A 116,798-nucleotide genomic window follows, 5' to 3' on the forward strand; every position below is an offset into this window, starting at 1 on the left:
TAAAGGAGAATTCAACTGTAAAAAAAAAACCCTACCCCCTACCCTACATAGACCCCCCCTCCATCCTCCCCCCCAAGCCTAGCTGCTACCCCAGGCAAATGCCCCTAATTCTTTACTTACCCCATCTTCTTCTCTTCGGGATGTAAGTGTGGTATCGGCGCATGCGCAGTTGGAGCAATTTTCTGTTTTGTGACAACTGCGCATGCGCCAAAAGTCACAAAAATTGGCAAGGTGCCGCTCTCATTCCGAAGATTACTGTAAGATGGCTCATGGAACGGAAGATGGCCGCTGTGAACGGCAGATGGCTGCAGTGAACGCCAATGTCTGAATCTGCACTGAGGGGTAAGTAAAGAGTTAGGGGCATTTGCCCAGCTAGGCTGGGGGGGGTCTATGTAGGGTATGGTTTTTTTTACTTGAATTCTCCTTTAAGGACTGACTCAAAATATACAGTACACATAGAATATAAATGTCACAATATAAGGCTGAATAGTAATTAATACAGATAATTACTACATGGCAGCACAGAAACCAGTACAATTAGCATCAGAATTTAATAAAATGCCCAGTAGCATCAGCCTATATTACAGGCCAACCTCATTTTCTGCTTGATAATTTGCTTCAACCCCCAAAACTTAGCTTCTCAACAGCTGCTCAGTGCCCACTGAGCATGTGACACTTTCCAAGATGGTGAACCCCCTGTAACAAGTTTGAAATCCTGGATAATTGCTGCTATTAATAATAATTAATATTATCTTTAAAAATAGCCCCTTTATTGGAGCTCCCTATAGATGTTCTCTAGTCCCTGTCTGTGTTTCAAATGAGGAGTGGGCTTGTCCTAAGGGTCCCTTGTCCTAATGGTCCCTGCCAGAAGCACAGTATGACAGCCAATCACAGCCCTGCAGTAACACAAGCACAGACAGGCTTCCGTTCAGTGGCCTACCAGTTCCTGTTAGCTGCTGATTGGTTACTGTCCTACTGTGCAGTGAGCTGAGAGCCGCCGGCTCCCCTGCACAGCCTGGGAATTCAGGGAACAGGAAGGGAGGGATTATTAGGGTTTTTGCAGAAAAAAAACAATAAAGCAGCCTAAAACACTATTTTTTTTTAAGCACAATTCTTCTATATCTAAATTAGTATACCGCGCTGGTACATTCTTATTTTTTACACCGAATGTCTCCCTTAACATAAATAGTATCAAATACATCAACCAGCGAGTTACACAGCCAATAAAATCATTGTAGCAGGCCGAGCGCAATTATACACGAATAAAACATGCACGATGAGTGAAATGAATTTGCAGACTGATTCAAAAAAAGGCTCCTTATTCTAAAACTAAGCGCCTATACGCGTTACCACATTGCTTTGGCAACTAGGCACACCATTTATTCCAGTCAGAGACTTGTGAGCTATATGGGGCCCAAAATAATTGTTTATTGCCCGAAACTTCCCCAGGGGCACTATAAACTAGTTGGGAATGTATCAACTGCAAGTATGGAACGCGAAATCGAGACCTTCATCCCTTATTTTATTCCGACAGGTATAGTCGCCAGGAACAAACATGGCTGCAAGTGCGCCCGGTTGAGTAATGGCGCGTGCAGCCAATAGAATGATGGCGATGCTGTGACGATATTTGTGTGCGCCAAATGGTGGCGGCCCCGCTGCCCAGCAACAACTAACATCACACAGCGGGCCGGCCAGCCAGGGGGCAGTGACAGGGCGCAGTGCGTTCCAGCATCCCACCAAGAGTCCTGCGGGCAGAGCCATGCCGTAGGGGCCCTGACCATGAACAAGTACGTGAGAGTCAGCAAGATCGGAGAAGGTTCCTTTGGAAAGGCCATTCTGGTGAAATCTAAGGAGGATGGCACGCAATATGTCATCAAAGAGATCGGCATCTCCAAGGTGGGTCACATACACAGCAGGTCTATTACTCTCCAGCTCTACAACTGAACTGTATTATCAGACCATGTGATGTCTGAAATATATGTTACACTTGTGTTATAATTTATGGAGTAATATAAAACATTGGAGGCTGCAATGAAAGAGTAAGAGATGAAAGCCAGCTGGCTACACCCAGGCACAAGTCAGCTACACATATCACGCCTTTTACCAGGAATTCTTTATATGATAATCTAAGGCTCACATTGCTGTGCTTCTCTGTATTGCACATTCCTGAATTCAATTCTCTAACAATTGTAGACCATAAGCAAAAACTGCACCCAGAAAAAGTAAAAACAAATCCACTGATATTGTATCATCTTCATTTTTCCATGTAGCTTCAGGAAGTGGCACAGATTGTTGCAATCATTTTTATAATAAAAAAGGGTCTTGAATTTAAAGAATTAAAGTGGTTTGAGCTGATTTGCCTGATATTTGTTTCTTTTCACTCCCAGATGTCAAGCAAGGAGAGGGAGGAATCCAGGAGGGAAGTTGCTGTGTTGGCAAACATGAAGCATCCGAATATTGTCCAATACCAAGAATCATTTGAAGGTCAGGGATTCTTTTATCCATATTTCATTGGCTTTCAAAAAAAAGTCAACTTGTAAATACGCAGGCTCAAAATATAAATATATATACAGGTATGGGGCCTGTTATCCAGAATGCTCGGGACCTGGAGTTTCCCGGATAACGGATCTTTCCATAATTTGGGTCTTCATGCTTTAAGTCTACTAGAAATTCATTTAAACATTAAATAAACCCAATAGGCTGGTTTTGCTTCCAATAAGGATTAATTATATCTTAGTTGGGATCAAGTACAAGCTACTGTTTTATTATTACAGAGAAAAAGGAAATGGGAGACAGCCATTCTGTAATTCGGAGCTTTCTGGATATCGGGTTTCCGGATAAGGGATTTTATACCTGTATAACACAATCAGGCTTCAGATATGTACAATGTATTTATCTGATGCTTTTTTTTATGTTTCAATATTTCACAGCTCCTATGTTAATTAGAATGTGTATTAAATGTCCTAAAGGAGTGCCTGCTGCCTTTAGAAAAATGCTTAAAAGCACTTAAATTCCCCCTTTGATTTTATGCATTTTAACGAATTCGTAAAGTCATTGTGGCAGGTGAGGATGATTTTAGGCATATTGTTACAGTATGATAATAATGTAAAAATATGCTGGGCCGCTTTAAAGAAACAGCTAATGAAAATTATATCAAAGCAGAATGCATCTGTACCGTTGGCCGTTGCGCCAAAACGTTGGGGCCATTCTAATTTTTTGGAAGGTGTATCTGCTCCTTGTTCCCTTTTTCTACCTTGTATATACAATTGGGTGGTATGTATATTTAATGTTATGTACACTGATGTTCTTTTGATATAACATTGTTGTAATTGCCACATTAACTTTATATAAAGATAAAAAAAAAATTTGTGCTACCACCCGTGACTGAAAATAAGTTTTTTTGAGTGTGCATACTTAACATAGTGTATATTTGGTTAACTTTAGGTTTTTTGTACCACTTATCATTTACTGATAAAGTTTTTTTTCTAAATTGTGCCCTCCATTTATACTTTTGCATCTGTACTTTTTCACATGGTCGGTATTCCCTAGCCGATTACTTACATCTACCTATATTTGATGTTTTTTGCTGAACCAGCAACTGGGTAGACTCATTCTAACAATAGCATATTTATTGGATTAATTGATCTGCCCTAGTAAATGTGTGCACCCATGCCTGTTTTCTTTGTTCCCTTGCAAGTGTGCACCCGTTTCTGGTTTTCTTTGGTTCCTTGCAAGTCTAAGGGGCAAATTTACTTATGGTCGAATATCGAGGGTTAATTAACCCTCGATATTCGACTGCTGAATTGAAATCCTTTGAATATCGAAGTCGAAGGATTTACCGCAATTCGTTCGATCAAACTAAAATCATTTGATCGAACGATTAAATCCTTCGAATCGTTCGATTCAAAGGATTTTAATCCATCGATCGAACGATTTCTGTTCAACCAAAAAAAGCTTGCAAAGCCTATGGGAACCTTCCCCATAGGCTAACATTGACTTCGAAAGGTTTAAGGTGGCAAACTAGGGGGTCGAAGTTTTTCTTAAAGAGACAGTACTTCGACTATCGAATGGTCGAATATTCAAACGATTTTTAGTTCGAATCGTTCGATTCGTAGTCGAAGTAGCCAATTCGATGGTCGAAGTAGCCAAAAAAAACATTCGAAATTCGAAGTTTTTTTTTATTCTATTCCTTCACTCGAACTAAGTAAATGAGCCCCTCAATGTGTGCTTACAAATCCCTCCTTGCATCCCCCTGTCTGTGCCCACCTGTTTTTAATCACCCATGTACATCTGAAATGTTTTATATAATGTCCTTGCATGCTATGTCAATTAAATCCAACAGATGTATATGTTCTTATATCAGATGATTTAAATACATTTCGTATAAGGAGATTTGGAATACAGATCACTTGGGTGCAAGGTGGGCATTGGTACCACTACATTTATTCATGGTCAATTCTCAAGCTTTTGGGGAGTTAACCCGTCATTGCCTATGCAATTAGCTATCATAAAGCACAGTGCACTAACCTCTGTAGACAGGAAAATATGTTAATGTGTGTTTGACTTGCTAGGCCCCTGTATCATAAATACAAAAGCTCTATTATTATGCCATCATTCTTTGAAACAACTGTAACTGATAGGCCAAGTGTGTGGTATTGTTTTTTGCCAGCATTCAAGATGTGCTGCTTTTCTGAAGGCTGGAACAAGTGCCCCTCACCTGAGTTTTTCACTCAGTCTAAGAACCAGTGCCCCCATCCAACTCTTTAATTTCACCTTTCTATAAGCAAACACCCAGTTTTACCCCATCCTACTTTTCCATTTTTGAGCAGCCTCCAGCATCATTAATTACCCCGTCACACAATTGGCCAGTCAATTTTGTGTTTTAGCAGAATTATTTGAATTCCCTCATTTAATATTTCAATAGGGATATAAAACACACGCAAAGACATATTTATGGAACTGCTGTGGCCTAGCTCCACCCTAGGGTTGTGATGATGCCTAGCCAGAAGGCATCATCACAACCCTAGGGTGGAGCTAGGCCACATCAGTTCCATAAATATGTCTTTGCGTGTGTTTTAAATCCCTATTGGAATATTAAATGAGGGAATTTAAATAATTCTGCTAAAATTGACTGGCCAATTGTAAGGCTGAAAACCCTCCAGTGCTCAGCCATTCTGCACTCAAGGGAAAGAAATCCTTCCTGGCATTAAATGGCAGTTGGTTTTATACCCTGTATCATGGCTTAATTGTTATGCTGTATATTAGGGATGGGGGGGCACAACCAGGTCAGACATATGCACACGTACACACAAACACTGTATTGATTATTCAGCGGGAAGTGGCAGCTGGTGTGGGCTAAAGGCCCCCATAAACGGCCGATAAAAGCTGCCGACAGACCGAATCGGCAGCTTATTGGCCTGTGTGTGGGCCATCTGATGGGCTTTCACGATCGATATCTGGCCAAAGTCGGCCAGATCTCAATCGGGCAGGTTAAAAAATCTTGTTGGATCGTGGCCGCATCTGTGCGTTTATGCGGTCCCGCGATCCGACTGACCATATCGGATGCATTATGATCCGACTGTTGGGCCCTAGGGCATCGCCAAACGAGCGGATCTCTACGTCTATGGCCACCTTTACTCCCAGCAAATTGTTTTTGCTGTGGAACAGAGAGGACCCTCACAATTTAATGTAAAATTAATTAATGTAAAGTGCTGCGTAACTTGCAACAGAAGCTGACATGTTACCTGAAGTGATTGCCGGGCTAATGGTTTGGCATTCGAGTACCCACAGTAAGCAACGAAAGACCAAAGAGGTGGAACCGCCGAGTGACGTAGGGAGAGACGGAATAAAAGATCCACACATGCGCAGCTGGAATTAAGCCTCTGAAGAAGTCGCAAGACGAAACGCGTAAGGCAGGTGACGTCACTGGTAGGCGCCCAGCATCGTACACGAGGAACGAACACAAACAACCACTTATCCAGCTTCCCAAGCTTCATCATCTTGGGATTTTCTTTGTGCGGACTGGTGCACACAGGGGGAGCCTCCAGGTGGACGGTGCATAGATATGCTCTTTTTAAACTTTTGCCATGTGAGTGCATTTTAAGCTTTGTTTTTAAAAATTACAAAAAGGTATTTTTACACTATTCGCTGCTGCATGTCAATTCACAGTTTATACAAGGAGAAGCGCTTCATGATTTTACGTGCAAGTTGATATTCCCTGTTTGTGAGTACCCACCCAAACAAGTTTTTAAGGAAAGTTTTTTAACCCTTTGGTGGAGGTCGATAGTAAAGGAGGGCAACACATATATGGTGAAACAAGTGGTCTGTTTCTTACACAAGAGTTGGCAACATCGCAAAACTATATTACCCTATTTGCCTGTTTGTCTGTCTCCCGTGCCTTTGGCGCTGGCTTTTTTATTTCAGTAACAGATTTGCGGACTTGGAGGGATACAAGTAGGAGCCGGCTGGGATTTGTGGACACAATTGAACCTTGGGCCTATTCTCCTTTTAGGATACTTCCCATGTTACCTGAAGTGCGGGCAATCTCTTATACTCAGAACTCTAACTATCCCAGATTAATTTATTTCATTATTTCCATAATGCTTTGTCATGAAATTAGCCTTACTGTCGGGTATCCGGCCAACTGGCTATATGGTTTTGACACAGTGCTAACAATATACTATCACACCTAAGGATCTAGTATTCTGGGGCAAAAGGCATCAGTGGTAAGACTAATGAAATAAGAATGCTTTCTAGGAATGAGCTCACTTACTGACTGAATGCCCATTGTTATGAAGGCACGGATATAATTAGTATACTTTTTTTTTTTTTGCTGTCCAGAAGTTTAGCAACTTTATTTCACAGGTTTCTATAGTCTGCACTATCCAATTCGTATCCAATTGTTTTTCTGTTCTAGAAAATGGATGTCTTTACATTGTGATGGATTATTGTGAAGGAGGGGACCTATATAAAAGAATAAATTCACAGAAAGGGGTTTTGTTCTCAGAAGATCAGGTAAATGTTTTCTTTTTACTTTCTGTTTTTATGTACTTTTCTGTTTCTTAATACTCACCTCAATCAGAGTGTCATAGTAAAAGCACCAAGCTGTATTTTTAAGGAGTGCCAAAATTACACAAATGAAAAAAGGGTTAGCAGTGTCCAAAAAGTCATTATGATACTGTCAAGTTACCCCTGAGACTTGAAGTGACTTAACCCCCAGGAGGGACACGATAGTTCTCTGTTTAAACCCACATTCTCCAAGGTCAGGTAGTTTGTTTTAGTGCCAGCTAACCACTTTATATACAATCTAAATATACCAGTAAACCCCCAAAGTAGTGCTGCTCTGAGTCCCCTGTCAAAAGAAACACTGCATTTCTTTCCTTCTATTGTGTACACATGGGCTTCTGTATCAGACTTCCTGCCTTCAGCTTAAACCTCATTGCCCTGGGCAAGAGCATGCTCAGTTTGCTCCTCTTCCCCACCCCCCTCCCTTCTCTACTGTAATCTGAGCCCAGAGCAGGGAGAGACTCAGGCAGGAAGTGATGTCACACCATGTTAATACTGCAGCTCCTATCCTAAACAAACAGAGAGTTTCTAGAGCTTTTTACTCAGGTATGGTAAAACATTCTACAGAATAAATATAGCATTCTAGCTTGCACTATTGCAGCTAATCTATTGGCAATAAAATGCCTCCGTAGCTTTCCTTCTCCTTTAAACACTCCAGTAGCGTCTGGGATTCATGCAAACGCTATACAAATTTGGGGAAACATATTATGCATTATAGCATTACATATTAATGGTTCCACAAAAATGGTGTAAAATGAGGGAAAAGTTAAACTCAGAGTATGTAGAATTGAGGTTTCACTGTAGTGATATAAATGTTGTTCTCACCCCATTCAGATTATGGACTGGTTTGTGCAACTGTGCCTGGCTCTGAAGCATGTACATGACAGGAAAATTCTACATCGGGACATTAAGTCCCAGGTAATATGCACAGAATTGCAATCAACAATGCACTTTAGTTAAATCTTCTTTTATTATATATATTATTACTTTAGACTATTATTGTTTATCTGTTTTTTATGTCCATAGACCATTTTATCTTGTTCTTTTCTGTCCTAGAATATCTTTCTAACAAAGGGTGGTACAATACAGCTGGGTGATTTTGGAATAGCACGGGTGCTAAACAGGTGAGCAAAAAAAAAACTGATATTCATTTCACAAATGCAAAATCTCAGAAGATGTAGCATAATCCATCCAGCCACCCCACTGTCTGACATAGCATTGCCATTTATTTTGATTGATATGTGGGTTATGAGGCCCATGATCAAATTCAAACCTTTTACAACCCTAGTGCCACAGACATGCTCTGAGGGTTCAAATTTCTTTTCATTTCATCTTTAAAGGAACAGTAACACCAAAAAATATAAGTGTTTTAAAGTAATGAAAATATAATGCAGTGTTGCCCTGCACTGGTAAAACTGATCTGTTTGCTTCAGAAACACTACTATAGTTTATATAAACAAGCTGCTGGGGAGCAATGGTGGAAATTGAAAAACGGCTAAATGGCACAGGATAACTAATGGATAACAGATAACACCATTAGACAGACAGAGCTTATTTGCTATCTGATGTGTAACCTGAACCTTTTCTCCTTTGAATGGCTGCCCCCATTGCTACACAGCAGCTTATTTATATAAACAATAGTAGTGTTTCTGAAGCAAACGCAGCAGTTTTACCAGTGCAGGGCAACACTATATTATATTTTCATTACTTTAAAACACTTTTATTTTTTGACGTTACTGTTCCTTTAAGGAATTTAAATTTCAGGATTCACAAGAAACAACAAACTAACAAACTAATACAGTAAGTCTGAAAAGTTGGTAGCTGGGAGTAGTAAGGTTTTTGATTTATGATTGGTCGTCAATTCATTCGTTATCAAACAGATAGTAACAGTCTATGCACTTTGTAAATTAAAGGTAAAATATAACTTCATAGGATGTGTTCATGACTTGGATGAGAAAGCCCTACAAAAATAAGTGTTGCGTTTTTGTTTTATATCTGACATTCCAGAAGTTGTGCATAACAATATAACGGCATATAGACACATTCATGTTCTGGTGTTATTAGCTCCTAAAGGGATAATATACCCCTCTTTCTGACATGAGCTCATTCAGTTGGGCTTGTGTAAAAAAGGTACATAAAGCTATTTTAAGTTCTAACAACAAATATAATAAAAAAAAATCTGATTCCAAAAATTTAAATCATAAGAGGCTGCACTGCACATGCTGGAACAGTTGCATTACACTGCGTGCCTAAGCGTGAGTGGGAAATGCTTCATCAGAATATCATTGTTTTTTTTCAATCTTTGAAAAAAAGAAAAAATAATAATTTTGGAAGTTCAGACCATTCTGCCCTACAGCCCACTGCTATTTAACCATGTCAGACTCTGGCATTACTTTTGTAATTGCATCATTGGTTACCAGGGCAAATGGACTGCAGATATTCAGGTTTCTTTTACCTTGAGGAATGAATGGTACAAAGTAAAAGAACGGACGCAAGCCGCCTTGTTTTTGGATTTTGCAGCATTCCTTCCAACCTATATTTTTGGATGCAAGCACTCATCCCTGTGCTCTGAAAACTGAGAGGAGAGACCTGTGGCTGCCCCGTAAATACAGTCTGCTTTATTCATGAGGGGTGGGCGGAAGCAAGTAGCCGTCCTCCCTACTGCCCCCTGCTGTGCTGGAGGTAATAGGGCTGCCTTGCACCCACCAGTGCAGCACTTCAGCTTTTATATACTGTACGACATGAGGTGCAGAGCCCAGTCAGAACCGGGACAAAAGTGCTTCTTGAATGAACACTAATGGGTGCTCGTTTGTTCTATTGCACTTCTGTCCTGGGTCTTAGGAAATGACTCCTGTTGTTCACATGATTCTCCAGCTACTGTATCTTTGCATTCCTCCTTACCCAGCCTTATGTAATGGCTGCATGTTTATTGCTTCAGTTAGAGGAGAAGTGATTCTGGAAATGTAACATTGGTAAGCAGAAGAGGACTGGGGTTAAGAAAAGAAGCCCTTTGTTCAGGATGTTAATACATATTTTCCTTTTATGTTGTCTTTGCATAAATACATATCAGATGGAGCAGACCAATGCCTTACTTTGCTTGTGGTTACAGACTGTAAAACAAAAACAAAGCATATACAATATACTTTAGTAAACTGTCTATTTAGAATGCTTTTGCAGTGCTGAGCTACAGTATATGGCTGCTTCAACCTGTAAATAAAAAAACAAAACTAGTGTGACAATATTCTTCTGCACACTTTCTGCCTCTTATTTTATATTAGTGTTAAATGTACTATATTAGTAATAGAATATATTTTCTTCTTACTATAGATGTTAGAGCTGATTTTGTGATTTTCTTTTTGTCCCATCATACAGCACTGTAGAGCTTGCTCGCACCTGTATAGGAACTCCATACTATCTTTCTCCTGAGATATGTGAAAATAGGCCGTATAACAACAAAAGGTTTGTATAAATCAAGTGCTTGTTCTTGGACTTGTGTTACATAAAAGGTGTCAGAGGGTTAACATTCTAACATTCCATGATTTATATAGCCACGCACCTCTCAAAGCTAAAACTGTGTAGATGACACACAATGACAACATGCTGAAATTACTGTTTCTGGAGGTTTTAAGGTCCTTTTCCAAGAATGGCTTTTAATGGGTACTGAAAATATAGTAATTTTAGCTTCAAGACAGAAAGGAACTTTCTACGAAGCAGACGGTCAGGTATATAACAGGGAATCTAAGATGAGTATAGTAGCCTGGAACATAACGGTTCACACCCTGTTTAGGCAATCGTCTGCTCAATTATTAATAACCTTTATTGTTTATATATGTAAGACAAGCTCTTATCTGATTAACACCCTGCTAAACTGTGCCAATGACTATATGTATGTTGGGCAGCACTTCTCCAAGCAGTGTTATATTTGCAGTAATAACCCATAGCTAGGGATGGGCGAATTTTTTCGCCTTGTTTCACCACAAAAATTATGCCCATAGACTTGTATGGCGGCGTGCGTCAAAAAAAGAAAAGACGAGCGTCAAAAAAATTTCGCACCACTAGAAAAATTTTTGATGCCAATATTAATAGGCGTCGGTGACATTTCGCCGATGGCAATTTTTTGTCGAAACAGGTCAAATTCACCCATCCCTACCCATAGCAACCAATCATTATTTAAATTTTGTAAGACAACAGTAGATAGAACAATGAGAGCAAACATCTCATTAGTTACCACTAATTTCCACTTGGGTGTAAAATTGCCCAGTGTTTAAAATTGGCCCCCACTGGGTTTCATGGAAAAAAAAATTAGGGCTTCAACCAACCTTGGTATTGATCTGTCCACACATACAAATTGTGGTATTTCCTGTGTGTGCATTTAAAATCGTTGTTGCACATAAACTATACTTGCATCTGGAAGGTAAATCTTAACATATATATATATATGCAGGTATAATAAATTATCCCTTTATGATAATATTAATAAACTGATGTTTCTGTTTTCCCTCTTATAGCGATATTTGGGCACTAGGCTGTGTTTTGTATGAAATGTGCACCCTCAAGCATGCGGTATGTATTTTTAAAATAAATATATAAACATATATATGTTGTAATCTCCACATATACCCTCCTTTTAAGATTTTTATATATTTATTTTTTCCACAAATCAAAACATACAGCAGTTCTAAACATTCCCACCCCCACCCCCCGCAGTGAATAGTAGCACCATGGGCAAGCTTTTTAAAAGCCCCTCCATTCACTAGTTTAGTAAATGCCTCCCAGACCGTTGCATTATTTTTTGGGTTATTTGTGCAGCCACATTTATAAGAAAAATAAAAGTGAAAACAAGGCCTTTTATAAACCAGACAAGTATTTGCTTTAATGCAATTAAATGAGTGAGGCATATGCATTAGCACTGGGCATGTACAGCCGTGGCTCCTTTTTACTTATGTTGCCTTACTCTGCATCAGTGCTGAACTCAGTGATCGGATAGGCACTTTCTATGGATGCAGATATAATTAAGAAAAAAAAAATGTTTTCCTTAATCAACAGTGGAGTTTTACTGCAAACAGGGGCATCTTTGCTTTGCCCATAATCAGCACTGACTAAACTACTGAGAAAAGTTTCATTGATGAAAAAACTGTCTCAGCTCTTGCTATTTGTTTGCCTCCAGTTTGAAGCGGGTAACATGAAGAACTTGGTACTGAAAATAATCCGAGGCTCCTATCCCCCTGTGTCTGTACATTATTCTTATGACCTACGCAGTCTGCTCTCAATACTTTTTAAGAGGAATCCTAGGGATCGTCCATCCGTCAACTCCATATTGGAGAAGCCTTTTATATATAGACGTATTGAAAAGTTTTTGTCACCACAGGTAAGGGTTTTTTTTTTCTAATGTTTTAGTAATGACCTTATACTTACAGTTTTGTTTTTTATGACTGCTCAGTCTGTGCCGTCTGTCAGCCTGCAAAATTCCCAGGCATTCAAACCTTTTAGGAATATGTAATGATTCTATCCAACTGGCCCATTAAAGGGATACTGTCATGGGAAAATTTTTTTAAATGAATCAGTTAATAGTGCTGCTCCAGCAGAATTCTGTACTGAAATCCATTTCTCAAAAGAGCAAACAGATTTTTTATATTCAATTTTGAAATCTGACATGGGGCTAGACATTTTGTCAATTTCCCAGCTGCCCCAAGTCATAAGTAATAGGGGTTGTTCACCTTTGAGTTAACTTTTAGTATGATGTAGAGAGTGATATTCTGAGATAATTTGCAATTGGTTTTCATTTTTTATTATTGAAGGTTTTTGAGTTATTTGAGCTTTATATGAGCTTTTTATTCAGCAGCTCTTCAATTTGCATTTTAGGCAATCTGGTAACTAGGGCCCAAATTACCCTAGCAACCATGCATTGACTGGAATATGAATAGGAGAGGGTCGGAATAGAAGGATCAGTAATAAAAAGCAACGATAACACTACATTTGTAGCCGTACAGAGCAATTGTTTTTTAGAAGGGGACAGCGACGTCCATTTGAAAGCTGGAAAGAGTAAGAAGAAAAAGTCAAATAACTAGAAAACTAGAAAAAAAAGTTGCTTAGAATTGGCCGTTCTATAACATAATAAAAGTTACCTTAAAGATGAACCACATCTTTAAGCTCGATTATTATAATTATCCAAACCTTTTAGGGATTTACTATCTCAGCCACCCAAAAGAACGCATGAGCTTAAATGTCGAATCTCATAGAATGCTAATTGCAATATTACAATTTTTCCCCACACAATTAGATCATTATCAATACGAATCAAGTGAAGGCATGGCCATTCTTTAAAGTGCAATAATAGTTGTGAGTCCCTCCAAAAACAGTGAAGATTATCAAAAATACAAAAATATTTATTTGGACATAGTAAAAAAAAATGGCCTTATGCGTTTCGTGCCTATAGGGGGCACTTACTCTTAGGCTATAAGTGCCCCCTATAGGCACAGAACGCGTTAGGCCATTTTTAACTATGTCCAAATAAACATTTTTGTATTTTTGATCTTGACTGTTTTTGGAAGGACTTTTTTGGATATGCACCTGTGGACTGGGGTGAACTGTGAATATATCCCTCCCACATAAACAACTTTTACTTGTTAGCACAACTTAGAACTTATTGAATTTTTTTTTGATTGTGGTAGTGCATACTTTTTTTTCCTGGCACCTGCTCTTTTTGTTTTATGGACATTCTTTACTAGCAGATTCATTTAAATTTTTTATGGAATGATTTCTAGTGAATCCGATCAACTTCAGTCCCATTTGCTATTTGCAGTGGTAAATCCTAAATCTTTATGGATCCATCAGATGTAATGGATGCATACGGATCATTAGTATAGTCACATGATACTACTCATCTAAATTTCTGGGATAATGATTTTGGAGATAAGAGTTTCTGGAACCCATGAAAAATTATTACAGAGCACAAAGTGATAAGAAATTAATCACACTTGGTAACCCTAAAGTGAATCGTTTTAGGAGAACTCAGTGTTGCTCTATTACACATTTCCTAAAGCCTTGTAAACACAGTATCAATCACTTTAATACAGTTCATGACACAGCTGGACTCCTTTACAAACAGTGGGCAAATTTGCATCTTGACCGTAATCTGTTGCAGACAATCACAGTTTCCCTTTATTGTTGTCTTCAGCTGTGTTGTTGGTAAATGAATTTGTTGTTGGTAAATTAACCCGAGTGTAGTTATGGTATCACTTTTATAAGTGTGTTTATTTGTTTCTGTAGCTTATTTATAAGGATGCATTAGACCAACCACTAAACTAGAGATTTTGCTAAATCTGAACCTTAATTAGAATCTGCTGATTTGAACAAAATTTACGAAATTGCCTTATCTGTGAAGAAAATTGTATAGAGCCATTTTGGCTTATTTGCTAATATTGGACTATTTTGCACCTGGGCAGTACACCATAGCAACAAATAACTTATTAGAATGTTTGTGCCAGCTGCTGTAAGAATAACTGTAACATTACCATAGTGCAGTAGCCCCATGGTAACCAATAAGGGATTGCTTAAGTAGACCGTTAAAAACGAATTGCTGGTTGTTTGCTATGGCTTATTGTTAACTGCAAAGTTGCTGTGTTTTTAAATGAGCCCCACTGTGTTCTGTGACCCTTCTTTACTCGAGAGAATGTGAGAGGCCTGCATAGGGCAAAGTTGTTGCCGTTCTACAGATCAGTTCTCTTTTCAGGCAGGTCTAGGTTTTCAGCATCACTAGTATGTATCTACCTAGTTCAGGGGTGTAGCTTACCTTAAAACCTGCTACTGGAAATCTTAATACAGTCATCTTATTTTGTATGTTCTAGAATCCTTTTGACCCTCCTGCCACTGAAATGATTATGAATCTTGTATTTTCCACTTTCAGTTTTATTTGTTTATATGTATGGTATGAGTATGTAAAGTCTTAATGTGTTAACTTTTAATATAATTTTTATCTTCTACTTCCCTACGTGCAATCAGCTTATTGCCAATGAGTTTGGTCTGGGAGCCTTTGTGAATCACCCCAAACCAGGGATCCATGCTGCAGCAGGTAAGTCCATGCATTGTGATGTTCTGTCATTATGTTAACTCATTAAATCATATCATCAGACTATGTTCAGACTGTGATTGTATTTCAGTGATCTTCCATTATGCTATTACTATCTACATCATCCCTGTAATGAAGTTGTTTTGTGAAACACTTCAGTGGAACTTTTAGGGGGTTATTTATCAAGGTCCGAAATTTTCCCCATTTTTTTTCTGCTACAAACTCCGATCTAAGCCACTCGGGTATTTAACGCTTATTTATTATTACATTTTCCCGAAAATTTGCTTTCCGGTAAATACTCAGATTTTCACGGTTTTTTTTGGAGGTTTCCCCCGAAACCTCTGTTTTTTTCCCTCGAAACCTCTGAAAACTTCGGGGTTTGGCACGAGACCCAGCACAAATCAATAAAATCATTGGGTCTTCTCCCATTGACTTATATGCAACCTCGACAGGTCTGAGATGCCGGGATTTCAGATTCTGAGTTTTCCAGCCTCTGGGTTTAATAAATTCCGAAAAATCCGTGGATTTTTTTATTTTTTTTTAAAAAAAAACAGGAATTTTTCCTAATTTTTGCATTTCTTGCTTAGTAAATAACCCCCTTAGTCTGGCTAGCGACTGAGAAAAATCACACACCAGACAATGGATGACTGATTGGACAGCTCTGTTTTAGTCTGTGGTGCACATGTTCTTCCACTACTCTCTTAGGCAGTAATTTTGCTTTGATCAATTCCCTTCTCTTTGGTTTTTGGTATATTTGAAACAGATAAGCCACAGATGAGCTTATCTGTTGAGCAGATGAGCCACACTTCCATTAAAGTTTATTTATATTTGTATTGATTAGCCTTTGAGTGCTCCCATAATCCCATTTGTAGATTCTACTACAGTTAAAGGTATTCTTTTATTTTATTTACTTACAAAAATGATGTGTTAACCAGGAGATTATAAAGGGTCTATCTAAGGTTAATATTAAATAGAGGCAAATGAAGAGAAACACAAGGTGCAGAGGTGTCTGTTGAAACTTAACAGACAACCTTACACAACATTTTGGAGTGGATCCCTTCCTCTGTGTTCATCCACCCCTACCAGCCCGTGGTGGAAAGGCAAGTGCCTGTCATTGGATACACTGGGTAGATTTTAGCCTAAATTCAGGAAACACCTGGTGTGAATGTAGCTTTACAGATTCCTGCATAACTAAAGCCACTTTACATGGGGCATAAGATGCAGATTTGGTGCCTCTAAACTGAGATCTAACTAAAATCATGCTGACATCTATCAGTAAAGTTTGAAAATCCCATTGGAAGGGGACTGCATTGTCGTGTTTATGTTGTCGTCTTCCAATGGGTCATCATAGATGCACAGCACTTATGTGGCCAAATGAAGCAAAGATCTGCTTGTTTGGCTCCCAAGCTAGCTTTACTGTGTTAATATCCCATGTCGTACATTATACAATATTATTAATCCTTTATCAGAGGAGTAAATAAAGACACCTACTGCCAAAGCCTGATTTTAACATGCAGCATTTTTGTTACCCTTAATCAGCCAAAAGACCAGCTCCAGCACAAGTGGTTACTCCTGCTTCACCTCCAGCTCACAAAATCACAAAACCTGCAGCTAAATATGGAGTGCCTTTAACCATAAAAAAATCTGCGGATGCTGCAAAGAAGCATCATGAAAAAAAGCCCCAGATGAGACACAGACAGGTGAGTGAGTGGTATCTTTGCATACCTATGTACCCAAGTCTTGTTATTACAAAAAAATAGGAGCTTTTCCTAATATTCTGCATTCAGGGAGGTTACTCCATGCTTGTCACATTCCATTCTGCTAAGGCTTGTGCAAAATGTGGCCATACATAGGTGACAATACATAGGCCAGCTTTTCCCCTTCAAACTATGTTGGCATTTTATTGACTCATGCATGATCCAGATTATTATGGTGGTGGCCAAACCACTCTCTTTGCAACCTCCCCAAATAAGTGAATCTTTATAATGTATGAGCAACTTAAGATTTGAATGTCAAAGCAGTTCCAGTACCATTCTGATTTAGTCCCTCATCCAACTTTCATATTCTCTATATAGAATTTGTGCATAAAGGTTCCAAAACCTGTTTGTCAGGGTATTTGTGTTATTCAGATGAAATGGTGAATTATGTAGAAAGTACACAAATCAATATTCTTTATGCCTATGGGATAATGACTGTCTATCTTTTCAGTGTCTGCCTCATTTGAGTACTAACCAAATAACTGCTGAGGAGTAGGAAGAGTATCTGTAATACTGAGTTCTTGCTCATTTGTATTCTCTAAATGGTTTACTTAATTATGTGCTAAAAATGTGGAAATAGAAGTCATCTTTTGGGTACCATTGAGGAATTGGTGCTTACGTAATCTCTCTGTTAAACTGATGTTACATTGATTTCCCCTTATACTATTTTTGCCATTGATGCTAGCACAGCAGTCTAATTGCCGTTGGCTTTTTCTACGTGGTGGAACTGTACTGGACCTTTGCAGCTTTGTCAGTGCCATTTTTTCTTATTATTCCAGTGTTTCCTAATTGCCATATTATGCAGCATGCGGGGAACATTTGGAATTCCCATCTAATTTATAGTTTCACTCTTTGCTAGGCCCCAGCAATGCCACTGAAGAAAGTGAATCCTGTAGACGAAAGGAGGAAAATGTTTGAGGTATACAGAAAGTTGCCCCTATTTCTTTTCAAGCGTGTCTGGTGCAATCTGTCCGCAATCTCGGCAGCTACACAGATTAGCTGCGGAGAAACCTTCAAACCTTTCCTCCTTGTTTAGTGTTCTTACCCTTTAATAACCTTGAGTCACTTCTTTATGACCAGCTACCACTAACCTGTTGGGTTGGATGAAGTACTTAAATTGCTGCTAGGAGATATTTAGAATGGCATTTCTTGCAGGAAGGGACTAAGAAAAAAAGGATGGATGTCAGACAACTGGAGAAGGAAAAAAGACAGCGGGAACAGGTATAATTTGTGGTTCATCTCTCTACTGTCTTTAAAGGACTATGACCTGTTTTCAAAAAAAAATCTTAAAACTTAGTGGGGGGATGGTAGCTTGCTTTGTACCTTGACCGCTTAAAGGAACAGTAACACTAAAAAAATTTGTATTAAAAAATCAATTCCCCCCTCCCACTAATAATAATAGCTCTACCCTGCATAAAGTTTATTAAAATCAATGGTTTATTAAAAAAAATACTGTTTGAAAACACTACTTCCTGTGTACTGCAAAACGGCGATAGGGCGACTCACTCTGCAGCTCTTAGTGGGGGGGGAAATGGATTTTTTAATACAAAAATTTTTAGTGTTACTCTTCCTAACTTTTTGTGACTAATTGGTAACTCTGTAGTTCCCTGGCCACTGGGAGTTCAGTGTAGAAAATTTGTTGAGTCTATAAAGCAGTGGTCCCCATCCAGTGGCTCATGATTAACATGTTTCTCACCAACCCCTTGGATGTTGCTCCCAGTGGCCTCAAAGCAGGTGCTTATTTTGAATTCCTATTTAGATGCAAGTTTTGGTTATATAAAAACCATATGTAATGCCAAACAGAGCCTCCTGTAGGCTGTCGGTCCACATAGTGGCTACAATAGTCAATCACAGCCCATAATTGTTACCTCCAGGAACTTTTTTTCATGCTTGTGCTGCTCTCCATGTTTTTTTTGTTTTTTTTAAAGTTTGGGGATCCCTGCAATATAGCATGTTCCAACTAAATTACATGTGTTCATGGTGCCAGAAGTCATCTCTTCATCCCCACCCATTAATACTGTTTAATGCTGCATAGATTTTTATCTAAAGCAGTCATTGGTCTCTTGCCTAAATCAGACACACTAATGATTCTCATTTTAAGAATATGCTTCGCTGAAAAGATTATATTTCTATTTTTGCCATTTTAGATAAGTCTGCTAAGGGCTGAACAGATGAGGAGACTGGAAAAGGAAAGGGTAAGATTATGTACATGCTGCATCATGATCTTAAGTGTACCTGTTTATAGATTTTATTTTTCCTCCTTGGATTTGTGGGACATTCTTTTTTATGTAAAGCTACTGTTAGCAAGGGGCCAGAAACCTTATTTCACAGACCAACTCTCTAAGCTATATTTCCACCTCTTTTCATCTTTAGTCTTCTGTGCTCTTTTTATGCTCTCCTTTATCATTCCCTACCCTCCATTTCTTTTTTTTTTCTTTTTTAATTTATACACAGTACAATATACCACAACACCTTACAATATTGATTTTTTTAATCTTTATAGGTAATGATCCTGGGGGCACATGTGCCACACATATATTTTTGCAGGATACTACAAAGTATACTTTAGGTTTAAAGCCTGTGCCATATTTCTTATTTCATACACTGAATTTGCATGACCAGCAGATGTCACCAGAGTTGCTGCAAGTTCTCCTGAAGGAAAGCAGTGAAACGACAATGTTCTTTATGTATGGATGTACAAAACTGCCTATGCAAGTAGTATTCTCTATGTAAAAGCAATACATTAGTTGATTATTGGGACAATACAATAGTAGAAGCTAAATACTTACAATATATACAATTACAATCAAAAATAAATGCCAAAACATTGAAACACAGGAGGTCCCTGCCCCACAGAGCTTACAAATAGTGGGCGGATAACCTAAAACACATACATATCCGTTCATAATAAGCTCTGCAATATCTGTAGTAGGTGAAATACCTCATAAATACCAAGAGTGAAACTGGTCTCATGCCAATGCTGCAAGAGCTTTGCATTTGAGGGAAGATTGTCTACATGAGATTTTATTGTCCCAACTTATGCAGAATTGTAGGTCCGGCAGTTCTTTCTGAGTACCATAAAATAGAAGTCGTTTTTATATGAAACAGCATGAAATAGCTTTCAGAGACCTAAAAGTATAGTATCAAATATCACTGCATTTAAAAAGGATTAGGCTACAAACTACAACAAAGGCTTAGTTATTAGGAAGATATGCGCCTTCAGTTTTGTCCAGTCTATATATTTCTGATCTTGGTAGGCCCTCTCCCTAGTTTTGGTGGTAAGTTTTTTTTTTTTTTTTTTTTGGCAAGCTTAATGCTGTAGCAGCTGATCACTGGGAACGGTTGCGGGCTCAACACACTCTGCAATGTACACATCATGCAACCAAAGTATTCATGAGAATATGGTTTAGTTGTTCTGCAGTGCCTTTATATGCCTTTTAAAGCACTCACAAGAAGACACATTTCTTTTACAAGTAATTGTTGCTGTAGCTAAACATGAATCCTGTGGGCTGTATTAATCATAAGCTGCTCCTAAGTATGGTTTCCATTATCTTAAGCAACTTCTCTTTCTGAACTCTCCTACTAAAGATTATATGAGAACTTACCAGGAGGCTTTTTCAAGAGTCGTATTGCTTGTTTAAAAGCCTATAACAGACTGAAGCACTGACACCATATTGTTATTTCTAGCTGGAGCGAATAAATCGTGCACGAGAGCAAGGCTGGAGGAATGTAATCAGCTCAGGAGGAAGCGGAGATAGTAAGGTATTTGCTTACAGAAGGGCAACAATACCAGAAAAATATTATATTGTCTGAAATATGTACTAATAACCAAATATCATATTGAATATTTATTACTAAGAAACAAGTTAAATATGCTTAGGGCAAGGTTCACATATAATGAGTGTGGAATGAAACATTGGCATAAATTCTCCAATTCACATTTCTGTCATTAAAAAATGCTTATTAAACAGCCATCGTGAATTTTATGTCTACATACAACCCCATTTGCAGAAAAAAATTGTGACAATGTGTGAAATATATTAAAAGAAAAACAGAATGCAATGATTTGCAAATCATTTAAATACTAGATTTAACTACAAATAGTACAAAGCCATATCAGATGTTGAAACTGAGAAATGTTATTGTTTTCTTAAAACATAAATGTTCAATTTGAATTTTAGGCAAGCAATAGGTTTCAAAAAAGTTGGGTGAGGGGCATGTTTCCCGCTATGTTGCATCACTTCTTCATTAAACAACACTCTGTTAACATTTGAAAGCTGAGGAGACAAAACTGCTATAGTTTTAAAAGTGAATTGTTGACCCATCCTTGGGCGATATAGGATTTTAGCATCTCAACAGTTTAGAGTCTCCTTTGTCATATTTTTCATTTCGCAACGCACCAAATGTTTTCAATGAGTTACAGGTCTGGGAGGAAGGCAGGCAGTACAGTTTAGCACCTATTTGGCATTTAAAAACATTTAAAATCGTTAGACCCCTAGCAACAATGTGTATTACATGTGATGTTTATAAATGCACTATTTAGTACACAGACGGTAGAGTAGGACTCACATTCAATGAGGGGCCCAGCATATTTTGGCCAAAGTGTTGTACTAACACCTGTTTTTGTAAAGTGTATTTACAGGGATTCACACAGGCTGAATTTGAGCACTGGAAGTTTTTTATTTTCTCTCTATCAAATTCAAAATACACATATTTTTCACAGCACAATAAAATTTCTCAGTACTATGTGCAGTTAAATATAGGGTTTACATTATTTACAAATTATTCCATTCTCTTTTTATTTACATTTTACACAGTGTCCCTACTCTTTTGGTTTGTACACTAAAAATTGTCATTTTCTTTTTGAGACAAATTTTTTTCTTTTCCAATTGAAGCATATAATGTCCCTTTATTTAGTGAAAACCACCATTATAGCTGCATCGGCTGAGCCCAACAATATAATAACAATAATGTATATTTAAAAAAATGTATATGACTAGCTCTAGGATGCAGCTATACGAGGGGAAGAAGCACACCAATTCAATCTAGGATGCATTTGGGGTTTGCGGTAAATCCATACGTGTTATTTTCTACCTGATTCTTTATTAAGAGGTGAATAAATGATAATGGCTGGGGCCATTTTTAAGCATGCATCAAAACCGACATTAATGTTCTGCAAAAACAAATTACTTCTATGGAAGTTTTTAGCTTTTAGCTTTAACTGCCCTCTAAAAGAAAAGATTAGACTTTTAAGTTTGGTTGACCTTCCATTTATTTCTGATTAACAGCATATTTTTGTTTATTTGACTTTATAGGACTTTCATTATTGGGTGCAATTGGTTGCCGCTCAGAGTAGAATGGTGTTATATTGTACTTTTGTTGGTAACCTCTCCAAGGGGGATATAGAACAGTATATCCCTTATAACAGAAACAGGGGAACAAGTGGACATCTTGGTACCTTCCACCCAGTCCTATATAGACAAAAATGCATAGTTCCATTTGTATTGTGAAAATGTATTCAATAGAGCTTATTACATACTTGTAGTGTTCTGGATAACCAATGATACATCTGTGCTGTTGTACTTAATAAAATGCCCCCAATGAGATGCATTTGTGTTGATATAGTATACCTTGCATGAAGTTTGAAATTATTGACCATCTTTTGTTTCAGGCACCTTATTTTGGTGGTGGGGGAGGTGTAGCGCCCCCACAAGGCATGGGGCGTGGTCCCTATGAACATTACCATTCCATTTTTGATCAGATGCAGCAGCAGAAGGAAAACATCAAGGCAGCAGTGGAAAAAGAGGTGAAACTGAAGGCAGAGATCCAAAATCCTGACCCTTCTAGCAGGTAATAATGGATTTTAGTTGGCTTGTATGCACAGTTTGAATTCTGGAGAAACAGAAGAATCTCACACATTTCGTTCCTTTCAGAGTTCCTATGCATCAAGAAGCAGCAAATTGCCCTTCAGTCCATTTTCCATTCCCAGACGGTGACGCAGTGAGAAGGGAACTTAAGAGACTGCAGGAAGTACACAATCAAGCCGTTGACAACAGGTTGGTTTTTATGTTTAATAAGTATTGATTTATTGTTGTTTGATAAGGCAAATCTTCTGCTTTTCAGTCTTCTTCTTGCTATCTTCCATACATGTTCTGTGCAGCATAATACTGTTGTCTGTACACCACTAAAGAGACATGTTAGACCTGTATTATATAAACATTATGGACTACAGACCGAAGGAAGCTAGTGACCATAATTTATAGAATTTTAATTGCAATAATGTCCCTCCATTTCTTGTATCTTTAGTAAAAGGGGGCCATACCCAACCTAGATCTGGGATGAGGCCAAATCTAAAGCTTATGACTACTTAAATTAATCTAAAGGCTGACCCAATTTAAAATACTCCAGCTGCTTTATTACTCACCCGAGCCACTAGCCAAAGTCAGAAAGGTGGAAGGCAAAACTACCCTACCCCCACATTTATACATGTTATTTGGTCATGCTTCAGTATACAAACGTACTTGAGCAAAATTATACGTGAACTCCATGACAACCCCAACACAATTTCCCCAGAAGTGTGTTTGATGAGAGTAATAGATGACTTTGTCCTGCAAAATAACCATAACAATAATGGCAATATATACCATGCTTTCTGTCTTCAGGCTTCAAGGACATGTTTCTGCAGAAAAGGCAAGACAAGTTGAAGAGTTTTTGCAGCGGAAGTGTGAAGCAATGCAAAATAAGGCTCGTGCAGAGGGACATATGGTAGGAAAACAGCATGTTTTCACTTTTACTTTATAGGGCACATTTGCGAATGCAGTGCAAAATTTAAGATGAAAATTGCTGAGTTTTTTTTACCCACAATACTGCTTTTTCAGTGTAATAAAGAGCACCCTCTACATAGCTTCTGCTTCAGCTTACACATAGTGTTTTTCCACTATGTATTTGTGTTAATGGCATGACTTCCAGTATACAGAATTAGCATTTACTTCCAGGCAGTTGTAACCAGTCAGCGCAAGTCAGTTGTAACTAAGGATCCATGCCACTAAAGAAATATTAGGTCTAGGCTGCTAATAATTCTAAGGTGCCCTTGACTTCTCTTAGATTGTAAGCTCTCACAAGCAGGGCCTGTCCACTATTGCCTCTTGACAATGTACAGTTGGAACTGTGAATCTATTGTGGTGAAATGTTTGTCTTTATATGTCAGCCTTTTGCCACACGTAGTTGTGTATATGCAGGCAGAGAAACCACTGATATATTACATAATGGAACTGGATAGACAGACACAATATTGGCCTGTTTGCAGACACAGAGCGTGCTCTCTTGTATTTCTGCTTCAAAATCTACCCTGTGTGTGCACAAGCCTACATCCTGACTGCCAATGCAGTTACATCATGGAGTGGATGGGAGAAGAACATTGTAAAGAGATGCTTCTTGCTTCAGTAAGGGAAGGGGCACACCGAGTGGATCATCTGCTTTCCTCCTCTCCTTCATGTAGCCCCATTGACAGGTGTAAACTGAGCAGATTTTTGTCTCGAAAATACAAAACTTTTGCCTTTCTACACCAAAATCTGCTCAGTGTAGCTCTACACAGGCCAACCCCTGCTTGTCAAACTGGATGAGTGGATGATTCGCTCTGTGTGCCCCTTCTTCAAAATATATATCTTGTGATCCATGACATACTGCACATTACGAACCTGAACAATTTGCCTCAGAGGGGAAAAAAGTTCCTTCCAAGATGGCAATTGGACCAGGCCTTGGATCAACTTGTTCTATGAGCTATCTTTCATAACCCTGTATTCCCTCACTTGCTAAAAAGTCATAGAACTCCTTCTTGAAGCTATCTAATGTATCAGCCTGTACAAATGATGCAGGGAGAGAATTCCACAACTTCACAGCTCTCACTGTAAAAAAACAAAACAAAAAAACAACCCTTTCTGACTAGTAAGATGGAACCACGTTCTAATCAAAATGGATGCCCTGTGTCTGCTGGAAGGACACCATACTTGTTATTCAGTATAATGCACATTATATGATAAATGCTATCATATGTTACACAGTTGAATTCATATCTAAAAGCTATAAATATCAAAAGACTAAAGCACCCATAAAACATAAGGAATCCATACTTTTTATTCAGTATAAAGCACATAGTATGATAAATACTATAATATATCACACAGTTGAATTAATACCTAAATGCTATAAATATCAAAAGACAACAGCGCTCATGTTTGAATTAGAACAAGGTCTCTTTTGAGATCATCTTCCCAATTCCAACTTTAGACCAGGTTAAGAATGTTTTGTATTTTAATGATACTAGTTTTTATGATTCTAGTGGTTTGTATTTGCTCAGTAAATAATTAATTTCCATTAGGTAGTAATCAAATAATTAGCCCTGTGCATGCCAAATGCGTATACTGCTGACGGGCTTATTTTGCACATATAATTCCCCTGTGCTAGCTCTGGCAACATGATTTATTTTATGGTGTGATAAACTGTAACATTCCTTAAAGTGTATGTATATGTCTGTGTAGGGGGCTGTGTTCGTGTCCTGAAAACCCAGCAAGGAGGTGCAGCTTATAATTCATTTTCATTAACTCACTCTTCTTTGCTGGCTTTGCTAAAATAATTCATTATGTTAATGTATGGTTTTGTGTTTAGTTTAGCAAGGAGGCTCACAGCATTGGAATTCTGGGATTAACCCACTAAAGAGTTTAGAATATGTAGGTTATATGTGGACCATCAGCTCTCCTGGAGCAAAATTGGCCCTGCTTCCCTAGTTATCTAGTCATCTGGCACAATTTGCCTTTCCACATCTGTTCAGTTCAAACTATATGTATTTTATAATCAACAGTGCTTGGCTCTTGCCTCTTGTGTTGCTGTTTCCTTTACCAATGCAGCTTGGAAAGTATTTATTTATTAGATAAATCCAGGATATGCATGTGTACATTGCATTCAGATTTGTCAGCACATACAGTTAGGTCCATAAATATTTGGACAGAGACAACTTTTTTCCAATTTTGGTTCTGTACATTACCACATAGAAACAACATAGATGCAGTTGAACTGCAGGCTTTCAGCTTTAATTGGGTGGGTTGAACAAAAAGATTGCATAAAATGTGAGGAACTAAAGCCTTTTTTTAACACAATCACTTCATTTCAGGGGCTCAAAAGCAATTGGACAATTGACTCAAAGGCTATTTCATGGGCAGGTGTGGGTAATTCCTTCATTTTGTCATTATCAATGAAGCAGATAAAAGCCCTGGAGTTGATTTGAGGGGGGGGGGTGCTTGTATGTGGAAGATTTTGACAACATGCGGTCAAAGGAGCTCATCATGCAGGTGAAACAAGCCATCCTTAAGCTGCAAAAACAGAAAAAAAACATCGGAGAAATTGCTACAATATTAGTGTGGCAAAAACTACAGTTTGGTACATCCAGAGAAAGAAAGAAAGCACTGGTGAACTCGGCAAAGACCTGGACGTCCACGGAAGACAACAGTGATGGATGATTGCAGAATCATTTCCATGGTGAAGAGAAACCCCTTCACAACAGCCAAACAAGTGAACAACACTCTCCAGGAGGTAGTAAGCATATCGATATCCAAGTCTACCATAAAGAGAAGACTGCATGAAAGTAAATACAGAGGGTGCGCTGCAAGGTGCAAGCCACTCATAAGCATCAAGAATAGAAAGGCTAGATTGGACTTTGCTAAAAAAAAAATTCTGGAAAAACATTCTTTGAATAGATGAAACCAAGATCAACCTCTACCAGAATGATGGCAAGAAAAAAGTATGGAGAAGGCGTGGAACAGCTCATGATCCAAAGCATACCACATCATCTGTAAAACATGGCGGAGGCAGTTTGATGGCTTGGGCGTGCATGGCTGCCAGTGGCACTGGGACACTAGTGTTTATCCATGATGTGACACAGGACAGAAGCAGCCAAATGAATTCTGAGGTATTCAGAGACATACTGTCTGCTTAAATCCAGCTAAATGCAGTCATAATGAGTGGGAGGCGTTTCATAATACAGATGGACAATGACCCAAAACCTACAGCCAAAGCAACACAGGATTTTATTAAAGCAAAGAAGTGGAATATTCTTGAATGGCCAAGTTAGTCACCTGGTCTGAACCCAATTGAGCTGCATTTCACTTGATGAAGACTAAACTTTGGACAGAAAGACCCACAAACAAACAGCAACTGAAAGCTGCTGCAGTAAAGGCCTGGCAGAGCATTAAAAAGGAGGAAACCCAGTCTGGTGATGTCCATGAGTTCAAGACTTCAGGCTGTCATTGCCAGTAAAGGGTTTTCAAACAAGTTATAGAAATGGACATTTTATTTTCAGTTTTTTAATTTGTTCGTTTACTTTTGAGCCCATGAAATGAAGTGATTGTGTTATAAAAAAAAGTTTTAGTTCCTCAAATTTTTATGCAATCTTTTTGTTCAACCCACTGAATTAAAGCTGAAAGTTTGCAGTTCAACTGCATCTGAGTTGTTTCATTTAAAATTCATTGTTTAATGTACAGAACCAAAATTAGAAAAAAGTTGTCCCTGTCTAATTGCACTGTGTATTGATAATTTCTTTCAGTACCCCACTCCATGATATGCCCAACTGTTATTTTAGGGTTAGAATTCTTCGTATTTTTACAAAAAACAATCAAAAAATTCTCGTTTTTTAACACAGTCTCAAATGCATCAATCGTTATTATATTCAAGTGGTTTTGGTACTTTATGACTATGAAGATTTTCATTCACCCAGGTCATGGTACTTTAAATTATCATCAGTTCAAAGAGCTAACTTTCTGACATCCAACAGTCACTGTATAGAAGAGATAAGTAATCCAAACCTCCCATAACAGTGCAACACAATTTTGAATGCTTGACTGGGTTTAAAGTTCTACTTACTTAAACATTTTCCATTATGGAGGATTACTGAATTCTACCTGTTTTTAAGGTGCCAATATGGGAAGAAAAAGCAACAGACCAGTGGCACATAGGGATGGTGGATTGTCCCAGTCTACCTTGAGGAAATTTGGGGATCCAAATGTAGGAACTACTGCGATCATATTCAGTTGATCTAGCAAAGTGCCTATGTATAGTGCTTGTTTTTAAAGGAACAGTTCAGTGTAAAAACAAAAACTGCGTAAATAGGCTGTGCAAAATAAAAAATGTTTGTAATATAGTTAGCCAAATATGTAATGTATAAAAGCTGGAGCGACTAGATATCTAACATAATAGCCAGAACACTACTTCCTGCTTTTCAGCTCTCTAACTCTGAGTTAGTCAGCGACTTTAAGGGGGCCACATGGGACATAACTGTTCAGTGAGTTTGCAATTAATCCTCGGCATTCAGCTCAGATTCAAAAGCAAACTGTTATGACCCATGTGACCCTCTTGCAGTGACTGCCTCAGACTTCCCAATCAGTGGGTGAATTGGCAAACGATTTTACATTACAATGGAGAGGTCAGACTCCTTAAAAGAGCTCAGGGAAGATATCCAGGTCGCCAAGTCTGCCAAAAAACCCACAAAACTGGTCGAAAAGATAGTGAAGTGCAAGAAGTGTAAGCACACGTTAAAGGAACAGTAACACTGAAAAAATGTATGTGACAAATCCACTCTAAACTGCTTCAATAACAGCTCTATTGTGCATAAAGTTTATATTCGGTGCTTTGTCCAAAAAACATATTAAATCTCTGCTTCCGGATGTACACTGTAGAATGGCGAAAGGGCGATTCTGCAAAATCCAATGTGCGGCGCTCCACATCTCTGCCTAGACTGCCGAACCGGAATCTAGTTCTTGCTGCTGTTCTGAGGATTTTACAGACCTCTGCAGGACTTACTTCTGTGCTGCAAGCAGGGAAGGAATGTCGGCAGCGTAATTTACTTCTGTGAGTGCTGCGAGTGGAGAAGGAATGCCCGCAACAGCCTTCATGGAATCAAACAATTTTATGGTCTCAATCAACCTCAAAGACACTTACTTACATGTACCAGTCCACCCAAGGTCACAACCATTCCTGCCTTACCTAGACAATCTACTTCTCAAAGCTCAGTCAGCAACACAAATTGCAGCAGACACAAAGCTTTGCATACAAGTATTACAGCAGCATGGATGGCGCATAAACCGGTGCAAAAGCTATCTCATACCAACACAACGGGTTCAATTTCTGGGTCTGATGTTTGATTCCACAAACCAAACAGTCCAGCTGACAAAAAAAAAGATACAGACATTGATCACCTGCACTCAATAGTTCCTAAGCAAGGAGACAGTGTTCGCATGGGACTGCCTTAAACTACTAGGCTACATGGTGGCAGCATTGGAGGCCATACTGTATGCCAAGTTCCATATGAGACCCCTGCAATGCAATTTTCTCCAACATTGGAACAAGAACCATCAGGACCTACAACAGACAATCCCTATATCCGGAATAACCAGAGCAAGTCTACTCTGGTGGACAGTCCATACACATCTGGTTTCGGGCAGAAGCTGGGCTCAACCAGACTGGGAAGTAGTCATGACCGACGCCAGCAAGTATGGGTGGGATGCAGCATACCACACTCTTACCCTTCAGGGCCGGTGGACACAACAGGAATCACGACTCCCGAACAAATTTTGGAACTCAGGGCAATTGTCTTAGCACTACAAACAAAATGTCAAACTTCCATGTTATTGCTCCAGGACCAGGGACCCGGGAGCGGCATTTACGGATGCACTAGTAATCCCATGGAATTTCAACAAAGTGTATGCCTTGCCTCCACTAGCAATTCTGCCCAGAATAATTGCCAAAAATAAACAGGAACAGACCACAACCATTCTAATTGCACCAGATTGGCCAAACAGGCTGTGGTACTCAGACCTGATCAATATGTCAGTAGCCAAACCATGGCGGTTACCTCTACGACCGGATCTTCTGACACAAGGTCCAGCCAACTTAAACATGCTCAGTTTAACGGCCTGGCTCTTGAGACCCAGTTATGGGCACAGAAAGGGTTCACGCCATCGGCCATAAAAATACTGCTTCAGGCCAGAAAACCTTCTACAGCAAAGGCTTACCACAAGGTATGGAATAATTTCATTAAATGGTGCTCAGCCAGACAGTTAATCTGGACTGACATTACCACACAAGTGGTCACTGAATTTCTCACAGATGGCTCTACTAAGGGTCTTGCACTGAACACATTAAGATCGCAGATTTCTGCCCTCTCGGCACTATCTAACTTTAAGTGGGCAGAGGATTCCTTCAGGGAGTTCTACATGCTAGGCCCCTGTTCAAAGATCCTACTCCCTCTTGGGACCTTCCTTTAGTACTTTCATCACTACAGCAACCCCCTTTGAGCCCATCATTCATGTGACCTTAAGTGGTTATTTCTGAAGGTGGCATTCCTTATTGCAATAACATCAGCAAAAAGAGTATCGGAAATGGCAGCATTATCTTGCAAAGAACCATGGTTGATTCTCCATCAGGATAAAGTTTAATGATAACACAACAAATGGGTTTAGTGTTGATGATTCATAGTAGAACATAGTAGTACACTGAGCTTTATCTTGCCTGCCCTAATTATTATGGGACTGCTTTTGGACGTTCCCACACGTTTGCACTGACAGGAGTGCCGACTAGAGAAAGGAAGATTTTAGACTTACCGTAAAATCCTTTTCTAGTAGGCCCGACTGTCAGTGCAATAAGTCCCACCCAGACAGATTTTAGTATGGACATGTGGACAATACATTCTACTATCTTTGATTTCCTAACTTGCTCTTGATCTGATTTTCCTCCTTTTCTTCTGGGATATTCCACCTCATTGAGCCTTATAAAAGAACTGGAGATGGGAGGTGGTGCCAGACTAGATATACTAGGGGAGGGGTCAAGAGTTTTATTCTTCTGTCCTGCCTCCAGAGGTGAAGATAGATATAACCCACTTGTTTGCACTGACAGTTCGGGCCTATTAGAAAAGAATTTTACGGTAAGTCTAAAATCTTCCTTTTGAACAGCCTATTTATTTACCCAGTTTTTATTTTTACACTGAACAATTCCTTTAAAACACGAAGGTGGCAATCAGAAGTACTTTTGACAATGGTTCCCCTTGTTGGTTCTCAATTGGAAAGGGCAAGCTCACATACACAGTTTGTTCCCTTTAGTGTAAAGCAAAACCAGCATTGGGTTCACCGTTTACCTTTATAGGTCATTGGAAATGATTAGTATCTGGTGTTCAAACCAGAGGATTTCAGGGGGAATCAGTAAAGGGATGAGCAGTAACATAGTTGATTGCAAAAGGGCTGTAGCTCCTTTGTTGTAGCTCCTGCCATTCTTACATGTGATGCATTGAATGGTGAACAGGACGCAGTGCACAAGCTGTCAGCTATCTATGGAGGCAGGCCAAATTCTGCAGGAGGAGGCAAGGCACGCAACAGAGAAGAAAAGGTAGGCTTCAGCATGCCTGTGCCCCCTCACTGCCCCATCACCTGACACCACCGTATCCTTGTGCATGCTCCCCAAATGTTTGGCTTAACAATTGTTGTAGAAAGCTTTGGAGGAGTCCAAGATTTATTCAACACATCACTACTGGAGGCTGAAAATGGAAAGGCTAACCTGTGTAATCCTCAATTGGTCAGGAATGTGCAAGAACCATCCCTTGCCTATCTCTGCTGTCACGCTGTCTGTCCTTGTTCTATGTTTTTCATTTTTCATGTGTTTATCGTTTGCTAGCATCTCACTATTTGAATGGCCACGTGGTCTTTCTATAATCAGATCAATGCGATGTGAGTCCCTGTTGTTCCTTTGCTATGCATTTTTTGTATACATGTGGCTTTTCTGTGGATAAAGTCCTACTCAATTTGGGGGGGGGGGGTAGGAAAAGCTTTCATTAGCTTTGTTTCAGCCATTATTAACCTAGTAGATACATGGTTATTTACCCTCGGTACCTTTAACTTAAGACATGGATAGTCTTTATAAAGCACACTTTTCTATGCCAAACGTACAGGCATCCAGTTGGTTTCTGGTTTATTTAGACATTATATCTAATCAGTCTTAATTCATTATTGCATTTGACAAAATGTTTTAAGTTGATCCAGGAGAAGGCAAAGCAGCCAACCCACTCATCGTCATTACTCTGGGCAAGTAAGACCATTGTTTGACAGATCCTGCAATAAAATGGGTCTTTGGGCCAATCTAAATGTTAAAAAAAAATACACATTTTTAACCTACTGTAAAAGCATCTCTTCCATATTTAACCTGCATGTTTGCTTTACCACTACTCTCAATGGGAAGTAATTATTTACATTAACAAAATTTTGTACCAATTGCTCTCAACGCCGCTATAGATCCTTTCTTCCAATATAAACAAATCTAATTTATCTAGCATTTCGTTGTATTAAAACTTGGGTAACTATCTTGTTTCTGAAACTTTTTTCAGACTCCCCTAGATTAGAGGCAACAGATTAGACTCCCCTAGATTAGAGGCAACAGATTTTTTTAAGGAATTCTGAGGATCACTTACAGTCCCAAAGGGAGCTTTGAACTCATTGATGTGACTTGAATGTCTAAATGACATTTACCTGAATAACTTCATTGTGCGCTAATCATATTTAACAGCTTTTTTGCAACCATATAGAGTGGCAGTCTGTATATTCGTTTCTGCAGCAGTGAGTTGGTGCAATTTCTTTTGCCTAATTACTTTAATCATACTCGTAAATAAACCCAAACCAGTTATATAGCTTCATCATTAATGTTCATAAAGATTCTTTTGTGATCAGTGCCTTTTTGTTTCCTTTGCATTAATTCATGGAGTTCTTACTGGCAATTCATTCTGTATATGAATGAATAACTAATTGTTTGAGTAGATAAGGAAGGTGGCAGGAGAGTTTAAGGCTTTGAAAGATTTGTCCAAATCCTCAAGTGGCCAAGGCCTAACCCTACATTACTAGAATGAAGGAACTCTGTGTAAATGCGGTTTTCTGCATTTTCCATAATTAAGTCGGATTGCTGCATGTGATGTCTTCATAGGGAAAGCATTTTTGGGATATTTCTTGCCTAAGGTAGCCCAGAGTTATCCCATTCGACAAATCTTCTTGTGTGCCATTACCCCAAAGAGGCAATGTACCTTCTTGTTCAAAATGAGTTTAATGAATAGGAAGGAACATACATAATGTTTTTTTTGGCACACAAAGTGGTAGGATTGCGCCGCTTTCCCTTTTGCAAAATCCTGGCAATGATACAGTGGCAACCATTGTGGCACAGTTGTGGTTATGGTAGTTGCTGTAGTCTATGCTTGAGCCCCAAACCAGAGGATTCTTACACTGACAACAGTTGACTGTGGTTCTCCCTATTGAATTGCCAAGTCTTTCCTAAAGGGAAATTGGTTTGATCCAACAATCCCATGAGCCATTGATCGAAAACCCTGCTGGGATTTCTGCATTCCCACTGAAATCTTTTGCCACTGTTTGTTTAGCTATTATAAAAAATCAACGATGTACTTCTGCACAGGCGTTAAAGCATAAGTAAACCTTAAAAATAAGTGAATGTAAAATTGACGAGAGTGCTGTTCTAAGCACTTTTGCAATGTATATTCATTATCTATTTATTTTTAATTACAAGGTATTAAGGGAAATATTCTGTTAATATGAATGAAGTTTGTTACAACAGCGCCACCTGCTGGTCATTTTCCCACCAGTCTGACCACCAAGTAGTCAAGGAAGTTGTCAGGAGTAAGAAAGAGGTTGCTCTGATGTCAGAAAAAATTAGAAACCTTTCTCAAAGCAGAAGAACATCAGAGCAACCTCTTTCTTTCTCCTGAAAACTTCCTTAACTACTTGGTGGTCCGACTGGTGGGAAAATGACCAGCAGGTGGCGCTGTTGTAACAAACTTCATTCATATTAACAGTATATTTCCCTTAATACCTTGTAATTAAAAATAAATAAATAATGAATGTTCATTGCAAAAGTGCTTAGAATAGCCCCCTCATCAATTTTACATTCACTTATTTTTAAGGTTTACTTATCCTTTAAGAATGAGACAGTACAGCATGTATTATGTTACCTTTTCTTATATACTTTTCTTGTATATTTTAGGAGTATTTAGCAAGACTTAGGCAGATCAGACTCCAGAATTTTAATGAGCGACAGCAAATCAAAGCCAAGCTGAGAGGGGAAAAGGCAAGTAGTAAACATCTTAATCTTTTTATAAATAACATATTTGTGAAATGCTGAATAATCTTTAGGGATGCACCGAATCCACTTTTTCGGATATGGCCGAACCACCGAATCCTTTGCAAAAGATTAGTCCGAATACTGAACTGAATCCGAATTTGCATATGCAAATTAGGGGCGGGAAGGAGAAAACATTTTTCCTTGTTTTGTGACAAAAAGTCACACATTTTCCCTCCCCGCCCCTAATTTGCTTATGCGGATTCGGTTCAGCTGGGCAGAAGGATCCGAATCCTGCTGAAAAGGCCGAATCCCGAACCAAATCCTGGATTTGGTGCATCCCTAATTATCATGGACATAATCCTATATAATAAAGTTGAAGTGTCTCTGCGTCCAGTCCCTGTGTCCGTGGGATTGCGCTACTGCGCATGTGCCCCACGGACTGTCTCTGGCGAATTTTCTACATATGTTCTAGCGCCCGTTAATTTAACGGGCTTAATGTCCAAGTATCTTTCATAATATCTGCCTTTATCCTAGGGGGGTGAAGATGACACATGTAGCAAGGAAAGCAGCGAGGAAGCTGAGCTAAGAAGAAAGAAAATTGAAGCTTTGAAGGTAAGAGGAAATAAAACCAGATGCCTCTGCACCCCTAAATATTGCAGTATAGGCTTAATGTGTGTTTATCAAGAGATTTTGGTATTATGTGCTTCTGGATTGGCTTTCATTATGCAACATTTTATTTCTGGGTTTACACCCTCCTTAATTAGTAAACCTGTCCTATTTCTCTTTGTAGGCTCAAGCAAATGCTAGAGCTGCTTTAATAAAAGAAGAACTTGAGAGGAAGAGGAGAGAAGCAGATGAAAGAGAGAAGAGAGCATGGGAAGAGCATGTAAGCTATTTTTTTCCTAAATGGCCAGCTGGATGGACTACAACGATCGGATTACAATATTATGAATTGGCTCCGAATGGGCTCGCACAGGTCGCAGGACCGCAACAACTAGCTGATCCGGTCCTGGATCGTAAAAAAAATCAAACTTGACCGATCGATATCTGGCCAATTTTTGGCCTGATATCGATCGGGAGGACCTGTCTGGAGCCCCCACACATGGGCAGATAAGATGCCGAATCGGTCTAAAGGACTGATATCGGCATCTTTAATCTGCCCGTGTATGGCCACCTTAACATTGTTTAATAAGGGCAGAGAATAGAAAGGGACAAACGCTACTTTCAATAGCAATGAAAATATCTTTCATAATGAATATATATTGCAAAGTTCCTTAGAATTATGTTTTCTTTTATTAATCAAAATAGTTTTTTGGGTTTACATTACCTTTAAATCTTAATTCCTCCCATGGTTTACTGATTTGATTTTGTGTTCTAAGAGAATCATAAGGAAGCCAGATAATGACGATGGGGGTTAGAAACCCATTGCAGCTAAACAAACCAGAGAGAAGACTAGACCTCATAGTTGCAGGATGATTATCTGGGTAACACAAATTGCTTATTCACTTATATTGGAGATAGTTTGGGGATATGAGTTAGTTACAAGACTTTGTGTAATGATATACATCCCCCTTAATCTTGTTTTATTCTGTTTTTCATAGTTTACTTGCCCTTTTTGATACTGCAATCCATCGCTAAAGAATCAACTAATTCCAGCAAAACATTAGTCCATATGGTAAAAGGTTAATTGCATTTGAAACTGCAGGGTTAGCAGCTTCTGTGTGGTCTCCCAGGTGCAGTACCTGTTTACTTTACATGTGCAGATGAGGAAAGATTACAGCCGCCATTAACAAGTATAGCTGAGTAGAAATCCACTTCAGCTATTTAACAAGTCAATGCTGTTTAGCCTTTGGTGCCTGGGGGTACAAGCTTTGTACAAATCCGAGGGTTGCAGAGATTTCTTTTCATTAATTTTGGTGGAAAGAGTTCATGGCAAATATTCAGGGATCATAAGAGCGTACGTTGTGCAGTGCTTTGCTCATGTAGCACTCTACAAAGCTTTGGAACCCTGAGCTTTGTATTGTTACGGAAAAGCAGGTGTGATGGTTTATAAAGCCAACAAGCTTAAGCCGATATAAACATTCTCCAGATCTGTTCAGGAACTATTACCGTATGCCATTTTTGTGCGGGGGGGGGGGGTGTTTGGGGGTAATTTGGCACTTGAACAAAAATCAAAATTTGATTAGCTGCAGTCTGTAGGAAAACAATGTTCTGGCAACCTTTCATGCTAACAATATTGCTTATACTAATCAAATGGTTTAAAGGTGGTTATATTTCAAGCATCACCCATCCCTACATTTAATCTATATTGATTTCCACAATATTAAGAGCTGTGAATGTATATTTATTTAGCTTTTTTTTTATTTTCCCCCCATGTTTCTAAGCTTCTGTAAAGGTATTATGAGCTCAGCTTGGGTGGTAGTCTTGCCTAAACAGCCATTGTGTCTTTGTGTAGCTGGCCTGAAGCTCACACACTGCTCCATTGTATTTTAATCCCATCTCAAGAAGCCAAAATGGGAGTGTGGTCTAGCCGCCCAGGGAGTTGTTTAGATTAATTGTGGGTGTGACCATTAGAAAAGGACTGTGAAGGGCATTTTTCTTAGCAACTTCCTAGGTTTTCTCTATTGAGAAAGCTGCTGTACATTTGTTATCATTATGCTACACATTCCCCTCCAAGAGTAGGAGTTGGTTATCTTTTAATAATGGCAATATATATTACAGAGTATTTTTAGTCTTCTTTGGTTACTGTTCATTTGGTTACTGTTGAAATCCAGCTGTGTAACAGTTCTCCTCTTTCTGCATCATTTGAAATCCTGGCAGGGAAGGAGGGACTAAACACTGATGTTACAGATTGTAACAACTACTCCACAGCTTACAGACAGCATGCAGGAAATACATAACCCACAATGCATTGCACTGTGATGTTCTGTTCCTGATTTAAATCAGGTGTGCAGGGAATTGTGGGGCTGGAGGATGCAGACTGAGGACAGCTGGCTGTTGATGCAAAGTAATAGTAGTCAGTTGGCTGAGCAAAGTAGTCAGACAGATCAGCAGGAGAGTAGGGGGATAGGCTTAGGGAACTGTTCCAAACCATTAAAAATCATGAAAAGTCTGCATATTTTTTAATCAATGTATATTGCAAAGTTGCTTGAAATTATGTTTACTTTTCAAAAAGCTTAAGTTATGTTTGTGTGGAGTTCCCCTTTAATGGATTTTTTTAAAAAAAAAAAACATTATTGTTGAGGTTTATTCATTTGAAACATGTTTAGATTGTAAGATCTTGTGATCATGGCCCTCTGACCCTGTTTTTATCCTGTAAGTCTAGTTTGTAAAATATATATTTTTTTATAAATGAATATAAAGTGCTGTGTTACTTGTGCTATATAAAATGATGTTGCACAAATTATTATCTTCTGCTCTTTAGACACCTTGCTTATCATTGATTTACGTATTTATAAAAACAGAGGTTTCTCACATAAGTTGCATTAAGAACACAGTACGTATACTTGCTTTAGTTTGATAAAATTAATGCATGTATTTCTATTCCATCTATTGTTTCTAGGGCAGTGAATTTCTGATTTTTTTTTTTTTTACCAGGTCCAGCATTTGCCCGTGTAGGCTTGACTGGAATTCAAATCTTTGATTTTGTTTGCACTTCATAACCGTGTTTATTTTTTGCAGCTGGCAGCCCGAGGGTTAAAAAATCCAAATGTGCCTTGTAATGCAGCTGGGGCAACACCCGGCTCCCCCAAACACGCACATCTTGATGTTGGGGGATCACCTGTACGAGGACAGCCTCATGCGAAACCCAGCACACCTGCCATATCTATGACTTCGGCACTAAAGAATGTTGGGGCTGTACGTATACTTCTTGTACTTTGTTCCATTCTTCTTTGGGAAAACTCTCCCTTTGTGAAGCATTTGCTTAAACTTATCAGCCATTGCATCGGGATTGATTAAAGGAACCGCAACAGCAAAAGATGAAAGTGCATTAAAGTAATGAAAATATAATGTACGGATTGCGCTGCACTCGTATAACTGGTGTGTTTGCTGCAGAAACTCTGCAATAGTTTATTTAAGCAAGCTGCTGTGTAGCCATGGGGGCAGCCATTCAAATCTGAAAAAGGAGAAACGGCACAGGATACACAGCAGATAACAGATAAACTCTGTAGTATACAATGGGATTCTTCGGAACTAATCTGTGATCCAGTGTGTATCATGTGCTTGAATAGCTGAACATACACAGGCAGTCTCACTGAGCTTAGCAGGAAAATAAGATGCCATTTGTTGCTTCTAGATATTTATTAGCTTACTGCAGAGTGGATTAGTGTGTGCTGACAGGACACTAGGCTCAAATACTTTGCATCCTCTGGAGCAAGAGTTGATATTACAAATACAGATTAAGAATTGTCCTTATCAAAAATCCATTCAATACCAATTGGTATATGCAGCTACATTGTATTTGTTCAGTATGGTATAAAAAATGTTCAGCTAAATGAGCTTTTTTAGGTGAAGGGCATAACGAGGAATGAAAAGGGAAAGAGTGAAGGGTCATTTTGCTGTTTTTCCTTGTAATTAGCTTCTTTACCTGGTAATAATGGTATTTATTAATTGATAATAATGATTAAACTGTCTGTAGACCTCTGCATCACATTGGCACGGTATAATTAAATTCTAGTGTTGGTAAGTTGAAGGATGCACATCTCTATAAATACAGTATGCCTGACCCTAGTGTACAGTGGCAGGACAAAAATGAAATTGTTTTAAGTGTTAGACTTGACCTTCGGACCTAGTTCACATTGTTATGTTCATTTTTTTAATGTCCTGCTGCTGGTTCTAGGAAGGTGAAGATACAAATATCAGGGATCTGACGGAGGACTCCATAACATCAGAAACCTCAGTACAAGCAAGTACCATTTTCTCATTAACTAAATGCATACAGTTCAACTATATGGTTATATCCCTGACTGACATTCATGTTTTAAAAAGTGTTGGGCTTTAGATTTCAGTAGTGGGCACTGGAATTAATTATTCTGTTATTGTCTGAAGGCTTTTTATATAACTAGGTGACGGTTTAAAGGGGGAAAAAGGATTCCTGTTTTTGATCAGTTATGTATTTTCTTAGAATGAAAAACGGGAAATACTCCGTCGATTAAATCATAACCTGAAAGCTCAGGAAGAAACAGAGCCCACAAACCATCCAATAGAGGAAAATGGAGTGCAAGCCAGTGGCCAGGCACAACAGCAAGAGAGTGGTGAGCCTCTGGCAGCAGATAGGAAGAAGTGGCAGGCTGAGCTTCCTCCTGTGATTCCTCTTTCTCAGCTCACACTGGTGGAGGATACAGTGTTCCCATTGGACAGTAAGTGTGATACATGCACTGCGGTAGAGGTCTAACCAATTACTGCGTATAAAGCGAGAATGGCAAAAAATAACCACATGTCTATATCTGGCTGTTCACCATCAGTCTTCAGAATAGTAATGACTGCAGGCTGACTCTCAGAGCACCCTGGGGCGCAGCGTCTCTAATACAGGGGGTGAGGGGAGTGCAAGGCAGGAAAGGCAGGTCATAGTTAGAGGAGGTTTGGTTATTAGAAAAGTGGATAGGATAATCTGTTGCAGGGACCCTACATGCTGAATTGTCTGTTTGTTTTTTTGGTTTTACTGTTCCTTTAAGGGATCCACAAATATGTTCTGGAAAATAGCAGTAATCAGCAAATCTTTATGAAGGATAGGTCATGTCAGACAAATTTAATAGCTTTTTATAATGAGGTAAGTAAGATGCTGGACAGTGGGGGGGCAGTTGATGTGATATATTTGGATTTTGCCAAAGCATTTGATACTGTGCCCCACAAACGATTGCTTTTTAAACTAAGGTCTGTTGGGCTTAATGAAGTTGTTTGCACATGGATAGGAAACTGGCTACAGGATCAGGTACAGAGGGTGGTTGTTAATGGGACATTCTCTACTTGGAGTAAGCTTCTTCGTGGGGTCCCTCAGTGCTCAGTATTAGGTCCACTTTTATTTAACTTGTTCATTAATGACTTAGGGGAGGGTGTTGTAAGTAATGTATCAGTGTTTGCAGATGACACAAAACTATCCAGCCCAATTAATTCCATTGAGGATGTGGCATCCTTGCAACACGATCTTAAAAAACTGGCAATCTGGGCAGCTAAGTGGCAAATGAGATTCAATGTTGATAAATGTAAAGTCATGCACCTGGGATGTAAAAATATCCAAGCCACTTATACCCTTAATGGGACTGCACTAGGCAAAACCATAATGGTAAAGGATATCTTGAAAGCTGCCCCTCCCTGCAAATTAATATGTACTCTCTCTCTTATTTATATAAAAAACATTGATTTATTAAAAGGAGGGTTGCATTAGGGGTCATTACAAAGCAATGAAAGGCTTCCATATCACCTTAACCTTCTTTTGTCTCAGATCTGACAATTGGAGATGTGATCGTACTGGAGGTGGAAGAGCCCCAGAGACGACTGTGGGGAAAAGATCCTGGTGATTCTGTATTAAAGGTACTTGGTGAGGCCAAACTCCAGCTTGAAACAGAATTGCTTCAAGTCACAATCGGTAAGCAAACATAAGTATTACAGACCAACTTTTATTATTACTCTTGGGTATGTGTGGGGCAATGCAGCTATATTTTAGCTTTAAATTAAATCAGGTACTGTGTCAGAAGGATAATTTTACTGTCGTTTATGCACAAGACAATGTAATGCAAACAAAAAATTATCTGTGGGCTTCTTCTTCAATTCAACACAATGCCCCATATTTCCTATATAATTTAATGGTCAAGTATTTAGAATTCATGAAACACTGAATCTCCTTATATGACTTTAGCTTAGGGATGCACCGAATCCACTATTTTTGTATTTGCGCTTCCCCCCCCCGAATCCTTATCAAAAGATTTGGCCTGAACCGAATCCTAATTTGCAGATGCTAATTACTACATTTTTTAGTTCCTTGTTTTCTGACAAAAAGTCACATGATTTCCATCCATAATTTGCATATGTAAATTAGGATTCGGTTTGGCCGAATCCTGAACCGTATCCTGGATTCAGTGCATCCCTACTTTAACTTACACATAAAGGATGTCTATATTCATATTATTTGAAAATATTCCATAATAGAGCAAGAGTGTCACGAAGAAGCAGACGAAGAGATGGAAAAGAAGGAGGCACAATGCAATGAATTAAATATAGTTTCTGCCACTGAGGGACAGACTATAATTTTACCAAATAGAGAGGTAATGCCACAGCCAGAAATGTCTCCACCTGTAGAAGAAGAATGCTGTATCCCCATGGCTGCCTTTGACAAAGTCGAGATCCAGTCTAATGGTGAGTTTTGTTTAGTTGACTTTTTCTGTTAAACTCCTATAGATTAATATAACTTTATCTCTGAATCTAACTGTTCTGTGCTGTCTTCTTAAAAGAACAGTGACACCAAAAAATCTTAAAGTCTTAAAAGTAATGAAAATATAATTTCCTGTTGTGTAGCTATAGGGGCAGCCATTCAATTCTGAAAAAGGAGAAAAGGTACAGGATACACAGCAGGAAACAGATACGCTCTGTAGTATACAATGGGATTCAGAACTTATCTGTTATCTACTGTTTATCCTGTGCTTGAATGGCTGCCCCCATGTCTACACAGCAGCTTGTTTTTAACTATAGTTGTTTTTCTGAAGCAAAACCAATTTTACCAATGCAGGGCAACAGTACATTATATTGTAATTCATTTAAAACACTTTTTTTGTTTTGGTCCTTTAAAGGGGACATGTCACCCGCTCATGAAAATATGTATAATTAAAGTCCTTTTAAAATTAATCATGAAACCCAAATTCTTTTTTTTTTTTTTTAAAACAATTAAATTGGTTATAAACTCATTTAAAACTCTCAGCTGTCATATATTGCCTGCCCCTCCTATATGCCTTAGTCATAGAGGCGGGGCAGGCAATTGCTTTCACTTTCCATTCCACTATTCCTAGATGTCCTAACATTCCCCCTCCGTTTCCAACATTTAATTTTGTAGCCAGTGCACGGGCATGGGCATCAGGTGTCCCATTATGGTGTATAAACAAGATTTTGGCATGATTTGGCAATATTTTAGCTTGCCTTAATAACAGTGTCCACAAAATGGCTGCTGCCTGCTTGATGTGATTGTGATTTACAAGACTAAAAGAGATAAAATTTAAATTATGTATATAGTATAAGTGGAGTTTATTTTGCTTGAATAACATCATAAAACAGGATTTGGAATTATTTTTTAGGGTGACCCTTTAAGTAATGCATGATCTCATCTACCTGCTTAAGGTATGTTCTCTACTACAGAGGCAGCCAAGTTTAAGCCACTGCCTTTCAGCTTTCCTTGTCCAGTGCATGAATCCGTGTCCAAGGCATCACTATAACAAAATAGTAAAAACACAATGCATTCTTTCTTTAGAGGAAGCAATTGTAAACCTCCAAAAGTCATTCCTGGTATTGTCACCTAAAAAAAGTTCTAAAGCTTGGTTTCTGACGGTTGAAGTTAAAACTTGTGTGAAGAAATTGTATCTGATTTATCATCTGTTTACATGACTTATAACATGTGGACAAATGTATTTTTGTGACTGTAGTGCTTTTTGTCACTCAAATTTTATATTTAATGTTTTATACCTGTATCTCTTAATACAGAAGATCCTGAAGATTTGGAGATTGAAATACTTGAAGAAATAAAAGGGAAGGAGGAAGCTGATAAAGAGTGCCCAGTCCAGGTTACAAATGTTTGGACTGAGCAGACCAAACAAGAAAGGTAAAATAAACATGCAGCCACTTCAGTCTTGTTGTAAGAGTGATGACACACGAGGGATCATTTATGACATGGAAGGCAGGGGCATAAAAACAGCCGCAATCCATCACTGGCACTTTGAAACCAAGAGCAGTTTATCTAGGCTTAAATGCAAGGTACAGATCTGTTGCTGTAGTCTAGCAACATCTGGGTACTCAAGATTAAGAAACAGAGACTAAATATATTCAGTGTGTTAAGTGGGTACACCCAGGGCCACTATTAAGGGGGCACAGGGGGTACTGGTGTACCGGGCCAAAAGGGGCTTCCGCGCAGTCAAGGAGGGCACGGCTATTTCGAAAAGTGCAGCACAGTTGGGCCCCCTCTTGACTGCGTGGAAGTCGTGCTGAACCGCCGAAGTCCCAAAGAGCCAAAGAAGTCACGAAAGGAGCCAAAGTTGAAGCCGCAAAAAGACCCAAACTTATGAAAGGAGCTGAAGTTGAAGCTGCGAAAAGACCCTAAGCCACGAAAGGAGCCAAAGTTGAAGTCCTGAAGCCATGAGTTCAGTTCTACTGAACACCAATGTGTGTTTTTTTATTTTATGAATCCCCTGACCACCAATGTATTTTTTTTTTAATACCCTATAGGCCCCGGCTACCAATATTTTTTTAGAAAATATTCTCTGGGGTTTATGGGGGGCCCTGACCACCAATGATTTTTTAACTTGTAGGGGGGCCCTGACCACTACCAATTTTTATGAGGGGGCCCTGGTGCCACAGTTTTTTTTTATAACTTGTGTGTTGGTGGGGGGGGGGTTACTGGTTTTAGTGCTGATGTCTGTGTGGTCTTTTAACAGTGGAGTGCGGGATCTGGGGGGGGGGGGCTGGGATGGGCAGGGCCCCAGAAATGTTGTTGTTCTAATGGTGGCCCTGGGTACACCCATAAATGTGGTCATAAAGCCCTACTATATAACAGTAAAAATGTGATGGTTTCTAGAAATGATGCCTTACTTTGAAACTGCAGGCAAATGAAACATGTGTAAGTGCATATGTTGCATTTTCCATTTTATTGTATTACTGGCCGTACTATAACTGTGTTGCAAAATATTTAAAACCTTTCTGTTTCAGTGAGGGACAGGAGACTGTTGAATGCGAGCAACCAAACGAAGATGCCCAATCAGATACTGAATGCTCAGACCAAGAGGAAAAAATAGGTCAGTGGTCTTCAAATTAGTTTTTTTTGGTTTTTGGGGAAAGAATTTGATATTTGTGTGAAAAAGAAATCTCGATTTAGGCAGGTTTTGTACCTTAATTTTCTTTGCATTGTAATTTGCACTGCTTTTATTTTCTTGTGCACAGAGAATCACTCAAATAGAGAGTCAAGTGTACCCAAAGCTTTATTTGAAAAAGTGCCACTCCCTCAAAGTGTAGTCACTCCAACATTCTCTGCCCAGTCGTCCTTTGATGATTCCTTACCGCCTCGTTCAAGGTCAGCTTCTCCAACCAAAGGCAAGACCGCACTGCTGATTGGACTCACTGCTGGTTTATTTGATGCAAACAACCCAAAGGTAAGCATATGAGTTGCTACACTTTGGAGACTGAAAAAATGCCAAATTCAAATTTTTATTTTTATTTCTAGCAGGAAGTTATTGTATGAGATAGAATGTACTAGGAAAACAGTATATATGTAAGAATTTAATTTTTCACTGCAGAGACTTAACTGCACCAATTAGATACAGTTTTCTTGATATCACCGTGTAGGCTGGTTAGTTGGATTGATACTTATTCCATACCAATTCCAAACCCATGAACATATAAATAAATAAATCCATCCTTCCTGATCTCTTAGTGTGTATCACAGGGGTTATACTGACTTTAAGGAGAATGAAAGTCATTTTTACTTGGGGTGCCAAAAGTTAGGCACCCCCAATTGATCGCATTTACTTACGGTACCTGTACCTAACACTCAGGGCCGGTGCTCCTATCAGGGAAAACTGAACTGACCCAGGGTTATTTCAGCGAGCACCACAGAGCAATTGTCTTCCTGCTTCTTTTTTCAAATTTCCCAGGCCAGATGCATGTGCAGTAGAATGAAATAGCCGAATTTTTTGTTAAAGTTACTCATGCACAGCCACAGGAAGAGGATCGCTCCATGGTGGTCTCTGGAATAACCCCAGGCCGGTGCTCCTATCAGGAGAAAACTTCACAGGCCCGGGGTTATTCAGGTAAGTAAATGTGATCACTTGAGTGTGCCTAACCCTCAAGTAAAAATTACTTTCCTTCTCCTTTAAGTGGGTTTTTTTGCTACTGGTAATGTATGTTCTGTTAAAAACTCACCATTCTTTTTAGTAGGGTGATCACCAGTACCTTCCCCTACCTACGCAGGCATCCCCATTGCTGAAATCAGGCTTTGAAAATGGTGCCATTCACAGTACAAACCATAGCTGACCAGTTCTCTACTGCACTTGCTCCTAATATAGTCTAATATAATGCAAGGGTTGCCTAGGAAGGTCACTGGCCTGGGTAAGAATTAAAGGAAAACTATGCCCCAAAATGAATACTTAAGCAACAGATAAAATTATCAAATTAAGTGGCATATTAAAAGAATCTTACCAAGCTGGAATATATATTTAAGTAAATATTGCCCTTTTGCAACTCTTGTCGCGAACCACCATTTTATGAAATTCTCTGTGCTGCCTCAGAGATCAACTAAACAGAAATACTGCAGCCCTAACTGTAACAGGAAGAAGTGTAGAAGCCAAAGACACAACTCTGTCTGTAAATTGGCTCATGTAACCTAACAAGTATGGTTTGTTTGGTTGGTTTGTGTGCACCGCGAATCACAGGATCCCAGGGGACGCCCCTTATTTTTTAAAATGGAAATTTTCTACTTATGATTTCCCAATGGCACATACTAATAAAAAAGCATATTATTATGAAAATGGTTTATTTACATGAAACAGGGTTTTATTAAACATATTTTTATACAGACCTACTAGTTTTCCTTTAAAGGGGAGCTCTGGCTTCCAAACCAAAATTTAATAAAGAGGCCCACATAACCAGAAACCCCTAATATACCCATCACAGTTACCTGTTTCTTCAAAAATATGAATAAATGTAATTTTCTATGCTGAAATCCAGCTGTTTAACAGTTCTTCTCTCTCTGCATAATTTGAAATCCTGGCAGGAAAGGAGGAACTAAATACTGATGTTATAAATTGTAACAAATTTCCCACAGCTTACAGACAGCATGCAGGAACTACATAACCCACAATGCATTCCACTGTGATGTTCTGTATCTGTATTGAAATCACATGTGCAGGAAATTGTGGGGTTTGGAGGATGCAGGCTAAGGACAGATGGCTGCTGATAAAAAGTAACAGTAGTCTGTCAGCTCAGCAAAGTAGTCAGACAGATCAGCAGGGAGCTAGGCCTAGGGAACTGTTCCAAACCATTAAAAATCATAAAGTCTGCATATTTTTTAATTGATTTATATAAAGCTTAAGTTATGTTTGTGTGGAGTTCCCCTTTAAGCGCTTAGAGTCACAGGAGGACCAAAAAAATTGGTAACCCCCATTGGCTCTAGCTTGTGTCTTTTGTATAGGATACCTTGATAATGACATTGCTGTCTTTTGGAGAATACAAAATAACGGGTTTCCAAATAAAGGACACCATTCTTGATGTGCATTCTTTCATGCCTTTTGCTTTTATAAGTTAATACTGTACTTAAAGTTATGTGTTACATTCTGCATTATGGTCAGATTCACAGCTAAATGGATCCCATCTATAGTAAGGTTTTGTGTGCCTTCCATGTAAACATAATGCATGGCTTTCTGCTGCACAAGTATAAAAACCGTGTTCAGCTGCTTCTCATTTTTCCCTGAAATTCACATTATGATCTCTCACACCTTATCATACCCCTTTCTCTTTATTGCAGTCTGTTTTTCTTCCCATAAGTGTTTAACTGCTCCCTGTCCTTTAGCATATTCCTCACAATATACATTTTCCATTGTCACATCTATTCTCCAATGTAACTCCACAAGCCTATTTGCCTTACAAATGTCTGACCTCTGCATTTTATGTTTCTGAGATGGTCACGTTCTATTCCCACACCATTCTGCAGTGTAGCTTTAATAGCTTTCTAGACTGACCTTGATTATGCTGGAAATGATCTTTATAAACCATAAGGCAAATACTAAAAGTTATTTTTTTCACTTTGTTTTAGGATATATTTTTCAATGTGCTTATGCTATAACAGTGGGTACACATACAGTAGGTATTGGGTTGTTGTAAGTCATTCAGAATTCAAGGTATGTTGCTAAACCCCATCAGGATAGTTCCACGGATTAGGGTTCTTCCTTGGATAAATTTACACTGCAGAGTTCAATATGTGAGACAGATGGAAGGTCTAGAGTTGACCAGAACCACTAGTTGGATAGTTCCAGGAAATAATCTGCCTTGCAGTTTTGAACCCTGCTTCACGACAAAGCGTTAAATGGGAGAAAAGAAAATAATGTCAATTTTGGAGGTCCTTTTTTTAATACCCTATATGTTAATAGATCATATATGTTTGTGATTGATGACTAGCAGCCTTCAGCAGATGCTTCTGTCCCTCTAGAACTCCTTTGGCAGCAGGTAGTTCATGATTTTCAATATCATAATTCATTTCTTTTGGGGAAAATCTTTGGTTTTCATTTTTTATTATTTGTGATTTTTGAAGTATTTAGCTTTTTATTCAGCAGCTCTCCAGTTTGCAACCCTGCATTGCTGGAATATGAATAAGAGATGCCTGAATAAAAAGATGATTAGGGATGCACAGAATCCAGGATTCGGTTCGGGATTCGGCCTTTTTCAGCAGGATTCAGATTCGGCCAAATCCTTCTGCCCAACTGAACCGAATCTGAATCCTAATTTGCATATGCAAATTAGGGGTGGGGAGGGATATCGCGTGACTATTTGTCAGAAAACAAGGACGTAAAAAATGTTTTCCCCTTCCCAGCCCTAATTTGCATATGCAAATTAGAGTTCGGATTTGGTTCGGTATTCGGCCGAATCTTTCGCAAAGGATTCAGGGTTCGGCCGAATCCAAAATAGTGGATTCTGTGCATCCCTAAAGATGATTAATAAAATGTACCAATAACAATAAATGTGAGCCTTACAGAGCATTTGATTTTTAAATGGTGGTCAGTGACCCCCATTTGAAAGCTTAAAAGAGTCAGAGGAAGAAGGTAAATAATTGAAAAAAAAACGATAAAAAAAAATAATGGGTCAGTTGAAAGGTTGCTAAGAATTGGCCTTTCTACAACATAAGTTAACTTAAAGGTAGAGCACCCCTTTAAAGTGCATAGGCCACCGTTGCATGAGGTGCATTTTTCCCTCGCAGCGGCAATTAAGCCTTCAAATGCGAATACAGCTCAACACAATGGCGGTTTATAAATGCCCTGTGTTTTTACCAACATATGCCCATTGTTCATTGTCCTCTTTTATTAGTTTGGATTGGAAAATGCTATGTACAATGTGTTGCATCTCTCCTTCTGGTTTAACTTTGCCAATGGGATGGAAAATAAGTGTAAGCCTGACAAGCGAGTCTGGAAGTGGTTTTACAGCGACCTATGTATGAAGTGTGAGAAAGTGAGTGTGAGCTTTCACAGCTTGGTAAATACCAACATTGCAATACAGAGATGAAAATCTTCCCAGTCACCTGTCACCTCTGACATAATTGCTTCCATATTCCTTTAAATGCCTGCATATGTCACTAGAAAGGTATGGTGCTGCATTACATAAGGAATATACCAACAATCACAAAATAAGAAGAAATAATCTCAGATGCACATACATTCATTGCTGCTGAAATAACCATTCTGGGCCAGATCCGTTGGATTTTATTATTTGGGTTCATTTGATTGGGAGCAACGGCTTCACTCACATGGCAACGCTTCGCCAGGAGTAGATACGACAGGACAACGCTAATTCACTAAAATCCGATGTTGCATCCAGGTCGCCGAACGCTGGCGAAGTTGCGCTAGCGTTACTGCAGCAAGAGAAGCGAAGTTGCGCTAGTGTTGCTTAATTAGCATACAGCGGGAAGTTGGAGTTCAATGGACGTATATGTTGCATCAAATACATTACACTACACAAGCCCAGGAAACCTTAATAAAATAAAATAAAGTTGTTATATTGCCCTACACATGAGCCCAGTGTATAGTTTATGTGCCATATGTTAGGAAATCTAGGGGGGAAGCTGGTAACCCATAAAAAAATGTATTGCAGCCTATCACCCTGAAAATGGAAAAGACGCCAGCGTTTTTTGGGACTTAGAAAAATTTTAAACTATTTTTTGAATAACTCCTATCTACTCTATTGTACTTCGCCTGGTCTGAGGTGGCGAAGGCAAGTCTGGCGCAAGAGCTAACGTTCAGTAAAATCCGCATCTTAGTGAATTTGCATAGTTACGTCCATTCACCAGAGCGCAAATTTGCCAGGCGTTAGGGAGCGAAGTACCGCTAGAGTCTATCTTCTTCGCTAGCGAAGTTACACCGGCAACCGTTAGTAAATCGGCGAAGTTCCGAAATGACGTCACTCTGGCGAATTTTCGCCAATGTTAGTCACTTCGCCCTTTAGTGGACTGAATTGAGACACTAAAAAGGGAGAAGCAAGGAACCATAGCAAACTGGACCATGTTTTACTCTGGGATAGCAAACCACAGCAATCATTTACTTTCATTAGTCCTATAACAATTTACTGCTCACAGCTAATTGCTGAACAGGTTGTTCATTCCCATCCCATATCTCTGGTTCCGGAATCCTGGGATCTGGCTGCACTTCCCAGGCTTTAGGACTGAAGCTGTTGATGGTTCATCAGTTAGGGATGGTAGCAATTTAGCAATCTATATTTTCCAGCTTTTTCCCCTGCCATTAAACTGGGCCCCAAAGAAGATGGAGCTTTAGGGATAGAATGATCACAGATCTCTTGGTGGGTCACATCAAAAACAACCCAGGAGCCCCAAGTTGGATAAGTGGTGTAAACCAGCTAATCACTGTAGTTAAATCAATATTAAGGGGCAGATTTTTTAAAGGCCTAATTTTTTACCCCGAATGAACTCAAATGACCTCAAAACTCGAGTAGTATAAGAAAAAACTCAAATATCTAAAACTCGAACGAATATTACCGACCCGAAAGCTCAAATCAAATTCAAATCAAATTCGACTATACTCGAATAGAGTTTTTTCTCAGAAAATAACTTGAATGTCGGGAAGGCTTTTAAATCTTCAAATGGGTTACTGAACCTCTGCCATTGACTACATGAACTGAGCAGGTTTACACATAATGATAAATAGAGCCTTAAATGTATTGCGTCCCAGCTCATAGACCACTATATTGGCTCCAGTGTATCTCCTTTAAAGAAATGACTATGGAGGCATGAAAACCACACCCCATATCAACAGACACTGCCGTGCAATTTAAAGTTTACCGATTTTCAGTGACAAAGTATTTCTATGTAACAATACAGCATACAAATCCAGTGTAAATGTAAGCAGCCACTTGACATTGTTATGGCCTTAAAGAGGCAGTACACCTTTAAAGGGGATGTTCACCTTTCAATACTGAAGCATCTCTGGGAGGGGGGGGCACCAACTCCTTTAGAAACTGTTCTAAATTGATACATTAGTTTAGATACATTTTTTTTTTTTATCTTTGGCCCAGGTGAGCAGAATCCCTGGGTTTCCTTAAAGGGATTCTGTCATGATTTTTTTTCATGATGGTTACTTTTTATTTTTAAATTACACTGTTTACATTGCAAATAATTCACTCTACTATTTAAAATGTTGTTCTTAAACCAACAAATGTATTTGTTTTTAGCTGTAATATTGGTGCTAAAATTGCCAAAGCAGGGTTTTCCTGCTTTGGCAATTTTAGTAGTGCAAACAAATCCTTCAGCAGAGGTGTTAGCTGCTTTTTGGTTACCTTCCCATTGTTCTTTTGTTTGGCTGCTGGGGGAGGGGGAATTAGACTGGGTGATATCACTCCAACTTGCAGTGCAGCAGTAAAGAGTGATTGAAGTTTATCAGAGCTCAAGTCACATGACTGGGGGCACCTGGGAATCGGGCAATATTGAGATGCCAAATCTCAAAATTAAATATAAAAAAAAATTCTATTTGCTCTTTTAAAAAACAGATTTTAGTGCAGAATTGTGCTGGAGCTGCACTGGTGCATTTTGAAAAAAACATGTTTTCCCTTTAATGTATTGTAATTATTATTATCATGTATTTTGTAGAGTACCAACATATTCCACAGCACTGTACAATAATTGGGTTTATACAGAGAACATAAACAATTACATACATAGAAATCCGTAACCGATACAAACGGTGAAGAAGGCACTGCCCTAAAGAGCTTGCAATCTTATTCATGCTGAGTAATTTAGTTGTTAAACTACTGCCTTAATGCTGAGTAGTTTTAGAGAGGATTTAGTTGCATACTGTTTGTGTTCCTGATTTGGGAACATTCCAGAGCTATTCCTGGAGGCCTGGTCTTTTGTAATCAAATTGTCATCAGTGTTAAAGCCCAGCTGTTGTTTTTTACTTTGATCAAACCTTCAGTATTAATGGGACTCAGTTTCCTAGTTCATATATGTGCCAGGGTTGTGCTGTGCTTTGTAAAGACCTGAATCAAAATGATATACTTAGTGTGGGAAATTCTAAATTCTGATTGTATTATTGCATGTGAGGAGCTTTTATTTATATGGCTCACACATATTATGCAGGGCTCATTTTAAGATGAACACTTTTTTTTAGATCATGGTTTAGTCGTTTAAATATGGCTCCTTCCTTCACTCCACAAAGCAGCGGGTTAGTCATACCAGCACCAGATTCTAGTTCTCCAAATCAAAAGGCATTCTGTCATGAACGTCATGACTCTTATCCCAAAAATGTTTATCATGCTGTAAACTTTAGGGCACTGACACAGGAACAGTCTTAAACTGGTTCCCATAATGATTCATGGGAAAGATTTATATTAAGCATTGCATATCCCATTAACTTTAATGTTCAGTGATTTGTACAACACTATGTTTATACAGTAATTATACTTAAAGGAAAACTATACCCCCAAAATGAATACTTACCGTATATACTCGAGTATAAGCCGACCCGAGTATAAGCCGAGGTAACTAGTTTTACCTACAAAAACCTGATTGACTCGAGTATAAGCCTAGGGTGCTGAGAGAGAGACCGACCAGCAATCAATAATATACTGTGCCTGGTGCATGTCCCACGGACAGCAGTTTGGCAGTGCAACTCCCTGCACCCACAGTTGACAGCCAAAGATTTGCAGGTTCGTCAATCCAGAATAGTGTATTTAACCCATCCTCAGGCATCCTGCATTGCTAAGGGCACCTGTTACCCTATATCCAGTTCTGCAAAACAGGGAAGGGTGGGGGGTGCTGGGAGTTGCAGGTAACAACAGCTGGGGGTGCTGGGAGTTGCAGGTAACAGCAGAGGTAACTGCTGGTCCTGTTCTTGTCCCAATCCCGTCCCTGAGTATCACAGCTGAACCTGCCATTCCCTCGGCAGAACAATAATAACAACCACTTCTACCCCGTATGTCTCTCAGCGGCCCAGGCACGACTCGCCTCACAACAATTTGCGATACTTCGGGTACCTTAACGCGGTCCAGCTGCTTTATTACATGGTCCCGTGGGCCCCACTTCGGTTCCCGTCCCGCTCGGATTTCGAGCTCGGCGCCATCTCCTCACCCGGTGCCTTCACTTCCGGCAACAAACCACACACTCTTTTCCGGCCCAGGCGCGACTCGCCTCACAACAATTTGTGATACTTCGGGTACCTTAACGCAGTCCAGCTGCTTTATTACATGGTCCCGCGGGCCCCACTTCGGTTCTGCCACCCGATAGGATTTCGAGCTCGGCGCCATCTCCTCAGCCGGTGCCTTCACTTCCGCGCAACAAACCACACGACTCCTCCCACGTCACTCTCTGATTCGCCGATACAGCTGGATGTCAAACTGGCCTAAAAGGACAAACTAATAGCCAATAGGAATGCACAGTATATTACCGTAACTGTGCAACGAACCCCACAAGTGCGTCGGAAGCAGGAACGAGGCAGCTGTGTGGGGCACAGGAGGATTTCTTCAGCGCAATTGATGCAGTTTGGGTGACTGACTCGAGTATAAGCCGAGGTAGACTTTTTCAGCACATTTTCGGTGCTGAAAAACTCGGCTTATACTCGAGTATATACGGTAAGCAACAGATTATATCAAATGAAGTGGCATTAAAGAATCTTTCCAAACTGGTCTATATATTTAACTATATCTTGCCCTTTTACATCTCTTGCCTTGAACCCCATTTTGTGATGGTCTTTGTGCTGCCTCAGAGATCACCTGACCAGAAATACTGCAGCTCTAACTGTAACAGGAAGAAGTGTGAAAGCAAAAGACAGAACTCTGTCTGTTAATTGGCTCGTGACCTTACATGTATGGTTTGTTTGTTATGTTTGTGAGTACAGTGAATCCTACAATCCCAGGGGGCGGCCCTTAAATTTTAAAATGGCAATTTTCTATTTATGATTACCCAATGGCACATACTACTAGAAAAGTATATTATTATGAACATGGTTTATTTACATGAAGCAGGATTTTACATATGAGCTATTTTATGCAATATCTTTTTATAAGACCTACATTGTTTGGGGGGGGGGATAGTTTTCCTTTAAAGGGTAACTATCACAAAAATGAAAATGTAGAAACTTTCTAAATAAAATCAATTGAAAATTCTGCATCATTTCTGAAATAATAAAGTTTATATTCACTATTCCTCCCTCAGCATCTGTTTCTCTCCATTCTGTCTTCATGTAGCAGTTGGGTGTCGGATGAATGATCCAATATATCTTATAGGGGGGCTCCCTTTTGCCTAGAAGATGTATTAGAGCTCATTTTATTAAAATCACCAAACTTCATGTCTCTCTACACGCAGAATTTGTGCAAAAGGCAGTTATTCTGTTAGATTTTATTTCTACTGGAATCAGTTATTTGAATGAGCTCTAATACATCTGCTAGGAAAGGAGCCCCCCTCCTATAGGATATATTGGATCATTTATCTGACACCCAACTGCTACATGAAGACAGAATGAAGAAAAACAGATGCTGAGAGGAACAGCAAATATAAACATGATTATTTCAGAAATGATGCAGACTTTTTAATTGATTGTATTTAGAAAGTTTCTTATTTCAGTATGCTGAAGCTTATTTAAAATGTTCACAATAGTTTGTTTGCACTGCTAAAACCCTGCTTTTTTCCTGCTTGGGTGTTATTCATTCTACCACTAGGTGGGGCAAGGGAGCACTTTTAGAACTGCAAACTTGATTATTTGAGAAACAGTTCAGAATTTTTAATTTATTACATTTAGAAATTTTCTTATGAGGAAGCTTATATTAAATTTTAATTTTCGCGATAGTTCCTTTAAAGAGAAAATATATATAATGTAAAGAGAAAATATATATAATGCTAATTGTATAATTGTATTTATGTAATGCAGTGCAAGCGCACACACTGAAAGACCAGCCAAATTCCTGTATGGTTATGAATGATGTTTTTGCATATAGATGCTGCGCACATGCTCGCTGCCAGACCTCAGCAAATTATTCAAGACCTTTGTGGATGTACCTGCAGTGGCTGATGTGGAAGGGGATGAGCAGCTGGAAATAGAAGACATAGAGGATGAACCTGTTCAGGATGCAGACCACTCTGATTCAGAGGACACGTAAGAGAACTGCAGTTTTGTTACACGTGTATGGTGGCATGTTTATAAGGGGAGGGGAACTGTTTTTATAGTGTTTGTGTCCCATGGGACTCAAAGCAATTTACAGCAATCAAGGCACCCTAAGTATGTTGGGATACCTGAAGATTGAATGACTTGTCTGGGAACTAGGGATGCACCCAATCCACTATTTGGGATCCGGCCGAATCCTTTGTGAAAGATTCGGCCGAATACCGAACCGAATCTGAATACTAATTTGCATATGCAAATTAGGGGCAGGAAAGGAAAAAGTGGAAAAAAATCTTCTTCTGTGACGAAAAGTCACAAGTTTTCTCTACCCGCCCCTAATTTACATATGCAAATTAAGGTTTGGTTCGGCCAGACACAAGGATTTGTCCAAATCCTGCTGAAAAAGGCCGAATCCCGAACCGAATCCTGGATTCGGTGCATTCCTACTGGGAACAAAAGGAGTTGCCAAAGGGAATTGATCACTCAACCTCTATGGCTAGGCCAACGTGTGCCACATCCAAATGCAAGCAATAATGTGCAAACAACTAATACTGTCGCATCTGAGTGCAAGATTCACAGATGGAGCACAGAGGCAGTCAGTGATGCAATATCCACAATGCAAGGCCAGATAGAGGGGTAGGCAGAAAAGGTATGTGCCTAGTTACAGAGGGGAGCACTGAAAAATCAGCGTTTGCTTTGCTTTTTGTGTGCAAGCTACAGCATGCAGGTTATTTCCCCATTAATTTGCAGCATTTTTGATGATATTACCTCTTAAAGATGATTGATGATATTGCCTTTTAGCAGATGACTGATGATATTACTTCTTAGAAGAGGTAATATCATCAATTAAAAACCCGAAATTGGTTTTGTTTGCAGCATGTTTGGGGAGACAGACAGAGATTTACAGGAACTACAGGCATCAATGGAACAACTATTAAGAGAGGAGCCTACAGAAGATTACTGTGCAGAGGAAGGAACACACTTAAACCCAGAACCACCAGCCGGAAACATAGAGGGAAATATGGAGTCCGTCATTATTAATGGGGCAGAGGAGGAGGAGGAGGAAGACGATGGACATCAGCCAAATGGTGAAAGTGTCATTAATGAAGAATGGCATTCAGGTAAATACTGCTCATGTAGTTGGTGTGTGGCAAGCGCACAAATTGCAGCACCCTTACACCAGCAATTATGGATGTAATAGGGGCCACACTTCACTGCTCACTTCACAATATTATTATTCAGCCACATTTAGTCATTTAGCCACATTTTGTGACATGCTTTATTTAATATATCTAAGACTACCGAGTAACTAAGATTGATTGCAATATATAAATGTAAGCAGAATACTTGCATCTGAGACTTGTTTAAAGGACTATATATTGCATTGAATTTGGAGCAATTACCTTGTTCTATACTTGTATAGTACTTTACCTTTTTATAATGTTTTAACAGGGCTCACAACATATATATACATATATAATATTAATATTTGTACTATGTAAGAGATATCTAATTCTGAATAAGGGCAGACTGAAGTGAACCCTAATAATGTGTATTTAAAAAACCTGCTCTAACATCTGAGTATGATGTGGCAAACATTGATTGGTTTTAGTAATAAAAAGGTGGGGCCATTTGGAGTATACATTTTCGTGACCTGCTGGGGGTCATTAATGCCTATGAATAAGTACCAGGGGGTATGTAAGGCGGAATACCATGTGGTCTGTATTCCCAATTTTTTAATAAGATTTTTGAATAAAGAGTATATTTTTATATATTGTGGAGTTTTGGGATAACTTTTTTTGTTTTTTGATGTCTATGCCCTTTGGAACTGGGGCTTTATCCCATTAATCATGGGCCCTTTTGGACAGGCCCAATAGAGACGAGCTTCCTATAATATATATATTTTTTCTGTGTCACCTTTAGTCATATATCAACATATAATCCCATGCTTCTAGATACATGTCAAAAAATGAGCTACAAAAGCATAGAGGGTTGCTTTGACAATGATTAAACATACAGTTTTTGCTCAGCAATTCCTGAGCCCTGTAATTATAAAAGCTGCGGTTACAAAGCACTTGATTCAAAAGATATTTTACTTGCACTCTTAACTCTTAAAGGGATCCGATCAGAAAACATGTTTTTTTTCAAAACGCATCAGTTAATAGTGCTGCTCCAGCAGAATTCTGCACTGAAATCCATTTCTCAAAAGAGCAAACACATTTTTTTATATTCAATTTTGAAATCTGACATGGGGCTAGACATTTTCTCAATTTCCCAGCTGCCCCAAGTCATGTGACTTGTGCCTGCACTTTAGGAGAGAAATGCTTTCTGGCAGGCTGCTGTTTTTCCTTCTCAATGTAACAGAATGTGTCTCAGTGGGACATGGGTTTTTACTATTGAGTGTTGTTCTTAGATCTACCAGGCAGCTATTATCTTGTGTTAGGGAGCTGTTATCTGGTTACCTTCCCATTGTTATACAGAACATATACTGTACATATACGATACTAACTGGGGGGGGGGGAAGGGAGGGGGTGATATCACTCCAACTTGCAGTACAGCAGTAAAGAGTGATTGAAGTTTATCAGAGCACAAGTCACATGACTTGGGGCAGCTGGGAAATAGACAATATGTCTAGCCCCATGTCAGATTTCAAAATTGAATATAAAAAAATCTGTTTGCTCTTTTGAGAAATGGATTTCAGTGCAGAATTCTGCTGGAGCAGCACTATTAACTGATGCGTTTTTTTTGCCATGACAGTATCTCTTTAAGTGCTATTCCAGTTATTTTGTCCTAGCAATCTGCTCGCTGTCCTACCCGCAGAATTAAAAGCCTCAGCACTTGTTGTAAAGGGCCACAGAAAAACTGCTAAACTTTTTTCAAGGTTCACGTGGGGGGGGGGTATTTCTATCTCACACTCATGTATTGTTGATCTACTTGAACCACAGCCAGTTTGGCACCTCAAACTTTTTAATGACAGTGAAGATGACCAGTGTATAAACCTCTAAACAAGCAGCTTTGGAAGTTATAAATCCTGGATGCTTTAGGTTTTTGCCTTCCCTGGCATGGCACCAGACGCCTTTATGTGACTTTGCTCTGTGCCCATAAACCTGATTCTTGTTCTTGTAATCTGCACTAGATTATACGTCTGCCCACTCCTGACTTGGTATGCAGTCACTTTCTTTTTGTACCCAATGGAATTATGTGCAAAGAGTTAAAAAAAAAAAAAAGCTAGTTTGATTAATTGCTTGATGTTTCTCTTTCCCTCTCTGAAGATGATAGCTGTGAGGACTTTGCCAGTGAATGTGATGATGGTGATAGTGTTTTTGCCCATCTGGAAGAAATGAGGTTTAAACTGGAACAAGAGATTGGTTTTGAAAAGTTCATAGAAGTCTACAATAAGATCAAGGTGAGTCTGCATCAGCAAGGAAATGGCTGTACAAGTGTGCTCTTAAAAATCACAATTTTCTCATAACAGTGCAATTAACAGTGTTAGATTGGATTGGCATCCTGTAGTTTGTTTCTGTACTTTTAAAGTGGCACATGCTACAGGTATGGGCCCTTTTATACAGAATGCTCAGGAATGGATAATTATCTGGATCTTCATTTAAATCTTCACACCTTAAGTCTATTAGAAAATCATTTAAACATTTGATAAACCCATTAAGCAGGTTTTGCTTCCAATGATGATCAAGTACAAGCTACTGTTTTATTATTACAGAGAAAAAGGAAATCATATATTATAAAATTTGGATAATGTGGATAAAATGTAGTCTACAGCCATCCTGTAATTCAGATTTTTCCGGATAATCAATCCTATACCTGTACTACTTTAGGCAGGAGAAGAATGGCTTTATCATGCAGAGATCTCCTTTCATAGCAGCATGATTTTTCATAATCAGGGGGTTATTAGCTGGTGTGAAGGGGAAGTAAGATAATATAATCAAAGAAATACTTTTGTTGTTTTGGCTTTAGGCCATACATGAAGATGAGGATGAAAATATTGATAGTTGTTCGACAGTTGTGGAGAATATTCTAGGATGTGAGCACCAGCATTTGTATCCCAGAATCCTTCGCCTAGTGATGGCAGATGGAGCTTATCAAGAAGGTAAATAGTTATTGTATTAAGGTTTTCTCATTTCTGTTTCTATTTTATACTATAGAATAGAAAAAAAAACTCTCTAATAATGTGATTAGTCTCACAGATTTGGTTTCTTGTGAACTGTATCAATAATAGTTGTACTGCATACTTTGTGTTTGTTGCTCGTGCAAATGTCCTAATGGTGTTACCAAAATATAGTGCCACTTATTTTAAAGGCATCTTAATCTTTTTAAGATGTTGCAGCAGTTTGGGTACCTGTGGCCACCAGCAGGGGAATGTGGACGCACCCCAAAAAATGCAGATATTAGATTATTGCTAATGGCTTCTACTTGCCATTAAAGGGGTGGTTCACCTTTAAGGTAACTTTTAATATGTTATAGAATGGCCAATTCTAAGCAACTTTTCATTTGGTCTTCAATTTTTATTTTGTATAGTTTTTGAATTGTTTATCTTCTTCTTTTGACTCTTTCCAGATTTCAGATGGGGGTCACTGACCCCCTCTAAAAACAAATGCTCTGTAAGGCTACAAATTTATTGTTATTGCAACTTTGTATTATTCCTATTTCTATTCAGGCCCACTCATATTCATATTCCAGTCTCTTATTCAAGTCAGTGCAGGGTTGCTAGGATATTTCTGAGGTACTTATACAATTCTTGGTGGTCCCTCACTCCAAAATGTATTGGGGTTCTTTTCAACATAGTAAATGGCACCATCAAGGCTACAGCACATGCAAGATCCGCATAAAATATAGATAACTCTTGGAGAACCACAGCAAGTTCAGTGTGTTTATTCCATAAATACACTGAACTTGCTGTAGTTCTCAAGAGATATCTTTATTTTATGCTGATCTAGGATATTTTTGAGCCTAGCAAACTGGAGAGCTGCTGAATAAAAAGCTAAATAACTCAAAAATCACAAAAAAATAAAAAATGAAAACCAATTGCAAATTGTCTCTCTATATCATACTAAAAGTTATTTTAAAGGTGAACAACCCTTTTAACGCATCGATTATTCTAGACGGTTTTCCATTTACTTAACTACTGCATTTGTTGGTATAAAAATGCCTATACCTGCACTTCGAAGGACAAATAACCCACCACACGTGACACTAGCCCCAAGGGATTTTGCTTTAAAAAGCTCTTCATACATGAAATATGAACTGTTGAGTGCATAAAGGTTCAGCTGCTTTTCAAACAGTAATCTAATATATTAATGTTCCACTTTCGATCCAAGCTCTTCTTGCTCTTGTTTATCCTCCGTAGGTTGCTGTAATGTAAGTAGTGAAATGATGCTGTTAGTTGCTTGTGTGATTAACCGGCCATTCTATAATGCTATTAATAAATGATATATCTTGACTCCATTACCCATTCCCTAGTGTAGGAAAGGCTTATCCTCATCTCTAAATGCTGCAGAAGAGAATTCTTCTAAATTAAAATGGGACTTGCTTATTCTGGAAGCCTGTGGCTAAATCCCATCATCGTCATCATCATCATCATCATCATCATAGCGTGTGATTACTGAAATGAGTGTGGATGTATGAATTGTTGATGTATTCTACAAAGCTGTGCAGTAATGAAGCCATGATATAGATTGCATTTGTACACAAACCAATAAATACACTAATGGCTGCTGTCTTGGCTTCAGTAATATCATAAACACAATTCAATGTAAACAGGGGCTGCTATATTCCCATTCATATATTGTAATTCATATTATAACTGATTATATATTATAAATATCACACAATACCTATTTTGGTTTCTTTTGTAGACAGACCCAAAGGCACAGCTCTTGGGAAAATGTCTGTTATTGGTCTGTGGCTTCCATCATTTCCCCACTGGTAGAGGAAGAGACAGATAATGGAATTAGCAGTGTAACAGCTGGACTGCCATACAATTATTTCTTCATTAGGGCTGGAATCAGTGACATCTGCCATGCCAGAAGCAGTGGGGAAAAATATTTGTTTGATTTAGCTTTAGGGGCATTATCTTCCTTAACATCTTAGGTCAGCAGATCCCATAGATATTGTCACCTTCCCACGATTGAAGGTAGCCAGTGGCCTTAAAGGAACAGTTCAGTATAAAAATAAAAACTGGTTAAATAGATAGTCTGTGCAAAATAAAAATAAAAATTCTAATATAGTTAGTCAGCCAAAAATGTAATGTATAAAGGCTGCAGTCACTGAAATCTAACATAATAGCCAGAACACAACTTCCTGCTTTTCAGCTCTCTAACTCTGAGTTAAGATGGCCATACACGGAGAGATCCGCTCGTTTAGCGATGTCGCCAAAAGAGCGGATCTCTCCCTGATATGCCCACCTTAAGGGCAATATCGGGCTGATCCGGGCTGATATCGGGCTGATCCGATCGTGGGTCCTAGGGCCCAACGATTGGATCCTAACGAATAGTAATGGGCGGTCGGATCGCAGGATGCGGCCGCGATCCGATGGGATTTTTAGTCCCTTCCGATCGAGATCTGCCCGACTTTCAGCCAGATCTCGATCGGTGAAGCCCATCAGGGGGACCCCATACACGGGCCAATAAGCTGCCAACACGGTCTGTCGGCAGCTTTTATCAGCCCGTGTATGGCCACCATTAGTCAGCGACTTGAGGGGGGGCCACATGGGACATAACTGTTCAGTGAGTTTGCAATTGGTCCTCAGCATTCAGCTCAGATTCAAAAGCAACAGTTATGATCCATGTGCTCCCCCCTCAAGTCTCTAATTGGTTACTGCCTGGTAACCAATTAGTGGAAACTAAGAGAGCTGAAAAGCAGGAAGTAGTGTTCTGGCTATTATGTTAGTTATCCAGTCACTCCAGCCTTTATACATTACATTTTTGTCTAATTAAATAAATTAGAAACATTTTTTATTTTGCACAGCCTATCTATTTACCCTATTTGTATTCTTATACTGAACAATCCCTTTAAATGGGTTGTTTACAGTTAATTAAACTTTAAGCTTGCTGTAAAGAGTGTTGTTATGAGACTATTTGCAATTGTTTTTTTTGAGTTATTTAGCTCTCCAGTAATTTTAGCAATCTGGTTGCTAGGTTACAAATTACCCTACTTATTTGAAAGAGGCAATTGAAAATGAATAGGGTTGTCTCTAAATAGAAAGATAAATAACAAAAAGTAGCAATAACAATAAGGGGCTGATTTATCAAGGGTCAATTTCGAAGTTTTGAACTCCCATAACTTTGAAATTTGTATTAAAAAAAGACCAACCAAAATTTATTTTAAAAAATCAAAGATTTTTTGCGGTGAATAGGCTGTATTCAATCATTTGAATCTAAGTAAGATCTAATTCGATCTAATTCGATTCAAAATATTTTCAAAAAAAAACCTTTGATTTTTAAAAGTCCACCAGTTAACTCTTAATAGGTTCTAGGCTAAAACTGCAATTCGGCTGTTATTAGATGGCGAATGGTCAAAGTCAAAGTTTTTAAGAGACAGTACATGATAAATTTCAATTTTCGAATCGAATTTGCACTATTCCCTAATAGAAGTACACAAACATAGCTCGGGATTCGAATTTTTTTTCTTTGAATTTGCAATTTGACCCTTGATAAATCTGCCCCAAAATGTGTAGGCTTACAGAGCATTTGTTTGTTAGTTGGGGTCAGTGATGAGAATTGAATGATTCCATCCACCATCATTTTTCAGATGTGCAGCAAAAGAGCGATTTACAGTCACTGATGTCTATTATTATTATTATTATCCACTGTTTTTTTAATCCTCTTTTTTCCCTCTTTCTCCCATAGATAATGATGAATAAACCCAACTCAGGAATCTCACATACCCTACATGCTGCTTTAAATAAAACGGAATGGGGCTCCGTTGGAGACACTCGGCAGTTACTGATTTTATATATATGACAGAAGATGATCTGTGTTTGAAATCTGCATGACTAGGGGAACTATCCTTTAAATATCCTAGTATTTGTGTTCATTTTGGTTGCATTATGGATAGTGGGTTAATAAAAATACTTCCTGTAGGTTGATTGTATCCTCAAACTAAAATGAATAGTTAGCCAGCCTTATATAATAACTTGACAAGTTTGCCACAGTGCATTAAAGGACCACTACACCATTTGCAGGGAAATACTTTAGCTGGTATTGCATTAACATAGGGACAAAAACACTGAGCAAAGCACTCATGACATCCCATGTAAACAGATGTGAGAGCTCTGAGGCAAGAGCACCCATATGCCGCTTTTTACATGAACATGGATCACTTCCAGACCAGTTTATTAATATATCTCTCTGTCCCTGCTATTGAGAATCCATTTAAGCCCTTTGTTGCTTATGAGAGCTATTAAGGAGGCCAGTGACCAGACAGTGTAACAGAAAAGGACACTTTAGACACCGATTCAATTGCAAACGGTTTTCCCTTTCAGGCAGAATAGATAAGAAGATGAAAGTTTTCAGTAAAAAAATAAAAACCGGTTGATAGATAGGCTGTGCAAAATAAAAAATGTTTCTAATATAGTTAGTTAGCCAAAAATGTAATGTATAAAGGCTGGAGTGATTGGAGTCTAACATAATAGCCAGAACACTACTTCCTGCTTTTTCAGCTCTTTTGGTTTCCACTGATTGGTTAACAGGCAGCAACCAATCAGCGACTTGAGGGGGGTCATAAGTGTTTGCTTTTGAATCTGAGCTGAATGCTGAGGATCAATTGCAAACTCACTGAACAGTTATGTCCCATTTGGCCCCCCTTCAAGTTGCTGACTAAAGGTGGCCATAGACTTAGAGATCCACTCGTTTGGCGATGCCGCCAAACAAGCAGATCTCTCCCCGATATGCCCACATTGAAATGGGTAAAATCGGGCTGATCCAATCGTAGGCACTAGGGACCAATGATCGGATCATAATGAGTTCGATGTGGGCTTTTGGATATCGGGACTGCATAAATGCACAGATGTGGCCGAAATCCGTCAGGCTTTTTTTGACCTGCCTGATCGAGATCTGGCCGACTTTAGGCCATATATCGATCAGGGAAGCCCATCGAATGGCCCCACACTCGGTCCAGTAAGCTGCCAACTCAGTCTGTCGGCAGCTTTTATCGGCCCGTGTATGGGGGCCTTAACTCAGAGTTAGAGAGCTGAAAAGCAGGAAATTCTGTTCTGTTATATTAGATATCTGGTGACTCCAGCCTTTATACATTACATTTTTGGCTAACTAACCATATCAGAAACATTTTTTTATTCTGCACAACCTATCTAGTTACCTTAGTTCCTTAAACATCTCTCCTTCTAGAGCTACAGTCTTCAATTTAACAAATACTATAAGCTATAACTACATAAGTTAAACTTACAAGCAGAATACATTTCCAGCACCTGTATATTGGGCTCATGTTGAACTTGTACATATTTGGCCCATTACAGTTACTTTATGAATAAGTTCTGTTCCTCAGGTTTTTATTGAACTGCAACTTTCATACCCCGGCAGGTAAGGGCTAGAGATTCAAGTTGGACACCCTATATACATAAGAGCTGCAAGTGAGACAGTTGAGTCAGGCTTCACCTGGTAGTGTTAATAAACGACATCTGGAGGGCCCAAGAAACAATTTTCTCATATATATTTGCTGTAGAACTTTGCAAGGGCACTGGCTACTTTTATTTTTTCTCTTCCAGGGCCCAACTCTCCGTGGATTCAGTACCACCAATGAAAAGTGGCCTCTGTAGGGAAGGGAAGGAGATTCTGTTAAAGGGGAGGATGTTTGTTTAAAGAATGTGACCAGCAAGTTAAACTAAATTAGTAAAAGTAAATCAGTTCAGTTAAACTAAATTAGTTACCTTGAGGGGCGCTTAGGTTTAATGTGATTGTGGTTCTGAATCAATGTGACTTGCAGTACTGCTTTTCGCCTGCTGCTGGCAGCAAATCTCCTGCAGAGGCAACTGCAGAACAGTGTCAGTATCTAATGATGATCTGTAGGTGGAATACTAATGAAGTTCATGCTGTAACAATAGAAATGTGGAATCACACAGCAGTGACATTTTTGCCAGTTTACTTTTGCTTACTACTGATCTCCTTGGCTTCCACCAACACTAGAAAACTGGCTGTAGAACTGCATTGTATACAGTGACAATCCATTTGTATGCAAGGAATATTCCAATATGGCTGCTTGCTTAGTTTGCGCTTGCTTTTAGCCTTGTATTTAAATTAAATTCACCAAGAGAATGAAAACATAATACAGAAGAACTCAAAAGAGGCATAAGATAGCATTGCCCCAATATATATTTTCAAATGTAATTAGTTTAATAAGGGAACTCTAATATTGCAAGATTATATTTATTTATTGAGCTAAATCTAGAATATTGTTTAAAATCATAATACTGTTTACAGTTGTAGCTCCGCAACAACCAGAGTGCTACATGGAATGAAAGCTCTTCAGCCAAGATCCCCTGGTGAATAACAGCAGGGATGGGGCTAAAGAAGAATACTTCTAAGCTTGCACATACACATATATACATATAGAAGGAGAGGGAGGTGTCTGGGTACATAATGGGAAATGAGTTCATGCATCATCTCATGAATAAATGTGTATGTAAGTATAGTTTGCCTTTGCATTAATGTTTATGTGCCGATGTTGAGAACAAAGATTGTCTTCCACTGGGGGAGGTTCAACCAAACTACTTCCCATGTGTGTACAACTTGCCTTATTTGTATTCCTCCTCTCAACTTTATTTTGTTTTTATTTCTCCCAGTTTAATATTCTTCTTACATTCCATTATCTCTTCAGAACAGCTCAGCATGCAATTCAGCTGTCTTTCTTCCCACAGAATGGCTCCCCACCCTCACTGTCACTTTAGCTGATGCCATTGAATTGCACTATTCCTTTATACCCTATGTTCATTCCCAGTCTCTCTTCAATATGTCAGGTGTATGTTACAATCACAATGTGCGTGTTATACCAGGTCGAACGTCATACCCACGTTGCTTTAAATCCTATAAAAGTAAAGCTTTTGGAAATGTACATTTTGTAGAATGGAATATATAGGCTTGTGTTACACCGCAGAAAGAAAAGGGTTGAACTATTTAAGGATCTTATAACATGGGTTGTTGAAAATGATTTCTAACATTTCAAAATAAAGGCATAATTTTGTTACGCAATCTGGATTTGAAGTGTCTGCCTGTTTATCCAGTGATTCTTTATTGGAGTATACTTGCTGGAAGTCTTGGTAACAAACAGTAGTGTAATATTGCCCTCAATGCATTTGTACCTCTATGTAAGCCTAATATTCTATGTAATCATAATATTCTGCATAAACTTAATATTCTGCATAAACCTAATATTTTGCATAAGATTAATATTCTGTGCAAGCCTAATATTCTGCATAAGCCTAATATTCTGCGTTAGCCTAATATTCTGCATAAGCCTAGTATTCTGTGTAAGACTAATATTCTGCGTAAGATTAATATTCTGCATGAATTTAATATTCTGCATAAGCTAAATATTCTGCATAAGCCTAGTATTCTGCGTAAGACTAATATTCTGTGTAAGACTAATATTCTTAATATTCTGTGTTAGCCTAATATTCTGCATTAATGTAATATTCTGTATAATCTAAATATTCTGCATAATCTTAGTATTCTGTGTAAGATTAATATTGAAACCTCTGCTAAGTAACTGATGCAGAATCAAGGGGGCCGTTTCCGCAAAGGACGAAGTGACTAACGCTAGCATTCGCCAGCGTGACGTCATTTCGGAACTTCGATGATTCTCTAACGGGTGCAGGCGTCACTTTGCCAGAGAAGGAGATAGACACTAGCGTTGCTTCGCACTCTAATGACAGGCAAATTTTCGCTCTGGCGAACGGACATAACTCCACAATTTCACTAAGATGCGGATTTTACTGAACGTTACCTCTTTCACCAGACTTGCCTTCACCAGCTTAGACCAGGCTAAGTGCAATGGAGTGCATAGGACTTCCATAGGAGTCCCAAAAAACACTGACGTCTTTCCTTTTTTCAGAGTCATAGCCTGCAAAGGTCCGTACAAATTTTAGGTAGCCGGGTTCCCCCATACATTTTCTAACATATGGAACATAAACTATACAGTGGGCTCATGTGTTGGGCATTATAATAACTTTATTTTATTCATTAAGGTTCCCTGGACTTGTGTAATGTAATGTATTTGCTGAAATATAAAGGTCCATGTAACTTTATCATTTCCCGCCGTATGCAAATTAGGCAAAGCTAGCGCATCTTTGCTTTGATTGCCAAAGTAACGCTAGCAGAAATTCGCCAGAGTTCGACGCCTTTGATGCAACTTCACTCTTTAGGGAATTGGCGTTGTCCTAGCGAATTTACGCCTGGCGAAGTGTTGAGATGGCTGCGAAGCCGTCGCTGGTGAATTTTCGCCGCTTAGGGAATTTGCCCCCATGCCTATTAATTCCATAGACCGCAACCCAGAGCAAACAGGTGCACATATTCCCTCATACTCATTCAGGCTTATTTATCCTAGTGAGATTGGCGTCTCATATATTCCTGTGCAGTGGTGGGTTTATTTGTGTGTGTTTTACTGCACAGGTACAGAGGGGGCAACTAGCCCTATTCTTGTTTATGGGGACACTACTGACACAGGAACACAAGAGTATGGGGACTCTAAAGATGGGACCACAAGGGAAAACAGGAGTTAACTTGCCATATTCTTTTTTTTGTTTCAAGATTTTTATTGTGTTTTACATAAACAAGCAAGATTTTAACAAACGTCCAATGCTGGACTATGAAACAAGTCTATACAGTTTACGGTGACTAATAGTATAGATGGACAACAAATTACAAATAATTGTTGGTTTTGTCCCCTAAACTGTTATTAGATCTGAAGTAAGTAAACCATATTAAATCAAACCTAACAAAGCTCAGTAAATATGAAACACTAAACATGTAGAATAATGTCGTTCAATATGATATAGAAGTACTTATATTGTTTTATACAGGAAACATTCGCAATTAGCCATTACAGAGTGAGTTATAACTGTAACAATCCCAAAGTTCGAGATTTGCAACTAGAATGAAATTGGTCCCACGTTTTGATAAAAGATTGCTTAAGATGAGATTCAGCAGTCTTTACTCTTATTGCTTCTTGCAGCAGAGGTGAATTACAAGAGTCAGAATATCCATTTATGATTGAGTCTTTTCAGATAACCAATTTTAAAACAACAGTTTCTTTGTGGCCGCTGTAAACATCATAATAAGACTGGAAGACAAGTTACTTTGAGATTTTGGGTGTCCCGACACTTCTGGTCCTGGGAAATTCAGGCGGAGTAATGCAACATCTGGGCTTAATTTGACTCGATTTTTAAGTTTAAAATTCAAAGTTTTCCCGGGCAAACCAAACCAAATTACTCTCTCTATTTGGGACTCCCAGCAAACCACTCTTTATAAACATGTAAATAAAATGGTCTTGCCATATTGTTCATTATTGGGACTTTATTGACTGGACTGCACTGAAAAGCCAAGCTCAGGTAAAAAGCTGCATGCTTCGTTTGATCTGCATTCTAGTGCACTCGCACAGGTATAGCCCCAGAACAATGGGGTTTGTTAACTCATAAATTTCCGTGCAGTGCCCAATAGATATCTGGCCAGATATTTGTAAGGAATGAGGTTGATGAGGACCCATAACATTGCCGATAAGCTGCCAACTTGCACTGAAGAGGCCAAATTGCCAGCTTAAGGGTTGAACTCAACAGGTGTCTTTCAACAGAACAACATAATGCAGGAGACAAGTTGGCTGTAGGCGCAGGAGTCCAAATATAATGGGAGTAAATGAAAAGTCGCAGGTAAAAACTACATTCCATCCGACACGACTGTCGGATGTGAACGCAGACAGCTGCATCTTTATCCGACAGTCTTATTGGGTGTAGTTTTTACCTACGACTTTTCATTCACTCCCATTATATTTGGACTCCTGCGCCTACATCCGTCTCCTGCGTTATGTCGTTCCGACACAATCCGACGAAAGACACCTGCGCCATTCAGCCCTAAGGCTAATGTTTATCGATGGGTGAATTTATTTGCCAGGCATGGATTTGCAGCTAATTTCTGGATTCTGCCAATGCAAAACTGCCGCGAAAATTCACTGTGACAAAAAGATTGTCGCACGTCAAAATGATTCGGACGCCCATTGACTTTAATGCATTTGGACAAAAGAAATGCGCGTGTAAAAAATTATAGCGCTCCTAAAAATTGACGCGCATCAAAATAATTCAGACACCCGTTGACTTTAATGCATTTGGACAAAAGAGATAAAAATTGACGCACGTATAAAAACGGTCGATTGTGTCAAAATTCTTGCGTGTCAAAATAATTTTGACGCCCATTGAGTACCAGGTCCCTCCTAAGTTACAAAACGGGCTAAAGTTTACAACTTGTGTGTATGTGTGCCAGATCATGGTTTGGGAGCAAACTAAGCATGTGTTTGTTTATTATATACATTCTGGGAACCCCTAACAAAGAAGGTACAGCCTTATATACTAATGTTATATACATAGCATTCAATCTCCATCATTTTATAAGCGAATAACCGTGAGATCAGTAACTAGGGATGCGAGATCACACAATATAGCCATTTGCTTTTTATTGTTACTGCAAATTAGACTTAAGATATTAGACAAACACTGTTTGTGGTGCGTAGACAAGCGAATACAAAGAAATCTGCATTTGAAGCATATAATCCTTACGGAGAACATGTTTCTATGCCATCCATGTGCTGTTTTTCTTGGGCATTTCTCAGGCAGGTTGTGCAGATCCCGCTGCCATAAATGAAAGATCTGAGAAGAAGGATGAATATTTGATAGCAAGTGTCTCTGCTCTGTCAAGGCCTTGTGCTGATGTTGTAGTTGAGCAAGGAAATTGATATGATGTAAGCCTTTAATTATTAACTAATTACCTGGATATGGCTGCATTATACTCAATAGACAAGACTGTGACTGAGCTGATAGGGAGCTTTCAAGCTGCCCAACCAAACTGCTTGCATGTGATAGCATTGAGCTGATTTTTACATAGACGTTATTGCTGGTCTCCTGAGACTCTGCTTGCTAATGCTACATTTATCTCATCCTATTAAAAATGCATTACATGTAATAGACTTTTCCCATCCTTTTCTTGTCTCGTGAGGCATGGGACTTTAATGAAATGTGCAGAGAGAAGCATTGTGTCTCCAATTGACATTTTAAAGGCATGTAACGATGAAAGTCAGTAAATATTTCTACAGAATATGGAAGCTGAGCACGAGGCACATCTTGGATTGGTGAGATTGGCCAAATTAGAGGGAATACTCGGAAATCTCATCTAACTAATCCAACGTCAGTAAGTAAACTATTTAGAACCGATGACATCACCTAGGGTTTATGTTGTCCATCACTCTTGTGTATTGGATTGGATAGCGAAGTAATAATGTCATTTTTGTTTGTTTTGTTGTTTTTTACTTTATAAGAACAACAAATAGGAACAAAATTTAGCTCCATGTTCTATGTCCTGAACCTTGTTTTCTAAAAGCCTCCGTTTATTAGATTTTCTCCCAAAATGTTAATTAGTATGTATTGTTTGATATCATGGAACAATAGTTTATAACAATATGAAGTGTTCAAGCCATTTCTGAGCCTCTGTAAAGTCTCCTAGAATTCCGGCAGGCACGTTTCGGGTGTGCCTACAAATGTCAGCTCTTTGAAGATGGATTTGTGTCAAATCCTGGAAGATTAACTGCCCCTCAGTAAGTACAAAAACAAATCAGTGTACCTTTGTGTCATGAAATTGCAGGTACTGTACATGCTTTGAAAAAGTTCTAAAGAAGTAACACCTGTCCTAAAGAAGCCCCTGGGAGTCTGCCGCCTTCCCGATGGAGCCTTCTGAGGCTAAGAGAAATCTAACATGTCTGGAACCTGAAAATCAGCAATGTAACACTCTCCCAAAGAACCTGCAAAGGGAAAGATAACGCTGAGAACTTGAGGTGGGAGAAACACGGGGCTTTAGCTTTTTCCTGTAGGTTTTCTCCTGAAACAAATGTTGCTGTTTTCCATCTGATTATGATTACAATAACAATTTACTAATTCAGGTATGGGACCACAATTTGGAACTTCATACACAAGCAGATTTATTAAAATGTGAATTTAGAGCTAAATAAATAAAAAAAAACTTGCTCATGTAACAACTTGTTGTCTGCAAGATACTGTATCTGCACCAACACCAATCTAAACCATTGTAACTGATCACTACTGACAAATGTTTTGGGTTGATTTGTTTTGTGTTAGAGTTTCAAAAAAAAACTCGCCCATTTCTATTCATTCCTATGAGATTTTTAAACTAGTATTCATCAATGGGTGTTAGTTAGAAAAATCCCATGGTTGAACGTGAGTGAGTTTTGATTTATTAAGCTTTAGGGCAGAGACACAAGTTGCTATTTCGGGAGCCTTCAGAAAGCCAAAGAAATCCGAGTTCCATCCCACTGGCGATTTACATTCTAGCCGGCGGGAAGGCAGTTTGCGGATATTAGTTGCCCGAAGAAGGATCGATTTGTCGATGGACGACTAATCTACGGAAATAGCAGAGTGTGTCTCTGCCCTTAAAGTCATATTTTGATAAGTCTCCCCCATAGGCTATGGACACACATTTAACCTCGGCGGTCCGCGCCTTGGTTTTTTAAAAAAGCCGACGCCACATAAATAATCTAGCGGAGGTGCAATACACCACATTGCAGGGTGTATGGCATGGCTGTAATTATCTTGCTTCTTCACTATATATATATATATATATATATATACACACACACACACACTCTCTCTCTCTCTCTCTCTCTCTCTCTCTCTCTCTCTCTCTCTCTCTCTCTCTCTCTCTCTCTCTCTCTCTCTCTCTCTCTCTCTCCTATAAACAAAAGATGAGCGTGGGGGTCCAGAGCCTGTACATTTCTACCTGAAATTTGAAATTCAGAAATGACATCATTCCTAATGATTCAATGTCCTTACAGGTCCTGTACAGGTATGGGAATTGTTATCCAGAATGCTCAGGACCTGGGGCTTTCCGGATAACAGATCTTTCTGTAATTTAGATCTTCTTACCGTAAGTCTACTAAAAAAATCATTAAAACATTAAATAAACTCAATAGACTCATTTTACCCCCAAGAAGGATTCATTATATCTTAGTTTGAATCAAGTACAACATACTGAGAAATTACAGAGAAAAATTTAAAAAAAATTAAAAAAAAATTTGGATTATTTGATAATAACGGAGTCTATGGGAGACAGCTTTCCCATAATTTCTGCTTTCTGGATAATTGGTTTCCGGATAACGGATCCCATACCTGTATTTGCAAAATGCCAATTCGCAAGTGTTTCCCACCACTGCCTTGATCTTATATGTTATTATTTCTACACAACAGATCCAGTTCATGTGCTGGTAGAGCAGACCTCGATTACTTGGGGGCAGATTGATCAAAATCAGCACAGAATAAAAACTCACCTGCTTTCTAGTAATTCCTATGGTATTTTTAGAAGTGTATTTATCAAATGGTGATAAATGTGCTTCTAAAAATCCCATAGGAATGAATAGAAAGCAGGTGAGTTTTTCTTCTGTGCTGAGCTCTATTCTAACACTTTGATCAGTCTGTAATCAAGGTCTGCTCTACCACTTGCAAGAATTTGCCCCTTAATGGTTAACAATCATTGGTCAGACAGTAGAATGTTATTAATGGATAAAGAGATATTAATGATAAAAAGACTCTTGTGGTTATGATTTAATATGTATTAAAATATATTTATTAAAAGATATTTACAGTGCTTCACAATCCATGAGATATTTCAAGAGAATCACACTTGATCCTGAAAATCATTTTCTTTGCTTGCTGCCACTCGCTTATTTTTGTATTTTTGTATTTTTTAGGGTGAATGCACAAGGGGCATTTTCTCTGCCTGAATATTTGAGCTGATGGAGACTCACTGAAATTCTCATGAACCCACTTGAGGAACAACCAGTGGCCAGACCCAGATTTGTGGAAAGGCCACCTAAGCCCGGGCCTAGGGCGGCAGGATTTTAGGGGGCAACATGCTGCCCAACCATACCCACATTGGTTCAAAAACACTGGGGATGTGCTGGAGAGGTGTAACTACAGGGGGTGCAATTGGGCCAGGGCCCGCACCCCCTCAGGGCCCCCCCGCAGCTCGCATGGCGCGAATTCCGGGCAGTTCTGGGCTGATTCCTAGGCGGTTCTGGGTGTACGGCGGGGGGCGCCAGGGCCCACCCCCTCTAGTTACGTTACTGGCGCCAGTACCCATTGCTCCGGTCCAAATGATGAAAATATGCCCGTATAAAGGGGATGGGATAGGGGCGAAAAACAGCAGTGGGCCTAGGTGCGCCCACAATGTAAATCCGCCTGTGCCAGTGGCTCGTGAGTAACACGTTGCTCTACAACCCCTTGGATGTTGCTCCCAGTGAACTTAAAGCAGGTGTTTATTTTTGAATTTCTGGCTTGGAGAGTTTTGGTTGCATAAAAATAAGGTGTACTGCCAAACAGAGCCTCAATGTAGGTTGCCAGTCCATAAAGGGGCTACCAAATAGACAATTACAGCCCTTATTTGACACCCCAGAAACATTTTTCATGCTCTCCAACTCATTTTACACTTGAACGTTGGGCTCACAAATAAAAAAAGGTTGGGGTTCCCTGTTCTAGAACATTATATTACAGTTACAGTATTACAGCCATGGTGGTTTTGGATACTTCTTGGTTTTTGACATACTGGGGGTTATTTATAAATACTGGGCACATTTGCACTTGGGCAGTAACCCATGGCAACCAATCAGATGATTACATTCAGTGTTCAACCTACAGCTGGCTGACTAAAAAGCTAATCACTTATTGGTTGCTATGGGTTACTGTGCAGGGGCAAATTTGCCTAGTGTGGGATAAAATACACCTAGTGCATTCAGCTCTCAAACAAGAGGAGATCTTCTCTATTGCGGGTGACTTATCTCCTCCGAATGCTTTCCCACGGGCAAAAAATGTAAATCGTTGGTGGGAAAACATATGAGTCTCTTTGGCTTTCCGAAGTCGTCTCATTGGTTCATTTGCTTTGTATCAGGAGATGCTTCTTATCTATACAGGTATGGGACCTGGTTTCCAGAATGCTCAGGACCTGCGGGGTTTTTTTTTGGATAATGGATCTTTCTCTAATTTGAATCTTCAATACCTTAAGTCTACTAAAAAAAATCAGTTAAACATTGGTTAAGCTGGTTTTGTCTCCAATAAGCATTAATTATATCTTAGTTGGGATCAAGCACAAGCTACTGTTTTATTATTACAGAGAAAACGGAGTCTATGGGAGATGGCCTTCCTGTAATTCTGAGTTTTCTGGATTACAGGTTTCCGGATGACGATCCCATAACTATAACAAACAAGGGAAAGTTGTGCTCACCACTATTTTTTAAAACCATTCCTGTAATTCTGAGTTTTCTGGATTACAGGTTTCCGGATAACGATCCCATAACTATACCATACTTATTTTCCATTCCATCTTATACCAACATCGTGCAATGTATGACAGTTGCAGACAGTGGTTTCTCTATCGCTTGCCTTTGCCATAGCAGTGCTGTCATCTCTCTCTAAACCAGTCTTTGTCTGCGGGTCTAAGTCATCCCTTGGCATCTCTATTTCCAGCTGAATTCATCAGTCACCCTCCAGATTTTTAAACGTGTTGATACAGAGCAAAGTAAAAAGCAGGGAATAAATGATGACGAGATCCATTGAGGATTGTTAGTCTTTATGCCATTCATAGAGTTTAGTGCTGAAACCTTTCATGAGATCAAAAGGCTGGAATTGACTGTAAATAGTCTGCTACAAACTACAAGCATAGAACAGAGGAGGCTGTCTCCCCAAGATACACGTGGCCAGGTTTTGGGGAGACAGCCGGCAGTAACCAGACAGATCATGACTGGGGCAAATAGCCAGGCCTTAAAGAAATGGGGCACGGGGTTGTTGTTGATGGATATGATTTTCCTTAGATAACAGAGCAAGGAAACGAATTGCCGTTGGCCCATTCCAGTGCTAATTACAGGACTCGTGACACATGGAAGGGATTATTACCTAAAAATGCAGATGTCTGCAAAATGCTAGAATACACTTCACTTACAGATAAGAGCTCTGCAAACTCTATTACCTCTGCATATAGAATTCTGAACTGCCAAGGAAAATGTATTCTCTTGGCTGATACACTCATTAGGCTAACATGGTGGACTCCCAAATAATAAACCACAATCATACGCTTTGGCCTCCGGTATATTCTATTTTCTAATTAAATGGTCTTTGAACGCTCATTATTCTCCCACTTTCATTTGCATTCGTCCCCCACTGGCAGTAAATTAATATTGTAATAACGAGGGAATTTAATTAAAGGGAAACTATCTTGCCGCAGTTTCTTGTTTTAACGACTCATTCTAGAATTTGTTGCATAGTTAATGGGGTCTGGCTTTGACATCCCGCCTGCTTTGCATTGGTTAACCTTTCTTATCTCTCCTCCTGAGCTTCTCATACTGAAATACATCACCCTTCTTTGAAAATAAATGTCACAGGGTGCTTTCCGTTGATTACAATGAGTTGGCAGTCCTTTCTGTAAGATGGTTCAGACTAAACAGTCACTTGTTATACCAATTCCACTCAATGGTTAATCTTTCTCTTTGGCAGCAATAGAACAGAACCATTAGCTGCGACACATTCAGGCGTGACATCCAGCAGTATTTTGGTGCCTCTAAATTCAGAGCCATTACTTTATAAAGCAAAATTATAATAGATATATGCAGGGAGAAAACCCAAGATGCCTATCTATTAAAGGAGACATAAACCCTCTAGCATAACCTAATGTAAAATAGCAATTTACATGGAATTAGCAGTCAAACACTGGTTATATCATAACTCTGTATCAAAGGCTTCATGTTCTGTTTATGGCTTGGATGGACAGAACTGCAGAAGCTTAAGTTAGTGAGGCAGGAGCATCTCCTGATGCCTATATGCTCATTTTTATCACGAGTGATAGAACTGAGCAGAGAAGCAGCAGGTGACACTTCCTGCCTCACTGACTTGAAGGGTGGTTCACTTTCAAACAACTAGTTGTTTTCAGATAGATCACCAGAAATAATGACTTTTTCCAATGAATTTCTATTTTCTATGTGTGACTGTTTTTCTAATATTGAAGTGTCAAGTGTCTTTTTTCACCTTCTGAAGGGTTACATTTAGTTGATACATTTATTATCTTTGTCCCTGCTGAGTAGAATCCCTGAGATTCATTACAGACAGCTGTTAGAATTGATACAATTGTTGCTAATACTCCAGAGATGCTGCTGAGAAATGTATCAACTAAATGTTGCAAAATTGTAAGAGTCTGCGTCTGAATTACTGAGCTGCCTGAGACACGAACATTCAACTTTAAACTTAGATTTTGGAAAAACAGTAAAAAAATAAATAATGGAAAGTAATTGGAAAAAGTCTTTATTTCTGGGGAACAATCTAAAAACAACTGAATTGAAAAAAAGTGTTTGGAAGGTGAACAACCCCTTTAAGCTTCTGCAGTTTTTTTTCTTGCTTATGATACATATTTATTATATTACCGGTGTTAAACTTCTAATATCATGGAAACACATAAAAACATGATGAATAGTAAATTGCAAAAATGCTCAGAAGCACATGCTATATTACATTAAGGGGGTTATTTACTAGAGGCAAAACCTCTAATTTTTTTAAATTTATTATACCCCGATGCTGCAAAAACCCCAATGCAAAAATTTGCCATCTCAGACCTGTTGAGGTCCAGTATATGTCAATGTGAGAAGCACCTATGCCAATTTGAGGTTATCGTGGCCTGTGCTGGGTTTAACACGAAAATCCAACTTTTTCTGGGTTTTCGGGCAAAAACTCGGAAAAAAGCCCAAAAAATTGATTCAGGTTATTTTATTGCGTTTTTCCGTGATCCGATTAATTTGGGTTATTTATTTATTATTAATAAATAAGGTCAAAACGAGCACGTGAGTAGGGTTGTGTTTTTTTTTTTATAAAATATGAGATAAATTTGGATTTTACTAAATAACCCCACTAAGCTGTCAAAAGGGTAAATGTATAAATTATGATATCCTGCAGGAGACCCAGACTGGCTTATTTATTAAGATGGATTTACTGCAGTACACACCAATGGGTCTACTTATTAAGATGTGATTTCTTCCAGGAGACCCAGACTGGCCTTTTTATTAAACAGCAATCCCCCCCCCCCCCGGAAAAAAAACTTTAATGGGCCTATTTATTAAGCAATGATTTTCTGCAGGAGACCCTATTTGGCCAAAGTATTAAGCAGTGTTTTCTGCTGCACATTCACTTAATCCAACTTCACCATTGTTCTCATATAATAATTAAGAGGCTTTCGCTATTTTACCATCTGGCAAAGATAGTCACTGGACTAGAGTATCCTACAAAGCCCTTGTACAAGACCTACCCCTTTCTGACATAAATTGGCTTTGTGGTAGGGAAGATATATATATAGATATGTATAAAATAGGTTATTATGGAACCCTTAAGTTTCTTGGTTCAAGAACAGTCCAGTAAAGTCGGAGTATACATTGGATACATTGAGAGAGATAATAATGTTTAGCCATAAGCTGGAACATCTGCTCATACAGAGAGCTGTGGAGCAAAAGTTTCATATGCACTTGTATAATAATCTCTTAATTACTGACGTTTAAAACTATGGAGTTGTATGCTTGGTCTTTGGCTATTCACACTTAATATGCGAACCCTCAACCCACATATTCACCCACTAGTCTGACACACACTTCTGAGCATTATGGCTAGTACCTGTCGTCCAGGGGCATAATTCCCCAATTGCTGTGCAAGTAAAATAGAATGAATTTTCGCCTCTCTTCATACAATAACGACCGCCAATATCTCACCAGTCTGGGATCTTAGTTACTACCCCAATCATTTGCTCATATATCAATTCTTCATTGACGGTTTAAGCCCTGATCAGAGTGTGTAATCCATTCAAAACCTTCAACGTTCTACAAAAGATTGGGTTCTAATGTGGCCCCCCCATATGCCAATCTTTTTATGGATGTCTTTGAATGCCGATACATTTGGACAACATCTAATATTGTATCGGAGATTTGGAAGCAAACCAATTGGAAGCAAACCAATATTATTGGGTTTATGTAATGTTTAAATTATTTTTTTGGTAGACTTATTGTATGAAGATCCAAATTAAAGATTTCATTATCCATAAAACCCCAGGTCCCAAGCATTCTGGGTAAAAGATCCCATACCTGTACATCTATTCTTTGCCAGTTTAGCCATACAGCATGTGGGTATTATATTCAACATCTGGCTTTAAAAGGATGATTTTAAAACCCCATGTTCCTGTTCTAAAGTGCAGTTTAGTTTTATTTCTTTACTGGTTTCTTTATTATTATTAGCTGATAGCCTACAGAATTATCCATTTAGACTGTATTCCCCAGGACATTGCCTTGCTCTGTGCTACAGGGTTTGATGGAGGGTCACCTAGTTACAGAGATGCCCAGGACAGTTCTGGTTTAGATTAGTTATATGTTGTTGCTGAATAAAACGGGTGCTTTGTGCTACATGCATAAATATCTGGTTTTATGCTGACGGCAACAAAAACAAAATTGGACAGAAATGTGACTCTTGAGAATTTCATCCAGCTGCATCCCAAAGCTATTCTGATTGCATTCATTCCTAGTGACATACATAGAGGTTTCTTTTTTTATTCCAGCCGCTTTATTGGAAGGATTTTTCATGTTAAATGACATTAATCAGTCGCAGTTATAGAGAATGTAATCATTGTAAATGGGATGTTTTGCTCTCATCCTACGCATGATAAATAGGCAGAAATTGCTAAAAGATGGATATGTTGGTATGATTTAGAAATATAGATGTTATATTGCCCAAGTGCAGTTACCAGTATATACACAGACACAGATGATCCCTCCAGTCCCTTACAATGGAAATGTCCCTTGTGAGTAAAGGTGTAGGACCCATTATTTGGAAAACCCTTATCTAGAAACTCCGTCTCCCATAGACTCCATCTTATCTAAATAATACAAATGTTTAAAAATTATTTTCTTTTTCTCTGTAGTTTTAAAACAATACCTTGTACTTGAGTCAAACTAAGATATAATTAAACTAGTCTATTCCGTTTATTTAATGTTTACATGATTTTCTAGTAGTCTTAAGGTATGAAGATCCAAACTACAGAAAGGTCTGTTATCCTGAAACCCCAGGTCACAAGAATTATGAATAACAGCTCCTATACCTGTACTTGAAATCACAAGTATTCTGCATGTATTGATAATGGTTTGCCTTTGTCTACTGCAAGTAAGGTCATGATGTGTCCTTCATAAATCCATGCTGATTATTCCTTATTCTGCACGTTTCCAGGACATACTCTTTAATGTGATTCTTTAACAAACCTTCAGATAACTTACCTACTACAAGCCTATAATTGCTGGGTGGAGGTTGAGAACATAAACCCTTTTTAAACACTGCAATGACTTCAGCTTTCCTTCAGTCCAATGGTACAATACCAGATAAGAGGGAGTCTGAAATAATTTCAAATTAAGGCTGAAATAATTTCAAACTAAGCTCTGTAAGTACAGGTATGGGATCCATAATTTGGATCCTCGTACGCTAAGTCTACTAGTTATTATTAACCCATGGGGTTAAATATTAACCCAAACACATAATATAAGCATAAAAACTTCGTCAGTAGAATAACTCACCAAATAGAACAGGTGGCCCAGGTGTTCCTGCCCCAGGCCCTCAGCTCAGGGGAGTGGACAATCCGTATGTAGAAAAACAAAATGTTGGAGCAAGGCACTCAAATGGGTCACGCATGAATCAGACTAATAGTAGGCAAAAATTAGAAATTTTATTTGTATAAACAACTCATGCCAAATGCGTTCGTGTCACTAGGGACACAGTCATGACTAAGTGTCCCTAGTGACAAGAAACACGTTAGGCATGAGTTGTTTATACAAATAAAATTTCTAATTTTTACCTACTATTAGTCTGATCCATGCGTGACCCATTTGTGTGTCTTGCTCCAACATTTTGTTTTTTTAAATATGAACCCATCAGACTAGTTTTGTTTCCACTAAGGATTAATTATATCTTAGTCTGGATTAAGTACAATGAACTGTTTTATGGTTACAGAGAAAAAGGAAATCTTTTTTAAAAATTTGGAATATTTGGATAAAATGGAATCTTTAGGATATGGCCTTGCCGTAATTCTGAGCTTTCTGGATAGCGGGTTCCCGGATAATGGATCCCATACCTGTACTTATGGGTGTTTTCCATCAGACCTTGGAACATTGGATCTACAGTAATGGCTGCCAAGGACCTCTCTACCAGGCCCTATAAAGTCTACATTTCCCCTCCCTTTTGAAGTTTGTTGTAGCAGCCATGGTTGAAATCGGTTAACGGGGTAGAGTCACTGGTGTAAAAACTATTGACTAAATTTATGAATGTCTAATAAATGTATTTCATCATGTTTTAACATTGTTTGTCTTGCAGTTGCTGCTTTGTAAGAATGGCAGGTCCTATAAGGTACGCCTGTCACTGCTCACATGTAGGTTGACCTTTTTTTCTTCCTTCTTAAATTTTTTTCCATTACATCTGGGCACAGCCTTAAAGTATATTTCTTCCCTAAGGGAATAAACAGAGAACAGTTCAAAATATCATTGTCAAGGGCAACTATTTTTGTCTTGTCATTTTAGCTGAGATAGAATTATCCATATCTGTGTTGAAATAATGGTCTTAAAGTAATATATGTGTGTGTGTTTATTTACATATCTCTTGAGGGCACTAAGCTTAATACCCCTGACCTAGAGACCTAATACAACCATAAACCTTCACATTTTCCCATTTCGCTGTTATTGTCTGTCCCCGTGTCGTGTCCTTTTCACAGGCTTGTAGCTTCCTTTGTTCTATGCCTGGACGTATCCCATTAGCAAGTGACTGAGAGTATCTCCACAGGGGGTGATGAGACAGCCAGGCAGCAGATGAGAAATGTACATAACCCTGAGGTTACTGGCTGGCGTTTAATCAACACAACAAATGGAAGAAATCTGTACTGCTTTAATGTGACACCTCTGTAGCCCTTTAGGCTAGGGCCACACGGCGCGATTTTGCCGCGATTCTGCGCTGGGCGAGTTGCGAGTTGCGAGTCGCTGCGGTTTTTAAGCCGAAATAGCTTTGTTAACTTTGGCGCTGGCGTCAATGCAAATCGCGGCGAAATCGCTGCGCTAATTCACACGCGGCGATTCGTTTTCTATTGTCGCCCGAAGTTGCCTCGCTGGGCGTTTCCGGGCGACAGTAGAAAAAGAATCGCCGCGTGTGAATTAGCGCAGCGATTTCGCCGCGATTTGCATTGACGCCAGCGCCAAAGTTAACAAAGCTATTTCGGCTTAAAAACCGCAGCGACTCGCAACTCACAACTCGCCCAGCGCAGAATCGCGGCGAAATCGCGCCGTGTGGCCTTAGCCTTAATAGTGGCGGCCCATTTGCCGGCTGTTCATTTATCCAGACACAGAGTAGGAGCCTTTCTCATCCCATGTTTATGTTCTTTTAAATGTATATTTTATTCCTAGCTACTGTATGGCAGGATTATACATCACTCAACAGGGTTAAGCTCCCCATGGGCGCAAAGATTTTTCTTGTCGAACGACCGATTTTAGCGAAGTCCAACCAATCCTTTGAAATTAGTGGGATTCGAACGATCGTACATCTTACGATTTTTCGGCCGCCATCTGTCAGAAAATTGATCGGCCGGGTTAAAAAATCTTTGTCGGTCCCAGTGCAATCTATCTATGTTTGCAGGGCCAAGCAGGCAGCTCCCCTTGGTTTTCTGGCAAATGATCCTTTTAGTTGATGGACAATTCGTACAATCGTTTCGAGATAATCGTGGTCTCACAATGATCTACGGCCAGCTTTTGGAAAGCTGGTATACTCTATGACTGTGAAGTGGATCAGGATTCTGAACCTGTATGAATTTGGGTCATGATCATTGTTTTAGGTCTGACCAGCGTGTCCAGAGAATTATTTTGTGCATCTCAAGAATCTCTTCCCTCTCTGAGTTCTTCCTCAGTTGTTCATTGGCAAACATCATACCTGGCACATAGTGTAAAAAGGAGTTATTTGATATAGTATTTTGGTTGCCCTCTGTGTGGGCGGATCAGTCATGAGAAATCGAACACGTGTTTCACCACTAGAAAGGCAATGGATAGCTGTGGTTTGCAGTAATCTTTCAGTTGCAAGAGCAAAAACATTCTGGTGGTAAACCACAAAGAGAATAAGGAACCAAGTTAGGAATTACATTATAGAGCAATACCTGTACCCCGGGCTACTGAAACCAAACAAGACACTTACCTTCATTATTCAATGCTTCCATGTTGTCTCAGAAGTGGTGCTGAGACAAAGTGGAGCTGATAATTCACAAGCCAGGTCTCCCCAGTGCCAGAGTATTCTCCTCCAGAGGAACAAATGTTGCGATTGTGCCCCTGCCTATTGTTAGTGTTACTGAGCTGTGTATCTTGTGCTGGATTTAATATTTTTGTATGGTCAATTTGTATTAATTTTAACAACAAACACAAACAGACAGAATATAATACAATGTCTGGTAAAATGGTATTGGATTGATGTCAGGTCAGAAAAAGGAATATACAGGCAGGAGAATAGTATAGCTGACAGTTACAATTGTTGATATACATGTGGCTGTAGTTATTGGTATAAAGCAGGTCACATCCAATTTAAAAGGATAAGTTACATGTCTAGAGAGTCCAGATCACACCAGTCCCCCCAGATCTTATCAAATTGATCATGAGCCCACCTTATTTCGTAGGCTTATTTGATTAAGGGAAGAGCTCCAGTTCTTCACAGTTAGGACAGTGAGGTTGTGGAATGCACTGCCGGGTGATGTTGTGATGGCTGATTCAGTTAATGCCTTTAAGAATGGCTTGGATGATTTTTTGGACAGACATAATATCAAAGGCTATTGTGATACTAAACTCTATAGTTAGTATTGGTATGGGTATATAGAATTTTAATTAAAAGTAGGGAGGGGGGTGTGTATGGATGCTGGGTTTGAATTTGGAGGGGTTGAACTTGATGGACTTTGTCTTTTTTCAACCCAATTTAACTATGTAACTATGTAACTTAACTATTCACCAACAGTCTCCAGAAGGCTAGGGAGGAGAGGGTTCCCCCATCCAGTGCATAATTAGCTGGATTTAATATTTACTACAAGGAGCAGATTTCAGCGCTGACTGGTAAGTATAGTTGCCACCTGGCCAGTATTTTACCTGCCTGACCAGTAAAAATTATGCTTCACCCCAATGTTATGTATAGGGAAAAAAATAGAAATATATATGAATGCCGGTATTTTTTCCAAAAAAGGTGGCAACCTTAGTGGTAAGTGATGTGCTCCCTTGTGCCTTTCAAGGAAGGGGTGAGTGGCAGGGAACACACAAATGCTTTTTTGTATGCAGCACTGCCAGGAGAAGGTAATGCTACATACAGAGAAAGTAGCAACACTATGTACACCATGGTGCAAGAATCACAAATCAGGGTGCTGTAATAAACTTGGAGCTTTGCACCTGTATTTTGAACCTTGCTACCCATTAGTACATGAGCTTTTCATCTTATAGAGAAACATACCTTACATAGTAACAGGTTCTACTTTCCTCTTATTCCTTTTAAACCTAAAAGCTCCTTTTGCTGCTTCCACTATGTTCATAAACCAGAATGGACACGAGCTTCTTTCCCACTTTCTAAAAGTCTTGCACTTCATTGCTTTCTCCTAGGTGAGCCAATATGTATTTTTGACTCTCCTCTCTCTCTTTAGATTAGACAAATGAGAGTCCAGTATGAGTAGAACTTCTCCTGTGGGTAAGGAGGTATTGTTGGATGTCTGGGAAGCAGAGACAGATTGGAGGAGCTGCGTGTGGCCGTGCTGCCCATTGTGTACCAAGATGCTACGCTCAGACAGACTAACTGTATCCTGATTTATCGTTTACTTGTGAGCTTGGCCTGAAAACATTGTATAGATTACTGACTGCTGCTTTATTTGGAAAGAAACAGCGGAAGAAGGGCATAATTCAATGTTCAATGGTCAGTTTTTTAGTACACACACAGCAAAGAAAGTAACAATTTTCTAGATTTAACTAGAGGAACTAAGGGATGGGCATCTTTAGATCAGAATCTATAGGAAACCCACAAACTGCAATGCATGTATTTTACACGCCAGCTGTCATTATAAAAATTGCTTAGTAACAGTCCATGTAATCAGCTTGGCAGGATTAAATGGCATTTTAACTTCAAAGAACATTATGGGAGCCTGAGATTTAAAAGACACAGAGCAGTTTCTTTAAGTAGCATACCAAAGAACAAACAAAGTAGTGAGGGACTAATAAACAATAATGAAAGGGATGTTCACCTTTAAATAAACTTTTAGTATGATGTATGATAATATTCTGAGACAAATAGCAATTGGTTTTTATTTTTCAGTATTTGTGGTTTTTGAGCTATTTAGCTTTATATTCAGCTGCTCTCCAGTTCAGCAATTTGGTTGCTAAGGTCCAAATTATCCTAGCAACCATGTATTGATTTGAATAAGAGTCTGAAATATGAATAGGAATGGTCTGAATAGAAAGACGAGTAATAAAAAGTAGCAATAACAATACATTTGTAGTAAAACAGGTTGACTAATTGCACTGCCAACCCATCCAAAGCCTGGATCACCCCAATCTGGGTGGTGCTACGGCTGAAAATCAGCAACAGGAAATGTAGCTTTTAGTGACTAGCGACCAAAGAAAGCAGCCATATTGTCTGCATTCTCCATTATACCATTATAAAAAATGTATTTGGAAGGTGAATTTGAAACAAAGATTCACCACACTTGTCACATGAAATATCCCATAGTACTATTGCCATAGAAATACATTTGTACCTTACAGAACTTTTTTTTAATATGGGGTCACTGACCCCCAAGTCAGAAGAAGGTAAATAATTCAAAAACTCAAAAAAAGAAAGGCCAATTAAAAAGTTGGTTAGAATTAGCCATTCTATAACATACTAAAACTTAACTTAAAGGTGAACCACCCTTTTAAGACATGGAGGAGGCCCTATACCCCCAGCAACATTTTTGTCATTTTGGTCTATAGAAGAATGCAGGAAAACCGGCTAAAAAAAGGTTAAAAGTACACATGTACCCAAAGAAAAGGTTCAAGAGATAACGTATCCCTGAGACAGTGAAGAAATGCCACTAGAACCACTTCAGTGACAGAGCTTTGTAGGATATTTTCATGTGTGCAAAACAGTTGTGTATATATATATATATATATATATATATATATATATATATATATATATAATATCAAAACAGGGGGGTTGTGGGGAGCACTCTAAAGGCTTTAAAGTATATATATATATATATATATATAAGTATAATAAATGCTATTGCATATGTACCCAAAACAGGGGGTTATTTTGTTATAAAGTTATGATCATAAATTTGATAAGCCACCATACCACGTCAAGGTAAACCCCGAATGGCGGTCCCTAACTTGTTTTATATTTTATGTGCATTTTAGCATTACCTGTAATCAATGTCCGTTGAACGCTGTTTTTTCACTGAGGGCTAAATCCTCCCCAGCCAGCAATCAGGCTTTTAAAGGAGAGATATTCCCAAAACAAACGCCCAATTTTAAAAGCATAGGATCACCACTAGTTTAAAGGGGGGTATGGGGTGCTACAACCACTGAAGCTATGCCACAGCTTCCGGCTAAATATACAATATCAAAACAGGGGGGTTGTGGGAGTACTCTAAAGGCTTTAAAGTATATATATATATATATATATATATATATATATATATATATATATGTATAATAAATGCTATTGCATATGTACCCAAAACAGGGGTTATTTTGTTATAAAGTTATGATCATAAAATTGATAAGCCACCATACCACCTCAAGGTAAACCCCGAATGGCGGTCCCTAACTTGTTTTATATTTTATGTGCATTCTAGCATTACCTGTAATCAATGTCCGTTGAACGCTGTTTTTTCACTGAGGGCTAAATCCTCCCCAGCCAGCAATCAGGCTTTTAAAGGAGAGATATTCCCAAAACAAACGCCCAATTTTAAAAGCATAGGATCACCACTAGTTTAAAGGGGGGTATGGGGTGCTACAACCACTGAAGCTATGCCACAGCTTCCGGCTAAATATACAATATCAAAACAGGGGGGTTGTGGGAGTACTCTAAAGGCTTTAAAGTATATATAATATATAAGTATAATAAATGCTATTGCATATGTACCCAAAACAGGGGTTATTTTGTTACAAAGTTATGATCATAAAATTGATAAGCCACCATACCACGTCAAGGTAAACCCCGAATGGCGGTCCCTAACTTGTTTTATATTTTATGTGCATTTTAGCATTACCTGTAATCAATGTCCGTTGAACGCTGTTTTTTCACTGAGGGCTAAATCCTCCCCAGCCAGCAATCAGGCTTTTAAAGGAGAGATATTCCCAAAACAATTTTATGATCATAACTTTGTAACAAAATAACCCCTGTTTTGGGTACATATGCAATAGCATTTATTATACTTATATATATACTTTAAAGCCTTTAGAGTGCTCCCACAACCCCCCTGTTTTGATATTGTATATTTAGCCAGGAGCTGTGGCATAGCTTCAGTGGTTGTAGCTATGTTCTGTATTACCATATCACAATCAATTACAACATATGAAAGTAACAATAATCATGGACTAAATTCATCCCATGACACAAGGGCCAAGGCAAGGGGGTCAAAGATTGAGTAGAAATATAGCATCGGTTATATATTGCTGTGTAGGTGCCAAAGGTGAAAGCGTGTATATCCCGCTGCGCTCCAGTGACTTCATTATGGCTGTGTATTGGTAAATAACCTTCTATGCTGGGTCACTATGTGTGAGCCATAATGAATTCTGCTAGACCATTTTCTTTGGATTAGCATGGATTGGTTTTGCACAGGTCGACCTTGAAGACGTGTCTTTTTCAATTCTCATTTGTCACAAATGTGACAGTACATGTGTATTTCCTTTGTATCGATCTTGAAACAGTGACAATACTAGCATCCAATAATTTCCCCTTAAATGTAAATATTTTATATTAAATTATATTGAAATATAAATATATTGCAAATATTTTTCCACTAAATTTTTTATTCAAATTTAATTAGCACTGACAAGTTTCATTATTGCATGTTTTTAGGGTTGCCATCTGACTGGTATTTTACCGGCCTGGCCGGTAAAAATGATGGATGATCTCAATGTTATTAATAGGGAAAAAAGATAAATATACAGGAAGGCCGGTATTTTTTTTCCAGAAAAGGTGGCAACCCTACATGTTGTACAGGTATGAAACCTGTTATTCAGAATGCTTGGGACCTGAGTCTACTAAAAAATAATTCATACAATAATTAAATACAATAGGAATGTCTTGCTTCCAATAAAAATTAATTACATCTTAGCTGGTATCAAGTACAAGCTACTGTTTTATTATTACAGAGTAAAAGGACATAATTTTTTAAAATGATATGATTCAAATGGAGTCTTTAGGAGATGGCCTTCCCGTAATTCGGAGCTTTCTGGATAACTGGTTTCCAGATAATGGATCTGTCTGTCACGTCCCTTCCCTTCTCCTTTTGTTGGGACTGTTTGTTAGGAGAATTTCCTTGTGCAGTGGGTTATCTGTGCTCTGTTAATCTAATTCTCTACCTCTCAAGAACCAAACATGGAGTAGCTTCAGTTTCCTTGTTTGCCTTGTTTTGCTACAGAAATAACAAAAAAAACATAGATGTTTTGTGATTTATACAATAGGCAAAAAGTATGCTCAGCACAAGCCCTTCGTATTGAACTTATGTTGAACAAGGGAGTGTACTGACATTTTAAAGAGTTTTCATTTTTGAAGCACTGTATAGCAATGAAGGGTCTTTTTTTTAAAATTAAAATATACAGGAAGGGGATCTGAAATCCCATTATCCTGAAAGTTCAGAAATACAGGAAGGTCATCTCCCACAGACTCCATTTTAAACAAATAATTCATAACAATTAATACATTTATTTAAGCAAATAATATTGTTAGATGATTTTTCTCTGCAATAATAAGGCATTACCTTAACTAAACTGCAATAATCCATAATGGAGGCAAAACAATCATTTTGGGTTTATTTAATGTATAATGCTTTTTAGCAGACTATGGTATGGTGATCCAAATTACAGAAAGACCCCTTATCTGGAGAACCTTAGGTGCCAAGCATTATGAATAGTAGGTCTTATACCTGTATTATAATCTCCAGCAACTTTGTTTCCACATCCACCTGTGCCATCCACTCTTACTTTAGATGGATTCATCATAACAAAGCAGAAATGCTGAGTTCAACTGTGACCACAAACTTTGTGCCACAACAAAGCCTGGAATGGAATTCCAGCTCCGTCTCATTTTGTTTGCCTTTGAGGCAAAATCCCTTTTAGCGTCGACGCCCCTCCTTAGATCTTCAGAGAGATGCAGACACACCTTGCTACTAATGTAACATGAATAAACAAGGAAACAGCTCTAATCACCTCTGTGTAATTAAACACCAGTGCCATGCCGCCTCAATTAAACTGGCAGCTATGCAGTAGGTACATCGCACGCTATGTTCTGAGCCATTAATGACTGTTATTTTTAAGGCTACTGGCAACAAATATTCCAAATGGGTAACAGTCTGTGCTTTTTGATGTCAAAGCATCCTTGGTTTTTCCCAAGATGCCTTTCTCTGTATAATCTACAGTGGGGCAGTCAGGCCCGGATTTGTGGTGAGGCCACAAAGGCCCGTGCCTAGGGCGGCGAAATTTTAGGGGCAACATGCTGCCCAGCTGCATCCTTAGGCGCACTGGGGACGCAAAGCAATGGGGGGCGGGTTTGGAGGCAAGCAGAATTGGCCAGCACTGGGACCAAGCGGCAGGGCCGCTCCGGCCATGAGGCAAGGTGAGAATCTTGCCTCAGGCGGCACGGAGCGGCCAGTTACCAGGGGCGGCAAAAAGCCGCCTCTGGTAACTTTAAGAGCCGAATTTCCGTTTTTTAAAACGGAAATTCGGCTCTTCTAGCGCAGCGAGCGCAATAGCGCTCACTGCACTAGCGATGCGGCCCCTCCTCCACCCGCTCCGACGCTGGTAGTTAGAAGCGCGGAGCAGGAGGAGGGGCGGCATTGGGGCTGCTGCCTCAGGCGGCAGCAGCCCCTGAAACGTGCCTGCCAAGCGGGCCTCGGGGTGCCGCTTAGTCAAATCTGGCCCTGGGGGCAGTGGTTAGCCTCGCAGGGCTGGGGTGCTAGGTTTGATTCCAGCCAGGGCTCCCATATAGAAGTTTATATATTCGCCAAATACTTGGATGGATTTCTTCTGGCCAGGCCCGGATTTGTGCATGCTGCCCAGCCGCATTCCAAGAGGCACTAATCGATAGTAATAATAATAAATGTGATAATAAATTGTAAGCTCCACTGGTGCAGGAACTGTTGTATAATCTCTGTAGGTAGGCATTACAAACCAAAGGGCACAACCACTCAAATACAAATACATTGCTTTAATTTATTTTATTATAAATGAGCCTTTCTAAGCAATACTGCCTAATTTGTCATAGAAAACAGAAAACAACACATGTATCTACCAATCTCTGACTCTCCTGTGGAACAGAACCCTTTTTCCACTGTCATAATTACTGGTTCACATTGAGCTGTACAGTTTTGCCTTTGTCGAGTGCATTCTTAACCCACAGTTGTTTATAGTAACCCTTATGGCATCCTAAGTTACTGGGCTAAATTCTCTGAAAAGGGATGCACACAGCACACAAAGTTGTCCCAGGTGTGGGAAAGGTTCAGCAAAGTTTTCTCAAATTCACAAGTGTTTCTTGGGTCAAATGTCCCCATGAGCAATGAATGGTGGCAGCAGGTGATAAGCTCGTCCAGTAAGAATAACCTGAAATGAAATGCGCAGAAACAGGAAGGGATGGAAAACAGCTTCAAAGAGAAAGGAGATTTGGGTTGTCAATTAAAAAAAATAATAATTTTAGAACATATTAAGTGTCCCATAAGTTTTTTTTATTTTATTTATATGACTTTATTGCTTCTACCTAAGACAAAGATCTCATTGGTTGGGCCCCCTAGAAGATCTACAAAATGCATTTCAGTACTACCCTCAAGCTGGTGACAAGGCATGCAATTCAGGAACCAACCAGGAGATTTCCTCATTATGTGCTGATTGCTGGATATCAAACAAGCAGAACCTTACAACCCACCTCTACATGGGACACCTAAATAATAAAACATACCATCAACATACCATCAAAAAAGAAAATATCTTAAAATGTCAATGTTGAAGAACTGGGCCATGTGATTATAATGAGAATTATGTCATTTTTGGGGGATGCATCATGCTAAATTTATAGTAGTCTGATGGTGGAATCCCTGTCCCCGATGGAACCTGGGCCTGGTTTATTCATGTCCTGCATGTTAAAATGTAAAAACATTATTTATTTTATATATATATATATATATATATATATATATATATATATATATATATATATATATATATATATATATATAACTTTCGAACGAGTATCCGCACTCCAAAGCCAGTTTTAGTAGAAGGAGGGGTGTACGGTAATTATGTATACATCAATAGTTTCCAGACCAGCACTCCCTTTTGTGAAAAATATTATCTTTTTATTGTTGCATAGTATCAATGCCCAACTTTTCGGTCCCCATTGGGACCTTTTTCATCATCCTTGAAAAAGGTCCCAATGGGGACCAAAACGTTGGGCATTGATACTATGCAACAGACCAGGGAGTGCTGGTCTGGAAACTATTGAGATATATATATATATATATATATATATATATATATATATATATATATATATATATATATATATATATAAAATAAATAATGTTTTTACATTTTAACATGCAGGACATGAATAAACCAGGCCCAGGTTCCATCGGGGACAGGGATTCCACCATCAGACCACTATAAATTTAGCATGATGCATATAGATATAGATATATGGAAGTAGTAAAAAGATACAAAGACAAGAACTTATATATTAATGCTAAATAAATAAATAAATAAATAAATAAAAAAGCAAGCTTTGTTCCAGTACTGATGAATCAGGCACAAAAAAAAGCACACGCAGATTTTTAGGAAAGGTGTGTAAGAATTTTACACTGTGGCCATAAAAAACCTGGTAAACCACACTGATATTTTGCACTTTGCACCTTCTACTAGTTTAATATGAGTGCTCTGGGGTGTGTTGTACATACAGTATCACACTTCCTGCTAAATCTGATCCTAATTCTATATCTTTTCTATTGTTAGGCTATGGACAAACATGCGGATACCTGCAGCGTTTTCGGTGCAGTCTACACCGTGATTTTTAAAAAAAGCCAACCACAGCATAAATACACTAGCGGTTTCAACTTTCAGGCAATGGCACGCTACGGTATCGTATTTACGCTGCGGTCACCCGCAGTGTAAACCACGCCAAAAACGCTTCACATATCCGCACGTGTGTTCATAGCCTTAGGGCTGCAGCTTTCAAATGGGTTGTTCACCTTTAAGTTAACTCTTTGTATGTTATATAATTCTAATTCTTAGCAATTGGCCTTAATTTTTTTCTTTTTTTTTTTTATAGTTTTTTAATTATTTGCCTCCTTCTTCTGACTCTTTCCTGCTTTCAAATGGGGGTCACTGACCCCATCCAAAAAACAAATGCTCTGTAAGGCTGCACATTTATTGTTATTACTAAATTTTATTACCCATCTCTCTATTTTAGCCCTCTCCTATTCATATTCCTGTCTCTCAATTCAATCAGAGCTGTGCCAGGCCAGCCAGGCTCCCTAAGCAACATGTCTGGCCCTGGCGCCGGCTGAATGCGCACAGGCGAATTGGTGCTTGCGCGCACACATGCCTATTAGCTACTGTATGGAGCACCCTTGTGCGCGCAATTCAGTAAAACGGAGTGCGTTCCTGGACATGTGCAGGAGCTCAAAAGGTGAAGAAAATACCAGCAGCAGTCGGAGAGAGAGGGGACCGACATGGGGTAGGCGACAGAGAGGTACGTGCCTGGCACCCCCCAGCTTTGTGCCCTTGGCACGTGCCTACTCTGCCTACCCCTAGTTCCGGTCCTGAATTCAATGCATGATTGTTAGGGGGATTCAGACCCTTGCAACAAGAAATTGCAACCTGGAGAGCTGTTGAATAAGATGCTAAATAGCTCAAAAGCAACAAATAATAAAAAATTAAACCAAATGCAAATTGTTTCAGAATATTTTGATTCCCTTTGTGACTATCCCACAAATCTGTACCTTATTCTTTCTTTTTTACTCCCATTTTGTTTTGCCTTCTTTGTCTCCAATGGCTGCGGTTTGTATCAGCCTGGTTGGAGGCTAACGCGCTGACCGACAGGGTAGAAACAATACTCTATAGAAATTTCTTGTTTAAAACTGACCATAGATGTTGAGATTTTTAAAAGATCCGATCCTCATTAGGGATGTAGCGAACTGTTCGCCGGCGAACTAGTTCGCGCGAACTTCGACTGTTCGCGTCCGCCGAATGTTCGCGAACGTCGCGCGACGTTCGCCAATATGTGTTCGCGTTCGATTCGAACAAAAATCGTTTGACCATTCGACCATTCGATTCCTTCGACCGCTAAAATCGAAGGATTTTCGTTCGAATCGAACGATCAAAGCCATTCGATTGAATGAAATCATTCGATCGAATGGTTTCGATCGTTCGATTCGAACGAAAATCCTTCGATCGAACGATTAAAATCCTTCGATCGTTCGAATCGAACGATTTTGCGGATGTTCGAAGTTCGCGAACTGTTCGCGAACTGTTCGCATTTTTGCCGGTGCTCGCGAACGGCGTTCGCGAACACATAAACGGCAGTTCGCTACATCCCTAATCCTCATCGTGAGACCATGATTTTCTCGGAACGATCGTACAATCGTACGAATTGACCATCAACTAAAAAGACAAATTTGCCAGGAAAACAAAGGGGAGCTGCCTGCTTGGCCCTGCAAACATAGATAGATTGCACTGGGACCGACAAAGATTTTTTGACCTGGCCGATCAACTTCCTGACAGATGTCGGCCGAAAAAATCGTGAGATGTTCGATCGTTTGAATGCCACTGACCGCACGATAATTTCGAAGGATTGGTCGGACTTCGCTAAAATTGGTAGTTCGGCAAGAAGAATTGTGGCGTCTATGGGGACCTTAACCTGCAAAATTGCAATGGTATAGGACTGTAATTTCTTGGTCACTTGGTGAAAACATATGTAAGAAGTTGGATCTGTTGTGTTATCCCACTCCCTTCTTTCCTAACCTGTAAGAACATGAATCATGGCACACTGGGTAAGTAACACACACACTGGCTGATCTCTGACATGTTTTTCTTATTGTGCAGAGTAAATTTCAGTGTCGGCTAAAAGCAACTCATTGGTGATATCTGGGCAGCCCATGACAAACAGAGGCTATATGTTAGTCATTCAGCTGTTATTGAGATTTATCTTATTGTCACAGAAATATGTAGTCATTGTTGGATCTGTCATGTTTAATGGATAGAAAATCTTCCACGGAGAGAAAGGTTACTTATTAGGCACAGGGCTACATGTCTGATATGGCGCTAACTGAAATGTGTGACATATTTTTGTTAGGTGTGTGCATTATCCCCCCCCTCATACAAGTAAGAGAATGTTGTCTTGGTTCACCGATTCCCTTTAAGTTGGACAAAGTGAAATTGTACATGGGGGGTGGGTTGCACTAATAGAATGGCCTGAAAGGAACTAAGGAACCTTTTATCTACACATTTTCACACTTCTCTGCCCTGTTTTCACTGAACGTCGACAATGATTTATGCTCTGACACCTATAAATAAATAACAATAATAGAAGTGGCACTAACAGCCAACACACCGCGTGCTTTAAATAACAATGGATTGCCGTCTGGTTATATACACATCACAGCATCTTTCTGGACAACCCAAATCCCCATGTACAATTATGCAGAGAGAGTGAAATTAAATGATGAGGCTTTGATTTAAAATGCAGCTTTTTATAATACAATGACTCCTAATGGCATGTGGGAATAATCTATTAGTCTGTGCTTTGGGAAAGCAAGAGTGATGCACATTCCTGCATGTGTTCTTTATTCCTCTCCCGACAAAGTCACATTTCTCAAACATCTAATGCACAATGGGGCACATGTACTGTATGTAAGTTTAGCCCTATTTCTATAGCACTACTTGTAAGTGCACTAATGTACATTTTTACAAAACAATTAGGAGAACAAACAGTATGATAAATAAAAGAACAGGTAAGCAACCGGTTTTCCAGAAGGCTCAGGAATAAGCAATCTTTCCATAATTTGGATCTCCATGCATTAAGTTTACTTAAAAATCATTTAAGCATTAATTAAACATAATTATAATTATTTTACCATCAATAAGGATTAATTATATCATAGTTTGGATCAAGTACAAGGTACTACCTTCTTATTACAGTTCCACAAGGATCAGCAGAGGCAAACATTGCAGTCCTACATTTTTTATAGAGAATCTGTGCACCACCCAACATGGAAACAGAGGGGTGCAAGTGCCCATAATGCATCATTTCAGCATGGAACACGATGAGAGCAGGGTTGAATGCCATGTTAAGGGGGTTGGGAAACAGTCCCTGTGAATCAGAGGCAGACTATCATGGTTTTCTCTCAATTTGTGCAATCAGGCATGTCTATAAAAAAAATTATATACATTTAATACACAGGTATGGGATCTGTTATCTGGAAACCCTTTATCCAGAAAGCTCCAAAAAAAATTAATTCCTTTTTTTCTGTAATAATAAAAAAGTACCTTGTACTTTATCCTAGCTAAGATATAATTAATTCTTATTAAACGCAAAACAATCCTATTGTGTTTAATTAATATTTAAATAGTTTTTAGTAGTCTTTTTAGTATGGTGATACAAATTATGGAAAGATCCCTTATCCAGAAAATCCCAGGTCCCGAGCATTCTGGATAACAGGTCCCATACTTATATAGTGTTTCCATATTTTTTTCATAAGCCAAAATAAATAAAGGAAGAGAGTGTATTTTCCTTTTAAAAAATCACTTGGGCTTTACATGTTTGTGGAACTCTTTGGTGACTTCTAATATAAATATATTTTACAATAAGGACTACATTATTCGGTATATAAAACGAGTTTATATCTGGATTAGTACTAAGTGCTTGTGGACAGGGCCCCTCATTACCTATAGTATCAGTTTGTCTATATGCCAGTTGTTATGTACAAATGGATGTATTAATAATAATACAAATAATCATCATCATAGTCATAAGAAGGAGATGCATTCTGACATTATTTGACAAAAATCCCTTATGTATTATTATTAATAATAATAATTACCATCATAATCATAAGAAGGAGATGCATTCAGACATTATTTGACAAAAATCCCTTTAGTTCACCTTTTAGTTTCAGTTTCCTTTCAAGAAGAATTTTCTTTGTAAATACAAGTCAGCTCAATGACTATATTTTTTTTCTGAATACAATTACCCCCTATCTGACCAGGCTTTCCACTTCTGACTGATTTGATTGGAACAAGATAATCTCATTGCAATGACATCCCGAGCATAAATTTAGAATTCAGACACGGATGAAAAAGCAGGTCAGAGCAAAGCAAATATTGGGAGAATGAGTTCTCTGTTGCTGCATCTCTGAAGGGTGTTGTTACTTGTATTCATGATACTTTATGGCTCATTAACAGAATAATATATTTTCTACATATTAGATTTAAAGTGGGCATGCTTCTGTGTGCAGATGGATTTGCTATTTCATCTTGTAATTCCCTCTAAACCTCTAACAAAACTGAAGGAAAATGACTGGATTAACGGCAACTTCGGCAAGGGGGCTTTCATGGTTAAGCACAAGTCTTTAGACCTATCTGTTCCCGGAGCACTATGTTAGTAATTAAATGTTCCTGTATATAAAAATAGCTACAGAGGGACATGTAGGAAATTCATGGAGCACCAAAAATAGCCCATTCATTAGCAATCGTGATAGCTTGTTTCTTTAAGCATGATTAATGCATTTGAAGCAAACACAAAGAATTTGGTGGCTAAATGAATAGGTTGTAGCAAAGAATAAAGAACAGTCATTACATTGTTACTATGAATATTCTAATTGTTTTCAAGAACTCAATAGTTAACACACATATTCCCCCCTAAAATTTTGAAAGCTTGTAATTTTTAAGTATTGTTCACATGTGGCAGAGCTGGAAGAAAGCATGTCTCTAACTATATATATATATATATATATATATATATATATATATATATATATATATATATATATATATATATATATATATGCTCACATTTTGACAACGGTTCTAGACCTGAACTGAAACGTTAATGGAATGAACTTGTTAATGCTGAAATAAAAAAACGTGATTTGAAGGTGTGCGCACAGTTCCTGATTTTATATATATATATATATATATATATATATATATTCATCGGCACTCACCATTCAGTTAATTAATTCCCGGGTGCTATTATATATATATATATATATATATTATATAATATATTATATATATATATATATATATATATAGAGCCATGAATATCCTGTAAAAACATCCTTGTTGATGTCATCAGTTTACAACTGGTGTATAGTGATGCATTTTGAGTGACATTTTTAAGTATTGTTCACATTGTGGCAGAGCTGGAAGAAAGCATGTCTCTAACTATATATATATATATATAATATATATATATATATATATATATATATATATATATATATATATATATATATATATATATATATATATATATATATATAATATGCTCACATTTTGACAACGGTTCTAGACCTGAACTGAAACGTTAATGGAATGAACTTGTTAATGCTGAAATAAAAAACGTGATTTGAAGGTGTGCGCACAGTTCCTGATTTTATATATATATATATATATATATATATATATATATATATATATATATATATATATATATATATATATAATTCATCGGCACTCACCATTCAGTTAATTAATTCCCGGGTGCCAGGGCCGGACTGGGAGTAAAAAGCAGCCCGGGCAAAAACATCAAAGCAGCCCACATGTAAACTTATGATCATCTTGTACACATCCACTCATTTATTGGGATAAAACTGCAAAGAATTATGTGCATAAAGAGCTGTCTTTCTCGCTTGTGTAATTCATGTAAAATATGTTAAATATTCTGTAGCCTTGTGTCTTTATATGGTCCAGAACCCCTTCTAATATCCTTATTATTTACTGTAGGGTATCTGTTACTATAGACACCATCTCTCCCTACTATACCTGCTATCCCACAGTCTCACTCCCTTCTCAGAGACTATTATCCACTGTTACTATAGACACCATCTCTCCCTACTATACCTGCTATCTCCACCAGTCACACTCCCTTCCCAGAGACTATTATCCACTGTTACTATAACACCATCTCTCCCTACTATACCTGCTATCCCACAGTCACACTCCCTTCCCAGAGACTATTTATCCCCACTGTTACTATAGACACCATCTCTCCCTACTATACCTGCTATCCCTCAGTCACACTCCCTCCCAGAGACTATTATCCACTGTTACTATAGGCACCATCTCTCCCTACTATACCTGCTATCCCACAGTCTCACTCCCTTCCCAGAGACTATTATCCCACTGTTTACTATAGGCACCATCTCTCCCTACTATACCTGCTATCCCACAGTTCACACTCCCTTCCCAGAGACTATTATCCCACTGTTACTATAGGCACCATCTCTCCCTACTATACCTGCTATCCCACAGTCACACTCCCTTCCCAGAGACTATTATCCCACTGTTACTATAGACACCATCTCTCCCTACTATACCTGCTATCCCACAGTCACACTCCCCTTCCCAGAGACTATATTCCCACTGTTACTATAGACACCATCTCTCCCTACTATACCTGCTATCCCACAGTCACACTCCCTCCCCAAAGACTATTATCCACTGGTTACTATAGACACCATCTCTCCCTACTATACCTGCTATCCCACAGTCACACTCCCTTCCCAGAGACTATTATCCCACTGTTACTATAGACACCATCTCTCCCTACTATACCTGCTATCCCACAGTCACACTCCCTTCCCAGAGACTATTATCCACTGTTACTATAGACACCATCTCTCCCTACTATACCTGCTATCCCACAGTCACACTCCCTTCCCAGAGACTATTATCCACTGTTACTAATAGACACCATCTCTCCCTACTATACCTGCTATCCCACAGTCACACTCCCTTCCCAGAGACTATTATCCCACTGTTACTATAGGCACCATCTCTCCCTACTATACCTGCTATCCCACAGTCACACTCCCTTCCCAGAGGACTATTATCCACTGTTACTATAGGCACCATCTCTCCCTACTATACCTGCTATCCCACAGTCACACTCCCTCCCAGAGACTATTATCCCACTGTTACTATAGACACCATCTCTCCCTACTATACCTGCTATCCCACAGTCACACTCCCTTCCCAGAGACTATTATCCACTGTTACTATAGGCACCATCTCTCCCTACTATACCTGCTATCCCACAGTCACAGTGGAATTTCTCTGAATATAACAAGGTCACCATAAAGCATAAGTTCACCAAAAACCAAGAGAGTTTAAACCACCTAAAATAACAGCCATTGTGAGTAATAGTATGCTGCATCTTTTGAACCATTAAGCCTTTATCAATCCCTGCATAAGTGGCTATATAAACAGAAGACATTATTGTAAACATTCTTTGAAAAGTGGGCTATCAAGTGCAGTAAAAAGATTAGCTATACAGCATCAGGTCCTCAGATGCTGCCAGTGGCCGATCTACCGAGGGAGCAAGGGGTGCGAGTGGGCCTGGGCCCGCACCCTCTTAGGGCCCCCCGGCAGCCCGCGCGCCACTGAAAATGCGGGCGGTACGGAGGGGCCCGGCTGCACGTCACGCACCAGGGCCCGTCCCCCTCTAGTTACGCTACTGGATGCTGCTATAAAATGCTGCGACTTGAAATTCAACAACGATTACAGTGAAGTCAAAACAACTAAAAATCTCTATCTGCAGGCAATACACTCTCCCTAAAGACCCTCTGGCTGCGTCTGACCAACACATAATACCTAATGAGGAAGTAATAAGGTATACCTTATATGGTTGTACTACAACTCTCTAATTATGGGCGGCCAACATTAACCGATATTCCAGTTCCTCCAAATGGTTTTACAGATAATTCATTGTAGTTTGGAAGCAGAATGATTAAATAATGAATTAGAGGCTAGAATACCCGCAAAATCTGAGAGCTGTAGTTCTACCACATTTAACAGGATGATGTACACAATCACTGCTAGCATGTGCTGAATTAGGTAACTATTCTATTAAAATGAGGGCAATTCAATGGACGCTTGAACATTTCTTTTATTTTAATGACAGAGTTATATTATAAAAAATCAGGCAGACATCTCCTATTTTGAGCATTTTGCCCTTGCTGCCAATTACAGGTAAAAGTTCTTACAGTTTTGTCAGTCTTCAACCTGCCTGCTATGCTCAGCTGCTTTACTGATCCCTCGTTGTGCAGATCCAGGCTGAGAGGGTTAATCGATCAGTGTATGGTCACACAGCACCAGTCCCGATGTTGGCTGCAGGCTCTCAAACAGGGAGGCGCGCCTATTGTATCATCTCCTATAGGTCAGTGAGTAAGACAACTGACCTATAGAAAGCATTTGCTGGGCTGACTGCGTAGTGATTATGTAAATGTGCAGCAGTTCAGGACCCAGGAAGGGGGAGGGAATTCTTCTCAGTCTGCAATCGGCTCCTACACACACACGTTTCCTGCTGCACAGGCTCAAGTCAGTACTGATATTCCGATTCTTTTTACATGCTGTCACATTACATCAGTCTTCTTTATCTCTATTTGTATAATGGAAAGGTCCCAGCGGCCCATTTATTTTAGGAAGAGGGCAGCCCAACGGGCAATTGCCCGATCTCACAGATGGCCAGTCCGGGCCTGCCGGGTGCTATTATATATATATATATATATATATATATATATATATATATATATAGAGCCATGAATATCCTGTAAAACATCCTTGTTGATGTCATCAGTTACAACTGGTGTATAGTGATGCATTTTGAGTGACATATCATCACTGAAACTTCTGGATTATAAAACATGGAAATCGTAAAAATGTCTTATTCAATGGCGGATTAATGATATATGAGGCCCCTAGGCTACACTTTCCACAGGCCCACCTTCTCAACTACTCTTACTCCTTAAAGTTTATAAATATACAACAATTAATCAGGGTCATGGGTGCACCTGGAGACACAAGGGGTCCATGATCTAGCTTTTTAAAAATGTTCTTTTCTTTATAAAATGTATTTTTATCTGCACTGCTGAGCCTGAGTTCAGTCTGGTTGGGTGTATAGTGCTTGCTGAGAGAATATTAGGCAGCCAGACAAGGCAAGTTGTGTGTGTGGCATGCGTCTGAGCTCTAAGACTTGCTATGTTTGGCCTGCACCGGTGACTTCACAGACGCACGCATCTGCAGCATCTTAAAGAGCTCAGGTGCACACATGTGCCTTTCCTTGTCTTGCTGCCTAATCCTCTCCCAGCAAGTACTGTATACCCAACCGGACCCGGGCCCAGCAGTGCAGATAAAAATAGATTTTTATAAAGAAAATGAAAATAATAATTTAAAAAGATAGATAGGCCTCTAATCACTTTGGACCCTAGGTTATAGCTTATAGTAGCCTATTCATTAACCTGCCCATGGCCTTATTATGCATTGTTTTCAAAGATCTGTCAACCTTGAACAATGGCATTTTAGGAGAATTTGTGGTGAGTGAGGCACATCGTTGAAATTTGTAGTGTGGCTTCCGGGGAGATCCCAGTGACATCATTGCGCATGTGCAGCAAAGTTAGTGGAATTCCCTAGGTGAGCCAGACAGGGATATGTAAAAAAACAAAGGATGGAAAGCCATAGGGAAAGGATCAATATCTGGTGACTCCCAAGAAACTGCGGGGGTTGACAGATCTGATTGTTGCAAGATTACGTGATTCAAGTGTGTTATCTTTAGCAATTCCTGTGGTTAACAATTACAAGGCATTTTCGGATGTGATTTCACGCAGGCAATAAAACATACCATGTGAAATCGGACTTTGGCTTTGTGCTTTCATGTGCACATAAAGCTTCTCTGATATCCTTATATTTTACTACAGGGGGTACATTATTCCTTATGTAATACTCAAAAACCATGACTAACCTGTAAAATACATCCACATAAACAGAGCTTAGTGCAGGGCCATATTTATATATTGGCACCCGAAGTCCTGTGCTTAGGGCAGCAGCTTTAGGGGGAAGGCCTTCGGGTGCCTATATAATAGATTATTTTTGTTCTCAGAAAATTCAATATCTCCCCAGCCTTCTCTGGAAACTCGCTATTCTAACCCAGCAGCAGAACTGGAGAACTAGGGAGATGAGGGGTCACCGGGCGTGTTGTCAGCAGAAGTGTACACTGAACTCTGGTGCCTAGAGTGGCGCCAGACCTAAATACAGCCGTGGCTTAGTGATGTCATTAGTTATAAATGCTGCTTAGTGATGCTATCAGTTAAAAATGTGCTTATTCATTTTATATATGTCCTTTGACTCAAATAATTCAGTTACAATAAATACTGTATATTAATGGGATTTTAACACATTCGTCAAGTGTCTAAATATCTGCATGGTATACGGAGAGTGCCAACTTTATCACACTGGTGAACTGGTGATAAACTACATACACAACTGTTCAGTATGTCTAAGCTCTAAGGCAGTGGTCCCCAACCAGTAGCTTGTGAGCAACATGTTGCTCTCCAACCCCTTGGATGCTACTCCCAGTGGCCTCAAAGCAGGTGCTTATTTTTGAATTCCAGGCTTGGAGACAAGTTTCTGGTGTATAAAAACCAGGTGCACTGCCAAACAGAGTCTCCTGTAGGCTGCCAGTTCATATAGAGGCTACCAAACAGACAATCACAGCCCTTATTTGACATCCCCATGGACTTTCTCATTCTTGTGTTGCTCTCCAAACTCTTTTAACATTTAAATGTGGCTCACGAGTAAAAAAGGTTGGGGACCCCTGCTCTAAGGCATCCATATTGCACACCTGCTATCCACTGATACCCCTTGTCAGGGGCAGCTAGGAGATTAAATCATAACCTTAATAACGTTTGAAAATAAAGATTGTTTCTAGGGAGACACTGAATGCATAATATTTTTATTCAGCCAAATACTGAATGCTCCACAAACAATTATTTCAAATACCAAATCCAAACCTAAATTTGCCTATTCAAATTTTTTGATCCAATTATGAACAAACAACTGTGCAGTGTTCAGTTGTTTAAAGCTTTATACTCACAGGACTTTTAGGTGTTGGATATGATTCTACTGAACATTTGAACAACATTGAGAAAAACTTTTCACTGTAGGATTTGTTATGCAGTAAATTGAGATCATTAGTCAAGGTTTGAATATCTAGCTAGCCTAGGGGTGTATTTATCCATGTAGTTGTAGTTGTAGGTGGGACTGAAACGAAGAGAGAATATCTGAAGTGAATTTAAATAGATATGTTTGTCGCCGGTGGTTACTGCTAAGTCACAAACCAATTAATGAAGGACCTAATGAAAAATATACTAGCAGTGTAACTTATGGTAATGATAACCAGTGGGTAAGAGCATCATTCTTGGGGAAAATATTCCTCTGCTTTAAGCTACAAGTTCTAGGTCTTTAGGTGTAGATTGGGCAGTAGAACAGAGTCCAAAGGATAGGTCTCAGAATGATAAACTACAAACACAACTGTTCAGTATTAAAAGGATATCAAAGGATTTGGTAGTCCGCTCCCTCTGCCGGTTCCCAAAGGGGTCTGTTCTCCCTCAGACTTGTATAGAATCCAATTCAGAGTTGCGAAAGGAAACCAGCGCTAATCCAGCATGAGGTATAGACAACAAGAGAATAATTCTCATATAGTGTAGTATTTTTGTATAAATGTAATACACCACTTTGTGAAATTAGAGTAATATAATAGTGCCCTTTATAAATTATACTGTTTGCCGTGCCACTTGTAAAAATTCACACAGTGAAGTGAATCTTATGTGAGGGTACTCACGAACGTTTAAACGAGGTTTTGGCGTTTAGAAAGATAGTATAACAGTCCTCCTCTCACTGCTCTCCAGATTCTGTAGCTTTAAAACAATGCGCTGACATAGTGTAAAATCATCACTTTTTTAATCTCAAAATAGCATTAAAAACACACTCACAATGTGGATGTTAAAATATTCGCATAAAACAAAGTCACCACTTCGCCGTCTGTTGGAGTCACTAGGCAGCCAATGTAGATGGAATAGCCGGCGTCTCGGCCGCCTCGTGTGTCCCAGTGCGCTTGTGGATGACGTCACTGCCCGACGCGTTTCGTCTGCTGACTTCCTCAAGGGCTTCAAAGTTGTCATTGCGCATGTCACCTTATGAAGGAACGGCGGATCCGGTCGCGTGTTCCTCCCTTCCGCTTCCTTCATTCTATTCGTTTACATGTTGCTATAGTAACATCTACCCAGCTCGGAGTCATCTCTACGTAGCAACAATGTCTAACAAATTACTTCCATCATAGAGGGAGGATTTCAGCTACGCTCACTGATGGATCAGTAAATCTCTATGTCCAAAAAACTTTGCACCCACTTTTCCATAAACATTTTTACATAACATAAACAGCATATATATAACTTTAGGACATTTGGACCATTTCATTAACATACTACTCCTTATTCAACTTACATTATAAAAAAGCTCTCAGATTAATGTCTACATTAAGTCCTTTGGGTGTAAAGGTTTCTAGGCTATAAATCCAGCGGCTTTCGCACTGTAGGGTAGTTTTTACCAAATCTCCCCCTCTCCATCTATTCTTCACTTCTTCCACCCCCCAGTATTGTAGACAGGCAGGATTCATTCCATGAGCATCTTTGAAGTGTTTGGAGACACTATGTTTCTCATTTCCTTTCTTGATGTTATTAACATGTTCCCTAATCCTGTCCCTCAATTTCCTATTTGTTTTCCCCACATATTGTAGTCCACATGAGCATTGTAAGCAATAGATCACATTTTTTGTTGTGCATCTGATGCTCTGTTTTATTTCAAATTCCCTTTTGTTTACTTCTGAGATAAATTTTTTCTTTTTTTTCCCATATCTACAGGCCGTACACAAGGAACATGGGTAGAATCCAGCCCATGTGTGTCCCTTGTGAGTTTTTGTTTGCCCTTTTGTGGTACAGTGATTGTTGGTTAAAATTTGTTTCAAATTGTTCGCTCTCTTAAATACAACTTTGGGTTTGTCTGGGATAATTTTCTGCAATTCTGTATCACATTGTAGTACTCCCCAGTGTTTTTTAATAATTTTACCAATACCTTTAGCCAATGGATTATATGTGGTTGAGAATACTATCTCTTGTTTTGTCTCCCCTTTAATTTCCTTTTCTTTTCTTGTCAATAGGTCAGTTCTTATTATTTTATCCACCTTTTCTCTGGATTCTTTTAAAATTTTTTCTTTATACCCTCTTTCACGAAATTTGTTGCTCATCTGGTCTAGTTGCTCCTCCAGCACTTTATCTTCACTACAGTTCTTTTTTATCCTGCACATTTGGCTGTAAGGGATACTTTTTACCCATTGTGGGTGGTGGTTACTGTATGGTAGTACATAATTATTCGCATCTACCTCTTTAAAAAAGGTCTTAAAGTGCAGTTGTGTGTCTTTTGAGTATATCTCTAAATCTAAAAAATTGATTTTTTCATGACTATAGGTAAGTGATAGATCTATATTCAGATCATTTTGATTTAGAGAGGCCACATAATCACATAATGAGCTTTCCGAACCCCTCCAGACAAGCACTATGTCATCTATGTAGCGACGCCATAGGACAAGGTTAGCCCCCAGTTCTAGGTATGGGAGGATATGACATTCCTCCCAATACCCCATGTGCAAATTTGCATAACTGGGCGCGAACCTCGTTCCCATGGCTGTCCCACATGTCTGCAGATAGTACCTGTCCTGAAACCAAAAGAAATTGTGTTCCAGAATGAACTCAATTCCTTTTAGAATGAACTCCTTCTGGAGGGGTGGAATTAGTTCATCTTTCCCTAAAAAATGCGCTGTAGCTTTAAGTCCCTGGTTATGTCTGATTGAAGTGTAGAGAGATTTGACATCCAGTGTTGCCAGCAACATGTCTGGCATCCATTCCAGACTTTGTAATGTACGTATAACCTCAGTAGAGTCTTTCAAATATGTAGGTAAGGATATAACATATTTTTGTAGCATTCTGTCAATATATTGTGACAGATTACTTGTTGGTGAATTTATTCCTGATATAATTGGTCTCCCTGGAGGGTTAGCCAAATCTTTGTGGATTTTCGGTAAACAATATAATACGGGCAACACTGGATGCTGGATTTTTAAATATTTCCATTCTGTGTCATTGAGGATACCAATAGCATTAGCTTCATTCACTAAATTTTCCAATTTTGAACTGAATGTCTCTATGGGATTTCTTTCTAAGATTTTATAAGTTTCCTGATCTTCTAATAGACTTTGGCACATTTGTATATATTTCTCTCTATCCATAATTACTGTCCCTCCTCCCTAAAGTTATATATATGCTGTTTATGTTATGTAAAAATGTTTATGGAAAAGTGGGTGCAAAGTTTTTTGGACATAGAGATTTACTGATCCATCAGTGAGCGTAGCTGAAATCCTCCCTCTATGATGGAAGTAATTTGTTAGACATTGTTGCTACGTAGAGATGACTCCGAGCTGGGTAGATGTTACTATAGCAACATGTAAACGAATAGAATGAAGGAAGCGGAAGGGAGGAACACGCGACCGGATCCGCCGTTCCTTCATAAGGTGACATGCGCAATGACAACTTTGAAGCCCTTGAGGAAGTCAGCAGACGAAACGCGTCGGGCAGTGACGTCATCCACAAGCGCACTGGGACACACGAGGCGGCCGAGACGCCGGCTATTCCATCTACATTGGCTGCCTAGTGACTCCAACAGACGGCGAAGTGGTGACTTTGTTTTATGCGAATATTTTAACATCCACATTGTGAGTGTGTTTTTAATGCTATTTTGAGATTAAAAAAGTGATGATTTTACACTATGTCAGCGCATTGTTTTAAAGCTACAGAATCTGGAGAGCAGTGAGAGGAGGACTGTTATACTATCTTTCTAAACGCCAAAACCTCGTTTAAACGTTCGTGAGTACCCTCACATAAGATTCACTTCACTGTGTGAATTTTTACAAGTGGCACGGCAAACAGTATAATTTATAAAGGGCACTATTATATTACTCTAATTTCACAAAGTGGTGTATTACATTTATACAAAAATACTACACTATATGAGAATTATTCTCTTGTTGTCTATACCTCATGCTGGATTAGCGCTGGTTTCCTTTCGCAACTCTGAATTGGATTCTATACAAGTCTGAGGGAGAACAGACCCCTTTGGGAACCGGCAGAGGGAGCGGACTACCAAATCCTTTGATATCCTTTTATTACTGTGTGTATATATTTTTTTCTCCTTTTTAAAGGGTTTGGACTATGTTCACATTTAGGCAAACAAGAGACTATGATTTGGACTCTATTTTCAAAGGAGAGAGTAATATCACAATTGAAGATGATGAATTTATAGATATTGAATTGTATGACTATTTTGATGATTTAGAATATCTGATGTGTAAAGAACTGAGAGTTTGGTGGGATAAGACTACACTAAGTAAATATTTAGAAAATAGAATAACACCTAGAGGATTAAGAATGAAAAAAGAACCAACGTTTGGGAGAGATAATTCTGAGTTTATATCAGAGTGGAATGAGATCCTTAATGGGTGTACGGTGAAATTAATGCAGCTGATTATTAAACAGAGGGCGAAGGAATTGGAGGTGATTAATAGTAAAATCGAACAACTGCATGAAAAACTGAACCCCTATAAGGATATAGAGGAATTTTCCAAGTTAGAATCTGTAATGGTAAATAAAATAGAGAGAATAGAGAAAACAATTATAGAAACGAAACAAAAGAAATTTAAAAGAGACATGGAGGATTTAAATCTAGATAGAGTGAAATATTGGAATAAGGAAAGGAAAGGTAATGATGTGAAACAATATGTTCCATCTGGGGGTAAAGAGAAAGAAAGAAATCAACCACTCCCTGATCCTAAAGAGAAAAGGGATCCACTTAGAGTAAACCCAAAAGAAAAAATAGAGAAAAAAGTAATCTCAAATGCTTTTTTAGGGGGGGGACCCAAGAAACCCTACAAAGACAAGTACACAAAAAAGGAAACGAACCCCCGACACATAACACGAGAGGGAGGACAAATGAATGCTGCACACTGGATAGAAAACAAGGAAGGGGACACACGAGATCACAGAATGAGGGCCAACAACCACTATCAGAATCACCAGACACGAGGAGGGGAACACAGGCAGGGAAGAAACATAAGGTAAAAACAAAAACAAAAAGTGGTATTTTTAATTTAAGTAGTAGACCACTTACACAAGATGAAGAGAAAGTACTAAGAAAGGGATTAACTTTTGCACCCACAAATAAGGCAAACAAATTTGAAACTTTTATAGACACTGAAAAATTTATTAGAAAAATTATGCTAAAAAAAGCATTTGCACGCAATGATCACATTTCAAAAAATTTTAGGGAAAATTTAACCAATCACGATATAGCACAAGATAAATTTGTACACACCACCCTCAAGAAAAAATCTGACTATATTCCCTATAATGAGAAAGGACAATACATAAGACTATATGAAGAATTAGTAAAAAAAGACCTAGAAACCCTACAAAATAGATATGCAGCTAGAAATAAAAATAAAAAATATAATCTAACAAAAAAAGAAAAAGCAGCAGTAGAAGTACTAAAAAATGATGAGACTATAGTTATTAAAGCTGCAGACAAGGGAGGAGGGACAGTAATTATGGATAGAGAGAAATATATACAAATGTGCCAAAGTCTATTAGAAGATCAGGAAACTTATAAAATCTTAGAAAGAAATCCCATAGAGACATTCAGTTCAAAATTGGAAAATTTAGTGAATGAAGCTAATGCTATTGGTATCCTCAATGACACAGAATGGAAATATTTAAAAATCCAGCATCCAGTGTTGCCCGTATTATATTGTTTACCGAAAATCCACAAAGATTTGGCTAACCCTCCAGGGAGACCAATTATATCAGGAATAAATTCACCAACAAGTAATCTGTCACAATATATTGACAGAATGCTACAAAAATATGTTATATCCTTACCTACATATTTGAAAGACTCTACTGAGGTTATACGTACATTACAAAGTCTGGAATGGATGCCAGACATGTTGCTGGCAACACTGGATGTCAAATCTCTCTACACTTCAATCAGACATAACCAGGGACTTAAAGCTACAGCGCATTTTTTAGGGAAAGATGAACTAATTCCACCCCTCCAGAAGGAGTTCATTCTAAAAGGAATTGAGTTCATTCTGGAACACAATTTCTTTTGGTTTCAGGACAGGTACTATCTGCAGACATGTGGGACAGCCATGGGAACGAGGTTCGCGCCCAGTTATGCAAATTTGCACATGGGGTATTGGGAGGAATGTCATATCCTCCCATACCTAGAACTGGGGGCTAACCTTGTCCTATGGCGTCGCTACATAGATGACATAGTGCTTGTCTGGAGGGGTTCGGAAAGCTCATTATGTGATTATGTGGCCTCTCTAAATCAAAATGATCTGAATATAGATCTATCACTTACCTATAGTCATGAAAAAATCAATTTTTTAGATTTAGAGATATACTCAAAAGACACACAACTGCACTTTAAGACCTTTTTTAAAGAGGTAGATGCGAATAATTATGTACTACCATACAGTAACCACCACCCACAATGGGTAAAAAGTATCCCTTACAGCCAAATGTGCAGGATAAAAAAGAACTGTAGTGAAGATAAAGTGCTGGAGGAGCAACTAGACCAGATGAGCAACAAATTTCGTGAAAGAGGGTATAAAGAAAAAATTTTAAAAGAATCCAGAGAAAAGGTGGATAAAATAATAAGAACTGACCTATTGACAAGAAAAGAAAAGGAAATTAAAGGGGAGACAAAACAAGAGATAGTATTCTCAACCACATATAATCCATTGGCTAAAGGTATTGGTAAAATTATTAAAAAACACTGGGGAGTACTACAATGTGATACAGAATTGCAGAAAATTATCCCAGACAAACCCAAAGTTGTATTTAAGAGAGCGAACAATTTGAAACAAATTTTAACCAACAATCACTGTACCACAAAAGGGCAAACAAAAACTCACAAGGGACACACATGGGCTGGATTCTACCCATGTTCCTTGTGTACGGCCTGTAGATATGGGAAAAAAAAGAAAAAATTTATCTCAGAAGTAAACAAAAGGGAATTTGAAATAAAACAGAGCATCAGATGCACAACAAAAAATGTGATCTATTGCTTACAATGCTCATGTGGACTACAATATGTGGGGAAAACAAATAGGAAATTGAGGGACAGGATTAGGGAACATGTTAATAACATCAAGAAAGGAAATGAGAAACATAGTGTCTCCAAACACTTCAAAGATGCTCATGGAATGAATCCTGCCTGTCTACAATACTGGGGGGTGGAAGAAGTGAAGAATAGATGGAGAGGGGGAGATTTGGTAAAAACTACCCTACAGTGCGAAAGCCGCTGGATTTATAGCCTAGAAACCTTTACACCCAAAGGACTTAATGTAGACATTAATCTGAGAGCTTTTTTATAATGTAAGTTGAATAAGGAGTAGTATGTTAATGAAATGGTCCAAATGTCCTAAAGTTATATATATGCTGTTTATGTTATGTAAAAATGTTTATGGAAAAGTGGGTGCAAAGTTTTTTGGACATAGAGATTTACTGATCCATCAGTGAGCGTAGCTGAAATCCTCCCTCTATGATGGAAGTAATTTGTTAGACATTGTTGCTACGTAGAGATGACTCCGAGCTGGGTAGATGTTACTATAGCAACATGTAAACGAATAGAATGAAGGAAGCGGAAGGGAGGAACACGCGACCGGATCCGCCGTTCCTTCATAAGGTGACATGCGCAATGACAACTTTGAAGCCCTTGAGGAAGTCAGCAGACGAAACGCGTCGGGCAGTGACGTCATCCACAAGCGCACTGGGACACACGAGGCGGCCGAGACGCCGGCTATTCCATCTACATTGGCTGCCTAGTGACTCCAACAGACGGCGAAGTGGTGACTTTGTTTTATGCGAATATTTTAACATCCACATTGTGAGTGTGTTTTTAATGCTATTTTGAGATTAAAAAAGTGATGATTTTACACTATGTCAGCGCATTGTTTTAAAGCTACAGAATCTGGAGAGCAGTGAGAGGAGGACTGTTATACTATCTTTCTAAACGCCAAAACCTCGTTTAAACGTTCGTGAGTACCCTCACATAAGATTCACTTCACTGTGTGAATTTTTACAAGTGGCACGGCAAACAGTATAATTTATAAAGGGCACTATTATATTACTCTAATTTCACAAAGTGGTGTATTACATTTATACAAAAATACTACACTATATGAGAATTATTCTCTTGTTGTCTATACCTCATGCTGGATTAGCGCTGGTTTCCTTTCGCAACTCTGAATTGGACAACTGTTCAGTATGTCTAAGCTCTAAGGCATCCATATTGCACACCTGCTTTCCACTGATACCCCTTGTCAGGGGCAGCTAGGAGATTAAATCATAACCTTAAATCCACTGCTTAAGAAAGACCATAAATGCATTAAAAGATGACTATTCCACTCTGACAGTTTCATTATTTCAGTTTCATAGATAAGAATACTTCTAACAAGCTGTAGGACGTGTTCTTAGAAGGAGACACATTTGTTTGTTAAGTGCAATAACTGAAGTAAGTGGGTAAATTATGTTCTCTGGGTTTCCACTAAGTGTCAGGTATCTAAAAAAACAGCAATCTCCAGCCAGGTTTTGACTGGGCTTGGAATTAACATGACAGCAGACAAAGAGGGTTTTTAACCTGTCTGTGTGAATTGAAAAGTTCAGTGTATTATTGACTGTTGTAGTTAGTCTGAACATCCCGGCCTGAACATTTTGCTTGCGGCTAGAAAGATAAAAAGCAGACTGTTAAGCTGGCTAAAACCAATATTTGCAAAGGAGAGCTGAAAGCATGTAAAGTAGACTCCATGGCATTTGTTATGCCAGGTGGACAAAGTAAAATCATGAAGTTCTCAAATATGTTAGATATATCATCTAAATTGCAAGCTCTCAGGGCCATCTGACTCCATCTTTTCATTTATTCTTCACCCACTGAATGTATTTTGTTTGCATTTGCTTGTATTTTGTGTTCAACCTGGTACATCATACAACATTACATACTGTATATGACATGTGTATGGGAAACACCATTCATTTCCCAAAGAAGTTCCCATCCTGAAAGGTTAAGAGGTAGGCTCTCCCATTTCTCAAATAGTGGATTAAAGGACAGGTAATATTAAAAAGTGAAAATATTTTGTTTGCATCCAAAGTTTGTATTTGTTCATCCAGGGCCGACAGCTTTGGCAGTTTCTTGGCAACAAAAGCCCTATTTGATATTAGAAAGGTTTTAATGCATAGCGAGCCAAGGATGGTATTTGAAGAAGATACCCAGTCCAGCTACTACCACCATATTTTACTATAAGTATGATGTTTCTCAAATTGAGGTTAGTATCAAATGTTTGGTTTTGCTGCAATAGTGCTTTGACTTTGGCCAAAAAGCTTTATCTTAGGTTCATCTGACCACAAAACCTTTTCCCACATTGGCAATGCATTGTTGTGCTTTTTGGCAATCCCCCAATATGCTATTGCATGGGTATTTTTGAGTAATGGTTTCATTTGTGTCACTCTTCCGTTCTGGCCAATGTTATGCAGAGCTATAGATATTGTTGACTGGGGCATCTTCACTTTAGTCTCAGTTGCTGATTGCTGTTCAAATTGATTGCTTCTCTATTGCTATTTCTCACAAGTCTCCTTCTTGTCTGAGCACAGCATTGCGAGACATCATTTTCCAAACAGCATTTAGGTGGTTTCATAATGCTTCCAGTTTATGATAATTGAACCACAGGAACGTTTGAAAATAAAGATTGTTTCTAGGGAGACACTGAATGCATAATTGTATTCAGCCAAATACCGAATGCTCCACAAACAATTATTTAAAATACAGAACCAAATCCAAACCTAAATTTGCCTATTCAAATTTTTTGATCCAGTTATGAACAAACAACTGTGCAGTGTTCAGTTGTTTATAGCTTTATACTCACAGGACTTTTAGGTTTTGCTATGATTCTACTGAACATTTGAACAACGTTGAGAACAACTTTTCGCTGCAGGATTTGTTATGCAGTAAATTGAGATCATTAGTCAAGGTTTGAATATCTAGCTAGCCTAGGGGTGTATTTATCCATGATTTCAATTTTGACTACAACAACGGTGTTAGTTGTAGGTAGTTGTAGGCGGGACTGAAACGAAGAAAGAATATCTGATTGCAAGTAAAATTTTGTACAGAAAAAAATATAGGCTAACTGGGTAAAGGGCTAGATTGTGAAAAGCTAGGTTGTTAAAGAGACAGATACCACGGAGCAGCTTTCCTTGGTTCCATGCTGATTGACACATTGCATTCTTATTGAACATGATACTTATAAGAAGTTAACATCCTGGAATATATGGTCTATAAATTCACATACTCAGATTCAGATGGTTCCACAGAATCAAGCTCGATGTCCTACACCCCTGTTGACCTGGTATGAAAATAGATTGGTATCTCTTGACCTGTTCATCTAAAGATCTGTTCGTTCACAGTGGTCTCTCCCTTCTTCTTCTTTCCTTTTTTTTCATTGCGCTGGGTCCCTAATCAGTTTCTGGTTTCCATGTTTATTGTTTTGTTGAGTATGTGCTTGGTGGGTTCTCCTGCTGAACCTGAAAGCTCAGGGCTGGTGTTGATGTGTTTCTGGTCTCTTGAGTTGTTCAAGAAGTTTGAAAGTTCTTTTACTTGTTTGTGTGGGCTTTCTCCCACACTCCAAAATTTTTTAACTGGGTTACTTGTCTTCTGATGAAGCTAGGGAGGTTAAAGTAAAATCTTTTAGGGCAGAGACACACGTATCGGGCGACTAATCTCCCCGCAATGCCTTCCCACCGGCTAGAATCTAAATCACCACGGGATAGCACTCAGAGCGCTTCATTTTCTGTGGTCGCCTGAAGGATACTCGTAAGGCAAGCAGGTGGGAAGGCATTGCAGGGAGATTAATCGCCCGAAGAAGAAGCGATTTGTCGCCAGGAGACTATATCTCCCCGAATCTCCACGTGTCTCTGCCCTTATGCTACCCTTGGGAGAACAAACTCTACCATACTATTACCATAGAGAAATTTGCTCTCTCAGGTAGATCTCATTGATTGACTATAAGGCACCAAAAAAACGGGTTACACAAAAGACGGATTACGTTTTCAAAAAATACATATATATTTTTTTTTAACAGGTTTCCTTTTTATTGAGTTTCAGAAACTTAGGGATACAGAAAGCAAAAAGGGGGGGGAAGGGGAAAAAGTCAAAGAAAAGAGGGTACAATAACATCATATCATAAATAGCATACAATCAAATGTACAGTAAATTACAGTACATCAATGCAAAGTAGCACCTAAGTGAATATCACACCACAATTCCCACATCTTCTGAAATTTACCCGGGCATCCCCGAGCTTCAAAAGTGAGTTTTGTTAACGGAAGCAAACTATTAACATAGTTTATCCACTCTTTCTTAAAAAATACATATTTTAATAGAATATTTCCCTGTGTGCAATAAGAATCAAATAATCCCCATTTCACAATAACTGAGACGTGTTGTGTATAAAATAAGTTCATAAAAGTGATTTATTTTCTGTAATTTTTGTGTAGATTTCATAAAGAACATTGTGTTCCATTTTCGTTCAGGCCTCTTCTCAGCAACATGTAGCAGACATCTGTATTTTTTCAGCTTTTAGCTCTGTTTACTGCTGGTGTCATGTTTATCATATATTTACATTAAAATGTATTTCAAAGAAAAACATACTACTGAATACGTCTTTTTTAGGCTTCCAAGAATTATGACACAAATGCTGCTGGCATTACCATTGTCTGTAATTAAATAAGCATATAAACACAGGTATGTAGGTTGTAATCTGAAATGCTTCGGACCGTTTTCTGGAAAGGGGATCCTTCAATTATGTCGAGCCATGTAACTTAAAGCTATTGTAAATAGCATTTAATTATTATAAAATGAATAGGATTGCTTTCTGGTTAACATAGATACAAGCTAGCTTACATAGTATTGATGATGGTGCTATCTTGTTATCACAGAAAATGTCAGATCAGTCCAAAATAAAGATTTGTTTGTTTAAATAAAGCATTGTAGGAAATGCAATTGCTGTATTTTGAAACTTTCTGGATAAAGATATTTACAGAACTTGGGTCCCACAAGCTCCCACAGTATTGCATATGTTGGGGATGAGTAATATTGTTTCTCTTGCCGACTGAGTCAGCAACATTATCACCCCAAATATGGTGTTTTTGAATTGTAGGTTTCACAAATCTTGATCATGTAGGTTTGACAATCCAGTCAGATGGCAACCCCAACTAAGCACTGATGCTGTCCTTTCCCAATGGATCATCTTATATTAGCTTTACAGTCATAAACAGTAAATACTGTATTAATATTATTATTTTTAATATATATTTCCCGTGAATGGATTCAAATCCCATTCCCGTGTATGGAATTGAATCCCATTCAGTTGTGAGCCCCTGTTGCAGCTAACCGTTATTGTTGAATACTATTGTGCTACTATGTTTGCTTCATCTGTCCATTAAAGTGTTATTACTTGGCTAAGAACCTATCCTGAGTAAATTGCCCATGCACAATGGCCTGCAACAATCCAAATGCTCACTGATGAGTGTACGGAAACTGGATTGTAACCCAAGCACTGCTGGAGTTAGCTATTAGAGGCATTTGGTGGGTTTTCACTAGTTTGTTTTAGGGGTGTATGTGTGGGTGTATTAATGATGATTTGAATGCCATTTAGTTGAAACTTATTTGTGCCGAGAAGGTCACTTGTATTAAATGGTACAAAGTCCTGCAAACAGGGCAAATATGGCAACATATGACAGGTATGACCATTCACCAGAAGGGTGCAGGGAGCTGTAGTTTTAATCAAACTGCAATGTTGCAATGTCTGTGCATATCATCACTAAGGGGCAAATTCACTAAGATCCGAAGTTGCGCCAGTGACAGGTTCGCCGCACTTCACCAGACGTAGTTTCGCCAGCGCTACTCAAATTTACAAAAATGTGAAGTTGCGCTCAGGGAGGCAAATGGTAGCGAAGTTGTGCTATTGTTACTTCGTCAGGCAAAGCGAAGTTACGCTAGCGATGCCTAATTTGCATATGGGACTATTTTTGGACAAACTCCTATCTATTGTATTGAACTCCGCCTGGTCTGACCTGGCGAAGTAAAGTCTGTCGCAAGAAGTAACGTTCAGTAAAATGCGCAAGTTAGTGAATTAGCGTAGTTACGTCCCTTCGCCATAGCGCAACTTCACCTGCCGTAAGGGTGCAAAGTAGCGCAAGAGTAGGTCCACTTTGCTAGCGAATTTACGCCAGCACTCGTTAGTAAGTTGGCGAAGTAACGAAATGACGTTAGCCGCGTCGTGGTAATAAATTTGCCCCTAAGATGAGTCCCAGCCTTCCTGCAGTGCCAACAGTGTTTAATAATTACTGAGATTATTTCTAAATTTCTAAATCTTCTGTATAACCAACCATACACCCAAGCAGTGGTGTAACTACTGGGGGAGCAGGGGGTGCAATTGGGGCAGCTCGAGCGGCACAAATTCCGGGCAGTTCTGGGCTGATTCCCGGGTGGTTCCGGGTGAACGGAGGGGGGCGGGGGCCCGGCTGCGCATCCCGAGCAACTAAACTACTAACGTAACTAAACCCCCTTTAGTTACGTTACTGCACCCAAGGGCTACATATTATTTTGCATGTAATACTTCCAGGATAGACGTCTAAACACTGAACTTGGTGTCTGTAATATAAAGTGATGCCAAGGATGGCCATGTCTTGTCCTTCACATATCAGTATCTTGCCATACAACGACATAGAACCTGAAACATAACCCATGACTCTCTAGGTGCTTACTTGTCTGTCTTCTCTAGTGCAAAAACCAAGATTACAGTGTTATCTTATACATAGTGGAACGGACATGTGCATTGAAACCCTGCAAGACAGAGAGTGAAACTCATTATACCATGTGCATGAGAACACACAAGTGAGGTAATAGCTAAGAATGAAATGAGGAGCTGACAATATGCGTTTGGCTGCCAGGCATTCTTACCAGTTCTAGTTCTGTATTTCCTGGGCAAACATTACATCACCGTGTGAGGAGACATGAGCCTGCTTCTCTCATTAACACACAGTTAACAAAAATATCTCACACTTATTAGAAACCTGGAAGAACCTGAAAGCATGAATGTTAATTTTTAAGTTTTAGCCCATTTACTATACCTGTTGGCATTTACAGGAACTTATAAAAGATCCTGCTGTGAGTCCCTATAACATCTAGGCCACTGTTTACTTGGATATATTACTATACTTAATGCACTGGGGGTATGGACTGGGGGGTAACCTTGGTGATGTCATATATTCACGAGAAAGTGGATTTATCTAAATTAACTATACTATACTATACTATATAAGATCCATAAGATCCATGGTAGGCAGCACAGCCATAATCAAACACCCTTTCCTGTAAACAGTAATGTCC

General features: G+C 38.9%; 1 protein-coding gene across 3 annotated transcripts; it reads left to right on the forward strand.

The window, feature by feature from the left end:
* The first annotated feature begins 1,607 nt into the window (after positions 1-1,607).
* On the forward strand, positions 1,608-62,688 carry nek1.L (NIMA-related kinase 1 L homeolog). Of its 3 annotated transcripts, XM_041589219.1 has the most exons (34): positions 1,608-1,896; positions 2,388-2,484; positions 6,917-7,014; positions 7,900-7,983; positions 8,122-8,189; positions 10,438-10,524; positions 11,574-11,628; positions 12,233-12,433; positions 15,067-15,136; positions 16,673-16,833; positions 17,750-17,809; positions 18,046-18,111; positions 19,038-19,085; positions 20,578-20,652; positions 22,562-22,740; positions 22,824-22,946; positions 23,553-23,655; positions 31,231-31,314; positions 33,961-34,044; positions 34,573-34,650; positions 34,829-34,924; positions 37,720-37,896; positions 38,879-38,944; positions 39,164-39,398; positions 40,481-40,624; positions 41,185-41,391; positions 42,724-42,841; positions 43,942-44,027; positions 44,173-44,381; positions 54,430-54,587; positions 55,470-55,714; positions 57,866-57,999; positions 58,566-58,698; positions 62,456-62,688. In XM_041589219.1, the coding sequence occupies exons 1-34, from the start codon at positions 1,780-1,782 to the stop codon at positions 62,467-62,469; spliced, it is 3,960 nt and encodes a 1,319-aa protein (XP_041445153.1). In that variant the 5' UTR covers positions 1,608-1,779; the 3' UTR covers positions 62,470-62,688. The 3 variants fall into 3 exon arrangements, with proteins under 3 accessions (XP_041445153.1, XP_018086376.1, XP_018086384.1); XM_018230887.2 differs by lacking the exon at positions 31,231-31,314 and having other exon boundaries at positions 1,609-1,896; XM_018230895.2 differs by lacking the exons at positions 17,750-17,809; positions 31,231-31,314 and having other exon boundaries at positions 1,609-1,896.
* The last annotated feature ends 54,110 nt before the right edge of the window (positions 62,689-116,798 follow it).

This window comes from Xenopus laevis, chromosome 1L, assembly GCF_017654675.1.
Source record: "Xenopus laevis strain J_2021 chromosome 1L, Xenopus_laevis_v10.1, whole genome shotgun sequence".
Classification (NCBI taxonomy): domain Eukaryota; kingdom Metazoa; phylum Chordata; class Amphibia; order Anura; family Pipidae; genus Xenopus; species Xenopus laevis.

Coding starts and splice junctions, on each gene's coding strand:
- nek1.L (XM_041589219.1), top strand. CDS start 1,780: ATGAACAAGTACGTGAGAGTCAGCAAGATCGGAGAAGGTTCCTTTGGA. Junction 10,525..11,573: donor AGGCCGTATAACAACAAAAG/GTTTGTATAAAT, acceptor TCCCTCTTATAG/CGATATTTGGGCACTAGGCT. Junction 44,382..54,429: donor TTGATGCAAACAACCCAAAG/GTAAGCATATGA, acceptor TTTTGCATATAG/ATGCTGCGCACATGCTCGCT.